Here is a 143,100-nt window from a genome sequence, read left to right as displayed (position 1 = left end):
AATCTGTGCCAATAAACTTCAGCATGATTTAAAATGGGTCATGTTCAAGTTCATGTTTATTCACCGGATGAGGCTTGTGTCATACTGAAGATAACAAAATGTACTTCTCACAAATGTGTGCTATCAGATTAATCAAGATTTCAATTCACAGCAACATGCATGTCTTATAGGCTTTTGTTACTTCTGATTTTAAAAGTTGTGACAGTTAAGTGTTAGCAACATGGATGGTGAGCAAATATTACAACAGAAAAACATTTTAAAGTTTTAAAAAAAATTATTGGTCAAAACCAGCCAAAACAAGAAATGCAAGAAAGTGGATTTGTCATTTTCTTTTCCCTTTATTTGACAGGTTAAAAGTCTTGTTAATCTCATTTTCAAGAGAGACCCAGGAAAGGGGGCAGCATTAAAACCTAATGATAGTTCATATATGAAATTAAGATGAGTCAGCAGTAACCAGTTTATGGGAAACATCTCTTACTGTTGCACAGACTGTGTGTGTGTGTCAGTATGCATGTCTGCTGTTTGTCTGCATTTAGCTGTGTGATATCATGATTTCATGTAGTTGCAGTTGCATTTTTAGATGCTTCTGACCAGTATGCTGGTATCTCAGTTGTGGGTTTGTTCCTGTCTGAGAAAGAGATTTTGAATCTCCTATTTTGTCATATAGTTTTTACATAAAGTTTTTAGCTATTAGTCAGAGCACTTCTCTGTCACACACAACTCATTATCAAACCTGGCATATACTTAAAGTGACCAGAGAAACTGCTTAGTGATAAAAAAAATGTTTATTCACCGGATGAGGCTTGTGTCATACTGAAGATAACACAATGTACTTCTCACAAATGTGTGCTATCAGATTAATCAAGATTTCAATTCAGAGATGAACACCAAATTATCCGGTGCATGTGCTAACAAGACTAACAGATACCATAAGATTCAAAGCTTTAAGTCAACATGCATGTCTTATAGGCTTTTGTTAGTTCTGAATTTTAAAAGTTGTGACAGTTAAGTATTAGCAACATGGATGGTGAGCAAATATTACAACAGAAAAACATTTTAAACTTTTAAAAAAAAATATTGGTCAAAACCAGCCAAAACAAGAAATGCGAGAGAGTGGATTTGTCATCTTTTCCCTTTATTTGACAGGTTAAAAGTCAAATAACCACAAATCTAAAAAAAAAAAAGATCTCTTAAGATAATGGATGCTGGTTGCTGTTTGATCATCTTAACTGCAAATTCTTGTGCTTTGCAGGCCAGAAGATGAGCTGCACGTTGAACTTGATGTGCTTTTACATTTCACACAAACACAGAATATTCCTGTTGTGAACAAAGTAAAGTATGTGTTAGATTATAATGCAATGCACATTATGTACTGTTCACTTATTTTGCTATATTTTAATCACTGTGTGGAGTGTTGGGACAACACATACATGAGCAACATAAAGCTTGTTGATTGTTTATATTACAGAAAAGAACAGTAAGAATGACACATAAGGTGGATTGAAGAGAACAACAGACTGTTTATTAAGTCAGGACTAATGAAACTTAAAGATCTGGATGAGTTATAGACATTATTAGTTATGTACAAGTCAAAAAACAGAGTATTGCCAGAAAATTTACAAAAGTTGTTTGTTTTTAGTTCAGAAGACGGTACCATAGAAGGAAAATTAATTTTAAGCATAAGTATGTGCGGACTACATTAGAGCAGATTTCAGTATGTGACGTCAAACTGTGGAATTCTCTAGAAAATGACTTAAAAGGATTGGTCAATTATTTTTCAGTTCAAGAAAATGTACAGAGAAAGAATAATTAGATTATACTTTATGAAGATGACAAATAATAACTTTTCTTTGTTGATAGTAAATTATTGTGTGTGGCTTTTGATCTTTTTTCTCATGTTACCTGTAAGTAATGGTTGTTAAGTAACTGGAAATGACAGACCATTCATTTCTATTGTTTATTTATGTTTTGAGTAATGATGAAAGCAAAATAATTGTATTTTGTTCATGAATCACATCTTTTTCTGGAACTGTGCATCAACATGAACAGAACAAATAAATGAAATGAAAAGAAGTTAAAACATTGTTAAAATTAAAAAAAATTAAATTAAATCATTGTTGAAATAAGCAGTTGAAATCAAATTTGATTGCTCAGAACCCACACATACAATATCTTAACAGCTTTCTGTTTTTGATAAATATAAGAACTTAAACATTTATAGCATGGTGATATGTTAAATAACATTGTCATGTTAAATATTTCATTGAAAAATATAAAAACACATCAAAAACATGAAGCTAATTCAAGTACAAAATAAAGAAATGCAAAATGTCACAGAAATGAAGCTTAAATGTGTAATCTTCATTCTGTTTACAAGTAATATCAGGTCACATCTTTGATGTCAGATTAGGGGTTCATCAACTTGGTGTTACAGTGTTGATGTTGCTGAGTTTCTGTCTGATCATGTGTGTGTTTTCTGTTCGAGTCCTTCCAGCCACTCCAGCACAGTGTCCAGTTCTCCCACAGCCTTCTGTGCTGCCTGGTTTATGTGGAGCTGCTCAGAGTGAACGAGAGAGAAATGGAGAAAAGACACAGACCGAGAAGTGAAAAATTAGTTAAATGATAAGCATAATAAATCATTTTCTGTTAGCTTTGTCTCGTGTGAGTAGTGTGAGGGTATACAGCTATACAGTGTTTGTAAGGTGTCATATCTTCTGAGCCTGGATTTCAAGATGAAATCTTTTTCTTTTCCTTTTTCTTTTTTTTTGTCTGTTGTTTTTGCATGGCTGCCTATCAGGATTCACAATTCTAAATACTGTAGTATTTAGAATAAAATATTTTTTGTAAATTAAAAAATGAAATATTCATATAATTTATGAGAATAATTTGTGTATGGCTTTGTGCAGGTCTCATCTTTATTATCATCATCAAGTTATACCTGATATAATTAAAATATTCACAATAGAATGTTTGTGGATTGGACATCAAGCGTCCAGATCCAACTCAAATATCACAAAGGTTAAATGGATTTCTTCCAGGGTTTAGACTGTAGCACCCTCAAGAGTCCACTGTCCATACAGTATATTACATACCTTGATAAACTCAGCATGCAGAGAGTCAATTGTTCTCTGTGTCTCCTCTCCACAGTGGCAGTGCTGAACAGAGAAGAGCGTGATTATTAATGCGTCTGTTTTTAATGAAAGCACGTTTTATCAATGAACAACTATACACTTACACATTTATGTATCTCTCTTCTGATGCTGACAAAAGCATTGGCCAGAGCGCTGGAGCTACGTTGCTGCTGTGGCTGAGAAGAGGCGTAGTTGCTGAACACTCTCTCAACATAGAAACGCAGCACAAGATGCAGGAAACAGCAAGTCTGCCCCTCCTGAAAAAGGTCAGATAACAGCAACTCTCACACACTCATACTGCATTTACTCTTTATGAAGCCTTGATCAATCTAGAGCCTAGAATTGAGAAATATTTGTGACAGAAACTGAGGATGGAAAGCATATAATCAGCACTACATGGTGAAAACAGCACGAGGACTCACCTGAACATCCTTCATCAATGATCTGTCCAGAAGTTTCACTCCTATCTCCTTGTCCCCTTCTATCTGTTATATAAAAACCACAAAAACCTCTCTTAAGTTTCTGTAAGTTTTCCACCCACTGTAAGGTGTCATACACAGAGTTTGTTGTGTTGTGTTATATTTTATGTGTATTTAAGTGTATAAGTGATTACAAGTGATTGATTGATATAAGTGATTGCCTATGCCTGTATGTGATGCTGCATTTGGTGATTTTGTGTGTGTATTAAACTTACCGCATTCGATCGTATGGCAGAGTAATATTTGCGCAGTTCATGTGTGTGAACAGTGACAGTGCAGCTGTCCAGATGCAGATTTCGGCCCTCCGCCAGGTCACTCAGACAGCTGAGCAGGAGGAGCAGGCAGAGAGAGCAGCCCAGTAGCATCTTCATCATTGCAGTTATCTGGTGGGAAAGCTAACAGAAACATTTTGCTTGTTGAAATCTACCACACTTAATTATTTATTTATATTTTATATATTGTATTTATTTAGAGCTGCAATCATTGGTCGATTAATCAATTGGTTGCTAACTGTTAAATTAATCGTCAACTATTTTGATAATCAATTAATCATTTTTGAGTCTTTTTTTTCAAATTCTCTGATTCCAGCTTCTTAAATGTGAATATTTTCTGGTTTCTTTAGTCCTCTATAACAATAAACTGAATATTTTCGAGGATGTCATCTTTGGCAAACAGTGGTTGACATTTTTCACCATTTTCTGACATTTTATGGCCCAAACAACTAACCAATTTGTTGAGAAAATAATGGATAGATGAATCGATAACGAAAATAATCATTAGTTGCAGCCCTACATTTATTTCTGTATATGTGGGTAAACTGACAATTAGTTTCATTATTGATTATTCAGTTTCCCCACTCTTTTGACTGATTGATAAATCATCTACGGTACAAAGAACTCAGAAATTGTTTTTAAAAAAATGCTGGTTACAATTTCCCAGAGCCAGAATTGACAACACCATATTCCTTGTTTTGTTTAACCAACAGTCTCATTTCAGGAATATACATAGCAGTGAAAAGTAGTAAATGCACACATTTCAGGAGCTTTAGGAGCTTTCAGGAGTTTTAGACTCTTGGGTGTCACACTCCAAAAACACAGAATCCTTCGCTTGCAATAATCAGTCGCACCTTTCAATAGACACCCTCTGTCTCCTAAATACCTGCTTCTTTCAAACCCCAAACCTCCAGTTTGCTTGCTGTTAAAGTCTCAAGCCCAATCTGAGATAATGTTAATTTTTCAAATTTTCAAAACTCACCTCCAGAGCCGCCCTCCAAAAAATATTACACAACTATTTCCACAGACATACGACAAACTGAACATCTCATGTAAAATTGGTGGAGTGGCCCTTTAATAAAATTGTTGTTGATAAATTTTTTGCCAATCAATAAATGATTAATCAGATACTTTTTTCAGCAATATAAAGCACTCACGATAAACAATTAAGTTTACATCTAAATAACATGTAATATAAGAATGTCATGGTGTTTAAATATATTTCTCTCATCCTGGAAGAATTTTCTGTCTAAATCTGTGTTGATGATGTTCAGGTACCATCACCCACCACCATGATCTGTGTTTATTGACTCACCTGGGTTTGCTTTACTCAGAGGAAGAGTCCTGGGAGAGAAGTGTCTCTGTGTCTCCATCCTGTCTCCTCTTATAGTGGAGTGAGGGGGATTTTAGCAGGTATGCCACAGTTTCCACCTGTGCATACACACAAATACACTCTCACTTGTACACGCACTCTAATTCGTTTACAGGAGGAGGAAGTGTGTTGCAATTAAAGGAACTGCTGGCTGATGTCTCAACACTTGATGTGAAGAATAGGAAATGATTGAAGATTTCCTCCTCCCTGATGTGTAGAGAAACACCTTCACTGTCATTCATTAGAGTGTTGTCATCACTCTGCAGCCTAAAGGTGTTTACATTACATTGTTTGAATTGGATGATTTATTTGGTGTTGGTGTATGATTTTAGGGTGAAATATATTAGTGTTTTGCAGCAATATCAGTTTGTTTTCATGTTCTCATATAGACTTCTGACCAGTCACCGTGTCTGCTCTCAAATGTTGTAGTTTAGTTATATACTGGAAATAAAACATCCCTCAGTGCAGCAGTGTGAGAGATTCTCTTACAGTAAGGGTTTTCCTCAGATAACAGTATCACTGGCAGTGACTTCACTCCTGTCAGACAAGTCCTGATCGGAAACACCTACCGGACCTGCTCACCTGCTTGTGCCTTCCTGGTCAGGTTAATTTTTCATGACTGCTGAAAATTCACTCACAGCGGAAAGAATCATGAGCAGGGAAGTCCATCTGAAACAGGAATAACCTGTATTCATGGAATCATACGAAGTCAAGTGATAGCATCTGTAGCAAAGAAGCAAGTGCCAAAATTCCCTCCAGGAAGTGAGTCATTCTGTGTCAAATCAGACAGAAAGCAAAAACGGCTTATTTGGGAAACCATGTTTGGGCATTAATATCTTGAAAAGTATTGTTCCTAGTCTCACCAAACTTTGGTCTCTACCATTAATGGACATGAAGACATTAAGAATAAAACCAGGTGTGGCAGCATTTTTCGATCATTTTCATAGGTAGGTGGTGGGTTAGCTAGAAGGAACATGAAAATGTACATGGAAATAGCTGAATGTATTGTCATTTAGTGTACAGTGTGCAAATGTCCTTCCATGTTCCCTTCATTGTTAAAGGCATTGTTTTAACTCTAGGAAAAAACGTCCATAATGAAGAAGCAGGGTCTTCCCTTATATCTGTACTTATGTTTCTTCCAGCCTCAGTATTGATTGGAGTAAAGGAATACATTTTCTGTAGGCTCATTTTATTATAGGTCAATAATGAATTAATAAACACATCCAACCTTTTATGTGGAAATACATTTAGATACTCCCACTGGAGCTTGAGAGGACCATTTAGGATGCTACTTATTCCTCCTCATACCAGATGATTTATCCATAGACTGTATAAAAATAGGATTTATCAAGATATTTCACTTATTTTCAATGCTCAGTGCTTGTTTCCAACCACTAGAGGTCATCATAAAAAATTGTGAACATGGAAAAACTGCTAATGATCCCAGTGTCTGATTCTGTGCCACTGCTACAGTAGCTGGTGAATGTGTCACCTACTTGCCTAGGACATTTGTATTCATTTAATACCGTTTACTACCTAAATACAAACTATTTTTTTTACCATCTATTTAGTATAAAGGTTTCTGTGATTGAGTTCCAGTCACTTTTACACATTTATTGCCTCAAAAGTAACAGAAACACCTGCCAGTAACAAAACCCTGCAGTAAATGCCAGTTTGGTTAAGTCAGTGGTTCCCAATCTTTCTTGGATTTTTATCTTTGTGACTCCTTGTCACAGGTTGCATATGACAATGATTTATAAGCATTTTCACCATAGAGTGATGTTCTCTTGTCAGATTGTGTCAGTTGAATCATTTTCCAACTTTAGTTATTGAATTCCAAAACAAATAATAAATAATAAATAAATAACAGGTGGCATGTTGAGCTTTAACTCGAAGTTTAAAAAACTTAACAAGTAAGACAACATCATTTGAGGACTGAGGAGGTAAAACTATTAAATGTAATAAAATAAAAATAAAAAAAGCAAAGAAAAAAGAATAGTATCAAAATAATGTGTGCAGCAGAAACATTTTTTTTTTTCTAATATCCTGTCTTGGTAATCATTTTCAAAGTTATCTTATGACCCCTTAGGGGGCCTTGACCCCAGGTTGTAAACCACTAGGTTAAGCCATAATGGTTTGTTGATACTGACAGTAGTACTGATTAAACTCCTCTCTCTGTCATCTTTGTGAATGATCTACTTATAATCACTATTACTCTTTGCTATTGTAGCTTTTTTTGTTTCTAACATATGTCATAATTTATGATGATGAGACTTATTTGGCACATAACCTACCTATTTTATGTGAGTTTTCAGGACAACAGAAGGCAAGCTACACAGCTACAAAGAGGCAAGATTGTCAGAGCCTAAATTGTTATCAGTAGCAGTTGCCACAAAGTAAAATGATACTTGATATTTCCTGCAGAGTTACTGAAATACATTTTAAGGTGTTTTTGTCATTTTACTCCCTGTATCTGCTTCTCTTTGTGAAAATAACCTTCCCTTATGTTGTCTAACTTTTTAACCAGGGGCAACCTTTAATCTTTCATCATCATCACTGTAAAAGAGCTTTAGTCATCTGGAGCTAACAGAAAATGTTTATTCTACATGTTCATCTTGCAGTCATTGTTAAGACTGAGAGCCGCATGGATAAATCTGTGACTGTTTTCAAAATATAAACATATTGATTGCACAAAACTTACAGGGGTATGGGGTATGGATCTTGCAATTGGCGTGCTTTTCTACACTGGATCAAGAACATGAACAAATGTTGTGTAGTTGATGATGCAGGTGTACTCCTCTTGTTCTTCTTCTTTGAAGTGTGGAGATACGCAAGTTTACTCAGGTAACAACATTACTAATATGAAAGCTGAGTGGCGGGGCAGTGGAGAGGAGGGGCAATCATACTCAGGCACAGTATTAAGCAATCATACCTAATATGAAAAAGCCCTTACAGAAGAAAACGTTAAACACCAGTGCTGTTCTTGAACAGAACCCGATTAATCTGTTCAGGGGATCAGCGTGCAGTATTCAGGTCAGGTGATGCAATATGGCTGCGAGTCTGTTCAGCTGGAGATGTGCTGTCCCTCCATTGCTTGTAAACACAACTAAGAACAAGCTTGTCAGGTATCTGCGCTGTCTAGCGAGGAGTTAACCAAAATAAACCGAGTGCTTTATTCCACAACGGACAAAATAAAACAGGATGACATTTTGTCTTATATGGTTCTATTTCGACCTCACTCAGAGAGTCACCATGGTCTTCACCTTGAATGATGCCATCCTTCTACCTGTCCTCAGGACCTTATGTCAACAAAGTCACGTCACTTACCTTAGGAGGCTTGGCTCGCTGTCTATAAGAGCATTCCTCTTTGCCTTCCTTACTGTCGGACACCGTAGGTGCGTTCTAATACCCATACTACCATACTATTTAGTCTGCCAGAAAAAGATTTAGTGTGTCCTTATATATTAATTGCAGTATTCCAAAAATACCAGAATGTCCTACTGCATTGGGTCACATTAGCTGCTACAGAAGATACGTCACATCGGGGGCTCAGTCGATGCGACGTATCGTCTGTAGCAGCTAATGCGCAGAGGATTGTGGGTCAGAATAGCCAGAAAAGCATGCTGGCTTCCATACTGCAAAATGTGACCCGTTGCAGTGGGACATTCTGGTATTTTTTGTGTACTGCAATTGACATATTGGGACATACTAAATCTTTTTCTGGCAGACTGAATAGTATGGTAGTATGGGTATTGGAACGCACCTACGGTGTCGGATGAGGTGAGGAAGGCAAAGAGGAAGAGGCATGTTCACCTGGATGCTCCTATAGATGGCGAGCCAAGCCTCCTAAGGTCAGTGACGTGACTTTGTTGACATAAGGTCTCAAGGACAGGTAGATGGATGGCATCATTCAAGGCGAAGACCATGGTGACAATCTGAATGAGGTTGAAATAGAACCATGTAAGACAACAAAGTGTCATCCTGACCCAGGGCTCTGAAGCCAATTTGACATAGTGGCCAAAATGGATCAATTTTTTGAGTGTCACACACTTCACAATCAGAATTCAATCCATTCAGTCCAATAACATTTGGAAAGTCTAGATTGCACAATTGAATTATTTTGACCCCATTCAAGTTAGCGGAGGGCTACACTGGAAATTAGCTGGCTCGGCCGGTGGAAGTCTCTGGTGCGCCTGCTCTATGGGCCACACAATCCTGGAAGATCTGGGTAACTTTATATCCAGAAGTCAAACTTTTTTTGCTTCATGTGCCACTGAGAAACTTTCATAGGAATAAACAAGGCTTTGCCTCTTACGCTGTATCTAGTTCTCCTTATATGTTTCAATAGTGGTTTAACTCACCCTCGTTGACTTCCCCTTGGCACTTACCCTTGGGGGAATCCCTGCTGCTATCATGAGTGTCCTTCTATTTGTCAGAAATACTGAAGTAAACTTGGTGAGATTGACCCTCGGACGGCTGAGGGAGTGATTCAACAACAATGGTTACTTCACAGGTGTATATCACCCACAATGCATTGCAGTCATGCATTTGGCTCAAGAAAATACATCCATGCTTAAGTGGCAGTAATGTACGTAAAACTCCGAAAGTTTCTGAAATATTTTTTTTAGACAGCTCTGATGGAGCTCAGGATTTATCAGCAAGATGGCTGCTTTACTCCAAACAATATCACTGTATGAACCTGGACTGTGTGTGTGTGTGTGTGTGTGTGTGTGTAACAGCTGACCTTTTGGATGTGTAGGCTAGAAGAACCCAGAACATTATTTACCATTAGATCCTGACCAATCCTGTGTCAGGAGATTTAAGTAAGCAATGATGTTATGCTGCTGTGCCTCATGTGTAAGTGCACACATCTCACTGCGTCGATCCATCTATCTATCTAATTATCTGTCTGTCCATCTGTCCGCCTGTCCATCCATCCATTCATTCATTCCAATTGCCGATTTTAAGATGAAAACGGGGAAAGCACATGGATTTCTGTTTAAAAAGGTTTTTTTTTTAATTTAACAGAAAAACAAAATAATACATTGTATATTTGTTTATCCTGTTATCAAACAAGTTGAACTCAGTTTTGGATGGAGGGTACACGGACCTTCCAGTTTTGCCTTCACACTTCTACTGACAATTTTCCTTTTCAGTGTATATGTGGATTGTTTTTTTCAAATTGCTTATTTTGTTTGAAGTTTATAGACCCAAAGATACATTTTTAATTGATATAAACTGAGAAATGTTCCAAATGTTAATGTTTGAAAATATGGAAAAAGCAAATGTTTAGCATTTGGATTTTAAACTTTAAATCGTTTTTCATGGTTATGCTTTGTATTACAACTAATCATGTATGACTTCAACCTGACATTCTGATACCAGTCAAAAGATGTGTGCAGCACCTGTGAGAGAATCAGCCCTGTACCTTACACAGGCGAAGAGGATATAAAGTCTATGATCTACTAAACGCTGTGGAGGAAAATTTCACAACTGCATTTGATATAATGCTGAATCTGGTGCTGCCAAAGTGACCCATTTCACAGATCAACTATTCAAGACAGCTGTACCAGTATGTTTTTCGGTGTTGTTCTCCACCGTGGCCATGGTCAGAATCAGAGAAAAGAGGACATTCACATGAAGTACTAAACTGTGAAATACTGAATACCGAATTACACTGAATACTGTGAAACACTAAAAACGTATTGAGTCAAACTGAATACTAATTTGAGACTGAATACTGAGTTACACTGAATATTATGAAATACTAACACTGAATACTGAGTCATACTGAATACTGTAAAACACTGCTATATTACATAATACTATAAAATAGTTCATGTTTCTCCAGGTTAGTGCAGTTCCCAAAGAAGTGTTTCAGACTTTAGGCTCAATGAATCAGTTCTGCAATGAGCTGGTCCAGTCACTACTGTGGTAGCTCTTTAAAAAAAGGACAGCTGTGGTCTTTAATGACACTCTCTGACACTCTGACGCTCAGGGGTTTTATAGTCTGGCCAGGATTTTCCAAGGTATGATGTTCTACACGTGTATTATTGTCCATTAATGGGCTGTTTTTGTTGTAATTTTCAGTACTTTACCTACTGGTTGTATGTTAAAGAATGTTAAATATTGCACTTAAAAGAAACTTATATCTATTACATAGCTTTGTTTAAATTTGAAACCTGAAATTATTATTATTTTTAATTTTGTTGAGTTCTTTTTAATTACTTAACCCAACTGCAGTTTGATTGATATTACCTGGAATGCACAATAAAAAACATGGTTTATGAAAATTAATAAAAATTGAGATGTTTCTGCAAGTTAACTCTTCAAATGATCAAAGAAAAAACGTTTATTTTCCATTATTTGTACAAAGATTCTTTATACAGAAGAATAATATACAGGAGATAAGAATAAAAAGAATACAATGACATTTTTACATGGAGTACCTTGAAAATCACAGGCACATTTTGGACAGTTTCAACTACATGGTAGTTATGTTTAAACTGGTTCTTCTAACATCCACTGCAGGTCTGTTTGTCCTACGTGGTTGCAGCTCTACTCTGGTCATATGAACATAACTACCCTCCATATCTGTAGCATGTCTGTCAATGTACCTGTATTTTCAGGCTTTCCTCATTCATTTTTTTGCATTGTATATTAAACAACAACAAAAATTAAAAAAAAAAAAAAAAAAAAGACTGATAAATTGCAACTCCTACAAAAACCTAACCCTAAATGTCAGTATGTCCAATCTCTGGCAATTTGTCATCAAATATAAAAAGATTGAACCATCAAAGTTTTACGGTTTTATTTGGAGTCCGTCTTTCAGTAACACAGTTCCACAGCATGTACAGGTACACAGTGACTCTGTGTGTGTGTGAGTGTATGTGTGCGTGTACATGTGTATGTGTGCCTGCATGCGTGTGTGTGTGTGTGTGTGTGTGTGTGTGTGTGTGTGTATGCGTGTATGCATGCCCCCGGGCCTTTAGCTTCCTAAATGACAATAGAGTGAAGGTGTCTGAAGCACATGATGACATCCATAGGGATGGGGGGGCTCAGGTGATTTCCATCCAAACGCAGGTACCTGAAGCAACAGAACGGGTATTTAGCATGCCATAACCATGACACCTGCTTTTCAAAACTTGTTAGTTCCTGACAAAATTATTTTGTTCCTATTTACTTCTTGTCAAAGGGTGCGACTGTACCAGTTTGTATTGCTGAGTGCCAAGATGTTACACAATGTGACGTACCTTAGTCTGGGCACAACATTGTTATCGATGTCAACGGCCTGCAGGCTGTATGGGCAGATCAGGGTGCCATTGATGGCTGTCAGGAAAACACACAGTCATACAGTAAAATGTCTGGTCCTCAAATGTTGTTTTCCTTCAAACAAGCAAGAATTTAAAAAATCTGCCAATTGAGTGTGATCATTCCACTCATTGACAATACTTATAATTTAACATTTGTAATTTATAGACTCCAAAGCTCTAAAACCAAGGACAAGGATAAAAAAAAGACATAAATCAGTTAAGCAAACAAATGTGATCATGCTTTATATGGAATAAATAAATTACAGACACAACAAAGAGAAATGCCTTAAGATTAAGTTCTGAAGGGTGATTTCAAACTTGTTGTAACTCTGCAAGCTTGAAGCAAAACTTTGCAGCTGTATCAGCAAAAAAGTGTTCACCTTTAGGCTCAACACAGAAACAGTCTTAACAGTCCTGTCCGGTCAGTTGTCACGTTTGAATGGGAGATTAAGCATGTACCAGTCAATGCCAGGCGCCAAAAGTAGTAAAGTACAATCTGCAAGATTATTTTGGTGCTATTGTCTGTCCTGTGTGAAGATAGTTAAGCTTCAAAAACTCTTGAAAGACATCTGAGATAAATGAAATTAAGTCACTATGTGTCAAATTTTGTGGTATTATATTTATTTTACCTGTCTAATTTTGACTCTAAAAAATCTGTAGATAGAAAACAGTGTATCAGCTTATGATTATCATGAATCATGTTTCAACAGACTAAACTGCTTATTTTATGGTAGAAAGAATGTTCAACAAACAACAAATGTCAATTGATTTTCAGGTACAGCAGTTCAAACTTTTGGCCACTGGGGGGCAGAAGAACTTAAAAAAAATTCTGATGAAAAAAGCCCTGTCATGACCTTGTAAATGTTTGCAATTTTAAAAAAAAAATAAAAATTAGATTAGGCCACATAAATAAACTTGGTCGATGAGATTTATGAGAAAGTAAGTCAAGTGACCCATTAAAAACTATTTCAAGTATAAAGACTTTTGCTTGTAGTGAACAGATCAGTTCAGGGAGTCTGTTGTTAATCAGAGCTTGGTATATCCCATATAGTGGTTGACTGATTACATGTTTATTGTCAGTGGAATTCAGCCATCATTGATTTTGTTATTTACACCTGTGCTTTTCCTACTGTGATGTCAAAATGTCTTGCACACAGACAGAGTATTGGTAAATGTTTTTTGGTGACTTAGTGGAATTCCCAGTATAGCTCCACCCAACATGAACCTAATGCAGATGTCTAATGAGCCAATAAGTGAAAACACCTGTGATGCATGCAGGGCCTTTCATACAAAATCCATTTGGAAAGCCTTACTCTCAATGCTGTTGTGGTTGAGGTGCAGGTGCTCCAGGTGACCATTGAAGAGAGGAACAGAGGCGAGCTGGTTGTGAGCGAGTTGCAGTTCCAGCAAGGTGGATATGTTGAACACATTCTTGGGAACTCCTTTATCACTCAGCTGGTTGTAGTTCAGCCTCACAAATGCCAGGTGAGAGAAGCCTCGGAAGTAGTCTCTGAAGAGAATGATAAACGGAAAGGACAGTTGTGAAATTTCACATCCAACCAACATCTAATAATGCATGCAGACAATGTGTACACTGTACACTTACCTTGGGATGTCATCTATACGGTTCCTGTCCAGGAAAAGCTGTATGAGGCCATTTGGTACCCCAGTAGGCATCTTTTTCAGAGAATTGCGGGCCAGATTGAGCTGCATCAGGCTGTTCAAGCCCTTAAATATGTTCCTTCCGAGGTCACTGTCACTCAGCTGAGAGGGAAGACATCAGGAACACGCTCATGATTGGTCCAGAAATGCTTAAAATACAGTTGATGCTGTTCATACCTAAACAACACAAGTGTAGTAAGATGCTAAATCGAAGCCAAAAGGGTCACCTGGTTGTTGTACAGGTCAAGCAGAGTCAGATTCCCCATCTTATTGAAGGCACCAGGAGGGATCTTGGAAATGCGATTCCTACTGAGGCGAAGCTGCTCCAGGCTTGCTGGGAGGCCTGAAGGGACCTCTTTCAGCTGGTTATGCTGTGCATAGAGGTACAACAGAGAGGGGATCTTCTGAAACACCTACATGAGAGAAAGATACAGAAAATACACTTTTAGATGGTTTCAAGGTATTTTGAATAAGGAATATGAATGGAGGAAACTCTCTGACCTCTTTGTCTATTCGATGGATGCGGTTGTTTGCCAGGTTGATCCAGCGGACATCACTGGCGTTAACAAATGATTCTGCTGTCACCTCCGAGATGTAGTTGTTCTGCAAGTACAAGTAGTGGGCTCTGGGTGGGATGATAGGGATCACACGGATGTTCCGGTTCTCACAGTTGAGAGAGTTTGGATAGTCTGGGGTGCATAAACACTCTCGGGGGCAGTCGGCAAAGACGGAAGGTGGGCCCAGGATAGGCGGGGGGAAGTCTGTAGGCTCCTGGGGCTCTGGCTCTGCTGGCACAGCAGGCCGGGGGACAGAAGGCTTCCTGGTGGTGGCTGGGCGTCTGGTGGGCTTCTTTGGTCGAGGCCTCTGGGTAAACACTGCCCCCATTAGGAGAAACAGAGCCAATGCAGAGAAGAGTCCCACGCCGGCCTTCATGGTCCTAAAATAGAGCATGAAACAATTTTTAATTTCTACAGCATTACATAGGACTCAGCCCACCTGGACAACCCTAAGACTTAATCCAAGCCAAGAAGCAAGAAATCTGGCAATGATTTTGGATTCAGATTTTTATTTCAAGGCTCATGTGCAGAGTTTCACAAAAACAGCATTGTATCATCTGAAGAACATCTCCAAAAAGAGGCCAAAGACAACACAGAGAGACTGATGCACAATTTTATAACTAGCAGGCTAGACTACTTTAACGCTCTTCTTTCTGGTGTACTGAAGAAAACAATAAATCAAGTACAATAAATTCAAAATTCTGCTGCACTAGTACAGATTAAGACCGAAAGGAGAGCACTAGACGACCTCTCAGAAATTCTTTTGGTTTATGAACCAGGGGGGCCCCTCAGATCCTCTGGTTCTTCTCTTTTCCACAAAGCAGAACAAAAATATTTGGTGATGCTGCTTTCAGCTGTTACGCTCCGAGCCGCTGGAACAGCCTTCCAGAGGAGGAGAGGAGCTGAAAATATTGGTATTTTCAAACATAAACTGAAAACCCGACAATTTTTTCTGGTTTTTATGTATTGTTTTACAATTGTATGTTTTTACTATTCATACTTATTTTATTTATTATCATCATTATTATTTATCAACATTTTATTGTTGATCGTTATGATTTATTTTATCAACATTTTACTGTTTTACTATAATCTGTTTATTTTGTGCAGTATTTCATAATGTAATTTTTTACTGCTACTCACTACTCACTACTCATCTTTTATTGTTGTCTTGTTCAATTAACCTCTTATTGGCTTTTTAATTATCTCACTGTGCATTAGTCTCTGAATCCATTTCTAACATCCTACTTTTTGTTAATCGCTTGTAAAGTGCTTTGAATTGCATTTGATTTGTTTGAAAGGTGCTACATAAAAAAGTTTGGTTGATTGATTGCTTGATTGCTTGATTGCTTGATTGATTGATTGATTGATTGATTGATTGATTGATTGCTTGCTAGGTTAAGTATATGGAGAAAGAAGCCGCCCCACAACACATAACCATTTTGTCATTTTGGTTATGCTGGTTAGCCAATATGGTCGGCTAATCCCACCCATAAAGACAGTGTAATGACTGGAATGCATTGGTCCTTTTTGTGTTTCTTTCTCACTCTTCCCTCTTGGCCAACGCTGACTCTCAAGTGTGTACAAGTCCTGCTTCAGTGATCAGCAGGCATTCAGAGGCTTAGTTCAGAGCAAGACACTTATCTTTGAGAAAACTCAATCCCTCAGCAACCAACTGTTTTTTACCTTTTGAGCTTTGATTTGTTCCACCTGTGGTGCAGCAGATAGTCTCATTGAGATAAAGAGTTTTTGGGGTTGAACTGGCCGAAACAGTAGAATCAAGACAAATATGAAGCAGGTTTATTTTAGATGTTAATCATAAAACTAATACGTCCAACAGTCTGCTTCCTGCACTTCACTGCACTTTATTTTGAAAATCATTTTTATTATCAATTTGCTGCTGCTGCTGTTACATAAGTGGAAAAGTTGCTACTCATGACTTCAGTGTCCCATTGAGCTGAAAATAATGAAGACATTAGGAGATCAGTCTGGTTAACTCAAACGTCTGTATAACATTTCCAGTGTCCCTCGGAGGTTCTATTACAGCGAATGAGTAAGAAAAATATGTCAGTTACTGCTGTAAATCTATTATGATAAATACATTAGGAATGGGACTTGTGATAATGTCAAAGTGACAAACTGATTTGTTATTCTGGTTTAAACAAATGGAAGGTGGAGGTTTGCAGTGAAAGGTAGTAACCAAGTAAGAGAAAGGCAGAGTGATTTGTTTAGTTTGATTGAATTCAAGGGGGGGGAATTCTAATACAGGAAATTAGTGCTTATGAGAGACAGGGAAGGAGAGGTTTAGGTATAAAGGCTCCATTGTCTGGACTGGTCCAGAAGGAGAGTTGTGGAGGGGATGACTGCAGGTCTGGAAGGTTAAGCTCTGTTACCCAGGAGAGGTCCAACAGGAACTGGACTTAATCAAATGAGACTCTGATGAAACCAATTTGTATCTTAAGGATTGTATAAAAATATTGCAAGCATGGGTACATTTTCGCCCGTGTTTATATAGCGTAGTAAAGAGTTTACATGCACTTTAATGGTATTTAACCTTTTATCATGAGTGAGTTTGTGCTATTAAAATAGTTTTTGTCAGAAATCATTTCAGAGTCATTTGGAATAAGAGGTTTGGTAGCATTATAGTATTTTTACATATTATCGTATACAAATCTATCCAAGACACACCCAAAGGAGCAAAAAGGAGGTGATTTTAGGTGTGTAATTGAAGCCTGTTTTGAATATGTCCAACAGATTTGTATAACCTAGAAAGTAAAATGTAATGACCTCTATGCTGTCAGAGAGACAAACACACGCACAAAGCTACAAATACAGATGTTTTACCAACCATCACAAGCATTTACTCTGCCATGAAGATTCATTCACCTTTGAAAGTGGAAGGAAACACTTTTAGGCCGGAATGACTGCATCTCATAATCCTTGAATGGTGAATTTATATAGGATGTCTGTATGTGTATATATGTGTGCTGTGCATTGTACCTCAGCAGCATAAGCCTGCTGTAAATAATCACCACACACCTGTCAAAATACATAATGTTTCAGCACAAACACACCATTATTTTCACTGTGCTCCGGTTATTAAAGCCGCCTCGCCAATTTGATAAACATCACGTATGAATCACGGGGCAGGAATGAGGCTTAGAGCCAGAATGCATCCTGCCTGGAAAAATAAATCGGAACTTTTCTCTGACGGTGTTCCTGGCACTGCCCATCCTTTTCCCTGTCAGCCATCCAGAGCCTCCCAGTCCCTCATTCAAAACCAGAACCAGCTCTCCTTCCATCATTGCTGCTACTGTCATGACCAGCAGTCAGTCATTATTGACTGACTTTGAGTCAGAGATGAATGACTCAATAGTTTATTTATCACCTTGCAAAGAACATTTTATACATATCAGCATAAAAACTACTGTGACTGTGTCACAGATATCTCTGTGATGGTATCAGGTGGCAAACCATTTTATCATTAGTTTGACTGAATTCACATTACAGATACATGTAATTAGTTTATCATTAACTATTAATCAGTAGCTAATTCACAATATCTCTGATTCTGTTTTTAACTTTACTGTAAGAACCAAAACTGATTTTGCTATTAAATTGTATCACAAGCATTTTAGTTTTGACAAGCTGAAAGATGAATTCCTGATGTCCATTGAAATTTTGACTAGCTCCCCTAGAAAATCTACTAACTTGTCATGTTTAATTTATTATTAGTAATTATCAGTCACAGTGCAGTTGCAGATGTTTTGAATATGTAAAGTAAAAACGAGTGCAGATGTCTTTAAACTTAAGTACTAGCTGAGCAGTAGCACTAGATGAAAGTCATCTATGGGTCTCAAAGGAGTTATTAGTATCTTCGGTCAACCCAGACTGTATCAGGAGAATGAAAATAAAAAAAACTAAAAAAAACTTCATAGTTATCATTCTTGAATAGCTGTCAGTGAAACAAAAGTCTCGGTCACTATAAAGTCTTTGATGATTAGCTCTTTCCATTTCATCACATTCTCTTGCTTTTTATTGCTTAATGGAAACTGTCATTCCTTTAACTGAAATTGATCACCGCTGTTTTGTGAAACGAGTATCCCCTGAAAAAAAAACTTGAATAAGAGTCACGTTATATACGACAGAGCTCAGACATCTGACTCAGAAGTCTGAAAATATCTGTGACTAATCAACACAATTACACAAATCATTTGGGTGTGTGCTGAGTTGCATATATGTGACGTCATACAAATAGCATCTGTGGTCTTATTATGACTCATCTCTACAATATGTATCTAAATAAACAGTTATGGGAAGTAACTGCACAGATAAATGTGCAGTTTCAGTTCTACATTAGATAAACAGTTACAGAAGTATCTGCCTCATTCTTGAAACCTTTCTCACCAGTCTGCACTAATGGTACATTATTGCCAGAACATTTTCTCATGTGGGTGTGGCTGTCCTGCAGTAACTGTGCAAAAGTTGAATTTACATCCATGTGAAAACCATCTACATGTGCAGTGGTGGAGTCAGAAGGAGTACAGACAAAAAAAGTTAATAAACTGAAATGAAACGATTATAAGCTAAACTGAAGTGAGAGTATAAAAAACAAAACTGTGCACCATCAGGATCCTGCAGACTCCAGTCAGCCTGACTGGACACTGTCATCACTGTTCCTTTGTCCTGATCATCATCCAGCTCAACCAAGATTGATCACTGCACACTGTAGAAGGATTCAACACAGACTGTTTAACAGGCTGTGGTGAATCACAAGCTGTGGTGCATGCCTAAGATTTTTTTTCACAGTTTCATAATCTTCCTTTTTAGTTTTGTTTTTTTCTGGGCTTTGGTTAACACTCATCTAAGACTGTGATCCATAAGAGCTTCTAATGACAAAATGGTGTAATGGTTTAATTAGAGCTTCACTGCAGAGAAAGTCAAATCTATAATGGCAAAAATTCCTGCTTGTGCACTGTCCTGAAAATCGTGATGGTCCATTTGGATGAGCTGCAAAAAGATCAAGATTTAGATTATTCTGCAGCAGCCAAAGTGAGTCACAGGACAGTTTTCAAAAGCTTCACTCTTCCCAAACTTTAGTGCAGCAGCTCTCCTCACTCTTCTGATGAGAAAGGCTGAAATCAAGGTGAGTGTGCAGCAGTAGAGAAAGCAGAAGAGTTGAAATGCGCGGCAGCTCCCTGGAGGACAGAGTACCACTTTGTATGGCACAACGTTTCTATAGAAACACACCAGCATGGCCCTGCTGTACCTGTGCCAGGAATCTCCCTTAGTCCAATAAAAAACTCACACAGAGAACACAGAAGCCCCTCTTTGGCTCTCCATTTCACACACAAACACACTTCTGCCTGCATTCTTATCTTGTTTATCATGTCCCATCTAAAACAGCTCTCCTAGAAACAGAAGAAACAAATAAAGTTTCTTACCTGCCTCTGGTACCTGCCCTCTTTTGTCAAGTCACAACTTTTGCGTCTTTTCTTCTCTCTGCTTCTCTAACTCTTTTCCTACCCCTCCCTCTCTCTCACTTTCCCTGTTTCTCTCCGTCCCTAACCCTCCCCTCTCCTCCCTATCTCTCTCTCCCTTGGTGGACAAGCCTGCCTTTTGGGTTTGTTCCCTGGCTTTTTTCCCTGTCAAGGTCACAGTGGTTCTCCCCCCCCTCTTTTCGGCTTATGGCCAATGAGATTTAATCTTAATTCCTTCTGAAAGACCGCGGATTCTTTCATCTGTCTAAACTGTGTCATAGTTTGTTATTATTCTGTTCTGTCGCAGCATAGCATGACAGTGTTTGTCTCAAATAGACAAAAAATACAGGATTAGCATATGTTTCTATATCAGAAGTGTGTGAAAAATACTGTGAACACTAGATCTCTGTTAAGGAAAGCCCAGCTGTAATTGCATCTCTGCTCTGCCTCCCACCCACTCCGCTATTGTTTAGATGGCTGCACACTGATCCTGCCATGTGCTTTTCATTAGCAGCATCTCTCCACTGAGTCCATGGCATCTTTTCTGTGTCAGTTAGATGTCCAGGATTTTTTCTCCCCAGCATCAGTAAACTCAAACAGTCGGATTACTGAGTTCCAGCTGAGGCACTGGGTGTTGTGGTGGGTCTTTCAGGAAGTGAGGCTGAGTGTGTGTGTGTGTGTGTGTGTGTGTGTGTGTGTGTGTGTGTGTGTGTGTGTGTGTGTGTGTGTGTGTGCGCGCGCGCTTATGTGCCACTGGGGGTTAGGAGGTAGACATGTGTTCACAGCCCTGCATTCCTGCAGAGTGAGCTGCAGCCGGAGGATAATGAGGAGAACATATGTGGGGAACAGTTTCAAACACACATGTACGTACACATATGTGCTGCACTTTTCCCTCATTTTCTTTTTCTTTTCATGATTTCTTCCCTCTGCACCTATGTCTCCTCTTCACTCAGTCATCAGGTTTGGGATACTGATCTCAGCTGGGCCAAACATCTGGTCCAGACTGGTCCCAACTAGGATAGGAAGGAAACTTCAACAAATAGGACAAAGAGAGAGAAAAACTGAGAAAGAGAAGATGGGTACATGTAACAAATATGTATCTTTCTCATTTTCTCTACTACTATTTAGGAGATGCAGTGGAAATGATGTTTTATGATTCAGCTCCTATGATCAATGACAGCGACCACATCTCTCTGTACAGGTTTTTTTTTATTTTGTGCTGTTTGCAGGGATGACATCATTGGAAACAGTTGGTCATTAACCATGATGTGTCATGGTTTAATGTTTTTTATGTATTATGCCCATAGCATAATCAGAAATGAATTTAAAATCTAACTCAGAACACAGGAAAACTTTAAATTAAATGAACTGGTGATTAAAGTAAAGGTAATTCTTTGAATGAGGTGGTCAACCTCAAATTGTTAGTATCGTGCTACTGTTTGGCACTGTGCTGACACTAAATGTGAAAAGCCTGGACTGTGGCTGCAGTGCTGTCACTACAGAGGTGGCTGACCAATGAATAATGCCAATAACAGCATTTATTGCACGCAAAACACAGCAAATTAAGAACCCTATAAACCTCTTTAATATGTCCCAATGATAATGGAGTAAATTACTAATATTAAGTAATATTAAGTCCTAATAATACTTTATTAAAAGAATGAAACAGGTAATTATTGTTGTTTTGCACACTAATATGACCCAGGCACACATTGCCTTGTCCATGAGGTTTATAGGGTTCTTAATTTGCTGTGTTTTGCCTGCAATAAATTCTGTTATTGGCATTATTTATTGGTCAGCCACCTCTGTAGCGACAGTACTGCAGCCACAGTCCAGGCTTTTCACATTTAGTGTCAGCACAGTGCCAAACAGTAGCACGACGCTAACCATTTGAGGTTGACCACCTCATTTAAAGAATTACCTTTACTTTAATCTCCAGTTTATTTGATTTAAACTTTTCCTGTGTGCTGAGTTAGGTTCTGAATTCATTTCTGATAGTTGTTATGTTATAATGCCAATAACAGCATTTATTGCAGGCAAAACGCAACAAATTAAGAACCCAATCAACTTCATAGACAAGGCAATGTGTGCCTAGGTCATATGAGTGTGTGAAAAACCAATGATAACCAGTTTCATTAATTTAATAAAGTATTATTAGGACTTAATATTAGTAATTTACACCACTATCCTGCCTAACAGGAGGTGGAAATGCAGCATAAGAGGAAGATGGTAGTTTAAGGTTAATGTCAGAGCTGATAAACTCAGTAAAGTCACTAAGTAGTGGAGCTGAGATGTTGGAGATCACAAGTTTGTTTGTTCCAGATTTGTAACTTAATTACCAGCTTTTTATAGGTACATCTGTATGATGTAATGCAATCCAATCCAATAGCCCTGCAATAAATCAAGTCTATGTAAAGCTTATATTGTTCCGTTTTCTGTTTTTTATGGGGTTCGACAAATAATTTAACAGAATTTTCAACAACATAGACACAAATGCATAAAATACAGTATAATGAGCCGCACCGTTGCACTGGGTGACATGTTGGCTCCTAAAGATAATAGTTAACATAGTTTGCTTAGAAATGGCTCCAAAGACTAATAATAGTGATCACATATTCAGTCTTTCTTGAAGTAGTTCCATGTACGGCAGATTCCACTGTGCATGTGCTGGAATGCAGTTCTGTTTATAGAGTTTAACTAGCTTGTTGTGTTACAAATCACAATGTCTTAACTTTGTCCATTGTACATATAAGAACTTGAGTGCGAACGACTCTCTGGAGACTGAAAACGTGACCGCTGTTATTAGTCTTTGGAACAAACTATTGTAACTGTAATTTTCATGTAAAACATCACTAACATGTCACCTAGTGCAGCGGTGTGGCTCATTGACGTGTTTTTAATAGTTTTTGGACAACAATGGAGGTCTATGATACAGAGGAATATGATATATCAGGCTTTGGATACACACACAATACTAATAAGAAGGATCAGTTCATTGTTGGTTTGGCTCTGCATATGAGATTTATTGACAATAAGAAAAATATAGAAAGTCACCAGCCTTATCCTTTTTACTATCTTCTTTTTGTGAAGCACTTTGTAAGACTGTTAAGAAAAGTGCTATATTATTATTATTATTATCATTATTATTATTATCCTATAAAGACTGCATCCAATAGACAGCAAGTAAAATACTATTCAGTCCATGGATGAATAACCAAATAGACCAGGGGGACCCTAAAAGTCAGCGCCTCTGTATGTGTAAAGTGTTATTAAATGTCTCATTGCAGAGTGAAAGGACAAAAAGCCTAAAATTCAGTTTCAAGTTGTCACAGACAACACGCCATTGTAACATCTTCAAAGGGAATGTTAAACACCTCAGGTTTTCTGTCAGATGATGAGGTGTAGTGCTCTGCATGGACACTATACAATATATGCTGTGGTGAGCCTCCAAGAAGTCTGTCTCATTCCCATCATCACATATTATGTCCATATTTCTGGACATTTAGACATGAGGACATCATATCAGTCATCACCCAAGGAATAAATTTGTTATTAATTAAGCTTTTGTTTTTTTTATTCGAGCTTAAGTAACATCTGAAGATAACTGTGTTGTTTGGTTTTGCATGCGAGAATAGAGTCACGCGGCCTGTGGAATTTAACTGTTTGTCCTGCAGTGCTCAGATATACACAGAGTCTGGACAGAGATTGGCCAAATGTTTTCTGAGGCTGAATTGATCCTGTTGATTCCAGAAGGGTTATTTATAGGGGTTTGAACATGCTTTTACTGCAGGAAATCTTAAAGCAGCAGTCGTCCTACTGCAGCAGCTGTTTTTCAAACAGATGGAGAGAGCTAGGCAGGCACAGGCTCTGACCCAAAATTACTTGTTGTGTATAATAATCTGAGAATTTTCCAAGAACGGCCTGTTCTGTCATTTACAGAGTGATTTGGATGATAGAGCTGTTTGTTTTAGAGGAGACGCATTTGAGCTTAAGCCAGAAATGTTCCCAGAGGAAATACAGCCAGAGGAACATTTAAAGGCAGCTTTCTAATCTGTTGCACTGAAATCTGCAGCAACAAAGTGAGATGGTACAGCATCCTGTGAGCACTGTGTTCTGCAGGCCACGCCCACTTGGCCCAGCCAAAATCCCTGGCTTTGGACACCCACCCTGGCAAATGTTAGCAGGCTTTTGGCAGTCTTTGCAGTATTCTCACTGTGTTTGCCCTTGAGAAATGTCATACAATACACATTTATTTTCTCACAAATCATTTTATGCACAAAAGAATGTATTATTACATTTATCATGAATAAACTTTGTTATTCAATTAAAACAATGTGGGATGTTTACGGGAATATGACAGGATTTAGTGAATGCTCAGATGGAAAGTGAAAACAAACTCTGCATTTATTTATCTAACAAAGATGAAGTGTTTAGAGTTTGTGCTCAGCTTTCAAGCTTTTGCTGTTAGCTACACTATCCAAAACCTGCCTAAGAGTAAAACAGTGAGCATGCCATCACAGAAGCTGTTCATTAAATGAGACAGTTAGCTGGATGGTCTTAGTTGATCTATGAAGTCAAAGGAAAATATTTCTGTGATTGTAACAATGGTAAAATTAGTTTCTGTCAATAAAATAAACACGGTTGACTTATAAAATGTCATTTAATACATTTAAAGAACCAGTGTGTAGGATTTAGTGGCATCTAGTGGTGAGGTTGATGTCACCACCTTCCTCTTCCAAGTGCCTTATTTTTTTTCCCACCCACATTCTGAGAAAAACCCACCCTACTCTGCCTCTGATTGGCAAGTTGGCTTCATTGGTTAGGTTGGTTAGATTTAAGCATGAGGAGTGAGATGGTTAGGGTTGGGTAAGAATATCAGAAGCAGTGCAGGGGCAGGTCTTCGCAGAATGCGGGTGGGGAAAAAAATAACATTTTCCAAGAGTGTAGGAGAACTTACAGTGGCTAAGAAACTCATGAAAAACATGAAAGACCCTCTCTAGAGCCAGTCTTTGGTTTGTCCATTCTGGGCTACTGTAGAAACATGGTGGTGCAACATGGCGGGCTCCGTGGAAGTGGATCTGCTCCTTAAGTAGATATAAAGGGCTCATTGTAAGGTAACGAAAACACAACAATTCTTATTTTTATGGGATTATACACTGATTAAAACATACTTATGAATATTATATTCTATTTCTGCCAAATCTGTCCTGCTAGATGCCACTAAATTCTACACACTGAACCTTTAAAATGTCTTTTTTGCAGAGTCATTATATCAAAATACTGTTGCAACACAAGCTGAACACCATCAGTGACTGTGGAGCCCAAAGGCAGCTGAGAAGCATTACATCATGCATGAAATCATGGCACCCGTGCTACTAAGCAGAGAATTGTTTTCTCAAGTAAGAAAGTCTGTCGAAAGAAGCCACCTGGACTTGCAGACATCTTCAAATCAAAACAGACCCATCGTGCCTTAAATCATCCTGCCCAGACACACTTTAGCCCACACACTGTTTACACAAGATCTGATGAGTTACTTTTAGAATATTCTTATTTAGTTATTATGTCTTAAGTGATAGCATTCTTCTAAGATGACTAAAAATACAAAAACTCTTCTCTTTGGATGTAATAGGTGGGTGTGACCAGGTTTAATCCACAGCTGACTGCAATCAGATGTGAATGTTCTATTGGAAAAATCCTGTTATTGTATTGTGTGCACAGAAATATCAATGACGCCAGCTTGTTTACTGCAACATTGGTCTGATCAAACTGAATGAAATCAATGGGTCTTTCATGCCTTTTTAAGTAAAAAATGCAAGACTTGTGAATACTACATCATAAAGTTCTTGATCTTTTTTTTTGTTTTTGTTATTGCTCCCTCCCCACATTAATGATTGATTATTATGTGGGGAGTGTTTTGTAGTACAGTATATACTGCTCAATTTTAAATCATAACACAGCCTTCTGTCATCACAAATACTTGGGAGCAACAGCTTGTTTTGGTTAAATTACATATTAATACCTCATTTGTCTGCATCACTTCTGTGGTTGGAATGAATTAAATAAAAATACCTTTACCTTTACCTGAACTCAGGTTATCTTTGAACTTCAGAAGAAGTACCAAATCTTTTTTATAGAATAGTTTTATATAGCTTTAGTTTTTCAATGCATATTAACTTGGAAAAAGGACAGACAGATGTTTGCACAGAAGGATTTGTTTAGATAAAAAAGTAGCATACGCTTCGATACAAATGATACCCAAATGCTTGTCATCGTATGTTGTGTGGTAGTGGTGTAGTACAGCAGTGTGTGTGTGTGAGTGTATGCATGTGTCCATACTGTGTTGGGTATCCTGCATGTGTTTCACATATGAGGCTCTGCACCGCGATTCAGTTAAATATGGAACGTCTGATACGGATTCCATATTGTCAAACCCTCCTCTCACACGCAACGCACGTCGTTCACATATACAACATTCAGTCTGGACCCTAAACTCCACGTCTCTCATCTTAAACTGCTCTGACGCAGACATCTATGCCATCCCCCCACTTCCATTAATGTTTAGTCAGCAAGCTAATGAAAGTGTCATGTGGATAGAATGAATAGGAAAACCACAATTACTCACCCTGAGTTATTTTGCATTATCAGCTGCCTTAACACATGGTCCAGTGGTGCACGAGTGGTGCAGTGACTGTGGGAAAACCTCAGGAAAACTGTAATAAACAGTTCTTTACAGCATTATGACAAAATCTGGATACTCTCAGAATTTTAAGGGGGGTTAAAACAAGCTAAATCCTTATATCATGTTATCAGATATCACACTTGTTTTGTAGAAAACTAGATGTAAAGAGTAAAGGCTACATTTGGCATTTGTACCAGGAATTTACTTCTCATTTTCTTGGCTAAAGCTACAAGTCTCAAAAACAGATGCTTTTGTGAAGATTATGTGTTCCCCTGTGTATTTCTGAGGCTCATTCAAGATCCAAGATTATTTTATTTGTCCCTGGGGAAATTTGTCTTGAACATAAAGGCTGCCACATAAAAACACATACAATTATAGTGCAGTAACAGACATAAAGTGCATTCAAATACATGCAACACATCCCCTTATTCCACACCCTCATTATGTTCTGAGTTTAGGAGATTCACTGATAGAGGGATAGAGGGATGAAAGAGTTTTTATACCTATTCAGGCATCATTTCCTGTTTCCACTTTGTATTCTGAATACAGGACGTGGGAGGGGTCAGCAATAATTTCCCTATCCTGTTTAACTATAGTCTTCTCAAAGAGCTTTTTCAGGGAGAGATGCTCCCTCACCCCCATCACTTGTGATTTTAACTTAACTGATATGTTACCAAACCAAGCTGAGATTTCGTAACATAATATACTCTCTATCACAGCATGATCAAATAACATTACTACTCTCTGTCCAACCCCAAACACCCTGACTCTGCGCAAAAAGTAGAGTTGCTGTTGGATCCTAGTGCATGCAGAATTCACATGGACATTCCAAGACATTGCTGTAAGCTTGTGGCCTTCACTATTTCTAAAATTGTGTTCAAACTTTAACATAAGTCAAGAAACCTCTTTTGCAATGAAGAGTTTTTACTGCACTGCATCTTGATGACTCCTTAAAATAGGAGAAACTCCCTTCAGACTTTAATGGAATATAAGAGAGGAGAGTCAGCATCTGTGTGTGTGTGTCTAATGAGAGGGCTGGAGGTCTCAGTTTTGCTTGTAAACCAGCCTGTAAATGAAACTAACAGCTTCCTCAGTCATCTTGCCAAACCAAAACTACCATACAAGTCTGAGATGGATTTAAAGATGATTTCTCCACTCAGCAACAAACAGATTCTCCAGACAGATGGGAGGTCTGAACCTCTCTATAGTTAACCCGTTGTTACAGTCAGATGGACCATCAGTCTGTGCAATAGTTTTGTTTGAATGCTTATTTGTTGAACATAGATTTAAAGAAAAAAACTGATTTTATGGGACAGTTAGGGCACTGACACATCTTGCATTTGACCCCTCAAAACTAATCCACACTACCAGTAATTCAGTGTCCTGTAACTACTGGAACACTTGACCTGCCAGCCAGACCTGAGGTCAGACATGACCTCAGTATAGCAACAGAAAACACACAAAACAGCTGATGCTTTCAGGTTAGTAACCTAAAATCTCAATATCTATCCATAGTGCCAATATTCTCAAATGACTGAGACAGGACTGCAAACATTCGGCAAGTAGATGGCTAATTAATTGTCATGAAGGCACAGTATACAAGCTCCAATAATATTTCTCTGTTGCGAAGACATGTTAAAAGTCAGGAAAACCACCTGCTGGGGCAATTACCTTACTTACATACTTACCTTTGTTAACACCCACCTTCTCTGGAGTATAAAGCTAGCATTAAAGTGAAGTAAAGTAAAGTAAAAAAATAAAATAAGTAAAGTAAAAAAATGAACATGTCAACTTATGTACATTTTGTTCATGTGACCCCATAACTAATACCAGACCTAATCCTTACAGCTGCAACATTAAAATAATCAAGTAATTCTAACACAATTCAGTGCCATTCACTTAAACCTGTTTTTATAGATTTTCTTGGACACGTAGGGGCAGCGCAACAAACTGTTTTGACATATTTTCACCTCATATGGCAAACGTGTTAGCAAACAGTTGCCTATTTACACTTCCAGCAGACACAGAGCAATGTCGACTTTCATTTGGAGTCTGTTTTTTTATCTCCACTAACTCCTGAAAGAAATTTCTGGCTCTTTAGCTGCTAATTGCTCCTGAAATTAACCTGCCCACGTCTTCATTTTTTTAGCGGTTCAAATTCATTTTCAGAGATCTATACAAAAGAGTTTTTGGTGTTTGGACCAGTTCTTACCTAACCTGAGTAGAGAGTGTTTGTGTCTGTGTCTGTGGACAGAGGGATGTTATATGTGAGGGTCCTGAGCTCCATAGCTCTCTGTGTTGCTGTTATGACACCACAGGGAGCTTCATAGAAGATTGTTTTGACTGGTGGTTTCCAAGGAAGAGTTCGGTTCAGAAGGGAGGAACGGCCTGAGCTTTAATGACTCCACCAGTCTGAGGGATTATTCTGTTTTTAAATAGCTACAAAGATAATCCCTGTGACTCTGACTCTTTATACAGAATCATTTCTAAATTAACATGAGTTCCTGTGTTTTTTCATCATCATCATGGCTCAGAGTTTGAAAACAGAAAAGCAGGACTCTTTTAACAGACCATGCCACTTGGAGCTTGAGTCTACCCATTTAAACACTATTTTTTATTTTTCCATGTTCATTTAGCATTTGTTCCTCTTCATTTACATCCTCATAGCTGAGCAAATAGACATAGTGATGGAAAAAATGACATTAGCTATCTGTTATTGAGAGCAATAACCACCTCAGTATCTTGGCATTTATACAATAAAGCCCTTTAAGTCAAAGGTTTATACCACTGTGATGTGCCGGGGAGCCTCTCAGGTGTTCATATGTGCCGTCTGGTTTCACAGTACCCCCTCCCGCAGCGTAAACCCCTGCCAGCTGGCAATTCCTGAAAACCTACATCTGTGTCTTCTCAATTGATTGGGAGACACTGGTGTGTGTCCACTAAAAAAGAGTGTGTTCCACATTTCAAATGCGTTTCCCTTTAAAATACAGATGTTGTTATTGCTAATAAAGTTGTACTTCATATTTGATCAGTGAACAGTGCTTCATTGTGCTTTATGACTCTGAAAATGAGGAATGCAGTAGAGGTCTGGTTAAAGTGTGCAACAGCTGATTTACAGAGTGCAGTAAAACAGATAAAAATACAGAGAAAATGGCTAATTTGTTGTGAAAAGTTGGGTCAATGCCACATTTAAGAACGAAGGTGTGCAGGTGACAATAACAAGACAAGTAGGGCAGCTGAAGATGAGCATCAACCCAAAAAAATCTCTCTTTGAAGATCATGATTTAAGAAATGGTTTTGGGACATATGCTTATTTACTTTCTTGCAGAGAGTTAGATGAGAAAATTGATGCCACCTTTGTCCCACATTTGTCCCTTAAATGTGAAGCTGGAGCCAGGAGACTATTAGCCTACTTTAGCATAGAGACTGGAATCAACTATCCTTGCCCTGTCCAATGTTAAAATAAAATCACCTCTAAATCTTCATAATTAACACATTATATTGACATTTGTTTAATATGTGCAAAAATCAAAGTGTAAAAATTGTGGTTTTATAGGCAGTTATGTGCTGGTCTATTTGACAGCAGGACAGTTCCAGGCTAGCTGTTTCCCCCTGTTCCCAGTCTTTGTGCGAAGCTAAGCTAACCACTTCATATTTAACAGATGAATATGAAAATATGGTAATATTGATCTTCTCATATAACTCCTGGCATAAAACTATCTAAGGTATTTTCCAAAATGTCAAGCTACTGATGTAGCAGATGGTCTGCTTGTTTTGTGTTTACAGGCCTTGCTGCAGCAACATGGAGCCAATGACCTTTTTTCCTTTCGGTTTGTCTTCTTCCATCATGACTTCATACATACTCAGAGGCTGGTCATCACTGGAACAAGTGCTCACACAGACTTTTATGGTTAATATTCATCCGTCAAAGGAACTCTGTGTTAGTGACTCCTGCCTCCGGTAAAAGTTAGTCCAGACAGCCTGATCAGACCGTTACACACACAGTGCATTTATAAGACATGGTGTCACCTGGAAAATATGGCAGTGCTTTAGTAATGCTAAATGGAACACAGACACACAAACAATACGTACTTTGAGTAGTTATTGGTAAGTAGCTGAATATCTGTATCAAGTATTGTGTACCATGTCTTTACCTACCTGTTTTACAGTTGGAAGTGCATTGTTTTACACCTTTAAACAGATTCATAAATATATTACATTTAGTGATTTAATCTAACCCCAGTTTGATATGTAAACAAAATGATCAGTTCATTAAAAAGGATGTTCTATAAGGTACAGATTTATTTTCTATTATCCAGAAAGTGATGTAAAACGATCATATTTCTGGTTTCCAAGTCAGATATGATATAGTTCTTTACACTTTGTTCTACATTGAAAACCATAAAAAAGATACTATCTGGGCTCATTTTGCAATCGCTGAGGAAAAACATTACCACCCATTTCCTCTACTTACATATCTATCTAATAATGAGGAAACTGTCTCAGAGTTATATGATCTTTATCTTGCAATGACGGGAAAATGGTATCATTATTATTCGGACATATTGTCATTATGAGAAAAGCAACCTCAGGTAATAATGAGTATAGTCTTTACCATTTGAGTAAACAGGACCACAATGACTATAACTACTTCCTCATTGGTTTGTGGCATTCAGAAGAAATGTAGATGTATCGTTATTAGTATTTGCGGTCAGCATTGGTGGTTATTTTATGATTCAGAGATAAAAGCAGACTGATTCACCTGAGGTTTCTCCAGCAGGTATAAATACATCTTACAGAGGCTTTTTTCATCGTTATGAGACAGTTGTGTGTCTGCATGTTCCCCACCCCATTCTCGTCAGTCACATGGATGCTTACTCTAACTGAATAAACTGTGAGATGACATGACACAACGCAAGCTTGAAAAAGGGAGTGCAGACATGTTGTACACAAATGGAAATCGAACAGAGCAGTCTCCACTAACACTGCTGCTGTTAAAGGTTCCTTTGCCTACACTGTTTGCTTTTTATTATCTATATTTAACTCTGACCACATTCAACTGTATATAATGGCTTCCTTTTACACTGCACATATAAAACACCCACTTGTTGTTCATACTGTACATAACATTTCTGGATTCAGTGTTCTGTACGTAGATGTTGTTACATCCCTTCTTATTACCCATTGGTTTATTTTCCATTTTGTATATTCATTCATTTTTAGCTAGCAGCATAACTCAATAGGGCGTTGGTCTGTCAGTCTTTCCACCACTTTGATTCAGACTGAAATATCTCAATATCTATTTGATGGATTATGAAACACAGATATTTATGGTCCCCAGATGACAAATCCTGACTTTTCCTCTTGCACCACCAAGAGATTGACCTTTGGTTTTGAGCGAAATGTCTCAACTATTGGCTGGATTGCCTTTTTACATAGTGTGTTCATATTCCCTTCAAGATGAATTGTACTAATAACTTTGGTGATTCCTTAGCTTTCAATCATCAGGTCAAAACTGATATTTGTGCAATACTTTGGTTTATGAAATTCTTAGTTATTGCAAAAGTAATGACAATACCGTTAGCTTAAGCTGTACTTTGTGTTTAGTGCTAATTAGCTAATGTTAGCATGCTAACATGCTGATATAAGATGGTGACTAGTTAGAATTGTCATTATGAGCATGTTAGCATGCTGATGTTAAAGTGTCACTGTGCCTTAATCTTGTTTAGGCCTGTTGCTACTGTTGCATCTGGTTAAACACTAAACTGCATTTTGTTATAATAAGTTTGAATCTAATATGATCTATTCCAAATCTCCCCAAAATTGTGTGGGAAGTTGTTAGTATTATCTATTGAAAAAATAGATAAAAATATAAGTATGTTAGATTTACTGTATATGGCAGATTATATAATCTCCCTGTAATTGAGGCTGGTAACATGTGTCAGATATTCTTATTTTTGGTTATAAATAAAGTGTGATAATATTGTGAAATTTGACACATAACAAAAGTGTAATGTTAATCACTGTTGTTTAGAGATTGTTTGCATTACAGACATTAGCAAGATGTTTTGCGGTAAATGAAAAAAAAATAAAATTAAAAAACATAACAAACCAAATTTCACCTTTGCAATCATGGAAATCAAGTGTTAGGGGTTTAGCGACAGAGGTTTGAAGGTTTTCAGTGGTTAAGTCAAAACATGTCCATATTTCCCCTGGCTCTCTGTGGACTGGTGTTACTGTTAAACATTGTCCAGCTGACTGAGTCAGACTCATCTCAGGGGAAAGCCATTGAATTTTGCCATTCATACATGTTTCCCTTTGGACTAAGACAGCTCAGTTTAACCAGGGCACATTATTCTGTTCGGTCAGAAATGAGAGGGTTTGTCACAGTTCCTATCCTGTAATAATACACAGATGTACAACCCTGCTGAGGCAGAACTTGGAAAAGATGGAAGCCCATGGGAATGTACTGGTGGTATGAGAAATGTTTTGATCAGAACTTTTGGCATTATAATAAAATAACACTGGTTTAGTGTACAAGTTCAAGCTTTGGCATCCTTTGAAGGTCAGTTTTCCATTCAGTGCCTGGCTGTGTATTTTTCTAGTTGGACATATTGACGACATAACGAATTAGAGTCTTCTTCTCTGGTTTATAGCTTTAAAGCAGAGTTGTTTGAGTTCATGAAAAATGAGTTGGCAAACAAAAAAAACAAGACAAACAAACAAAAATCTTAATTGGGTCATGTTTATTCTCTGTACCACTAGATGAGATTGGCCAGTGACATACAGTAATCCCTCTCCATTGCATATTCACAAGGTAGAGTCAGATGTAAATATTTTGAAGAACTCTCAGACAGAAGACCCAGTCAGGGGGCAGATGGTGGTAGGACATCTTGTTTCCATCAAGTCGTAGGATCTTCATTCTGGAATAGGACAAAGGTCCCACCTCTCTGCAGAAACTAGTCACGTTGAACTCTGGAGCAAACCGACAGAAAACATATACAGACCATTTTTTCATTATTAAACAGCCATTAATCACAAGAGTTACAGCCATCTGTGTATTATTGTCTTGTCCAAGTACTGTAGAGACTAAACTAGTCCAGAGAGTTTTGATTTCACATCATGTACCATGTGTTCATCATATGTAACTTATTAAGTTGAAGCGCTTCAGTTACATTATGGGATTTGTCTTGTATCTAAGAGGGTCTATGCAGTCTGCAAATGTCCCTCTTCTTCTCACAGATTCTGCATTTCCCATTAGATGTCTTGCAGGTGCTGTGGTGAAAACGGAGGCAGAGGAAACCACAACACCGTCTTGTGCTTTCTCACTTCATTTTAGTTGTAGAGCTTCTCTCAGCCCTGACTGTAGGCTTTGGCAGACAGGACTCGTGGTAGCTGTCAGGCTGCTAGCTAGACGATGAGGTGTGTGTTATTGTGGAAGTGTTTTGCCTTCTGTCTGTCTGGTTGGTACACAGCCCCGCTGTCTGCTGCATCATAGATTGAAAAACAAGAACACACTTTGACTTTGCCAGCGACTGTGAGCCAAAACTGCATACCAGGTCATAATATTCATAATGGTCATGTGAGTTTTGTAATGTTGCTAAATATCGTCAAATCTGGTATGTGGCTTCTGGCTTCGAGTCTGCTGCATTGTGATATGATTACTATTCGTCAAAAAAGGTAAGAGATGGGGAGCAGACAGAGGAAAGAGGAGTCTATGAAGAGGGGAACAGCATGTGCTTCTGGCTCATCTGGAGCTCTTACCTCTAAAACCATTACAGATGTTTTCATACCAATCTCCTCTCCTCTTTGCTAACCTACTTTCTCTTCATTCAGCCACCCAATATTCCCTCCCCTTCACTTTCCTCCACTCTCTTTACTTTTCTTGTCTTTCAACGTCTCCCTCTGAGCCCCTCCCCTCCCTTCACTCTCTCTATTCTTCTATCTCAAACTTGCCTAGTCTTTTGGCTGCCTAACCCTAGCCCCTCCCGTATTCGTATGCAGTGACAAGGGCTGGCTATGTTCGTTTCTATACAGTTCCTGTCACATTTTCCACATTTATTCTTCTCCCTCACAGCACGGTTCAGGTGTCAGACCTCCCCAGGTAGTCGGTCACATAACTCACTAATACTGGCACAGGAAGAGAGTGTATTGTTGTTAAATGTATGAATGTGTTCACATGTGCAGGAAATTTCAGAGACGTGAAGTCAGTGACACCTCTACATTCACAGTGTGAAAGCTGACTGCATTTTGTAAACATTTTCTTTGTGTGTTTACACCTCACCTTGTATTTCATTGGCCTCCAGGTAGAGGTACTGCAGGGTGGTGGGGACTGTGGGAATGGTTGTAAATTTGTTATAGGAAAGGTCGAGTTCCACCAAGCTGGAGATGTTGAAGACCTGTGGGTGGACACTGTGGCTCTGCAGACCACAGTGACTTAAACGAAGATACTTAAGATTGAGGAATCCCACAAAACTGTCTTCCTCCAGCACAGAGAGGGAGTTATTGGACAGATAGAGCTGTTGTACAGTGGGGGGTAAATGCCCAGGAACAGATGAGAACAAATTCCCACTGAGGTCCAAAAGGCTTAGACTGAGCAGACCTGTTAGATGAGGAGAGGACACACACAAATACAAAAATTAATATTGACAAATTGGTGTGATTCATTTTCAACGTTAAATGCCAGAAATATTCTGTGTTAATTAATGTAGTCAGATTGTTCAGAGAAGTCTCAGGGGCAAACCTCAGGGTGTGAGATGTAGATTTAATCAATGTCAACAAAAAACTAATTAACCTTTTCTCACATGGCAGTGATATTTTATCCGTTATCTCAACACACTCAGTAAAAGGTTCAGATATACTCAGTAGGTATCATGGCACGATATGAGGTTGGAAATCCAGTCTATCAGTTAATATAATTTCATCCCATCCCTTTCAATAAAAATATAATGCATCATAAAATATCACCTCGTGCCCATTATTTTATCATGTATATTCATTAATATTTATTTTACTTAATTCAATTTGATTTATTTTGATGCTTCCAAAAATGTAACAGCTCTAAAATTGAAAATTAAGCTGATTTAAGAATAATTAAACACTTTAAAATGGCTTTAAAGAAGAACTTTTTAAAGGCAAATTTGCACTAATATTTGAAGTCTTATTGCTGCTGAATTAAACCCCCTGACCCAAACCACCTTGTGGCTTAGAGGAAAGGCACAAATTTGTGAAAGTACCTGTGCTATTTCAGATAATAAAAATCTGTTTGTTTTTAATGTTTGTCTCTGTGTTTTGTATTTGTGAACAGATACATAGCAGTAGCACTAAGTTGTTTTGTACTCTCTTTTTTACTTTCCGTACCAAGTGTTCAAAATAAATTCTCTAAGTATGAAGTCAAGGAAATGACACATTACACTACCTCTGAAGTCTCCGGCGGTAATGGTTTGCAATCTGTTTCCCTGTAGCAGCAGCAGTGTCAGGTTATGTAAGTTCTGCAGAGCTCCAGGGCTGATGCTGCTGATTTGGTTGTAGGCCAACCGCAGTTGTCTGAGTCCAGCTGGCAGACCACTGGGCACTGAACTCAGGAGGTTGTGGTTGGCGAAAAAGTAGCACAGCTGGGTCTGGTTTTTCAGGGTGGCCTGGTCCAGCTTGTCACTCTGTAGCTGGTTGTGGTCCAGGATGAGCCAGCGGAGCCCTGTGATGTTGGCCAGAACAGAGGGAGACATGGACGAGATGTTGTTGCCCTGGAAACAATTGAACACAATGCCTGATGGATTTTGTCTTTTTACACTTTCCAAATAAAACAAACAATATACAGTGAAGTGCAGTGGAGGTCAGTTACTGTGTGAGAACAGGAAATGAAAAACCGCAGTGGGTTAGTAGCAGACCATTGTTAATATAACACATGTTCAGTGCCCGTGTCAGTATTGTTCTTACCTGCAGAAACAGGTATTGAGTTGTGACCGGCAGGTAGTCAGGCTTGTCTGCCAGACCTCTGTGGTCACAGTACAGTGCTGTGGGCCAGTGGATGGGGCAGTCACACTGTTGAGGACAGGCCTGAGGGTTGTTGGCTCTGTACCAAGATGGGTCCATCCGGCCCTGCAGGCTCATCACGCTGGGCTCACCAAGCAAGCGGTTGATCCACAGAGGAACTCCACCATAGTCCATGTCGGCCACAACAGTGGCTGTGTCAAAAACACACAGCAGCACCAACATGGCACAGCACAGGACAGCCATGGAGACAGTTGGTCAGATATGTAACCCTACAAATTAAACATGAAGACAATTATATCAAATGGGAACTCCACTGATTTTACATGTCAAAGTCACCCAGCTTGTAAAAAAAGTTGCATGTCTCCTGAACAGCTTTGTCAAGTCTTACAAAATTACTAAAAATTTAATTATCCAGGTGTTTCAGCTGGGGCAGGATAGGATAGATATGAAAGGCTCATTCTAAGATAACAAAAACATAATGATACTTTTTTTCAGGTGATTATAGACTAATAAAAAATAATTATGAATATTATATTCCATTTATGCCAATAGACCGCCTAAATATTGTACACTAGTCCTAAGTTCACATTTGTAGTTTTGAGTAAAATTTCTCAAGAACCATTGGATGGATTCCCATGAAATCTGGTACAGACATTCATGTCCTCCTTGGTTTCTGACCAAATACCTGCAAAACTAATAACATTCCCATCAGGCTTTGCTTCACTTTCTGTTTAATGTTTAACAGCAACTGTTAGCATGTTAACATGCTAAACTAAGATGGAACATTATACCTGATAAACAAAAAGCATGTTCACATTGTCATTATGAGCAAATTAGCATGCTGTTAGCATGCATGTTAGCATTTAGCTCAAAGCACTGCTGTGCTTAAGAGACTTGCAGAGCTGCCAGCACCACTATAGACTTTTAATCTTGTTTAATCTGTTTCTCGCAGGTTTTACAACTTTATGGAAGTGCAATACTAAAAACCCTTTAAGATCTGGTTTAAGCACTGGACTTTTGAATGTTAAAATAAAAACTTCCTGTCAACCTGATACCAAGATGAAAATAGTTTCAGCATCGGGTCAAAAAAGGTCACTAAACAGTATAGCAGTCTCATTTTAAGACATGAATCAATAAATTATTACAAAATTAAAGGAAAGACCCTAAACTTCTAATGTTGTATACCATGTGGCGTGAAATGAGACACAGCACAAGTTGAGATGGTTGCTTTTGTACAGCATGCACATTCTTTCTATTCAAACTTCTAAGTGAGAGACAGAAGAATACATTTAATTTTTTCCTTGCATGCACAGCTGTAGATGGTTAAGGTAACACCCACAAGGCTGGTATGCACAAAGGTACACACAGAGATACACAGTTGTCAGTTACTGTTGGTTACAACACAGCAGTTAGAAAGAAAAGTTTGCATCATCAGGAAGTTTGACTTGATCAGCATGTTTGCGATGTTGCATTTTACCCTTCTCACCCACAGTGCAGTTTTACAGTACAGCACATGCTCAAAAGGTTGCCAAGACATTAGCTGTGTTATGCAATCATGCCTCATCGAACCAACTGTAGTTACACAGACAGACGCACATTGTAGATTTGAGCATTTCCAGTTTTGCCTACGTTGCAGAGAAAGGAAATGGAAGCAGATGAGAAACAAACAGTAAACTGACACTTACCGGTTGATTAGGAGCTACGCAATGGGAACAGGTTGTTTTAGATTCCCAGAGCTTCCGTTCCCCTCAGGAGCTGTGTGATAATGTGTCTGTGTGTGTTTTTCCAGCTACCGGCAATGTTTACCCTCTGTCTGATACATTCCTCTTCTTCAAACGCTGCCCACATCCCAGACCCTAGACCTCCTTCATAATCTTCCCTCACTCCCTTCTTCCTTCTCCCTTCTCTCAGCCCTCAGTAACGACTGAACCCACAACATTTGGTGGAAACATGTTTGCTTGTACCATGGAGATGCACAAAACATACACAGAAAGACTGGAAGCAAAAGAAGAGGGATTAAATCAAAGGAGGGCAACTGGGTTTGGACTCTGATAGCGCAGAGCTGTCAGTGAATATGAGAACATTTTGATCAGCATTCAAAAATATCTGTGTCTGTGAGTGTGTGTGAGTGTGTGTGTATGTGTGTGTGTGTGTGTGTGTGTGTGAGACTGGGTCTACAGTACGTGTTCTGCCTAGAGGCATTGAAGCCACAAAGTACCTGGGGAGCCAAAGAGACCATTCTGTGTGTATATGTGTGTATCTTTGTGTGCATTTGTATCCATCTGTGTGTTACTGCATGTGTGCGTGTAGTGTGTGCATGTGTGTGTGTGTGTAGTGTGTTTCTCGAAGAAAGGAACTTCTTGCAAGCATCTGAGCAGGGGAGAGGGAAACGATTCCAGATTCCTTTCCCCCCAAATATGAGGGGAGCTCTGTGAAAAAAGAGGCAAGGTGGAGAATAAAACGGAGAGGAGGAAAGTATTTCCTGGTGAGAGCATGGAAAGAGCTCCCTCTAGGAAAACCATATGGAATAACACCCACAACAAGGTTTTATAGCCTAATGAGTGTCTGTATGTGTTTTGGGGGGAGAAAAGAAGTGATGAAGCATTTTATTTTACCACAAAAACAGGCAAACAAGAAACTAAATAAACAAGAATATGTGTTTATATGCCAGTGACAGCAACTACAACTTTTTAAAGTAATAGTTCCACATTTTGGGAAATATAATTATTTGCCTTCTGGCAGAGCGTTAGATGAGAAGATTAATTTATGTACCATATACACTTTATTAAGTACACCTTGCTAGTACCTGTTGGACTCCCTTTTGCCTTCGGAACTGCCTTAATTCTTTGTGGCATAGATTCAACAAGGTGCTGGAAACATTCCTCAGAGATTTTGGTTCATATTGACATGATAACATCACGCGGTTGCTGTAGATTTGTTGGCTGCACATCCATGATGCCAGAGGTGCTCTATTAGATTGAGATCTGGTGACTGTGGAGGCCATTTGAGTACAGTGAACTAACTGTCATGTTCAAGAAAGCAGTTTGAGATGATTTGAGCTTTGTGACATGGCGTGTTATCCTGCTGGTAGTAGCCATTAGAAGATAGGTACACTGAGGTCATAAAGGGATGGACATTGTCAGCAGCAATACTCAGGTAGGCTGTGGAGTTTAAACGATGCTCAATTGGCACCAAGGGGCCGAAAGCGTGCCAAGAAAATATCCCTCAATACAAGGCAGGATGGATCCATGCTTACATGTTGTTTACGCCAAATTCTGACCCCAACATCTGAATGTCGCAGCAGAAATCGAGCCTCATCAGTCCAGGCAAGTTTTTCCAGTCTTCTATTGTCCAATTTTGCTGAGCCCATACGAATTGTAGCCTCAGTTTCCTGTTCTTAGCTGACAGGAGTGGCACCCAATGTAGTCTTCTGCTGCTGTAGCCCGTTCTGCTTCAAGGTTCGACATGTTGTCCATTCAGAGAAGCTCTTCTCCATACCTCGGTTGTAACAAGTGGTTATTTGAGTTGCTTTTCTATCAGGTTGAACCAGTCTGGCCATTCTCCTCTGACCTCTGCCATCAAAAAGGCATTCTTCGCTTGCAGAACTGTCGCTCACTAGATATTTTCTCTTTTTCAGACCGTTCTCTGTAAACCCTAGAGAGGGTTGTGCGTTAAAATCCCAGCAGATCAGCAGTTTCTAAAATACTCAAACCAGCCCGTCTGGCACCAACAACCATGCCAAGTTCAAAGTCACTTAAATCACCTCTCTCCACCATTCTGATGCTTGGTTTGAACTTTAGCACATTGTCTTGATCTTGTCTACATACCTAAATTAATTGAGTTGCTGCCACGTGATTGGCTGATTAGATATTTGTGTTAATGAGCAGTTGAACAAGCGTACCTAATAAATTGGCCAGTGAGTGTATATGAAGCTATAGCCAGCAGCTGCTTAGCTTAACTTAGCAAATACTGGAAACCTAGGGAAACAGCTAGCCTGGCTCTGTCTGATGGTTACAAAATCCTCCTAACAGCATCTCTAAAAAACACTAATTTTATCTTGTTTGTCAATCCATACAAAAAAAAAACAAAGAAAAAAATGAACAAAAATGACAATCTGCAGTTTTCTGGGTAACATGTACCAGACATGTTTACAGAGGAGATATTAGGGATGATTCATGGCTGTTGTGTCATGACAGAATCTCCAACAAATTGATGGACCTCAGAAAAAAAACAAAACAAAACAATTTTATTTTATTTTTATTTAGCCTTTATTTAATCAGGAGGTCTCTTGAGATGTCTTACCTTTTTTGCAAGAGACTTGGCCAAAATAGATAGATATAAATAGTTACATAAGAGTATACATCATTAATATACAACAATCACATACAGCAATAAAAAATTATGTCTGATATGAAGGCAATGTTCCCAGATGGTTTCCAGAAGTTTATCTTACATATTACTCTAAGCCCAGGGTGCAGGGTATGAAAATGCAATTTTACCAAGTTGTGAGCAGACTTTAGAAAACAAAAAAAACCTGATAAAGTTGCATACATTATTCATAACTCTGATGAATTTATTTAACAGATGAAGATGAGTGTTTCTGCACATTGCCTTATTTAGGATAAGAGAGCTAGAAACAGGAGAAAGCATCTCACAAAACAAGTAGTTTACCATGGTTTTAAAGATAAAAAGGTACACATGAACTTTTCTCGGTTTACTCACCGTATAGCGAGATCCTTGGCATTAAAATGCAGAGATGAATCATAGATGGGACCAAGGCTCTAAAGTTATGAATCTGATGTCAGCATTTACACAGTGTCAACATAAACAATAAGCCTATATCATTATAAAACATCAGTTACATTGTCTCACCTTTTGCCATTCCTGCTGTTCCTCATTGGTAAGATTTCTTGTTCATGTTACTGTAACTGGTTTCTAACTGGTTGAGTGAGAGTTTTTTGGAAACATAAGTGAGAGTGGGTAGATGGTGTGTGACCAGCAGCAGGTTGGCAGCTCCTCAGCATCCTACGCACACTGTGCTTTGCTGTTTCTCTCTGGTTTCAGGAGAAGGAAATGGAAAAGACTTCCTTCCATCCTCTGCTGGCTGTGAGCCCTCTGCTACCACATAACACCTCTCACTGAAACATTCTCCACATAAATATTCACCTCACTCACACACAGAGTCAGTGCTATCCTGAAATGAATACTGATATTTTCTCTGTGATTATGCAAACTTTTTTATAAATGTTTTTTGATGTTTTGAATAAGTGCTGCAAGGAGGAGCTATGATTATTAACACTGGAGAAATATATGTTCTTAATACAATTCCTTCTTGCAGTCTGAGACAAGCATAACAATGAAGCTTTTGAAAGTGGCCAGTCCCTCAATTGGCCACAAACAACAGTTGTCCAATGGTTGGACCAGTTTTCATTAAATCCCTCCACATGGAGATCTGTGCTCAAGACACTTGACAACATGGAGACTTTGCCATGTAATGATTGCAAATACAATATAGAAGACTTCACCAAGTATCTCTAACTCTAAAGTCCAAGATTTCTGGTGCAGGAAAGAAACATCCAGGGAATTATGACCACAATGGTAAATACAGTGTGTGGGAAAAAATAATATTAGCCTTTAAAATATTAGACCACAACAGCCTTTTTATTGTTATCATTACTGATGTTGTGGAAAAGAAAAGCTAGTCGAATCTGATTATGTGGTCTTCACTCACATCTGTGCAATAATGCATGAAATGAAATGGCAGGATATCGCGTAGCATAAAATCTGCTACAGTACAAAGTCACAGAAAAAATAAAAGGAGTAATGAAGAAATGATGTCATTCACTATTGCTCATTTTTGTTCAGACTGTTAATGTCTAGAGAGCTCCCTATTTACCTAAGCTGATGAAGTAATATCACCATTTGGAAAGAATACAGTAGAGCCATCTGTCATAGTCAAACAGTATAAACGCGAAGATCCTCATCTGATGTTACCTGTAACAATTACACAAAACACAGAACGCAATATCAATTCCTCCTCATGCTGTTTGACACCACACATATTACACCAGTTTAACTTTAACAAATATGATGTCAATCCTAGCGTCACTTCTGAGAAGACATGGAACATTAGAGTGCAAAAATGAATTACATTAATGAAATGATCAACTGGATACAATGTCTTGTTTAATATGTCTGTTAATGAGTCATCGTCTTTGCATTTCCCAAAGCAGAAGTAGCCCTCAGGTGGTTTCCTGTGTCTTGTTTGGGAGCTGGCAGGTACATCAGCTTGTCACCAGCAGATCCCTGCAAATACTTTTCTATTGCTACAATTACACTTGTTTTTACCTGCACTGCATCACACATACTTCTTAGATTAGGGTTTAGAGTCTTGCTTTTGTTTGGCCATGTGTTTGACATTTTAAGAGAAGCTGCACATGTGAAATATTAGTAATATCTACTGAGGTGTAATGTGATTAGAGTGAGGCTTTCTATGCCAAAACAGTGTCATCAGGTGTAATACTGTGGGAATGTCGTATCTGTACATTTAGCATAAGATGTAACTTTCATCCCAAACATCCAAATATTATTCTTGGTCTTTGAAACAGCAGTTGACAAAACAATCTCACCTCTCGTCCATTTATAGGAATATTGAGCTTTCCTTAGTTGACATTGAAATGTAGATTTTCTCTTTTTATTTTATTTTACTTATTATTATATTGGTTAACATGTTACCTCTTGAAATGAAAACAACCAATGTTTTAGAGTCGGTTTCCTCTTCCACCACTTTGACTTTCTCTTCTCATAATTCCCTTCACCATCTGCTCCCTTCATTTGTCCCTCATCAACATGTCCTGTTACTGACACTAGAGGGCTGTGTTTCCTTTCTAATCAACAGCACACAGGTTGAGATAAACTAAGGCAAAGGCCTTCTTTGCAAATGTTTACTGTACAATTACAAACAACACATTAATACCAGTGAATCATATATCAAGAGGTGGGAGGATTTAATTTAAAGAATAATAATGAATGCACAGGCTGAATAAATAAAAGTAAGGTTTGTCTTTTCTTTTTGAGCCACATTCGTTCTTTTAGTAGTGAAGTGTGACTGAGGTACTGCTCAAGTTTAATTTGTTTTCATGGTGACAAGGTCATTGTGACACAGACAGCAGGCTCCACTGTTACAGAGGATCCCTGGCGCTGTTTTGAACAGGCAATGTTGCAGTTATGCGCATCCAGGACACTACTACAGCATATTTTAAGATCTCCTTTTTCAGAGTAGCACAGCAGATTTAAAATTGGTCAAATCATACATTTTTTTTATCAAGATTGAAATTGAAATGAGATCCATAATTATGTATATGTTGGTTACTAACATACATTAAAAAAAACTGCTGCTTTTATCTGTATGAGAAAAAGAAGCTTGACGTGGTGTAACATCTGTGCATGATTTATGTACGTGTGTGTGTGTGTGTGTGTGTGTGTGCTTGGACATCTGCTTTCTATTGCATGGTTTATGCTGCCCCCTGTGCCCTGGGGTGCCATGGTTCAAGTTACCTTAAGGAGACACATTGTCCAGTGACCACTAAGACCGAAGCTCTATCTTTATTACAATTCATTTGTTTAATTCCACTTAATTACCATGACTGCATCTTCAATATGGATCTGTGTTGTTGCACTGTTAAACATTCTCTGTATAGCAAGACAAGAATATATATGTTGGTAGTAACAGGGTATGTGTTTGTGTGTGCATAAATCACATTATGGAAACAAAAGTCTGGTTCCTACAAGGTTAACCATTAACTTGAAGGGTTAGGGCTTGATTTTTGGTTAAGGTTAGGGTAATAGTCCCAGAAATCAATGTTGTAAGTCAAGACAATGTCCTTCAAAGTGACAAAAACTGTCAAAAACACACACACAAAAAAGCTTAATGTGTGTGTGTGTGTGTGTGTGTGTTAGAGAGAGATGGACATACAGAGGGACAGACAGACTATGTAGTAAAAGATAAGCTGCCTCAGATTGCATCATGAGCATTTTTTTTGTGTTTTTGGCCTCCTGTGAGATACAGGCATATTTCCAACATTACATCTTACAATAAAGAGAAACGCTGTTTTTTTTGTTTTGTTTTGTTTTTTTTACCATTGCATATTTATTAGGGCCATATGAATCTGTATGGCAGCCAGATGAAAGAACATCTGACTTTCATACATACACAATAAGACCATTTAGTCCATTTCAAGCAAAACACTGGCTTCCAAACAAAGTATATCTGTCCTTATTGACATATATTTGAGGGCCTGGAGGAAGCAAGGCTGAGTCTGAACATAACAAGCTGAACAGCCTATTTAGTTAAAGTATTTTTGTTGTAGCTGTTTATCTTTTTCTTCAGGTGAGCGAACAAATAAGCTTCATCTTCAGGAATGAAAATTCCTGTGAGGAGTTCATGGCCTGAGTGGAAAGGGCTTGGTCCTCTGATCTTCTGATCCCTGCTCAGTACTGGTCATGACCCAGACAGGAGACGAGGGGAGACAACACGGGTGGGGGTTGGGTGTATTTGGGGCAACCCAGAGTCCACCTGGGCCTCTTGCTTTGAAGTCCTGGTCAGCAGAGAATCAATTTCTCTCACTCTAAATGATAACTGCTGCACCCTCTCTTTCTTCTTCTTATATTTTTGTCTGAGTAGATACGAAACTCTCTGTTTCACAGAAGTTTATCTTTTTAACCACCTCATATAAACATCCCTTTGATGTTATGTTGCAAGAGGTATGAACCTCATAAAGCTCAGAAGATTGCCCATCCTCAGTGATGAGTAAAGGTTCAGTGCTCATCTTGGTTAATTTCACAGGTACTAAACACAAAACAGCAGGTTATCCAAACAGCTGCCCTCTTCCTGTTGACAGAGAAATAAAGCTGGGTTGAGAAATCCAACAGCAAAGTGGTCAGACGTATTTCTCAACCCAGAGACGTCCAACTACTTTACTGTTGGAAATCACATTTAAAATAAGGAAAATGATGTCTGCTCTGCTGCATCTGGTGTCCAAAGATCCGAGTGGACACACAACAAAGAAAAAAAGTTTCCTCATGCTGCAGTAACAAATTGCAGAATAGCACGGAAAAATACATTGCTTTGTGTATTTGTTTGTCCCTCCTGCTTAGGACACATGCCAGTGTTCAAGCCTCTTTATTCAAACCCTAAAAACAATCATAATCCGTGCCCTGTAAATTCCTCACCACAGTTCACCAGCTCAGCTGTAATGCAATGTGGCCATCTGGTCGGTTCTTTCTTCCCTTTTTAGAAATATGTTGTCTTTTATTGTGAGATATCGAATACACTGGCTACAATAAACCAACATACATAACACATGTAGCACAAGACCAATTTAAGCTGGGAGTATACACGCACATCCAAACTGGAGAGGGCAGGTGTTGGATTGAAAGTGGGCAAATGTCGAAAAAACAATCCAGATAAACAGCTCGCACACTGCAGGGCTCCAATATCTACTTATAATTTATTGTACCAAGATGATGTTTGGAGCACTACTGCTCTTCATCAGACTCAAGTGACAAAGCACAACACCATCTTAAATATATACATGAATACAAGTCATATGATGCAGTCACATGACCCAAATCTACAATGTGACATAAAAATAAATATACATACATAAATACACACAAAAATATGTTATGTGTATGTATATATACATACACACAACTATGGTAGTGTACATAATATTGCATACGAAAAGTTCAGAAATCAATGATGTAGGATAACACTCGATAAAATCTCTCCAGGAAAAACCCTATCTGTGCAAAAAATATAAATATATATTATATGTACAAAAATATGTAGTTCTGAATTAATAAAGTTCAGAATTCACTGGTGTAAGTTGACATTTAATCAATCACTACCAGAGAAAACAATATCTTGTCTTCGGTGATTTCCCCTCTTTCTAGCAGGTCGTTGAGACATCCACGTACTTTAGTTTTTAATTCTGTCAGGGAATTTCCATGTAGTTTACGGTAAAAGGTGTTATTATTCAGTTGTCTCATAATTTCCTGATTGTAGGCATCTCTGTCTGGGATCACCGGTGACTCCCCTTTATCTGCATTTTGAATAACAATGGAGTTGTCATTTTTGAGGGTTTCCAGTTAAGGTTGTTGAGCCTTTGTCAAATTATGCTTTACTTTTTACTGTCTCTTTTTGCCAAGCAAGATTGATATGTCTCTTTCCACCAGTTTGCAATATGTGTCAGTGGATGAATTCCTGTGTTTAGGGGGGATGAAGATAGATTTACCTCTAAAAGGAGTTTTAGGCCTGGTAGAGATTCAGGAGGAGTCAATCTCCTGGGTCCCATGATGGTTAACTATGTTGGAAACATAGTGACACTTGTGGTTATCTTTAAAAAAAACTTCTTAAGGTGTAAGTTATGAAAAAACCTTTGTAAATCAACATACATGTTTAAATCTTTGCAGTGGGTAGTAGCACAGAATGACAGTCCTATATTAAGAGCAAAGATACAAGTACTGGAAATAGGCTTACTTGACAGATTTATGACATTCACTTCCTCCACAGTCTGTGGGTGTTGTAGGGCTCTCTTGTGGTGTTTTTGCACCCTCCTGCACTTTTTTCTCCTCGGCGGGCTTAGGTTGGAAGACAGTACTCTAGTGTGTGGTGGGTTTTCTCTAAATAAGATTCCTGTAGAGAGGTGCTGGATCCCGAATCCATGTTGAGTGAAGAAGTTGATGCAGCTGAGCTTAAGTGTCTGTAGCGTTGTGAGATATCAAATAAGTGCTCATTCAACCTCATGGCACTGACAATTCAGGAGATATCCTCTCAAATGGAAAGAACAAAAGATAAAGTCAACAAACTAAAACATCAACTCCTTACAGACTCTCCAGACAAAGACGAGATGACCCAGTTGCTAAAGGAATGCAAACAAAAAAGAGCAAAACTACAACAAGAAATAATATTGTCAAAAAAGGCAAAATTTGACCGGGATACAAGAGACTATGAGCAAGGAATAGTCTATAAGTGGAAATGGAGTTATGAACCCACACAAACAGACACAGAACAAAGACAACAGAGGAGGGGACAACGCTACAGACACTTCGGCCCAGCTGCATCAACTTCTTCACTCGACATGGATTCGGGATCCAGCACCTCTCTACAGGAATCTTTTTTAGAAAAAAAAAACTGTCTTCCCACCCAAGCCCGCCAAGGAGAAAAAAGTGCAGGAGGGGGCAAAAACACCAAAAGAGAGCCCTACAACACCCGCAGACTGTGGAGGAAGTGGATAATAATATGGTCATAAATCCGTCAAGTAAGCCTATTTCCAGTACTTTTATCTCTGCTCTTAGTAAAGGACTGTCATTCTGTCCTACTACCCACTGCAAAGATTTCAATGTATATGTTTTTAAAAGATAACCACAGGTCTCACTATGTTTCCAGCATAGTTTACCATCATGGGACACAGGGGATTGCCTCTTCCAGTGACACAGAGACCGAGAAACACTAAGAGACTCCTCCAGACATCTGAACCAGGCCTAAAACTCCTTTTAGAGGTAAATCTACCTTCATTCCCCCTAAACACAGGAATTCATCTGCTGACACATATTGCAAACTGGTGGAAAGAGACATATCAAACTTGCTTGGCAAAAAGAGACAGTAAAAAGTAAAGTATAATTTGACAAAGGCTCAACAACCTTAACTGGAAACCCTCAAAAATGTCAACTCCATTGTTATTCAAAGGCAGTCAGACAAAGATGCCTACAATCTGGAAATTATGAGACAACTGAGGAATGACACCAATTACTGTAAACTACATGGAAACCCGCTGACAGAATTAAAAACTAAAGTACGTGGATGTCTCAACGATGTGCTAGAAAGAGGGGAAATCACCAAACATGAACATTCCTTTATGTTAATAAACTCACCCATAACACCAGTGTTTTATATTTTACCTAAAATACAGAAAGACTACAGTTATACCCCTCCAGGCAGACCTATTGTAGCTGCAACTATTTCCTTCAGCCCTGTGTCACGTCTTTACTCTCCTATATTAAAGACTCTATGGATTTCATTCAAACTATACAAGCTGTCCAACCCAGCAACTACAACCATCTGCTGGTTACTATGGATATTGAGTTTTTATACACCAACATCCCCATACAAGGGGGGCTGAGGGCAGCAGAATTTTTTATCAACAGGCAACAACAAAACTCTGCCGAGTAATGGTCACCTAGCACATCAGCCATTTTAGAGCTTAATGAGACTGTGGTGACTATGAACTTCTTCATGTTTGACAAGGATTTCTTTCTACAGGTGTCCAGAGTCAGCATGGGCTCTAAGATGTCCCCCATTTTCACCTCATTGTATGTTGGATTCTTCGAGCAGGAGATTGTACTGAACCCTTCTAAGAATCCGTTCCTGCAATACATTTCTACATACAGACGGTACATAGACAACATCTTTTTCATATGGACCTCCACAGAGACCTAACTCAGAGACTTCCACAACTTCATTAACATACAGAATGTACATCTTAGATTCACTTTGGCCTATGACCCTTTGAAAATGAACTTTCTGGACATTATGATTACGAATAACAAAGAGAGCCTTAGCACAAGCCTATACAGGAAGCCGACTGACAGAAACTCTGTTTTAAATGGACAATCCTATCACCCTACACTTTTAAAGAAAAGCCTCCTTATTTCTCAGTTTCATCGCATATGCCGCATATGCAGCTCAGATATTGATTTTAAAAACAAATGACAGACTTAGAACACAGATTCCTACAAAGAGGGTTCAAAAGTGAATGGGTGACACAAGCCTCCAACCGTTTCTCCAACTTAACCAACCCAATCACCAGAATAAAACATTGGCATTACACATTTCTGCAAACCACAGATATGTTGAATCTCTACATTTCAATAGCTTTTCACTTTTTAAAATCGCAGTAAATGGCTGTTATCAGTTGAATAATCATGTTTTATGTTGTGACAATGCTGTGGTTAAGGTCTGGTTAGGGTTAGGCACAAAAACCGCTTGGTTAGGGTTAGGAAAAGATCATGGGCTGGGTTAAAATAGCCGATTTGGTCGCCAGAAAAACAGCTGCAAATGTCCTGACGTCTTGCTAAACATACCCGGTTTTGTCGGTTGAAACGGGAAGCGAGCAGTGGTCTTGAACTCTGGTCTCTGCTGCTTTGTGCCATGCAACCAACTTTCTTGCCAACCGCCCAATCTGCCTACTCTTAATATGAAAGTCAGTTCATATAGATGAACTATGTCACTTTCTGTGTGATATGTGTTACAGAAATATTGACATGCTACGTATGAAATGTATTGAAACATAGAGATTCAATGTATCTGTGGTTTGCAGAAATGTACAATTCCAACATTTTATTCTGGCATCTGGGCTGACCTAACACATCGGAGTGTCTGAACACCACCAGGACTAAAACCATGGACAACAGGATAACCTGCACTATTCAATACTCACTTCTGGCTAAAGAAATGTCCACTGTCATCGGAAAACACTGGCATATTGTAGCCACTGACGCTGCCCTCAAAGAACACCTGGACAACCCACCACAGACCCTCAAACTTCAGAAACCTGTTGGTGAGGGCCGTTTGTCCACCTGACCCCCCATCAACCCCATGTACGTTTTTGAGTCCTGTGGCACCATGCAATTACAAATGTTGCAACTGTCAACAGTGTAATTTCACATGCAAAACCAAGACTTTCCATCACCCACACACAGGGAAAGTGTTTGCTATTAAAGGTATCATCTCATGCAAAACCACAATGTGATATATATATATGCGAGAATGCCCCTGTGGACTTGCGTACATAGGAAAAACATCTATGCCTCACAAAACCAGAATCTCAGAACATAGAAGTATTATCAGAAACAATGATCATAAGAGCCCTGTGGCTTGACTGTTGCCTCTCTCAGTTACACGAAACATGTCCAACTCCTACAGAGGGGGGGAGACATCAACACCCTTCTTATTAAACACTAACTATTCTGGATTCATACTCTAGACACTATGTCACCCAAGGACCTCAATGAGGAAATGGACCTTAGTCCCTTTTTGTGACTCCTGAGACCTTCTATTTGTCAGTCATATCATTTATAGACTTGTCATCTGAGTTCTATTTTTCTTTCTTGGTTTCTTTTTCTTCTCATTTTTTATGTTGTTGCTCTCTGGTCAACCATATTGCACCTATTATAGGACAAATAGAGGTAACTTCTTTCGTAGTGTTCCATACTTGATGATGGTCTACAAGCCTGATGGTGGTCAGGGATATCCTATTTAAGGTCTTCCTCTTTACATATATTGCTGTATATATGTTTGTACATACGATATATTTGTGTACATATTGTCCTCTCTGGTAGTGATTGATTGAATGTCGACTTACACCAGTGAATTCTGAATTTTATTAATTCATAACTACATATTTTTGAACATATACTATATATTTATATTTTTTGCACAGATAAGATTTTTCCTGGAGAGATTTTATCGAGTGTTAACTCACACCATTGAATTCTGAACTTTTTGTACGCAGTACTATGTACACTACCATAGTACCATATTTATGTGTGTATTTATATATGTTAACCACAGATTTTTCTATAGACTGTAGTTACCATGTTTGACAAATGTTGACAGGACTGCTCTTTGATCACTCCCAGAGATGTTACCGCCCTTGGACAAATGTTAAAAGCTATAACAGTCTTAAAGGAATAGTTCGCCATTTTGGGAAATACCATCCCGTCCTCACAAGAAAAATGACAGTATAGGTTTCAAATACAGCCAGCAAAAACAACCTGTAATTATATTCACTACATCTAGCGGCCATAGTAATTATGACGGGGAAGTGACACAGTTCTGATGATGTCAATATCAAGTGACTTGATAAGATGATGTTGCCTTATTAGGGGGAAGTGGGTTGGGGAGATGGTCAGATAGTTGATTAGATGCAAGTTGGACTTTGCTGCTGGAGACCACTGTTTGCTTCCCATTTCCAACTGAGAGTTGGGACATTTTTTCGAAGACCATAACAATATTACGTTTTTTTTTACTGCTGCCATGATGACAGAGGTTGTCTTTGAGGAAATTCTAACTACATTTCAAGTGATAATTTTAACCCAAACCATGATCTTCCCCCAATCCTAACCAAGTGTTTTTTGTGCCTAAACTGAACGTGACCACACCATGTCAATATTTTTTAACAGTGATTTGTAAAGGGTTTTTGAGAGCAGCATTTTATGCTCCTATTTTGCAGGAACAATCAACCTATGTGGTTGTTTAATTATGAGGATGTGGAAATACATTTAATCATTTTCTTGCCAATAGTGAGAGGAGAAGATCAATACCACTTTCATCTATGAGAGTGGCATTAATTCTCTCCCCTCAGCAAGAAAGCAAATGAGTGAATTTCCCAAAATGTCAAACTTTTCCTTTCAATTACCTCAGATGGTCATGTGGACTGCCATCCAAAGGAAGCACTTTTCCATATATTTTTATATGTTGAAAATTTTAATGCACAGAATAATTTGAATTCCAAACAAATAACAGTCAGAACTGTGCAAACATATTTATCTAGTCAACAGTCACACTATTCTTCCATCGTTGCTCACAGAAAGGTATCCCATGAGAAAAAGAGACAGCAAATGAGACGGCGAGAGGAAATTGGAGGAAATAAATAGGGGAAGATTCAGTGAATCAGCGACTGGAGATGTGAAAGATAGAAGAGAGCGGAAATACTGATTCAGATGGAGCTCATGTTGTAGAGAAGACACAGAAGCAGGAAGAGGCCCACATTAAGACCAGACAGACAAACATGAGAGGACTGTCACACGTGTTTTCATTTAACCCTTTACAAGATGTAAGGTTGTTGGAGAGGAATGGAGAGAGTTAGATCCGCCCCTGCTACAACATGTTTTCCCTGGCAAAAAGATGTTTGCTAAATGGGATAAAGAGCAGTTTATGTTATCCATTAGCAGTCAATCTGAATAATGTTTGAAAGAAAAAAAATATTGTCATACTGTCATAAGCATGGAAGAGTTTATTACTGTAGGAGCTTTTTTTTTTGTCAAAGGCTGAACTTGAACACTACCCTCTTGTTGGTTTTCCTTCAGGTGCTGTATACAACGGAGGGCTCCTTACCTTTGTGTAAATTATTTTTACATTTATGATCCAGTGATCCAAAAGGGTCAAAAGTAAAGGTGCAAAGGTCTAAATATTCTGAGTGCACTGTGGGGTTCAGCTGAAAGGAACTGAATGTGCTGCACACAGATGGGAACAATCCCTCACAGCCACTGCATCTCACATCACTCACATTAGTGGAAAAAGAAACTCCAGAGTGGGGGGTGTGGGGTGTGCTGAGCCATGCCTGAGTGAACAAAATGGGGTTCAAGAGGGTTGTATAAAGGGGGTGGAAGGAACCAGCCCTGCAAAGGAGTAGAAAGAGGGGTGGAGAGGGGGATGGCATAACGGAAAGGAGCTCTGGGAGGGGAGGTTAGTTTTTTTTTACAAAGTGTTTGTGAGAGTCCCCTCCAGTCCTGAGCACACTCTGAGAGAGAGAGGGGACAAGGAGGGCCAGTCTCTCTGATCAGGTAGGTGTGTGTGTGTGTGTGTGTATGTATGTGCGCGTTCATGTGTGTGTGGACATGTGTCTGTCGATTTGTCTTTCATGCACAGACTTATTTTTCTATGAAACCTGATAGGAGATGAATAAACATATGATGATAGAGTCATAATTTTGCTTCAGCTGTTTTTCCCTCTGCAGATCAGAAGGTCATTATTGGATATTCCTCCACAATTTAGGGGCAGCAGTGAGACCTATTTACAAAGCTGGCATTCATAGTTAGGGGTTTGTTTTTTTTTCTTTTCTTTTTTATAACTTCCCCTCTGGATTCCCTGTGGGTTAAGACCACTAAGAATGTGCCTCGCTGCAGGCAGTTACATTTCCAAAACGTCAGTAGCTGCACTGCACCTTTGACTGTTCATTTAACCTCAGTACAGTATATAACAGTGAGGCTGGTTTTATGCATTCTTCTAGAATACCACCTTGTTCTCTGAAGAAGTGAGTGAAGTTACGTTTTTGCAGTATATTTTTTTTAACTTTTTTGTGGCTTAATGGCTATTGTACTCATTAACTTTTGCAAATCCTGAACCTCTGTACTATGTAAGAGAGGAACTTGCCCTTGATGGATACAGAGGGTCAACACAAGAATTGAGATTTTGACTTGAAATGAGTTTAACATTTCTCTTTTGAATTTTAATACCTCTGTCTCTCTCTCTCTCTCTCTCTCTCTCTCTCTCTCTCTCTCTCTCTCTCTCTCTCTCTCTCTCTCTCTCTCTCTGTATCTGGTAGGTTATAGAAAAGATTTGTGCAACAGTGGCAATGCGTCTGGTGATTATTTTCCTCTTGTCTGCCCTGCTGCCACTCTGCCTCTCCCATGGACCAGATCCCTTCGGCTGGCTGTATGGCCGGCAGAACCACTATTTTGGCTCCCTGCAGGCAGACACCACAGGAGGAGAGTGTCCCTCTGAGTGTGACTGCCCACCTTCCTTTCCCATTGCCATGTACTGTGATGGGCGGGGCCTGACAGCCATGCCAACAATCCCCTCCCGTATCAAGTATTTGTACCTCCAAAACAATGCCATCACAGCCATGCCCGACTCATCTCTGGTCAATGCAACCAATCTGGTGTGGCTCATGCTCCACCACAACCAGCTGACATCTGATGCCATTGGCAAGAAGGTAAACCTACATCTGGTCCCAGTCAAGTCCAGACACACATGTGAGCTCAGGGCATGATGCAGTGAGGCTGGTCTAAATGATTGTCAGATGGCTGGCACGTGGCTAACAGATTATGTCACTGCAATTTAAAAAAATTAATGGTTTTATTGTTGCATGTGTTAGTACACAAAAGGTGGATTTTTGTGCAATTAAGACATGTGAATCTTTTTCATGGAGGGCTTGATTCTTGTAAAATTCATTATTACGTGCATGTTAGTGAGTTGTCCATTCTCCATATCATTCTTAGGCATTTCTGAAGTTGGGGGGACTGGAGCGTTTATATCTGCAACACAACAATTTGACCAGCATTCCTTCTAACCTCCCTCGTTCCCTGCGAGACCTGAGAATCAACCATAACAAGATTGAAAAGGTAATGTTGCATACAGTTTGATATTCATGCAGAGCCTTTCTCTGTTCTTGTTAACGATTTGTCTGTTGATTAGTAGAGGCATTACTGATTTATTATCATTGCCACTGTTGCCTAGGTAACACCTGCAGACCTAGAGGGAATGGATAACCTCACTATCCTGTATCTCCATGACAACGCTGTCACAGACATGGGCACATCACTGAGGGCACTTATATCCCTCACACTGCTGGACATCAGCGGCAACAAACTGACAAAGGTAAATGTGTGTTTGTGTCTGTGTGTGTCCCATTAACTGAATGGAGAGTCTCCAGTCCTCCTGAACTCTCTCCATGTTCTGATCCAAGGTCCCGGAGGCTCTCCCCGAACATCTGCACCAACTCTACCTCGAGTCCAACGCCATTGACTCTCTACCAGAGGGCTTCCTGGGACGTTTCACGCAGTTGCAGTACGTCAGAATGGCCCACAACCAGCTCACAGACAAGGGCATCCCTGCCAACACCTTTAATGTGACTGGACTGGTGGAGCTGGACCTGAGCTTCAACAAACTGGAGAGAATCCCTCCAGTCAGCACTACACTACAACATCTCTATCTGCAAGCCAACCAGATCAAAGGTAAAACATAAGTCTATTTGCAGATTATCACTGCTGTATGCATGCAGTCGTAAATTCATTACCACCTCTCCCTCTGTCCTGCGGCTGCAGAGTTCTCTCTGGGCAGTTTCTGCAGCGTTGTGGATGTGACCAACTTCTCCAAGCTGCGGACGCTGCGACTGGACGGGAACGAGATCAGTCGCCAGGACATCCCCACAGATTCATCACTCTGCCTGCGCTTGGCCTCCAACATTGAGGTCTAACCATGTGCACGACACCATTTGTGGTACTCAGCACACAAACACAGCTCAGTTTACAGCATACAATTACAGTGTGACACATTTAATAGTGCAGGGGTGATGATATAATTTAATATTGACAGCAGGTGGCAGCAGTTCTTACTGTAATATCCACTATTCACATCACAGTGAGAGCAAAGATTGTCACATGTGGCTGTTTTTAAGTTTCACCAGACATTTTTTATTTCACAGGGAATTTTCTGTGGAAGATATAAAATAAGAACATCATACGTTTCCTTAACAAGCATTAAGAAATTAAAAAGTTTGATTTTTTTCTGAAGAGGTCAAGAATACAGTTTATATGCTCAATAAGATACTGTATGAGCCACATGTGATGTTTCTTTTTGGGGTATTGAGAATGATCTGACCCTGGTCCTCTTTATATGTTGTGAGGATCAATGATCTTTTTATGCAGTATTTTTATTTTGAAGCTATAGCTTTCTGTATCTCTCTCTTTCCTCTCTTCCTCCATGCAGTTCACTGTTGTGTCTGATAAGTTGACATGAACATATTGTGTCTAAACTTTGATGTGCATTGTTTGATTTCAAATAAATAGCTGTCGTAGAATAATTTAACAGTACTATAATGTCTGCTGCATGAGATTGTCTTCGCAACTTCTTGTCATATCTTATTGGAGTTCAGTGTTAATTGTTTTGACTTGTTTTTCTTTAAGACAAAAATGCTGTGACTCCTTTTTCTGTATAAGATCTTTTTGCACAGTGAAATAAACTTTCCTTAGAGAGACAGAACGATATCTATGTACTGTGCCAAATGAAAAATATTTCCATAATGTACTGTAGCAAACCAAACATAAAAAGGGCTTTGGGTGCATGAATTATGATTCCTGAGTTATGCATTGCATGGGCTGATTTTCATATTGATTAAGGGTTTATGTTTATGAGCCTAAATAAAAGTTTGGATTTTTAGAGAGATCAGTGTAATTTTTTGTCTTATTCCAGTATATCCAGTGAAAAATGCAGCATGTGTAATGCAGTGTATTCTATGGTCTATATGTGTGATGTAGATGTGATTCAGTGATTTTATGGACTTGGGGTGGATGGATAAGACACACAGCAGCACTCAGGATAGAGTCACTAATCAGGAACAACTGCTGCAAATGCACAAATGAAGCTAATCCTATTGTTGATACTGAACTTCATTATGCAATAAATTTATTAAAGCTTATTTAAATATGCCTCACTGTTCAAAACACACACAGACTTTTTTCTCTCCAGGGTTGAATTGAATTGATTGAACTACTTGATACAGATATTTATGGTTCCCAGACAATTCATCTTAATGACTTTCCCTCTAGCACCACCTTGACATTTGTGGTTTTTAGTAAAATGTCTCAACAATTTCCATGATATTTGGTACAGACATTCATGATCACCTGGCTTCAGTCATTGGGTCAAAGTTTTGATTTGTCAAATACCTGGTTTCAAGTAGGCAGACCTGCAAAACTTATAACATTCTCAGCCTCTTCTTTAGTAAAGATACTAAACTAAGATGGTCAACATGGCCAACATCATATTTGCATCAGCATGTTAGCATCGTCACTGTGATGTTGGTATGCTGACATTAGCATTGCGCCCAAAGCACTGCTGTGCCAAAGTACAGCCTCACAAAACTGCCAGCATAGCTGTGGAGTCATATCTTCATCTGCTCATTGTAGATGGTGACAGGTGTCACTACTGCTCCACATCCAAGTTGTTCATGAGGTGGAACAAAGTCATTCAGGAAGATGGAGTACATATTTGTGCGTGGTGCATTGTTTTTCATAAAGGATTTAGAGAATGAACCCTCCCCACTGTCATGAAGTGGAATTATGCTCTTACTTTGATGCATTTACACTCTGTATGATTCAAGATAATAACAGAAACCGGAAAGAATAAAAAGGCTATTGATGGTACTGTGAACCGATTTATAAGATGGAGAGGAGAGTTTTTCAGGAGATGCTGACACAAAGAGTTAAATGAAGGCAATAAACCGGAGGAGAAAAGAAAAAGTTTTTCTACAATGCCACAAAAGCAAATATGTGATATTTTTTATCATTTGAAAATAGCCAAACTGTAGGGGATCATATATTACAAATGATTCTAGATGACAAAAAAATCTAAATGTATTTCAATGGAAAAACCCAACAGATGCCAGCTTTATGAAATCTTTAGGCTCTCCGAGAAAGAGACTGTTTGTTCCCCAAAATCATGTCATTTGATCTGTAAGAAGCAAGCAAGAAACTTCTTTTCTCTTGACTGAGAGTGAGTGAGTGAGTGCATGACAATATGTGAGTCCTGAGGCTGACTTACCCAGCTGCAGAGGGAGAGTTGACCTAATGTGGTCAAGCTGTTGAAAAAGGTAAAGCTCATCATCCGTTGAGCTGTTGCATCAGGGCTGAATCCTCTGTGTGTCAGCTGGCCAGTGGTGGGATAGTCTAGTGGACACGGGATGTCTGTATTTACTGTATTTTCTTGTAATCTGTGTCCACACCAGCACATACTGTCATTACAGCAAATGTATATTACAGGTTTACAGTGGTTAGGTTGTGGCCACATGTCACTGACCAAATGGCTCAGAAACCAAATGAGCATCCAGCCGAGGAGATTGCACACAATGAGGACACTGAGTAGAGATAAACCCACGCAATGCTGAGTTACTGCCAAGAGGTCAGCAATAAATAATAGCTCTATTCAATCTCTACTTACAACTTACATGCTCCGTAATATTAAAAAAAGAGGACTTGTATATCTACTGAGTGATTTTGATCATGATAAAGCACAGCAACGTGAACATATGACTCACTTCCTGTTCCTGTGCCAAGTTCATTTGCATGTTACAGCAAAGCAGTCTGTATAAATGTACGCCTTTATTAGTTAGCAATAGGAAGAGATGACAGGAAATGAGGGATAGAGAGAGAGATGCAACAAAGTCCCCCAGCCAGATTTGAACTGAGGATTTTGCAGTTCATGTCACAGGGATGCCCCAGATATGCCTTTTGTGACATATTGTAAAAACTGGATCAACAGCACGAGGAGTAAATATGCTATGTCCACTGCAACTACAATATTATATCTCTATTGTTATTGTTGTTGTTATTGTTATTGTTATTATTGTTGTTACTGCCCTTCTCTGTCTCTCTCTCTACCCAACTGGTAGAGACAGATGGCCACCCACGTATAGCCGGGCTCTGCTAGAAGTTTCTTCCTGTTAAAGAGTTTTTCCTCGCTGCTGTCACCAAGTGCTTGCTCATGGGGGAATGTTGGGTCTCTGTAAATTAAAAAGTATGGTGTAGACCTGCTCTATGTGAAAAGTGCCCTGAGATAACTTCTGTTGTGATTTAGTGCTATATGCATAAAATTGACTTAACTAAACTACCAATAGTGTACATAAAAATCAAAGCATACATTTTTGCTTGCAATATATATATATATATAGATTACATTACAAGAATGGAGCAACTGGCTGTAATATGAACCTCTCAGAGTCACAACAGGTAACCAGTGATGACAAATGGTCATAATCACACACCAGAGAAAGTTTATCTCCAGTGAGAGATAGACATTTCATCATTTTAACACCTTCCTGGAGGAGCAGAATTCAGCTAGTGAGAAAGAAATTAATTCTGCATGTTTGACCGTTTTGTGTATGTGTGCACGTATATGTGTGCATCTATGACTACAGTGTGACCATAATTATTGTAATAATCTGTTGATTAATGGGTAGAGCTGCACCTCTTCATTACCTCTCTGTGTCACTGATCACGTCATCTGACACAGTTGTGGTTGCACCATCAGACTGATTACAGGTGACACAGACATACGCATGCTTACAGCACACCATGATTACGTGTAGATGTCATCAACCAAAATGAGATCTATTCATCGTCAGTCACAGCAGTGGTCTTACGGAGTACCTGTGAAGACATGGTTACTGGTACACTGGTACAGAGTCACACACCTGAGTAGCACACACACGTCACAGCAATCTTGTCTTGTATTACTGGACACTGACTGAGCAGCCGTTACAGCTACACTGCTTTGTTCATTTATTAATTCAGGCAATATAATATTGTTATCACTCCTTCAAGAAGCTGGGGTGATGAGTCATATAGAGTCTAGGTCTATTTTCACAGAATGACGTATCACAGTGTAGGTGAGAAACAATAGGAAATATTAGAGTTTGTTGTCAGAAATACTGACATTAAACTGAAAGTAACATTCTTCAGCTTTATCAATCAGTATATGTGAGTCGTTAATGTTATCAAGAGGAAAACTTCCTGCTTTAAATCACAATTCCTGTTTAAAGATATTAATTGTGCACACACACACACACACACACACACACACACACACACACACACACACGCACACACGCACACACACACAGCGGTGCTGTTGGGGAGTCACAAGTACAGGTCAGTGCTTGTGATTGGTTGAAAAACAGCACTCCCCTGCCTGTCAGAGGGGGGGACTTTAAAGCAGACCTACCTGAGCGATTTTGAATTTCTTTTACAGACTTTTTATCAAGCAGGTGAGACATGAGGAAATACGGCTGGAACAGTTTCAAGGATTTAATTTTCAGTAATCCTGCTGTTGTCGACCAGGTAGGATTGCAAACCTGTTGGACCAGACTTTCACTCGATAATTAACCACACAATGAATGAGTCAGACTGAAGACCAAATCTATAGAGGAAGACAAAATTAAATATATCGTTTGCTTAATTTGGGTGAAAAATACATTGTTTTTCTATTTTTAATTGTAATAAATTTAGAAAAAAAAATGTTTTTATGGTGTGCTTGTTTACAGCTGAAGGGTGAAATAAAATCTTATTCAATATATTATGGCTCAATTTAAGTGGCCACTGTAAATGAAATTGCCTTGAAGTGATGATGGAACCAATGTGACTTTTTCTCTCCCCTCAGGACCATGAAGTGATAGTTCACTCACTGAAGCTGATATTTTATTTTTGTTATACATTATTATCAGTTAGGAGTCATGATTGTATTTGATGATAACAAAAGTTAGTTGTGATGGCACTTTGATATCTTATATAGAAGTGACTCTCCACTCCATTTTTACACATTTAATAACATTTGTTTTTCATTGAGCAGGACCCACATGTGGATGATGGTGATGAGAATTCTGATCGTGGGAACTGGACTAGTAAGCAGGAGTATATCCTTTCTACAATTGGTTATGCTGTTGGACTGGGAAATATCTGGAGGTTTCCATATTTGGCCTACAAGAATGGAGGGGGTACGTATTTGGTACTGAACCATTTGTTCTGGGAATCCCAATTGATGACACCACTGTCCTTATTAAGCTTCTTTTAATCCTCTGCCACTCAATCCTTCACTGTGAACAGGGGCCTTTCTTATACCCTACTTTGTGATGCTTGTGGTGGCTGGAATTCCTCTTTTCTTTCTGGAAAGTGCCTTCGGGCAATTCTGCAGCCAAGGCCCAATCAACATATGGAGAGCAGTGCCAATACTGCAGGGTAAGACTACCATTCAAGTTTTGTGAGAGGTCAGTTGGGTACATCTAAAGAAAAAAACATGTCAAACATGAGGGATTTAATGAGGCTGTTGGTTAATGGTCAACTGTGTGACCTAAAATGCAGCTTTTTTATGACTTCTGACTTCAGATAAGTTTTTGGTTGTTTGGTTTTAAAGACTTTGTGTCCAGAAATAGTCAGAGCTGCAGTGATTACTGTGGCTTTACCTTCAGGGTCAATGCATAATCATGCAAACCAAAGGTAGTTGAAAATTAAGTCAAACTGAAGGGATAAATTATGTTATTAGAAGCTTAGCAGAATAGTCAAAAAACAAGAATAATTCATCCCAGATCACAATTTGGTTTGCTAGCAACACTGTGGTGTCACTTTATTAAATGTTAGTGTACAAAACATATAAATTCAGAAATTAAAATTAAAATTCACAAATCAGAACATGACACAAATATCCACTGATGCCACATGTTGTTTAGAAACAGCTTCTACTGTGTTTTGCTGCAAACAAGCAGTCAAAATGGAAATACTGTATTCCCAAAAAGTGTTTTCTAATCTTTAAGGGGGGTCTGAAGTTGTGAAGTACTTGGAGTACATACACAATTGTGCAAAACAAAATATGATGCCAATTTTTTTTTTTTACTTCTGTGGGCAGGGGTGTAATAAAACAGTCAGGGTAATTGTTTGTTTTGGCAGTTGAGTTACATGCTATTTTATAGGCTGTGAAGATAAAAACACCAGTTGGTCACCTTTCATAACTCTAGTATGTAAGACATTTACTTATCTAAAATCACAAAATTTTGACAATCACAGGAATTTGTTGTGTGCTGCTCTCAGCTTCACTGGAAAGTCTTAGTTTAAACAAACCTTAACCTGAAAGGAAACTGTACTTTTCAGGACAGCTGAGGGCACCTAAAATTCATGTTCTGAATGAATTAAACTTACCCAAAAAGAGTTTCTGAAAGTTAAGAAGCTTCTCATTAAAACCTTTTCATAAAGCAACAGCTCCTATAACCTCTTCCTCTTCCTCTCCAGGTGTTGGTGTTGCCATGGTTATGGTGACTCTAATCGTGTCCATCTACTATAACGTAATCATCGCCTACAGCCTGTACTACATGTTCGCCTCCTTCCAGTCTCCTCTGCCGTGGTCCAGCTGCCTCAGCGGGGCTCACAGTAACTGCAGTGACACGCCTTTAGGTGCTTTTCCGCTCAATCCGCTTTTCTTATGAAGAGGTGTTGATCAGATCAGCTGTTCGGTGGATACTGATTTGTCATTCTCGTGGGATGGAGTGACATGAAATAATGATGACAGGATAACATAATCTGATATAAATGGAAGAGTAAAAAGTACAGGGAGTTCAGTTCAGTGCTATTTTGATGTACTGCAATGAATTTAGAATATCTCTGAAAAATGTAAGCAACCTGAAACCACTTCAGGTCAAAGATAATGTAAATAGCGTTTCTGTTCTGGGAAATTAATGCATATACATGCATCATCTCTCCTTTTCTAGTGTATTGCAATGTAAGTGGTGTTTTAGTGGCAAACTGGACGCAGGAAAACAGCACCTGTCCTTCATCTAACATGATCACAGTACCAGTTCAGAGCCCAAGTGAGCAGTACTGGGAGTAAGTGTCACACACTGCACAAGCACATGTACGCACAACAGTCATACTGCTGTTGTACAGTCAGATGTGTCTTCTCCTCAGTCGTGTGGCTCTGCAGAGATCCAGTGGTCTAGATGAAACAGGACCAGTAGTTTGGCACTTGGCTCTCTGTCTGCTGCTGAGCTCCATGCTTGTTGCTGCAGCGCTCATCAGAGGTATCAAGTCATCGGGCAAAGTAAGTCAACATCTACTGTGCTTCATAGAAAGTCCTTATCCATAGTTCGTCCATCCTCAGGGCCTGTGGTTGTCAAGCTCACTGTGACAATTGATAGCTAAACAGAACATTTGGTAACTGTTGGCCTGTCATTTTTAAATTCAAAGCTAGTGTTTCTCTTTAGGTAAAAATGTTTTCGCAGAGTGTGAACTCTTGGCTTTTGTCTCTCCAGGTTGTGTATTTCACAGCTACGTTCCCTTACGTGGTGATTGTGATCCTGCTGATCAGAGGTGTGACACTGGAGGGAGCTAATGATGGGATAGAGTTCTACATTGGTTCCCAATCCAACTGGACTAAACTGACTGAAGCACAGGTAGGAGCCCAGCAATCCCTGTTTAACAACAATTCATTATAGTGCATTACATTACAAGTTTGGAAGAATAAAACTCTTCTAAATCTTAAAGCATTACTGTGTGTTTTTAGGTCTGGAAAGACGCTGCAACTCAGACCTTCTACTCTCTGTCTATTGCCTGGGGTGGAGTCATGACTCTTGCTTCCTATAATAACTTCCACAACAACGTGTTCAAGGACTCATTTGTTGTAACACTTACTAATGCTGGTAGGAGCACAGCTAACAAAATTATTCTAAGGAAGTTAATATATAAATATAAGATATATAGTAATGATAGTGTGGATCAGTATCATGCTTTGTTATCATAAATCAACGAATGGGTGATTAATGACTGACTTATTTTAAATTTATTCTGATGATCTTCAATCTATTTTACTATTTTGATCTCTTTCTAGGCACCAGTGTGTTTGCAGGCTTTGCCATATTTTCAATTTTGGGTCACATGGCTCACATCTATAAACTGCCTGTTGGAGAAGTAGTGAAGGAAGGTCAGACAGAAACACCATATGGGCACCAACCAGTAAAAATATGGAAGACTGCCAGGTGTTCTCTCATGTTTTATTTTTTTGTCTTTGTGCAGGATTTGGCCTGGCATTCATTGCATATCCAGATGCTCTTTCTAAGCTACCCATTTCCCCTCTGTGGTCCATTCTGTTCTTTTTCATGCTTCTGACTGTTGGACTAGACTCCCAGTTTGCAGGAATAGGTGAGATCTCACGTTGCCTATCACCATCGATGTCACAGCACATTCCTGAATCCTGAAATCTCTCTTTTTGTCCTCAGAGGTGATAACAACCTGCCTGATTGATGCCTTCCCAAAAATCTTCAAATCCAAACGTGCCTTAGTGACCATAATGACCAGTGTCATCCTCTACCTCCTGGGCCTGCCTTGTGTCACAAGGGTACGTCTGCCAAAGAGGGACTTTATGTTTCTGTTGTCTGACATAGGTCTAGTTAACCTGCTCACCCTGTGTGTGTGTGTGTGTGTGTGTGTGTGTGTCTGAGATAGGCAGGAATATACTGGGTGACTCTAATCGACCAGTTTGTTGCCAGCTGGGTGCTGCTAATTTTGGCTCTGATGGAGATCATTGGTGTTTCCTACATATACGGTGAGTATGATATCTGTAGAAATGTGCATATAATAGTGACTTACGTTAGATAGCCCTAAACTTCAGCTGTGTACATGTGCATGTTCTTCTCATGCTTTTCAGGAGGAAACCGTTTTATCAAAGACCTTGAGATGATGCTTGGCACTAAGAGTTTCAGTTTCTGGCTGTGGTGGAGAGCATGTTGGTTCTTCATCAGCCCCTTCATCATAGTGGTGAGTACAACCACATACACACTCTGATATAAAATGCGTGTGACTTTCTGCTTATATTTGCACTAAACTAGACACAAAAGACTCACTATAGTGATCAAATATTTGGATTTTGGTTTACACATGCATACTGTATGCTGATGAGTGCCATCAAAGTAGTTCAGAAAATAATCAAGCATTATCAGAAAGCAGAGCCACATAAAGAAATAGGGAAATGTGGACAATATATTTCTACAAGTGGCCATGGAATTACTATTTTTTAAATATGAAAATTAACTATATTTGTGTAAAATCTGTATTTTCTATTTGTAAGGTTTGTAAACAACAAACTTGGTTCTTTAATTTTAGATTCAACCTCCTCACACACTATATTTGGATATAGGATATAGGATTTAAAAAAAGGCAGAGCACAACTTGATCAAACTCGTCTTCAAAATCCAATATGCTGTTTCAAATTGTGAAATATAAATTAAGATTAAAGGGTTCAAATCAGCCTCAGAGTCAGAAACATAATACCCACTGGCACAAGCATCCAACTATTGTACCTGCAAAGTCAAAGTGGTACTGAAAGAAAGAACGTCATTTACATTTAAATACACCTCTCTCTCATTTAGCATACAAAACACAGGTGTAATTAATATCATTAAAATGGCTGCCCTCTATACAGGTGAGGCAGAGCCAGCGTCCTGTCAACAGCAGGAGTAGAAGCAGTGACATTACTGCCTCACAAACAAACATACATACATCTTCAATACCTGAAATTCCCTACTCAAGACTTCCATGACTGAAACACTTAGACAAACCTCTGCTGTCTACAGGTGATCCTGGTCTGGTCTCTGATGACCGTTACACCCCCCACCTATGAAGCAGTCCAGTACCCAGGCTGGGGCTTGGCTCTGGGCTGGTGCATGGTTGCATTCATCCTCCTCTGGATACCTGTTATCGCTGTGTATAAGATGATGAGAGCAGAGGGAAATCCCTGGAAGGTGTGTGTGTGTTACAATATCTGGAGGAAATATGGTGGATTAAAACACCTCTCTTCTCTTGATATACATTTACAAAGGATTAAAATGTGCACTGACTGAGATTTTTTCAATAAATGCCAGGAGATGATCTCCAGATAAAAATCTGTAGCAATACCCTGATGTCTTACTTTCCACAGCGTCTGAAGTCATTGTGCTCTCCCTCTGAAAAATGGCATCCTTACCTGGACATCCATCGCACAGAGCGCTACACAGAAGAACGCTGCCACCGTAGGAAGAATCGCAACAACAAACCAGAAACAAATGTAAATGTGATCTCCAGCTCATGGCTCTGATGTCTGTGAATGTGTGTCAACATGCATTCATGCATATTTTCTACATTTCTCTTTTTTTCCCTTTGGTGAAGCAGCTAACTGAATACTTTATACTGAAAGTTAAAGCTGCATCAAGTGATTTTTGACCTTCAGGAGGCAAAGAGTGACTCATATACAAACTCACAGCAGATCAATGATATCTAACGTCTACTGTGTTAAAACACTTGCCCAATATTTCAGCAGAAATAGAGCATATGGGCCTCATCAAATATTCCACCCTTCAAATGTCAACTCGAACATTCACTTGTGTTTCAGCTGTGGTTTGGTCCACTACTTTCTCTCTTTCTTTTCAAGAAAATGATATATAACTGCTGCCATTTCCTGCTGGAGCGGGTATGTGTTTACAGTAAATGAGAGCCATTTAGGACTCAACTGTACAGTCAGATGAGCTAGAACAATGAATTTAACGTGTATGAATGATATTTACAATAATAGCAATACTTCCCATTAGAGGGGATCATTTGATTCAATGTTAATAACAAAATTATATATTAATGGTGCTTTAGAATCAGGTAATGTGTCTAATTATGTCAGTAATTCATGGACTTTTAGATTATTTATTTCACTGTCTTCAATCCAAAATGTTTGATCTTGTAAATCATGCTCACCTCAGAAAACTTACCGCAATAAATAATTTACTTCAGCATCTCTGATATGTGACACCATTAAGAATGACTTGAAATTCAACATGGATGAAGCAAAAACGTTAGATTTCAAGCTGTTTTACATGTTGTATTTATTTAAATCGCACATTGCTAAATGTTTTAAAACTGATCTCACATCCAACTTACCAACAACCATAAAAGTCTACCATGAACTCCTTACACTCCTCTCATTATCTAGGTAACTAATTCATATTTCATGTCTGTGTGTTAATGGTTATTCCTATCAACTGCATACATTGCTGTCTGCCACAGTGCTTTTTTTGATAATGCCACAAAGTTTGATTTTTTCATATTCTAAACATAGAAAGGAAAAAGAAGAAGATTGATAATCAGTCAAATTAAATCAAAAGTAGAGGTGGATCCCTCATAGTGAGTCAGTCCGATGGTTGAAGGGTTGAGACTATACATACAGTGTTTTAGAGTCTTATGTATGAGATCATGTTGTTGTTTTATGGTCACTAGACTTTACAAAGAGGTGGAAACTATTAGGAAGGATTGGACTTAAACTAGGAACTGTTATTGTTTTGTCGGTAGTCTCCTGGACTTGACTCATGCATCTCTACACTCTTAACTCCAGAGACCACACTGGAAATAAGATGTACTGCTCTATGCTTACTTGTAATGTCTCCCTTCTCATCATGTTAACTTAACTAAACTAAAAAATTAAAGCTAAAATAATCTTATCTAAATTAAGCTAAACTGAAAAAAATGCATAACAGAAGTCACAGCTACAAAAAGAGTTGTCTTAGTTCCAGCAACACCTGTAAAACCAGATGATCCGTTGATTTTGGGATGTGTGTGTGTGTGTCTGTGTGTGTGTGTGTAGTTATCCAGTATTTACTGATACGACAGTTCATATTTACAGAAGAACCTCTCAGTATGTTTGAATTGTGAAGTAGTATTTGATTAAGCTGAAGGGCTCGTATTAGCTGTCTGAGCAAATGACGTGTGTATGTGTGTGTGTGTGTGTGTGTGTGTGTTGTCATGTGTGTGACCAAGCAAGTCTGACTGTCTGTGTCTTGTGTAAGCTGTTGATTAACGGCTTGTGCATGAGTTTGAGATTTATCTCAGTGTCACTGGTTGCGGTCATGTCATCACTCTGTTATTACTGTGTGCTTTCAGCCATTATGTAGCTCTCTGATGTCAACAACCAAACTGAGTTCTCCGCAGCTGTCTTTAATTTTACCATCTTTTCACCAGACCGGCCACGACAATATATCATGGGCAAAAGGGGAGGACATAACAAAATACACTTAGCATTTTTTCATTAACTGTGTTTTTTGAAATCCAGATTGGATTGTTAGTTAACTTGTATATTTTGTTTTTGTTTCTCTCCATACAATTACCCTTACATGGTGGTCTTCCCTATAACAGACGGGCCAGCTGGCAATAATAAGCTCACAAATTAATTTCACAAAACACAGTTAAGTTAAAATTAATCAGGATTAAGGCCAGTTTCTTTTTAAGTTTTAACAGACAAAACATCTTTCAATAGATATGCTTTCTCCAGGGTGGGCAGCAGTCAGAGCATGTACACAAACTGTCAGTGTCTTCTGTCAGTGTCCAGGCTTTGAGAAAACCCTCCCTAAGAAATTTAAACCTTCTCAAGCAAGTGAAACAAAATGAAGCTACAGCTTAAATGACTGGTTTCTCAAACATGCTGTTATTGCTGGAAGAATTGGAGATATCTATAATGAGGCTTAAACTCGATAATGAAGTAGTTACACCACCAGCTGGTGCTTGTCATTTTCTTTCTTTTAAAATGCTAGAGCAGAATTCATGATTTGGATCAACAAGCTACAGTTTTATTTCACTCATGAATTAATTTTGTATATAATGGACATTCTTAAAACTTAATTAACAAAAATGCAACAACTACTCAACTATGAAATAAATTTAATTGTAGAGACTGTCCCAGTGTGAGTGTGAAGTGAAGTTATCACACTTTATGTTAGCTTGAGTTATCACTGTTGTCTGATATTTGTCAAACCTTTCGGAAAATTAATTTCACTTTGACAGTTGCTGACAGGTTAATTACTTTCAATATCCTGTGTAGAGTGGTGAATTGTCCTGTCTCGCTGTCTTGTTAGAAGCAGTGTGATGCAAAAACTTATGATTGTTGTAGTTTTATGGCATTTTAATATCTCAGCAGTGAATGTCACTTGTTATTTCCTCCCTCGCTGCTATAGGTGATCATCTATAGGACATTAATATGCTTTGAATTTATTTTAAAATGACTGTACTCTATTATTTGTTTCCTAAAAGTTTGTTTTTATATTTTTTTCAGTGTTTAGATGCTGTGTATTTCACAGTTATATTTCCACGTGTTGTGATTCTCATCCTGCTGATCAGGAGTGTGACACAAGAGGGAGCTACTGTAGAGTTGCACAATGGTTCCCCATCCAAGATGACTCCATGACTCAAACATTATATATGTCTGTTACTTTGGTAGGAGCACAGTACACATATTTCATACTGTACAAAAAAGAGTTTTTTTTTTCTCTCAAAGAAAATAGTCTAGTAATTTATAACACTAGAGAGGCAAATGTCTCTCCTACTTGACTCCAGATTATAATGACAGTTGAAGCACTTTATAAATAATCTCTAATTAATAATAGCTGCAAAGTATCCATATCAGAAAGGAACTATCCAACAGAAGTCACAAACATTTGTGCATATATTTGAGGATCTTTGTTCTCCTGGTCTGATGACATTTGTGCCCCGCTCATATGGAACCATCCAGTTCCCAGTCTGGGACTTGGCTCTGGGCAGGTGCAAGTCTCATCTCCTCATCTGGATCCCTGAGAGCTGAGGGAAACCCCTAGAACCTTTGTGGGGAAAAACACATAGAAATAGACGAATAGACGAAACCATCAAGCATGGTTTTTCAGGTGTGAAAGTATTCATGTTCCCACTGAATCATTTTATTGTCTGATATCAAGCTTCACAGAGATAAGAGGGAAATTTGCTCTCCTCTAATGAGTTATTTTATGTTTAGTATATACTCATAAGTGTAGATATGAATAAGAGTTCTTGACTAAAGACACTCTTTGGGAAGTAGTGAGTCAAAATGTTCTGTTCAATATAAGATGAAAGTCTAGTGCTTACTGAAGCCCAACAACACTTTTAAATATTATTGTGATGCCAGAGATGAGACAATTATTTGCACCTTCAGCTGACTTAACATTTTTTATAGTCAACTGAGACCCTATAACAAGTGATTTGTCAAGACTGGACAGCTCTGAAAGACAAAACCTTTATTATAAATACATATATACTGTATGTACACACTGTATGTGTCAGTGAGGAATGCCATCACCTTTGTTTGTCAGCACTCATCCAGTATTTACCCATGTGTGGCTGACTCCTCTTTATAGCCACATCCTGAGGAAGACCCAGTGTGGGTTGAAACCAGTTAGCATTCTCCTTTTGGTGATATTTTTTAACTTTGATATGTCCTAACCAATAAAGGGGTTTTAACTACATCCTTTTACTACATTATAACCATGAGCACCCGGTATTTCTTATTATGTTTACCTACGTGTCATGTTTGCAAATTAACATCTCAATGGGTGTGAACAGCAAGCAACACAGTATTTGATTAAGCTGAAGGGCTCATTGAACTGAGCAGTTGACTCTGTCTCTTCGACTCTTGGATGATTTTTTTATCCCTTTGAGAACTATACGACATGACAATCGTCGTATTAAAGTTTTATTGATTAGTTTTTTACTGTCATTAGTCTTTCACTTGCCTCATCATTTAAATATTTTTTATAGCAGGTCCGCAGACCTAAATGCTTATTTTAAAGTTAAGCTATTAATAAAGGGTGACAAGTTTCATTAATAAACAGCCAATGGTTTCACAGTTTCGGTTCGGTTTATGCTCGAATGTCTGCTAGTTATTTTGCTTAAACTGTGACCACAGGCAAAAAGAGAAGCTGTGCCTAAATTGTTATACTTAGCTTGTAGGCATGTTAACCCATAAGTGTCTGTTTTGCCCCAAAAGTAAGCTTAACTGTTGCTATGGATACTTACGGTTTAATATAGTCCATACTGCAAATGATTTAGAACAGTGATCGTTGACGACATTGAAGTATCCCGTTAAATGTTACATTTTTGTATCTAAACTATTTTCCTGAGATAATACACTCCAGCTTTTGGTCTCATACAAACTATATTGTTTCTGATGTAATGTGCAGTAGTACTGTATCCAAGAAGGAAAGACTAAGAGTCGTAAAATGCTGAATGGTTAGATACTAAAAGCCTCACAAGTCAGTGGTGTTTGATATAGCTTATGTATTTATTTAAAAATTAGATACATGTATCATTAACAGGTGAACTGTTCCTTTAAAATTGCAGCTGAGATAACATTACTTTGTTTGGCTTTTGACATGGAAGAAACCCCACAAAAGCTTGACTTAGTTATATTGACAGACATCTTTTTACAGTGTGGGCAGGTTCACCTGCACATGCTCTCCTGTCTCTGCGGTAAACAGATCATTGACAGAATCCAGTTCTGTTGCTCTGAGTTGAGACACTTTTTTGAGCAGTGTGAGTTTCCTCTGACGACCATCAGAAACGGATGAAAGAACATGTGGAAATATGGCTCAAACATTTCCAAGGATCCTCCTATTATTGCTGATCAGGTAGGATTACAGACATCTGCTTTTCTAAGTGCATAATTAACTTGAGCATTCTTCACATATTTGTTTTTGTTTTGTTTGTTTGTTTTGTGTCTTTGCACAACAGATGGTTGAATTTAACAGCACTAATGAAAATGAAACAAAGCTAAACATACATCATTATTGCAATAACACAGCAATGTCCCATTCCTATTTAAAGCCTATATAGCTACAACCAAAGTGAATACAATAAAATTATGATAGTTTGTTGTCCATCAAAGTAACTATTACTCCAATATGTTTTCTTTTTTTGGTATTAGAAAAACTTAAACAGACATTCATCGGAAGGATAAATGCATGTAGACATTGTTGCCCTTGGGGACTGAATTTAACAAACATTTACTTAATTCACTGAACTCCCCCACCCTTATTTAGGGTGACAGGTAGCTACCATATAAAGGATTAAGTTACAAATACATCAACAGTGAATCTCACTGCAGTCTCACTGAGTTGTTAATGCCATTTTGATGCATAATAACCACATAACATTGAACAAATTTTAAACTTCCTGGTGACAAAGTACCCAAGTGTCTGTATGATTCATAGCGAGGCTCTAATATGTTTTATGTAAACATTTTGAAATGATATGGCAGGAAAAGCACAAATGTAACATTTATAACATTAATAGCAAGTGAAGTAAAGTAAAATGAGTTTAAAAAATTACTATTCTGTGTCATTGAGGCCTAAGAGTCAGCAGGTGCCCACTCCAACCAAACACCCCACTAATGACGTCATTTGTTAGTTGCCTTTGCCTTGATTGAAGGTGTTTGAAGTGGCCATTTATCAATAATTAAAATGCAACTTAAAATCAAAGGACCACTGATGCACGGTGGGGATGTGCTGTCTACAAAGTCCTCTAATCTAAGCAAATATCTAGAGTAATCAAATAATCGAAACAAATACTAATTATTATTCATAAAACTACCATAAAAAGCTCCTACAGTCTTCATCAGAGAAATCATCTGCTTTGTGGTTGGAATCTAAGAACCACTGTCCTGTAGTATCATCAGTATACACAGTACTGGTGATGCTTATATTACAAACATTTTTTTTTTCAGATTAAGTTATTTATTATTTATTATTAAGTTAATTTAAACCACAGATAGTGCATCACAGCTTATAAAACTCTACTCTGAGCAGGACTCCCCTGTGGATGATGGCGATGAGAACCCTGAACGTGGGAACTGGACCAACAAGACAGAATACCTCCTCTCTATGATCGGCTTCGCTATTGGCTTGGGAAATATCTGGAGATTTCCCTATGTAGCCTTTAAGAATGGAGGGGGTAATTATTTGGCATCAGTGTTCAGAAAAATCAGTTTTGATAAATCTGTTGTAGTAGTTGTGAAAACTTGCTTTTATCCCTGTGAGCAGGTGCCTTTCTCATTCCCTATTTTGTGATGTTGGTTTTGTGTGGAATTCCTCTTTTCTTCCTGGAAAATGCCATTGGTCAGTTCTGCAGCCAAGGCCCAGTCAACATGTGGAGAGCAGTGCCGATACTGCAGGGTGAGCTTGCAGTTAAACAGTAAATTCATTCTCTATTAGATCAAAATTAAATTCCATGTTGCCACAATTTCATAAAACCTTTTAGTGAGTAAAAGTAGGGCTGCAACTATCAGGTTTTTAAAATGTTGATTAATCTATAGATATTTTTAATTTAATTGATGAATCATTTAACTTTATAAAATGACAGAAAGTAGTGAAAAACATTTGAAAACCTATAACTGGAAAGTGTAACAATCATGCTTGATATATGACTCAAACTATTAATTAATTACCTCATATTATTTTATTGATCATTTTACCTCTGAATGTAAGGCAGTACAGATCTCAACTATAACCTAGCAATAGGTGATATAATGGTGCATTTAGCATAATGTGCGATATCAAAAGTTAATCTAAATCAATAATATTGATCATTAACCTAAAGCTTAAAGAAAAAGGTGATTCTTTAACTATGGAGCTTGCTTCAAGGTCTCCCTCTGCCCATCAGGAAATACAAAAGAGAGAAAATATCTTTTTGTGGTTTGGTTGGCTCAGTGAGGTCAGACAACAGATTTTTTTGTAAAATATTTTGTATAGACATATACTTTGCATTATAACCTATTATCTTCTGCAGGTGTTGGCTTAGGCATAATTATGGTGAACGCACTGTTGTCAATTTACTACAACGTCATCATCGCCTACAGTTTGTTCTACATGTTCGCCTCCTTCCAGTCTCCTCTGCCGTGGTCCAGCTGCCACAGCTGGGCTGACAGTAACTGCGGTGACAGACCTAAAGGTGCTTTTCAACTCCATCATTATTACTTGTGAGATGCGTTGATCAGATCTGCACCAAATTGACTGATATTTTAAGCAAGCCATTCACTGGTCATCTCTCCTTTTCTAGTGTATTGCAATGTAAGTGGTGTTTTAGTGACGAACTGGACTCAGGAAAACAACACTTGTCCTTCATCCAGCATGATCAAAGTTCCAGTGCAGAGCCCAAGTGAGCAGTACTGGGAGTAAGTATCACACACTCAAGCAAACGAGCACATATGCACACATCTGTCACACTGCTGTTGTTACAGTCAGATGTGTCTTCTCTTCAGTCGTGTGGCTCTGCAGAGATCCAGTGGTCTAGATGAAACAGGACCAGTAGTTTGGTACTTGGCTCTCTGTCTGCTGCTGAGCTCCATGCTTGTTGCTGCAGCGCTCATCAGAGGTATCAAGTCATCTGGCAAAGTAAGTCAACAGCTACTGTACTTAATAACGAGTCCTTATCCACAGTTTGTGAAAATTTACCTTTTCTTCAAGCACATGAAAACAAGAATCAGACACCACAAATGCAAGCAAGTACACAATGTATTTCCCAGTTGAATTTTCCTCTTTAACTGGTGTTTCTGGTGTTGTGCTGTAACAGTAAATGCCATTTGCTTTGTTAAGCAATGCTGACATGATACACACATTTCATTCATATGTAGCAGGTTTGGCCCACTATGGTCAGCTCACAACCAAGTTCACTGTATGAATTGTATTGCTCTGTCTTTCCAGGTTGTGTATTTTACAGCTACATTCCCTTACTTGGTGATTCTGATCCTGCTGATCAGAGGTGTGACGCTGGAGGGAGCTAAAGATGGCATAGAGTTCTACATTGGCTCCAAATCCAACTTGACCAAACTGACTGAAGGACAGGTGAGGACCCAACTTTCCCTGTGTGCGACGCAACAAGAGCAAGAGTTTACAGCCACTTGCTGACAATGCTACAATGGTACAATGTTTACTATGTTCATCTTCACACATTAGCTTGTTTTAGCATTGGCCAATTACCACTGAACAAAAAGTATAACTGAGACTGACAGGCATGTCATTAGTTTTGCGGGTATTTGGTCAGAAACCAAAGTATTGCCAAAACCAAAGTAGTTTGATCTGATGATGGTGCTACATGAAAAGTTAAGGGATCACCAAAGTTATTATAATCAATTGTAAAGGAGAAATGAATGTGTAAATTTCATGGGAATTCATCCAATAGTTGTAAAGACATTTCAATTAAAACCACAAATGTCAACCTCATGATGACGCTAGGGGGAAAGTCAGGGAATCACCAAAGTCATTAGGATTCATGATCCTTTGGAACCATGAATGTTTGTACAACTTTTCAGAGATATACCACTCTGGACCAAAGTGGTGAACTGTCAGACTGATATTGCCATCCTGACAGTCTACAGGCTAAAAACAGTAGCATAAGTTTAAAACATGACGTGTTTTCAGGTCTGGAAGGACGCCGCAACACAGACCTTTTATTCCCTGTCCATTGCTTGGGGTGGAGTTGTGACTCTTGCTTCTTATAGCAACTTCCACAACAACATGTTCCTGGACTCAGTGGTTGTAACCCTCATTAACCATGGTAGGAAAACACTGTTTCAGTTGAAGCACTATATCAAATAAAGTGTATTTATTTTGCTGCTTTATCAGAACTAAGTAAATATATAACAATGTAATGTTGTAAGTACACAGTTTAGTTAATATCAAAGCCACTATGCGTGGATTTTGAAGATGTCTGGGGCGACCCCCAGTGATAAAAAAAAACATAGTGGTGAAAAGCTATCCAACGGGTCTAATGAGGACGAAAAGGCAGCAGTCCAGAGTTCTTTCATTTGCAGTGGCTAAATAAAAGCTGCTAAAAATTTTTAGTGCTGCCCTTTCTGACAGGAAGCTTTCTTTTTGTTGAGTAGGCTCAACTGGCTGCCTGAGCAGGTAATCTCCAGTATGTGTAAAATAAAGCATGGGATATTTAAGCTGATTAGTCTACTCTATGTGACTATTTTCATCTCATTCTAGGCACCAGTGTGTTTGCAGGCTTTGCCATCTTTTCAATTTTGGGTCACATGGCTCAAATCTATGGAAAGCCTGTTGCAGAAGTGGTGAAGGAAGGTCAGGCACCTTTAATACCACTTGATTTTAAAAAATGTCGAAAGGCTGCTATATGTTCTCTGATGTTTTGTTTTTCCATCTTTGTGCAGGTTTTGGCCTGGCATTCATTGTATATCCAGCTGCCCTGGCTAAGCTTCCCATTTCCCCTCTGTGGTCTATCCTGTTCTTCTTCATGCTTTTCATAGTTGGTCTGGACACTCAGTTTACAATTTTAGGTGAGACTGTCATTTACTATTCCAAAACACTTTTTTAAACACATTGGATCTGTGCGGAAGCAACTAATCACTGTTTTCCTTTCGGCCTGAAATTCTTCAGTTTGCTTGTTACTTCTCATCTCTCCTCTCTCCATTAGAGGTGATTACCACCTGCCTGACTGATGCATACCCTGAAATCCTCAAACCCAGACGTGCCTTTTTAACTATTGCCACCAGCTCCATCATCTTCCTCTTGGGCCTGCCATGTGTCACAAGGGTAGGTCTGCTGAGAGTGACTGTATTACTGCTGCCTGATATTACTATCTTGCTTACCTGCACTGTGTGTGTGTCTAAAATAGGCAGGAATATACTGGGTGACTCTAATCGACCAGTTTATTACCAGCTGGGTGCTGCTAATTTTGGCTCTGATGGAGATCATTGGCTTCTGCTACATATATGGTAAATGTGAAAGACTTTTATACAACTTTACAAGTTTGTTTCATTGGCTGTATTTACTGTATGTATGTCTGTATGTGTATGCCACAGTCAGTGTCAGCAATGTTCTTCTTAAGCACCTGGCAAATTACTGAAACAATACGACACAAAGTGCAGTCATTGGGCTTACAAATATGAGTTTGACTGGTTGGGCTGTGAGAAGTTAGAGGTCTGTCTGTCCTACTGGAAGCACCCAGCTGTCTACTAATTTGCTACCTTTGTCAGCTACTCATGTTACCTAAATTAGCTTAATTTTGCTGGTTAGTTACAAAAGCTGGTAATATTCTTTATTTTTTCTTATTGTCAACAACCCCAATGAAAAGACCAAAACCAAGAATGTGTTAGTTTGACACTTGATACTTTGTGAAGCTGAGCCTACTGGAGACATCATGGGCCCAGTCAGTGAAATATTGATGAAAGTAGGAGCCCACTTGACAACCCCAATGATATGCCTGCACAGCCTTTCTCAACATCAGAGCAGCATAGGTCAGTGCTTAAACCTTCCATCACCACTGGGAGCATGGGAATTTAAGAGTTGGCACTTTAGATTAACATCATTTGAAAACATGACAATTCCTTAATTATTGTCATATTATTGAAGTATGTAATACAATACTTTGCTATCCTGTCTGTTGCACCCAGGTACAAGCCCATTTATCCCTGCTGAAGACATATAGTAAATCTTTGAAAATGGTTCACAAATATGTAGTTTCATTTTTTTTAAAAAAAGGTTGATTAATTTCTTAAAACAGCTGGGCACTATAGTTTCTATCAAATGTCACTCAAATAGAAGTGAATATTGCATTTGTTGGTGGTTTTGCAGCTGCGGATTTGATGCTCTACTGAGTATTTCAGGCACCTGGACGGTGCATGTGGAACTGACTTAAAATAAACCACATTGCCCATGTTTGTAGTAATGAAGGAACATGTCATCAATTGCAACCATATGTCTCACTGATGTGTTTTTAATAGTTTTTTGGAACAATGAAAGGCACAGCAGAATAAGCTATCAGGTTTAGATAATACTTGTTGGTATTAGTGTGATCAACTCACTGTTGGTTGTGGTCTTTTTGTGGGATTTTTTGACATTCTTGACAGTTTAATATAGAATATCACTTGACTTTACAGAATTCTCTATGGTGAACGAATTATATTGCTGACATCTTGGCTAGCAGCTGAGGGCCCGAATGATGTAGACATTAGCATCAGAAGTAAGACAGCTTTCTGTTGCTGAGTTGTGCACATATTCATTTTCTTCTCATGCCCTGCAGGAGGGAACCGTTTGATTAAAGACATTGAGATGATGATTGGAGAAAAGACCTTTGGTTTCTGGCTGTGGTGGAGAGCATGTTGGTTCTTTATCAGCCCCTGCATCATAGTGGTGAGTACAACCTCAGGTTTGTTCTTTTACTTTATATTGTTGTAGAAATAACACCTTCAACACACGCTCTACCTATTTTACCTTTCAACTCCCTCACGGGGCACTTTTTGTATACCTATATAGGTCCATTTTAGCTTTTTTTTTAAGTAATCTGGGAATTAAAGTGTAAATATTTACACTTTAATTATATTAACAACTACCTTTGTTGTCCAGGGGATCTTGATCTGGTCTTTGTTGACATTTGTGCCCCCTTCCTATGGAACAGTCCAGTTCCCAGCCTGGGGTTTGGCTCTGGGCTGGTGCATGGTTGCATTTGTCCTCCTCTGGATCCCTGTCATCGCTGTGTATAAGATGATAAGAGCAGAGGGAAATCCCTGGAAGGTGTGTGTGTCGCCTTGTTTAAGACAAGAAATGTTTTTAACAAGCTGGGATTTCTCTTTTGTAATTTGAAAGCAGTGATGCCCTTCAAAGTTTGTACCCATATTCATGATTTATAAATATGATTTTATAATCTTGTACCTTCCACAGCGTTTGAAGTCACTGTGCTCTCCTTCTGAAGAATGGCATCCCTACCTGGACATCCATCGAGGAGAACGCTACTCAGAAGAACACTGCAGCAAAAGAAGAGAAGTGTCAACAAGCGATAAGCAAATGTAAATGCAATCTTCAATCTTCACATGTCTCTTCAACCAGTCAGCTTTAGTTAAAGCTGAACACCCAACTACAGTATAAAGTTATGAAAAAGCTGCTGCGTGAATGGGAGGTTATATGAAGGGCAGATTTTCTTTATGCCATGTTTGACCTGAATGGTATTAAACTTACCTTTCTACCTTAATCAGATGTCTTTCATTCTTTGAAGAGCTCTTAAAACTTTAAGAATCTGTCTACATGTCAGGTAGTGAGTTTAATTTGCTCTTGAGTCCCTCGGCTGATGTAATCATTCTTACAAAAGCTCCATCTGATAGTGTTGGATGTCAGGCACATAAGAAATTCTGATTTTACTGTATTTCACTGAGTAAATGATTTTTGGGAAACTGTAAGTATATTAGGGAAATCTGCATGTCTTTAACAGAAGAAGAAAAGAAAACATTTGTCTCAGCGTCGCAGAATTCCTTAATTTTGTATCATGTTGACATGGAAATTTAGAAGGAAAATATAGAAGGAAATTTTGTCCCTTACATCTCATAAACAAGTGATTTACCATCCTTTGGAACCATCATTGCTGACTCAATCCTCATTGCAATACATTACAAAAACTAAATAAAAGTGTTGGTGCTGGCACTGTTTTGATTACTGTCACTGTGATTATGGCTAATATTCCTTACACCTTTCGAACAATAATTATCAATGAATGTAAAGAACGAAAGTTTTTATCCAACTTTTGGGAAACAATGATAACTCAGAATTATTCTAAGTGCTCTATGCACCCAGTGTACTCAAAAAGTAAATGGCTTTTAGTACATATTAGTGGTGCAATATGTAGCAGGAGAGCAAAGCCAGAATCCACACAAAATCTTTCTAAATGTTGTTCAAAACCTTAAACTGGTCATTTTTTATGAGTATAGCCTGTTAGATTTGCTGTTTTTACACATTTACTTTACTACTTAACATTAAAAATGAATCTGCACATTCACAGACAGAACTGTAATCATTACATATATAATATATTTTCTAAATATTTGTATGTACTATGTGAATGAGTTTATGTGTGCATGTGTATGAAAATATGTATGAAAACTGCTTAACAGAAGCACATTTATATCACATGTAAGTATTATGTTAAAATATTCAAAAGTAGAACTTAAAAATGACCCAAGGATTTTGTCTTTTGAGTGATGATTTTTGCTTTGTTTTCTTTTGTCTTGCTTATAATTTAATTCATCCAATTTTATTCTATGTAACCACAAGGTAATACAGCATTTGTTAGGTAAAGACATTGAAAAAGTATTTATGTTGTCACATATTTTATTTAAAGCAGTGATGTATTCACTTTTTGTTTTAAATGAGAATATATTGATATGTACTCATGTACGTACTCTGTTTCTGTGAGAATATTGTCAAAATAACATTTGTTGCCACCTGTATCTTACTACTACTACTACTGCTACTACTACTACTACTACTACTACTACTACTATACTTTTACTCATTTTTATGCTGAAATTTATCATCCTTTTGTCTGCAGTGACCATTTCTGGTTTGTGCAGTCAATGTTTGTCTTGGTTTGTTGCAGTTCAGTTTCTGACTGTAATGCTATGTCCAATACATGAGGACAATAAAGGCTGTTGACCACATTATATGTTGCTGATCTTTGATGTCTAAACCTCTATTGCAATAAATAATTCATTTTTGTTTCTTTAATTGATGATTTGACTGGTGAAAAACATAAACAAGATACATAAAACCATCAGACACCGGAAGTTGCTGTAAATGGTATTTATTCAGTTTAGAACAGTGACAGGTGTTACAGAACTGTTCTTGAATGGGCCTTAGTGAAATGGTCTTGTGTTACATGATAGTTGACCCAGCTCCTAACTTAAGAACAAGAACATGAAGTTCTACCATGGATTGTTTAAACCCAGTTGCAGCACTTGCAGCTGTTATCAAACACCAGGCCAGCAGCACAGTGCTGGCTGTAGGTTTTTCCCTGCTGGCAATGATAGAAGTCGTTCTTGTTGGTTGCGTCTGGGTAGAGTCCGTCAGCCTTACCAGCACAGAAGCCAGATCCTGTGCTGCCACCACTGCTGCTGCCACCGCTGCTGCTGCTGCCTCCACTGCTGCCACCGCCAGGCTGGGGCTGAGCGTGCTGGGTGGGTGTGACTGGAGGCAATGGGTTAGAACGAGAACTGCAGGCTGAGGAGAAAAATGAAAGAAGTCAAAAAGATGGAAACAGTTCTATTTAGTAGATTGCCAGAGTATGTGTAGTTTATGCATGCATTACAAGTTCCAGTTCCGAGTCCACTCTTGAGGGTGTTGATCAGAGGGTATCTTCCCTGTCCACAGAAAGTTCCAGTGAAGTCATCCAGGTCCAAACTCCACACCATGGCTCCTCCAAAACCACTCTGCTTCAGCCACTGAATCTGTAGAGCGGATAAGAGGTTAAACCAAGTGCAGCCTAACGTATAAAAGTTGGTGTAGATAATGAAATATAACTTCATACCTTATACTGGAAGCTCTTCACATTGTCATATCCAACCCAGATTCCCTGGTTGTAGGCATATGGCACATCCTGGGGACCATCCCAAGCCTGGGTGGCTCCTTGCTTCAGGAAAGTGCAGATCTGACAGCAAGTTGAGATTTAAGGTTAGGGACACAATACACAATTCATGTGAATACCGTATGTTGTTCTGTCTAATGTATATATGCACACATAAAGTCAAAAGAAGAAGCAAATACCTCATAGTAGGCCCAGAAGCCAGTTTGACGGGTGAAGGTTCCAGCAGGTCCAGGTCCACTGGCGGGAGCTCCCACAGCAGTGTTAGAGGAAGCCAGGCGGAAGGTGTGGCCATAGGTGGGGAAACCAACCAGCAGCTTCTCAGCTGGGGCACCGTTGCTCTTCCAGTAATTCATAGCGTAGTTCTATATATGAGAGAATACAGACCAGCGTGAGCATCTGTTCCATAATGTTTAATCATTTACACAAGATGTAATTGTTGAAATGCAGAGAAATAATGATCCCCTCACTCACCACATTGAAGTAGATATTGGATCCCTGGTCAGCGGGTCCCTTGTACAGGGGGCTGTTCTCTCCAACATTGTGCTCCCATGAACCGTGGAAGTCGTAGGTCATGACATGGAAGTAGTCCAGCACACTAGTGAACAGACATGAGAGTCAGTGCTTAAAAAGTGTTCTGTTCAATACACATAAGGGTATGTCTCATGTGTCTGCTCATAAACTTACGCTCCAATCTGGGCGATCTGGTATCCAGTGTCAATGGTTTCCTTTCCAGCAGCGACAGCAGCCGTCAGCATCAGACGGGGACGGTTGGTCTTCTTGCCCTCTGCCTCAAAGGCACTCATCAACTCCTACAGATGGGTGAGGAGAGAGAAAGACAGTTTGAGTTGCTGTATGACTGCATTTTTAAAGCCAAAATGTTTTACCAGATACAAGATAGCAGTTTGTCTGACCTGAACCAGGACGGTGAAGCGCTCCTTATCCTGAGGTGGGGAGCCACGAGAGCCAGGGTACTCCCAGTCAATATCCAGACCATCAAACTCGTACTGACGCAGGAACTGGATCACGCTGTTGATGAAAGTCTGACGATTGGCAGCACTAGACACCATGGCTGTGAACCTGGAAAGAGGGTCAGAGTGTTTCTACCTGCGCATCAAAGTCCTTAAAAAGTACTGAGACTATTAATCCTCATGAACATTACTTACTTCTGAGTACCAAAGTTCCATCCTCCAATGGCTAGCAGAGTCTTCAGGTTGCTGTTCCTGCAAGCAGTAGCAACATCCACTTTAACCTCTCACACTTTATTCTGTGTGTGTCCATGTGTAACATAGTTGAAAAGGTTCAGGTTAAATCCTGCTAAATGGAAGAACTATGCTACCTGCTGTTGTAAATTTGTACCTGCATTGAGTAGTAATAGTAAAGGATTATGGGTAATCCTCAAAGCAACTGAGGATTTGCTGCTAGGCAACATGTCTGTGATTGTAAATTAACTTGAAAAGCACATAAAAGTTAAGCTGGCTTTATTTGGTTGGATATTATTTATCTTAGGTTAATTTCTCATGTTTTTATTAAGTTAACCGTTCATTTTTTGTGTGTTTTATTGCCAGTAAAAATCTCTCCAGTATAGCTAGCTAACATTAACGTGATGCCATCTTTCCAGATGGAGCATGCAGTGTTTGTCCATAAGAGATGACCATTCTACTCTATTGTCCTTTCTCATAAATGCAGGTATGTTACAGTATGTTGTTCTATAGAGTGTGGTAATATTTTAAACATGTTACATATTCATTATTATTATAAAATGAAAAATTGTTCTGTTTAATCTATTCTATTTACATGAATTTAACACAATTGACCATCAAATCCTATTACAGAGACTGGAACATTTAGTTGGCAAGGAACTGCATTAAGCTGGTTTAAAACCTATTTATCAGATCAATTTCAGTTCGTACATGTTAACAATCCTGAATCCTCCAAGCACACAAAAGTCAGACACAGAGTTCCGCAAGGTTCTGTGCTTGGACCAACACTATTCACCAGCTGGTCCACAATACTGCTGCATGTCTACTGACAAAAACCAGAAAAAGAGATAATATTTCTCCCATTTTAGCTTCGCTGCATTGGCTCCCTGTAAAATCTAGAATAGAATTTAATCCTTCCTCTCACCTACAAAGCCCTTAATGGTCAGGCACCATCATATCTTAAAGAGCTCATAGTACCCTATTACCCCACTAGAACACTATGCTCCCAGAATGCAGACTTACTTGTGGTTCCTAGAATCTCCAAAAGTAGAATGAGAAGTAGAACCCTTCAATTATCAGGCTCCTCTCCTGTGGAGCCATCTTCCAGTTTGGGTCCAGTAGGCAGACACCCTCTCTATGTTTAAGAGTAGGCTTAAAACTTTCCTTTTTGATAAAGCTTATAGTTAGGGCCAGCCAGGCTCGCCTTGGGCCAGCCCCTAGTAATGCTGCTATAGGCCTTGACTCCCATGACGCACTGAGCTCTTTTCTCCTCCTCTCCCTCTCCATCTGTACACATTCATATCCCATTTATGCATGTTACTAATTCAGCATCTTCTCTCTCCCATAGTTTTGTGCTTTCTCGTCTCGCCGGTATCTCTGCTTCCAGAGCTGTAGAATCTGGATCTGTGATTGCTAACCCCCTACTGCCCCCGATCCTGCTCAACACTCATTGCTACAGTCTTACTTTTATTATTATTATTACTACTATACATCTCTATGTAGAACTTGCATTGTGCTATGCTCTCTCTCCTCCTGCTCTCTCTCTCTTTCTCTCTCTCTCTCTCAACCCAACCAGTCGAGGTAGATGGCCACCCACCCATAGTTTGACTCTGCTCGAGGCTTCTTCCCCTTAAAGGGGAGTTTTTCTTTACTCCTGTCACCAAGTGCTTGCTCATGGGGGAATGTTGGGTCTCTGTAAATTAAAGAGTACGATCTAGACCTGCTCTATATGAAAAGTGCTGTGAGATACAGTAACTCCTGTTGTGATTAGGTGCTATATAAATAAAATTGGCTTGACTTTAAATTCATTTAGACACTGGCGTCTCACACACACACAATCACATTTATGTATACTAACTGGTTCTTCAGGGCCTGGAACTGTCCATAGAGTTTCTCATCGTCCCACTCGTAGGTCTTGATCATGTTGCTGTCCATTCCAGCAAAGGCATAGATGAGATGGTCACAGAGACATGGGTCAATGTCGGTGGGGAAAAACTTGCCTGCTCCAGGACGGTACTGTCCCCAGTTAGTGAAATAACAGGAGAGGATGTAGGATGATCCTGCAACACATGGAACAATTAGTCTGCTCTTTATCTGTGTTATTAACTAACACATGTCTACACATCTCATATGTCTAAAGTATATAATTACCTAGCTGCACATGCAGCAGGAGAGCCAGTCCTACAGAGAGAAGGTGAAGAGGAGGCAGGTTAGGTAGTTAATATGAATCTGCATTATCTGTGTTAAATAAATCATTCTTTTGAGCACAAAATGAAATTCAGGTGCAATATGTAAGTTTGAGAAGTTCCTTCGAGCAAAGAGCTCAGCTTACCAATGCAGATGAGTAGCTTGCCCATGTTGCTTCTGTACAAAGAACTGAGGGCTGGGACACCCTTATATACTCACAGGTTCGTCCCCATATCTGCAATATCTGTTAACTATGTTTGTTATGGTTTGCCAATTCAGCGTAACAGAAAAGTCAAGCTCATTCATTTGTTTGGTCAAGACCTGTGTTGCATTGGATTTATGGAAAAAACTGATATCCTTCAAGCGTCTTTTGATAATGATATGATCTGATTAAATTAGATATTGTCAAGGTTATTGTTGTTGATTATACTGTGCGGTACAAACTAACAGCATTATAAATCAAGTTTTTAAATTTACCCTTAACTTTTCACCCTGTTTTTCAGTACTGTGAGTATAACTCTTACTGGTTAATGAATGTTTCCAATATCTATAAGAAACTGATAGTGCTTGGAAAAATTTGATTTGCATCATTTTCCGTTTACTTTTACTTTTTACTTTTCCGTTTAATTGTTTGATACTGATGTTTAATCAGCTGTCCTTAAGTTCTCTGCTGCATGCTTTATCACGCTTATACATTGTCTAATATCAGTTATTGCTGTTGTTTTGGTCTGTCACCTGAAATTAGGTCCACAATCTAGCAATGGAAAATGGCTTTTTGTCCTTTCCTGTCCTTGAATGTGATTCAGCAGTTTTGTGACTGTAATGTGATTTTGAAACTAGTCTCACACTGGCTGTGCCATCTCTTTTAATCTTCATTAACAGATACTGAATGATCTCTTTTAATGTATGACATTCAAAGTTACTATTTATGCTCCATCTGTGAAAGTCTAGTTTTAGATGATTAAAGATGACAGATTTGCTCTAAAAAGGCTTGATAAGTTTAAAAAATTTTTTTTTTACATATTTAAAGGTAGAGGTTCATCTTTCATTTGTAGCATTTGTATTATCCTTAAAACTAGATCTTGTCTTTATATATTGTGTTGTTATACACTCACTGGCCACTTTATTAGGTACACCTGTTCAACTGCTTGTTAACACAAATATCTAACCAGCCAATCACATTGCACCAACTCTATGCCTTTAGGCATGTAGACAAGATCATTTAGGTATGTAGACAAGGTCAAGACAATATTCTAAAGTTCAAACCAAGCATCAGAATGGTGGAGAAAGGTTATTTAAGTGACTTTGAACGTGGCATGGTTGTTAGTGCCAAACGGGCTGGTTTGAGTATTTTAGAAACTGCTGATCTGCTGGGATTTTCAGGCACAACCATCAGTAGAGTTTACAGCGAATGGTCTGAAAAAGAGAAAATATCCAGTGAGCAGCGGTTCTCTAGGCAAAAATACCTTGTTGATGGCAGAGGTCAGAGGAGAATGGACAGACTGGTTCGAGCTGATAGAAAAGCAACAGTAACTCAAATAACCACTTGTTACAACCGAGGTATGCAGAAGAGCATCTCTGAATGCTCAAAACATGGAACCTTGAAGCAGAACGGGCTACAGCAGCAGAAGACTACACTGAGTGTCACTTCTGTCCACTAAGAACAGGAAACTGAGGCTACAATTCGTATGGGCTCAGCAAAATTGGACAATAGAAGACTGGAAAAACTTGCCTGGTCTGATTAGGCTCGATTTCTGCTGCGACATTCAGATGTTGGGGTCAGAATTTGGCGTAAACAACATGAAAGCATGGATCCATCCTGCCTTGTATTGAGGGATATTTTCTTGGCACGCTTTTCCCTTAGTGCCAATTGAGCATCGTTTAAACTCCACAGCCTACCTGAGTATTGCTGCTGACAATGTCCATCCCTTTATGACCTCAGTGTACCCATCTTCTAATGGCTACTACCAGCAGGATAACACGCCATGTCACAAAGCTCAAATCATCTCAAACTGCTTTCTTGAACATGACAGTTAGTTCACTGTACTCAAATGGCCTCCACAGTCACCAGATCTCAATCCAGTAGGGCACCTTTGGGATGTGGTGGAACAGGAGATTTGTATTGTGGATGTCCAGCTGACAACTCTGCAGCAACTGTGTAATACTATCATGTCAATGTGGACCAAAATCTCTGAGGAATGTTTCCAGCACTTTGTTGAATCTATGCTATGAAGAATTCAGGCAGCTCTGACGGCAAAAGGGAGTCCAACCAGGTACTAGAAAGGTATACCTAAGAAAGTGGCCGATGAATGTATATTGTATTGTGACGACCCCTCTGCTTTCTGTCTGCAGGGGCAGGTAAATTGACTTTATTACTTTGAAAACCTGTGTGACTGGATTTAGCTGGGCTGTGACAGTATGTACAATATTTATGGTTCTTTAGCTGATTTTGAGCCAACCAACAAAAACCCTTTAACAAGAATTCTGTATGTGTGTTTCTGTGTACATGAAACGTGGATTGACATAATGTAGGTTTCCTTAAAACACCATTCCCCAGTTCACCTATGTGCACCTTGGCCAGTAAGCTTGCTCTCAATTGTTATTCCCACTAAATATAATTTGAGTGTCAACAGCATCACTGAGTGCTGAAGTATTGTCCCTGCTAACAATACCTTGGTGCTAAACTGCTTGATAAACACAGTGTGAAAATACCAGCGTATTACATGAGAGTTTCAACATACTGAAGTTCATATTGCCCTTGTTTTGTGTGGTTGCATCATGGTTGCATCATTATTCATATAACAATGCATTATGGAAACATTTTTAAAAGGATTTTCTCGTTACTACTTTATCCAACAAAGTTTCAACGGTGTGGAACTCTGTTAGGATTGCACCTGTGGTCACTTTGAGATGTCTCCTTTTTTAGAGGGCACTGTTTTATTTTTTTTTTATTTTTTTTTTATGTCAGCAGAAGTTATTCCAGTGCAGTTAGGAGGAGTAAGCAGTTGAGTGAATTCCAAAATTTACAATAATATACATGTATGTGCATGGTTGTTTTGTGAAAAATGACCAGAGTGTTAAATGCACTACCAAATCTCACCACCAGAGAGAGTCAATAAACCATGCAGAGTCAAGGTCCATTTTGTATAAGATGTTCAAGAAGGAGTGTTTACTTCTTTTTTCCCTGGATCATTTTAATTCCCCCTCTTGTGATATCATCTGCTCTTCGAAATGGTTAAAACTTTCATTTAAGCTGTGAGTAAAATAGATCTTAACCTTTGAAGCAACAGCCCTTGTTCTTTTTTGCTGTAGAGACAAATTACATTGAATTTGTTGAACCACAAACCAAACTCTCTCTTGTCTCTTTCCCCATGGCAACCATGGACAGGGAACCGGCAGATAAACACAGACCTGTTGCCATCGCCCACGCAATACACACAGCCGCATACCACACACACACACAATGTGCTAGTTAATTGAAATATGACACGTGGAAATGGTGATTAATCATGATTAATTGTGATATCTTTGTGTTGTCTGTTCTGTCGGAGAGACAGGATGAAGCCAGTGCATCTGCTCATGTGTATTAAACAAAATACTACATAATAATGTCGAGGTTCTGTGTACTGGAGTGGAATATATTAAAATCTACTCTGAGTTGTTTGCCAGCAGGGGAGCAGGTTTGATTAAGTTGAACAATTAGCAGTTGCTCTCTATGTCTGTGATTTTGCTTTTGATGATGCATTAGTGCATATTTAAGGCAGAGGGAGCAAATAGTGAATGACCATAAGCACTGAGTACTGTACATGTGATGTCACTCTGCACAAATTGTAAAGAACGTGATCAAAATGTGAATACTATGAAAAATGTGAGTACGAGCACTCGGTGTTCAGCTCCTTCTACTGCTTCCCTCCACCACCACCACCACCACCACCACCCCCGCAAAATGCAGGCTTCTCAACAACCCGTTGCTATTAGATACTGCTGTCACCATGGCAGTAAATTCTCAATCATTTGCTCCTGGCCACACACACACACACACACACACGCACACACACACACACACACACACACACACACACACACACACACACACACACACACATGTTTAGCTGTAATGTGGGAGGGTTGTCCTTGAGTCGAGTGTTCCCAGGTCCAGCTGGGAAACAGTCCACCTGTGAACAGAATTCAAATGCTGTGACAGGGAAGGGATTCCACATTTTCAACAATTTTCACATGCACCCTGTTATAGGATATCATGTCCCATCATATGTGCCATCATGCAGAATGTGGCAGATTTTTGCACCCAGTGGTGTGTGTGTGTGTGTGTGTGTGTGTGTGTGTGTGTGTGTGTGTGTGTGTGTGTGCAAGCTTTTCCTGATAAATGAGTCACATTGCTAAACTTGACAGGGTGACATGCTTGCTTCTGTTCAGATGTACCTGTAATAAAGAGTCGACCTACTAATGATATCAGTGAAAGTGACTCAGGACCTTGACTCACTAATAGCTGAAAATATACTTTCAGATATTGTGTATTTGTCTCAGAGTGTCCGAACACTGTCGGTGTGTGTATCACCATTTCCTCAGAATTATATACTTTAATTCTACTTCTTATACTTAAAATATGAGACACAAACATATTTATTTCCCTGCACACACACATATATAATTTTTAAACTACAGTTTCATGATAATGATGATAATAAAAATACTAACAAGTAAAGAATTTAACACCAGACGTGAGATGAATTTTCACATCTTGAGTAGCTGTCCCGAGCAGCTGACGTCAGCTCACGGAAGATGAAATAAACATACGGACAAAATAGAAAGGTGAGACAGAGAATGGAGAATTGAGAAAGTGAGAGAGAGATAGGAGGATAGGCAGAGCTTATTTTCTTTCTCCAATAAAAGCGACAACCCCCCCAGTGTTGCTATGGCGACCTCCTCTTTCTCCCTTCCTTTCAGCGAGCTACCACTTATCCTTGCTGCCTTTCAGTCAGCAGGGCATGTGGGTGTGTGTGCTTTTGTGTGTTGGCTCCTGAATGAATCAAGCAAATGAAGGGGAAAGCCATTAGAGAGCCAAGTCGAACTGTTTCACACACACATATACACACAAATACACATTAAGAAACATTAATATAAACCTTCAAGCTACAAAAATGCTTTGTACTTTTAACTTAACTGACTCGTTCTGTCTTTCTGAATGTCTCCTCTTTTCTTTTCTCTCTTTTTGTGCTTTTTAAAAAAAAAAAAATTGCAGTGATCCTTGCTATTCTCTTTTGCTTTCTTTCAAAACCAATCTGGCTGATTTTCACCACACACCCACTCAAATACACAAACAGCCTTTCTACCATTATTTTCTGTAAATGTGAGTGAAAAGAAAAATGGTGGGGATAAATAAGGAGCCATATGAGTGTGTGCCTCTTTTTTCCCATTAGTGAAAGGGTAGTGGTCAGTAATGTGAACAGTGAATCCCACACTGTGAGACAGAATCGTCTCTGAACTGTCACAGGAGGCAGGACATCACAAAGTATGCACTGCCCTGCCCATGAATTAAAAGAGTCTTTTTTTATATATAACTCATAGCGCTTGTTTTTTATATTGTGGAAGAACTGCTGAAAGTGTTTTGTGATACAGCATCAGCACTGATGGATTTGTCATCACTGACCATAGGCTATGTTTCTATACCTGTCTTCACAAGCTCCTCATTTAATATGCTCTCTAAGAACTGAATAAAAAATGTATGTCTTAAGCTGCCAGCATCATTTGACCCGAGAAAGACTCTGGGTATCATGTCATTTCAGACTGTCTGGATGTTTAATAATGTTTAACACACACTTCACATGACACACTCATTTGACTTTGCCTTTCATTATTGAATACGTTTAGAGCAATCAATAAAGTTTGGAGTTTGGAGAGAAAAAAAAACAATGGTAAAATTGGAGTAATAAAACAAGTCTATTTATGCATATTTTGGGTTTTACTGCATTCCCCACATGCCTTTTGGTAATGACTGCTGCTGAAATCCTGAGCTTTTATTATGCTGTATCTCGTAATAAATGGTTTCAGCTGACAGGATCTTATTCTCTAATAATGCAGAATATCTATATAGACATTGGCATCCAACTCTGGTAATCCAAAGATGTGATTTGACATATTGTATCCTGTCTGACGGCCAGAAATATTTTATTTCTAGGCATCGTGGCAGGAAGCCATGGGAGCTCTGATCATACAGCACTGCCACTACAGGTAGAGTATATTGCATGCATCAGTTTAAAAAAGCAATATCATGTATTTGTTTAAACATTAGGAGTGGTACTCTGCAGTAATAGAAAAGAAACAGAGGACATGTTTTACGCAAAATACTAATAGCAAAGTCAACTTAGTTGATGTTGTTCATTTGAATTCCGGTGTCGTCCATAGTTGCAACACAGGACATCTGACCACTGATAGAGCCTGAGAGAGATAGAGAGAAGTATCTTTAAACTTGCATTAACTGATATTTTGGCCACTTGGGGGTGGCAGGTAACAAGCTGTAAATAGCACATTGACATATTGTTGTCTATCCTACCTCACCCATCATCACATCTCACCGCACTACTTAAACACTAACATATTCTTCACTGCCGTTACTGTAGATGCTATTTGCACAAACTTTCTCCACTTCAGCCTCCACCTGATTTGGCTTTACAGTTTTTGTATGAACTGCGGAGTGTCTTTTACTTCCAAGTTAATTAAAGCAGGGGGATTACTTGCAAAGCTGCATGCATATTATTTATCATTTATCATGCTGCTGTATTGCCATAGCCTGGAGCCGTCCACAGAGTAGAGTTATCACTTCATTCCAATATAGTCAAACTGTACTGAAATCTTCACCTTCATTACTGCATATAACCAAATAACATGAGTTATTTCCTACAAAGCCATGGTGGTGTTATTGAGAATATATGCTGCAGTAAATCTGAGAGCTTCTCAATGTCTGCACCCATACTGGACTAAATTACTGTTCTTTCATACATAAATTACCACCAGTAGCCACAACTTGTCAATATATATTATACTGAGGCTGTTAGGAGAGCTGTTCTGGTTTTAAAACAGAATATAAAAACCACAGGACCAGAATCTAATTTTAATGAATTTGTTAGTTTCTAGTATGTGTGTATCTGTGCTCTGATCTTACAGCGCTGCCGCTACAGGTAGAATATTTTGCATGCATCAGTTTCAAGTAGCAATATCCTGCATTAGTGTAAAACATTAGGAGGTACTCTGCAGTAATACAGATGAGAAAGGGAGGAACTGCTTTATAAGTAGCCACCATGTGTCAATGTTAAATTATACGGAAGCTCTTAGGAGAGCTTTCAATGATACAGACTTTTAGGCAAGTCCTGTGCATAAGGTGTATGAATGTACATTTTATTCTCAGATTACATTCTTAAATAAATGATACAAATTAAATCAATTCAAATAAGGTTCATTTAATCCTTATTGAAATATGAAGTTGTCACAAAGTTTTCTAAGATCACACAGTACAAAATTGATATCTGAAATCATGTTCTGCAATTTGCACTGTAGGTTTTTAAGGATGCAGAGACAATCTTCATCTTGCAATGAATAAATACTGTGCTAAAGATGCCGATAGACTGACATCCACAACCTGTCATAATAAGCAGCTCTTAAATCTGTAGACAATGGTAGAAAACTTGTCACCAGAAGCCAAAGGAAACTTATCATCCAGCAGAAATAACACGCTGTAACTAACTCAAGTGGTTTACCTTTGGGTTGTGACACACGGAAAGAGAATGAGGGAGAGAGTGAGGCAGGCAATAGAAATAGAGGAGGAGAGATGAGAGGGACAGAAGCTCTGCTGCAGAACACACCTCATCTCCTCTTTAGCTGGAGGGAGAGAGAGAGAGAGAGAGAGAGAGAGAGAGAGAGAGAGGGGGAGAGGGAGAGAGAGAGAGTCAGTCTGTGCCAATTTTCTCTTCAGCTCCAGTGACAGAGAGGGAGAGCTAGGGAAGTGATATTTCAGGAATCTTAAGAGATCCATAAATGTGTGACTGAGAAAGAGTGAGAGCGAGAGAGAGACACAGAGAGAGAGGAAGAAGAAGAAGAAACATCCCAGCACATGAAGCATTTGCAAAGAAAGACTGAAAACAAATGAAGACAGAAAGAAACGACAGAGAGAGATGTAGTCACCCCTTCTGTTACGGTAAGAATCCTGAAATATGTTGATAGGACATTATAGCTCTCACACAGACATGCAGTCACTCTTGCACACATGCAGCTATGGATGCACTCAGAGTGAAAGCAGTATTTATCCAAAGCTGATGTAGCAGGTGTGTATATATGTGTGCTAGAAATTGAGAAGCTTGGGGAGCTCTGTCGACAGAGGAGGAAATAAACCACAAGTTCATGTATATGTGCGTCTATGTGTATGTTGGAACAGATTCAGCTGCAGGGCTATATGTCTGTTTTTTTTCTGTTTCTTTTTTTATTAGGATCTGCATCCAGCACCTCTATCTCTGTCTTACCATCTCTCTCTCTCCTGCTCTCTAAATCTTCCCTCTCGCTATTCCGCCCTGTTGCAGTGTCTCTCTGTGTCGTAGCTGCACAGCACAAACAAACCTTATGCAATGGACCGTCTCATGCGAGCATATATTTCATCTCTGGTATATTTTACTCCCTTTATCCATTACGACATCTATGTCTTTTGTCCAGCTCTCTTCAGGCTCTTTCTCAGATTGGAAAAAGCAAAGTCAAATGCAACAGAGAGTGAGAGGCATGTCTGTCATTTAACTTCTGGAGAAGCATGAATGTGACTGGTGTGAAATAACGCAGATGTTTTATTCCTATGCTTTTTTTTCACATCCAAAGGGGCTGTGGAAACTTTCAATCAATATATTTACTTCCTGATAGTCGCCCATCAAATCTATTGTCCTTCACTTAATTGTCTCAGTGTAATCTGTATAATTGTACCGCACAAGCCATACTGCAAGAAGAGTTGTTGAGAGGTGAAAAAGGATGTGTCACTTTAGTTCTGATTCTGCATTTTCAAATGTCAGATTCTTTTTCCAAAAGTAGAACTTATTGTAAAAGAAATCCACATGTAATGTTTTTCTCTCAAAAAAGCAGTGTATGCGCGTGCGTGTCAACCGTGTGTAGGGTTTGAAGGATTGAGGTTCCACCTCGCTGTATCATTATATTGGCTTGTTCCCTTGCTTGTATTATCTGTTAAGTGTCAATTATTTTACCTTATTCAACAACGTACCAGACAAGCCTCAATGCAAACAGGATCAGATGCAGAGTTTGTTGTTTGTTGTGTATATCACTAAATCGGCTGCCCACTAAAATGACAGACTGATGAAACGAGTTAAACTGAGTTTAATCATGATTACTTGTGTCTAGGATGTTATTATTGTAGATGAACTCTCCCATATGAGAGAATAAAATGGTTAAAAACAAAAAGAAGAACCTGTCCAGCTGAAAAATGGATGGATCAGATATTGTTTGATTCTTTTAATACTGTTTTACTGCTGTGAAGTGTATTGAGACACCCCAGTGGTGTTGTTTTGCATTTTAAATAAATAAACTTTGACTTTAACTTTAGATATTGGTTAAAAAATGTGCACTCAACTTAATTTAGGGTTCAGGATGGATATTAAAGAAAAGTGCACAAAAGTCTAGTGTGTTGAGTAGTATCTTTTAAAATATTGAATGTTGCTTTTAAAGTGCACATTAATGCACATCTGCACTTGTGCTCTTTTCTTTTTAGGACAATGTTATGACTAAGTTTTGTTGGATGCAACTGGATATGTAAAAACTGCAGTAACATTTAACAAATGCTGTCAGAAGCCAAAACTGTTTTATCACAAAATTATAATAATAATAAAAAAATCAAATTAAACTTAGGACTTGTGGAAATTCTCAGCACAATTACATTTCCACTCACTATTTCCACTGAAATCATTAAATAAAACCTTGTAGCATATCCTGCAACCATTTATGAGTAGTTAAAAGAAAATGTGTTTTTCCTCAGCTGTTTTGGAATAAGGTCAGTGCAGCTTTGTTTTTTAGAAAACATTACTCATCCTTGTATGACCATGACGTTGCTGTGGATAATATGTGAGCTACTGTGCAGTCACATAACAAACAATCAAAGATTCAGAGGAGTCAGGGGAGTAATAATGGCCACTAAGCCAGATGTGCAGCTGCACTATTCCAGCAATAGTCAACAATAGACACAACTGCTGTAACCAATCACTTAGATCAGTCATGTTGCTCATTTGGAGAATCTGCTAAACCTGCTATGTCATATCCAGCTGCTGCTGCTGCTGCTGCTACTTGCTCTCTAAAGCTGGCACTGCCAAATGTCAGATCCCTATCTAACAAAACTTTCATTGTTAATGACATTATATGTAACAACAGACTTCATTGTATTATGCTCACTGAGACCTGACTGGATGAGACCGGTAACAAAGAGTTGATAGAAACATCTGAACATTTTAATTTTGTACACTGTACAAGATACAATAAGAAGGGCGGGAAGGTTACTGCCCTTTATGCTGATCATTTAAGCTTTAATAATATTTCTTTTGGCAATTTCTCATTTATTGAGTAAGTTGCTGTTGTTTTTAAATCTGTATCCCCTACCCTATTAATTACACTGTATCACCCTCCTAAGCTTAAGCATGGCCTCTTAGAAGAATTTAGTGAGCTACTATCCAAAATTTCAACTGAATTTGATTGCATTGTTATCTCAGGAGACTTCAACATCCATACTGATAAACTCAATAATGCAGATAGAAAACAGTTTACTGATCTGTTAGAGTCATTTCAATTCTCACAACATGTTACATGTACAGGACCTACCCACAAATAGGCCACACGCTTGACCTGGTTATCTCAAAGGGTCTAAATATTACAGTTAAATCCATTCTAGATGTTGCAATCTCAGACCCCTTCTGTACATTTTTTAGTATGACCTGGCTCCCTAAGCATGCCAACCAAGCGTTTTATCCATGAAAGTGCAATAGATATGTTTATCAGTCAGTATGCTGACATGGTGCGATGCCATGGTGGATTACTTCAACTGTGTTCTTGGTCAAATCAATGACAGCATTGCACCCCTAAAAAACAAAAAAGTATCTGTAACACCAAAAGCTCCATGGAGATAATAAGATAACTATAGACCAATCTCCAAAATAATTTTTCTCAGTAAAATATTTGAAAAGACTGATGTGTATCAATCTGGTTTCAGGACTAACCAATGCACTGAAACAGTTCTTATAAAAGTAATCAATGATCTATACTTAAATCAGGTCACTGGCTTCCAATAAAATACAGAATTCATTTCAATGTATTACTCACTGTTTACAAATCACTTAATGGTCAAGCTCCTAAATACATCTCTGACCTGCTTGCTGCTTACAAACCCTCCAGAACTATCAGATCATCAGACACTAGTCTACAAACTGTACCCATGATCGGAAGTGAGTCTGGTGAACGTGCATTCAGTCATTATGGGCCCACTCTCTGGAACAAACTGCCTGATGATATAAGATGTACCACAACTGTGTCGTCTTTTAAAAGCAAGCTGAAAACCTACGTGTTCTCTCAGGCCTTTGGCTAGCTAGTGCCTCCATCTGTCTGTCTGTCTGTCTCTCTCTCTCTCTCTCTCGCTGGGTATGTGTGAGTGGGTATGTTTGTGTAAGTGGGTGGGCAGGGGATGGATTTTTATGAATTTATGTTTTTTCATATATTAAATATGTATTCACAATGTATTTTATTTTGTTCATATTTATTGTGTGTGAAGCACATTGAGCTTACATTGTATGAAATGTGCTGTATAAATAAAGTTGATTTTACTTGACTTGACTAAGTGCAAAAATATTCTCTACTTATCGACAGGGACAGAGTCATGAAAGTAGCCGCTGAGTCATACAGCTCTGTATTACAGTCCTTTTCTGAGTGGCTCAAATTACAAAACAGCCCAAGTCCTTTATATACACACATCAGTACACAGCTCTGCTGTCCTGAAACTGAAAAAACACTGTTAGCTTTTTGAGAGCAAATGACAGAAACAAGGGACATCAAAATTAAATGATGAATCCATTATTGAGCAGGCTGCATATGAAAAGATGAGAGAGTCGAGATGAAAGTGAATGACTGATAGAAGAGTGAGAAGAGCCCCAGGAGGGTTAGGACTGCTCCTGTTACAGCTCAGACATTCAATTGACTCAGTGTTTGGATAACATTCTGCACTTAGCTGACACAAACATAATTACAAAGCTACACAAGGCACATGTTGTGCTACTTGTGTAATCAAACCACATGCTGTTTAAATGCTAATAGCTTCTCTCTTCATCTTAATAGATGTGCTAAATTTAATCAGTCAATTCTTCTCCCTCTTTTATAGTGGAAAAAACTTGGCAATCATCTCTTCACACTTTCTCCCCCATCCACTAACAGACGTGAAAGCCTGCAGAGTTGAACAGTACTTCCTCTTAGTCATGTAGCCTGCAGACTTCAGTGGCAGATGTAGAGTTTTGTCTCACCAACTGGCAGGATGGAAAGACTTTGCTGGTGTCTGGAAAGGTTAAAGGTTCATTTCTTATTTAAAAAGAAAAAAAAGAGGCACACGAACGTCATCAGAGAAACTGGACAAACAGGACGTGATTTGGTAGAACAAATAGAGATTGATAAGGGAGGAAATACAGTTTTGCAGTTTCAGAGATGTCGTCATGACGTGCTTTTCCTCAGTCCAGTCAGTGTTGTTTCGTCTGTGTTTTTATCAACTACCATAATACACATGTTGGACCAAAACAAATTATGAAGTAAATCTCAAAACACTGAGAAAGAGTGAGGATGGGAGATTTGTTTCCATGGCAACTGTGCAGTAAGCCTTGCACGGCTTCTTGGCATGTGTGTAAGTGTGTGTTTCTGATCATGCATTTAAATCTTAGATCATTTAGTCAATATTTTGTGCTTATTATCCACCGCCTTCATTTACTTCAGTTCCTAACCAGTGTAGTTATTGCCAATGCTTCAATAATGATGTAACAAGCACTCTCTTCTTTGTGTAGGAAGCTGAAAACGCCACACTTAAAGTAAAACAGTTACTGTTCTTGATTACTTTTGATAACAGTCATGAACCTCTTCTGAAAGGTAAAGAAAAAAGTCAGAATATACAGAGGCAAATATTCCTAATTACAAAATGTTGCAGTGATATTAGATTCTTAAATGGTTTACTCAGAAAGAATCACGAGGCTTTCTGCTTTCCAACATTTCTCAAAGTTTGTCAACTCAGGATTTAACCAGTTTGTTAAGGAGTTAAAGCCTCTCTGTGATGAATTTGTAAATTTCAAGTGGTAGTATCAAAAAAGACACTGGTAGCATCACATGACTTCCAAGGTCAAATTTTTATCTTAACAAAAACATGTGCCATCACACTTATTTGAAAGATAATATAATCACAAGGATTCTACACACGGGGGCTGTAAGATAGTGTATGAATAGTTTTTGTGCAGTTTTTCATCATGTAAAAGGTGGAAGTCCAAATAAAGCCAGTGAAACTTAAAGCTGCTGTGATCTACATTTTAATATTTAGTGGATTGAATTACTATGTGTAATATAAAAGGTGTGGCTCACAGTTTAATCTCTACATCTGTCATTTTAGTGTCTTTCAGCTACATTGCTGTTTTGATTCACCCGATTTAGGTTCATTTTAGGCCGCACCAAGTAGCTGTTTTCAGCAAAGATGCTCTAAAATCTCACTAAACACTACCTTCCCTCCACCAAACACAAGACAGATAAAGTTTACGACTAGCTGGTGAACATACTGGAAAATGTAAGAATCGGATATTTTCAATGTTGTGTTTACCCTCCTGTGCTGCCCCCAAGTGGCCAAAATCCAATAATGCAGATTTTAATGAAACCTGTTGTACATTTTATTGAATGCAACCAAACACACAATAACTCACATGCAACACTTCGGCCTGTATTTTTAGGTGTTACTTTATTAAAGAAAATATAACCTGACACCCATGTAAATTAAAATCAGAGAACAGGTTGATGCTTCTTAGTCCAGCACATTAAATTACTCCCTGTGGGGTGTTTTGTCACTGTGTCACCAAGTTTCTCCACAACTAGATTGACAGCGGTGGTGTGGCAGTGGACTTCAGACTAGATGGCAACCTCTTTAAGATCAGGAGGCTCCATGAAACCACCAAACTCTGTAGAGAGCATGTCCTGGAGCTGCAGTATGCAGGGGACTGTACTCTCCTGGCCTATACTCCAGAGGATAATAGACCAGGAGAAATACAGCCATGGTTACCACTACTACCACCACATATACATGCCCCACCTACCATAGAGCTTGTGGGTCCAGGATAGGACTGTTCAGCCATCACTGTTTTTTCGATGGACAACTGAAGAAGTGTGTGTGTGTGTGCGTGTGTGTGTGTGTTTGTTCCAGCAGTAGCTTCATTTGCACAGTCTTTCCCATTGTAGCCTTAAGTACTGGCTTAAGGCTGATAAGGTTGATAATATAAAAGATCCTTGGGGTCTTTTTAACGGTTACATAATAAGTAACATTTGTGGGACGCTATGTTCTAACAGGCACTGAATTTGAAGTACTGACATGAAATATTTACATGCAACGTGATTTCATCACTCCTGCATATTTACCTATTCCCCTGTAGGTTGAAAGTAAGAATGGAGCTGTTTCTCTCTCTCTTCCTCTTACTCTCTTTCTCTCGGTTTTTACCATGGTCATCTTCATTTATTTGTCATTATTCTGTATGTGTCTAATTGTGCTGCTACAGTCTCTCTTTAGAAAACAGAGGCTTCCCTCTACATGCTTTTTTCAGCCTTTTCTTTCCGTTCTCATTCATCTTCTCCCCTGCTTTTCTCATCTGCAGAGCATTTCTGTTTTTATGAGTCTGCATTATACATCCTTGAAAACTGTTAAAACATCCTTTGTATTTTAAATCCAATAAACTCAGTTTAGAGTGGGAACTGATGAGGTATAATGTGTAGAAATATGTTTGTGTTTAAGTGACACTTTTAATAGCTGACTGTATTAGAAAGCTGATTTGATTTTTCCGTCATTTTTGTTTATCTCTTCTTGTGTTTCTGACAAAGCAGTGAGCCGCCATGCTGCGAGCCATGAGTCCTCCACCTGTGGCCAGGATGTGAGATCAAACAACAACAAAGGCCGTCATCGAGCACTGTGCAATCCCTGTACTACACCTGCAATCAAAGTTATACAATAAAAAACTTGTTGACATTATAGAGCCAAGCTTGGCTACAAAAAGAACTTACACATCTTTTTTTTTATTTGTCGGAAGCCACCGTAGAACACTATCAACAATATAATCACTTTTTATTTGGCTTCGATTTTTTAAATGATGACACTAAACCATCTGGCCTCCCTTTCACAGTTTGCACACACACCTTGAAACTGTTAATATCACACATATCCAAATGATTAATCTCAAACTCTCATAACAAACTCTTCAAGCCTTCCTCACCTTGTCTAAATCAGCTCCTGTGCCCTGTGAGGATTATGAGGCCGACTTTAGTGCTTCTACAGTCACAGTGTCTCCTGTGTGTGTTTGTTGGTGTGTGTGTGCCCAGAGCTGTGGGCTCACTACCTCACGCGCTACCATGGCACGTCTCCTGCCCTGTGCGGTGTGTGTGTCAGATCAAGCCATGGTTCTCACCTGATTCTGTCTACCATGAAGCTCCTACTGTGGACTGCAACAACCTGCTGCTGACCAAGCTCCCCTTACCCATACCCTCAAACACACACACCTTGCGTCTGCAGAGCAACCTTATATCTGAACTGGACACTGCAGTGCTGCATGGACTCCCCGACCTCACTGACCTCGACCTATCACAGAATCGCTTCAGCCGTGTCAGGACAATAACACAGAGTTCGTCCCTGCCCTCTCTGCTGTCTCTACACCTGGAAGAAAACCATCTCAGTCACCTCCCTGAGGCCTCCTTCTTCTCACTGCCAGCTTTGCAGGAACTCTTTCTCAGCCACAACAACTTACATTCAGTAGCACCTGGAGCCTTCACGGGTCTGGACTCCCTTCTGCGTCTGCATATTAACAACAACAGACTCACCACCATTGATCCTCGGTGGTTCAGGGCTTTGCCTCGCTTGGAAGTTCTCATGCTTGGGGGAAACCCTGTAGAGGCCCTGCCTGAGCGGGGATTCTTGGCTCTAAAATCCCTCCGGAGTCTTGTCCTCGGTGGTATGGGTCTGAGGGGCTTAGCTGAAAAAGCACTGGAAGGGTTGGAGGGACTGGAGAGCCTCTCCTTTTATGATAACCTTCTGACAAAGGTCCCCACTCAGGCCCTGAGGAGAGTGCCAGGACTGAAGTTCCTCGACCTCAACAAGAACCGCATCAAACTGATCGAGACGGGAGACTTTCGAGACATGGTCCACCTGAAGGAGCTCGGCCTGAACAACATGGACGAGCTGGTGTCCATTGAGAGAGCCGCCCTAGAGAACCTTCCAGAGCTCACCAAGCTGGAGATCACCAACAACCCACATCTGTCCTACATTCATCCACTGGCTTTTGTTCAGCTGAGAAGGTTGGAGAGTCTAATGCTCAACTCCAATTCCCTGAGTGCTCTGCACCAGCACATCATGCTCTCCCTGCCAAGTCTTCAGGAGGTCAGCTTACACTCCAACCCACTCCGTTGTGACTGCCTGTTCCACTGGGCCGCTCAGGAGGCCTCCCACCCTCATATTGATAGAGAAACGCAAACCAACTTACAAACACCCCGGATGGTGCGTTTCATCCAACCCAAGGCCACCCTTTGCTCTGAACCCCCAGAACTGAGAGCTCGCAGGGTAAGAGAGGTGTCTACCAGGGAGATGTCAGCCTCCTGCCTCCCCATGATCCCCTCCAGCTCCCTCCCCTCCTATGTGGGTGTAAGAGAAGGAGGAGAACTGGTTTTGCACTGCCGAGCTCTTGCAGATCCACAGCCCGAACTATACTGGGTGACTCCCTCTGGGCTGAGACTTGGTCCTGCTCCGAGCTATGCATCTAAAGGTTTACTAGCTCCTTCTCCCTGCCACAGCCTGACAGCCTCTGAGAGATTCAATCACACATCCGCCTCCAGCACCTCTCTCGCTCAAGATGTTACTTCCTGTAACCCCTCCAAACACTACCGACTACTGCCTGAGGGAAGTCTGGAGATCAACAAGGTCACCTCAAGTGAGGCAGGATTGTATACATGTATAGCTGAGAATGCTCTGGGAGCAGATACACGCAGTGTTACTGTGGGTGTGCACGGCAGGGAAAAGAAAAGAAAGAGGGGAATGGCTGCTAATCTGAAGGGATATCCATTACTCCAAGCGGATGCAAGGTTAGAGGTGAGAGAAGTCGGAGAACACTTTGCTATCCTGTCCTGGCACAGCGGGCGCAACCTCCCCTCAACTCGCTTATCCTGGCAAGCCATATACTCGAACACACACACACCTACATACACCACACGTATCCTGGCTGGCACGCAGAGCTTCAACCTGACCCACCTGCAGGCAGAGACATTTTACCAAGTGTGTCTACATTTAGGGATGAGTGAGGGCACCAAGCATGCCAGCAGGAAATCAAAAGAGAGCAGAAAGCCTCAGTGTGTTTCATTCAGGACAAAGGATGCACCAGAGCCACAGCCCAGCCTGCAGCTTAGCCCAGAGCTGACCTCCACAGCAGTCACACTACTGCTCCTCGCACTCATACTGCTGCTGCTAGCAGGCCAGGGCTGGGATACTGAGCCAGGCGAAGAGGAAGGAAAGCACAGCAGTACCTTCCTACAGGAAATCAAAAGTCAAAAGGCTCCGATCATCAGCCAAAAGACAGAGGAGGGCAAGAAACATCAGCCAAAGCAGATGAGAAACTGCTATTAGATCAGGACTGCTGAAATCATTTGTGCACATTTAAATGCAGACAAGAAACACCAACACACACACACATACAAAATGTCAAATATACACTTTGTGAATCACAACTAGAAGAATCGTAGATCAGAGCAGTGGTGTAGAAAGAGATTTGTATTTATTTTATATACCATATAAAGTATATATTGCAATTGTTTCTGTGTTAAGATGTATTGTAAAGAATGCCTAAACCCTTGCCAGGGAATTTAAACCGGACAATCATACTCCTGCTGCACAGCGAGTGAACAAAGGAGAAATAATTGAGTCTGAGCTGCTGATGACCGCTGGACTGAAACTAAAGAAAACCTGATTCAATCCAGGGACAGATATTTACAGAGGAGAGCGGCTCAGACCTCCAGGGTATTTGTCACGTTTCCCATCTAGATGTTCCGCAGACTGAACCGTACTTTATCCAAGCAGATTAAACTCTGTCTTGAGGCTGATACTGAATGGAATTCCTGCTTGTTTTGGCTCTGTAAGTCAAAGTGATTGATGTAAACAGCCCTTTTGCTTAGCTTTCAGTACCTTGGACTGGGTTGTCCATCTTGCACTTGCAGTACATATACAGTATACTCATCCAGATTCCCTGCCTAACGTCCCACATCCTCTTTGAGCATAAAAGTAATTAAAAGTGATTGTGTTAAATTCTATTTTGAGCTATTATACAATAAAATCTTTTTAATTTACATGATTTTGCTGTTTTTTTCTCTTTTCTTACCACATACTGAGTTCAGATTATACTGAAAATACAATCATTACTTGATGGGAGATCAAGCCAGTACACACATCAGTAACCACATCATATCTGCAGCTAGAACTTCCTATCCCTGTGCAGCTGCTGTTGCTCCTCCATAAGTATCATAGCTCAGGACATCTCACACCCACTTAGTAAACACAAGACACAGTGTGTCCCCTGCTGGATAAGATCTGGAACTGGGCAAAGGCTTCAGCCAGGTTAAGATAGGTTCAGATTTTTGCGAGTTAGTCTTGGTACAGTTCTCACATGCCCATTTGTTTATTAAGAGTAACTGGTCGCTATGTTTCTTCCTACTCGTATTGGAAGTAAAGAGATTTCCTTCCTGATGTAACTAAAATCTACAGTAAGAGATGGGAGTCAAAATCCAAAGTCTTTGTTGTAAAAAAAATGTGTTCTGCTGTTCAGCTGAAGCAAATATGTTTAGACAAATCGGATTGCTATCTTCCAGAAGTTGTCTTTTAGTACAAGATACCCTCTCTGTGCCTCCTGAGGCACAAAGCACAAACATGGAGTTTCATAATTTAGTATAAAAAAGACTAATTTTAGAAAAGAGCTGTTTCACAGAGAGGCTTCAGACTGAAGCTTCATGTGAGCTTCAGCTGAAATTTGGAAGGCTTTTTGTCATCTTTTATACATTGTAACACTCTAGTAACTACAGCACTTAACTGCCAGTATGAACAGGAGGAATGATTACAGCGACCAGTGGCACGCAAGTATTATATTAAAATAGACATGAAAAAATGTGAATCTGTACTTTAAAGGTACCATGATAGGTACAAGTGTATTTACTAACAATTTGTACTACTAACACAAGCTCTCTACTCGAGTTTGTTACAGTCAAAAGAGTGAAATGAGTTGTAATGTTTAATGCAATGTATTTATTCCTTAGCATTATAGTTCTTAAAACCTGATATGCATTAAAAGTGCAGTTTGTACGCACAAGGACCACCAGGGTCATGAAAAATTTGCCATTGCTATCAAAATGATTGACAGTGTTAGTGAACAACTAAATAAGTTACTTTTTTCAGATGCTGTTTCTTTTTTTTATTCAGACATACTTATTAACGCCGCAGTAAAATGGTCCTACATATTAATTTATTATCTTTAAAAAAAACACAAATGCAAATCTAAAACTCATTCTCTTCAATTATGTATGTCAATATACATTAAATTCATGCAGCCTTTAATATAAAAAGTAGATAGAAGCAGGAACAGCCAGTAAAAATAAACATTCAACCGTAGTTAGACTTTGTATTTATTCACACAAAACATAATACGTTTTCTTCAATAAGGCAACACAATACTGTATATACATACAATGTTTTTTGTTGTTATTTCTTAACTAACAACATGTCATTCTTTACTATAGCTAGCAAGTGTAAATAAATAGTTTAGCAAGTCATGTGAAAGAGTACCAGATGCAAAAACTTCAAGTCATACTGTTAGTACATCCAATGCAACAACCCTTTACTCACTGTGGCATTTTGTAGTTAATGTTTTTTTTTTTAATTTTCTGTGAGCAGCTTCAGGGTTTACTGGAATTTAAAAAAAACAACCTTTTAAGCAGTTAAAACCTCCAACTTCAGTTAAAAAACAGAAAACATTTCAAATATATTCCTTTTCACAAACAGCATCAACAGCACTGGGAATTTTTAGCATTCCCATTAGCAGTATAAGATACATTAACACTGACATCATCATTAGGTGCTGGAGTGGGTGTCATTACTAAATCTAAGCCCATATGAGGTGCTTGTGGTTTGAAAACGTGGTTGTGGCTTTAAAAAAATGTGAAAACCGAAAACTTTTTTTTATTCAGTGGTGAAATGTCCTTCCACAGTAGTGAGCATGTTGACTGTACTGTACAGAGTGATGCAACGTGAAAATGTTGTGTTAGTTCGATACCCATTCTCTTCACAGCTAATAAGATTGTACAATCATTTACAAAAATATAACTCTATTCTGCATTAACAAATGACAGCAGTGATTAGTACTAGATTAATAGTTGACAGGACATTATGTGACATGAATAAAATACTCAAAAATGTTTAAAACTAACACTGTGGGTCCAAAGCAACAGTACTATAATTTATATCACTGTATACAAAGCACACAATACAGTACGCTCATACAGATACATGAGCAGTACTAGACACTCCCGATGCCTGCAGCCATGATTGTGACCTGCTTCCTGTCATCTGAGGGTGGTGCTTCTGGGATGTGAATTAAAACACGCCAACAGGGCTGCTCTTTTGTCTCTTTTGCCTGTGCACAGTGTGTCAACAAGTCTAAAAATCAAACACCAGTGCCAGCAAACACACGTGGAATGTAAAGGTATGTTTGTTTCAAACAAAACCGCTGTACTGAAGAAAAACGTCACTGTAACTTGTCACTATAATCTTTACAAATACGGTAACACTCTGTTCTAACCCCGACCCCAGTTTATCATGTGTAAGCAGTATATAAACAATTAACAAATGGTTTATAACACACTGTAATGTAGTTGTAGTGAATATTAGGACATGTTTAAGTGTTTACTACTATCTTTGTTAATAATTGTAATTCATCCTATAAGGCATTCATGGCTATTGTACATTGTAAACAGTTAATGAATGTTTGATAACACATCATATATAACAATATTTTCAGTAGTTTTAAATAGCCTATTAATCGTTTTAAACTTGCTTTACATGTGTATAGTATACAGCCATTATATATCTTATAATTAACTACTGAAGATATATGATTATATATTATTATAACAACAACGTTATACTTAAATACATTAAATGTTCATTAACTGTTTATACCATCCCACCTATGAATGCTTAATAGGAGGAATTAAAAAAAACATTCATAAACAATTAAAAATGTCCTTATATCTGCATTCAACTACATTATAGTATGTTATGTGTTATAAACCATTCATTCATTGTTCACATACCGCTTATAAATGCCAAACTATATAGTGAGTGTATGACTGATAAGGCAATGCAGTGACTATGATTCAATTAAAGTGGTTCATATCATTAATGTGTTGGATGTTAGAGCTTTGGAAATATTAAGATTGTGTGGGATTCAGAAACAATTCCTTAAGATGAACAATTTACACTGAGTCTCGAACTCTGAACACACACACACACACACACACACACACAAGCAGACATACACACTCACAGACACATACAGTATGGTAGGCAAGAGCATCTTCAAAAATGTTCACACATCACATACGTTTAACAGTTTCATTGATCCAATGGGATATATTTACTCACACCATATAATAGGCTATGAAAAGGTGTACTAGGCTGAGGCGAGAAGTGATTCAAACCACCTGAAGCAGCATGAATGTTAAGTAAACAAAAGCCTTGATGGATACATACTATTAAACACTTTTATAGAGTCAATTTACAGATTAGTCAATTGACAGACAAATAATCTGTAACGATTTTTATAATCTATTAATTGTTTGAGACATTTTTTAGACAGAAATGCCAAGAATTCCAGCCTTTTAAATGTGAACATTTGCTGGAGTTTTTTCAGTTTTCCATAATAGCAAACTGAATATATCAAACTGAAAAGGTTTTGGAACTGTGGTCAGACAAAACAAGCAATCTAAAAATATTAACTTGGAGTCTAGGAAACTGTGATGGACATTTTTCATTATTTTCTGACGTTTTATAGATTAAACAAATAAATACTACTGCTATGTATTTTTTCTGACCTGTCAAATTCTCATTTTTCTCATTCGCTGATTGGATATCTTGACATTGGGACCATGATGGGCAGCAGGATGTTGAATTGATTGGGAAGACCGTCCTTTAACCAGAAACGTCATACTCAACAGGAGTATAGTTTAAACTCTGAGCCCAACTCACTCCACTCTGACAGCGGGGATGTATGTGATGTTTCACTGTGCCGAATCAAAGAATCTGGAAAGGAAGCTACTTCATCTTCTGTTGCCATGGAGATCACACATATGGCTTGACTGACTAAGACTAATTAGCAGATTTGTACAGCTTTCCATCCATATTCACCATCGGGCACCATCATTTTTTATCTTTCTTGGCAGGTTTATACCTTTAAATTGCAAAGACAGGCGAGTCAAGATTAAGACGTTGCCTGGAGACTGCACTGATAAATGAGATTCACTCATTGCTCTGTAGTGGACTCTGACCACTGACTTCCGTGTGAAGCTATAAACAAACTTCTCCTCCTCTGACAAACCATACAACATCACAAACACAGATAGAGGATCTCTCCCGGGTTCTGAATTGTTAAAAAAAAAAAAAAAAAACATAAAATAGGCTTTTCCAGATCACACATCTGCCGCTAAATTCATCAAAAGATGAAGAAAAGTGTACTCATTCTTGACAAACACACGCATGCTTGCAAACACACACACACATACACACACACTAACACACATCTCAGCTGTAGTTGTAGGTGAAGTTATATGAGCTAGGCTCCTTCGGCACAGGGGGCGGGGCTTCTGGGATCGTGATGTTCTCAAGGTCGAGGAGGCGGAGCTTCATCTCCATGCTGATGAGAGTATCTAGGTCACTGCGTGTCAGGTCACTACCCATCTCTCTGCCCAGCAGCGCACACAGCCCGTCAGTCCAGATGCAATACTAAACACACACACACACACACACACACAAAGAAAGACAGAGGAATATACATGAAAGCTGACAGTTGCCAGACAGAGAAACTATGTTTTGCTATGCAAGGGATACTACCTGAAAAGTTAAAATAATTTGGAAACACGGATTTATGGAAACATATATGAAATTAAATTTGCTTGGGTCTCCCTAAGCAGCTATATTTCTTTTTGTTGTTGTTGCGTTTTTTTGCAAATAATACTGGCTCCAAGCTCTTAACTTAAAGCTTTATTACTTGAATTTTGGGGGTTTGGCTACTGGAGAGCAGCGGAAATGCTAAACATTAACATGGTACCACTTTATAAAAGACACAGAGCAACATTAGAGTTTATTTAAAGACATATTTCTGGCCACCTGACGAATGTTAAGTGCAATATTCATAATGTTCACCATCTAGTTGTTAACTTTGTCTGCTGTTTGATGAAAGGCAGGTAGCATACAGAAGATTAAGCTTTTTTGTTGAAAACTGTCTGTTGCTGCTGGAAACATGTTGGTAAGACTGAACCAAAAGTCGTGGTGGGCCGTAAAACCAAAAAAATAAGCTGAAAGACACACTCCCCACCCACTGGTAATTCTCTGTGGGTTAATCACTACTAGTCACCCCTTTCACATTACACATATTGATTTGATCCATTGTTAATACAAAAATATTGATTAGTGCAGCTTTAAGCCCAACTGTTGCTCCCCACCTTCCAGCCAACCAGAGTCAAGAGCTTTCAGTGGTCATGGTAAAAAAGATTAGAATTGTTAATTTGTTATTGTTCATATATCTGATTACCTCATATTTGTTGGGTGCAACAAAGTTGAGCGTCTCATCAGGATCATAGAGGACAGAGAAGGCTAACTCCAGCACCTCCTGAGAGAAGCAAACAGGTCAGACAACATACCGTTCCTTCACTGAATGACGGATAAGAATGAAACAACAGCTACTGTATGTGACTAGAATGACAATGAAAATAAAATAATACTACCTTGTTTTGTTTCAGAGCACTTTTCTCTTTCATATGAGGGCAGTCCTTCCCGGTCACCACAGACTTGATATCAGAGACGGGGACTGGGAGCAATGCAAAAGAAACAATTTAATAATTTGAGAGGTTTAGTGAGGTCGGCCTCCTGACAGTTACAGTATGACCTGCTAATGACAGTGTGTTACGACGAGATGAAGCCACTTGGAGAAATATGTCAGAATCTCTTACTCTTGTCACTGAGTAGCTCAAAAGGCACTTCACCCTGAGGTGACTCATCCAAGTCCCCGTAGTGCAGCACTTTGTGATTCAGAGAGAGTCTGCAGAACCAAAACTTCTCTACAAAAGATGCAGGAAACACATCACTTAGCTCATGCTCCACAGCAGCAACACTCCATCAGAAGGAAAAGTAAATTGACTGTATTGATACAGTACCTTGCCTCCGGCGGTTCCCCAGCTTACGGAAACAGCTTCCCTCACACAGCCGGTTGAGTCGCTGCTGCTTGATGAGCTCCAGGATCTCGGGCTGAATTCTCTCCCGTAGTTCACTGCAGAACAAACACAGCCTGAGCAACAGGCACAAGCATGGACACATACTGTATAATGTGTAAAACACTATTTACTATTATTATAGTGCTTGAGCAGAATTTGTTTTTAAGATGGATTAAGCAGTAATATCATCTGCTGCTAAAACAAGGCAAAAATCCTTAGTAGCTAAATGAGGTAATACCTCTAAACGTTTTGTCCAAACTACACTGCTGAATTTTACGTGAAAGTCTAAAAATGACAAAAAAAACCTTGATCAACCTATAGCAGTAGTTTAGAGACAGACTGACATGATAGGTGGAGACTGGAAGTCATCCTGGCTCATTCTTTCTGACTGTCGCAGACGCAGAATTTCTGAATAGTTGAGGCCTCGCAGTTTATTCTTCAGCTGGTCTAGAGACGATGGCTTCATCGCCAGAGCCCTGGTGATCTGCTCACGGACCACCTGCATCACCTGGTCGGGGTGTGAACAGATAACACGGGATGAGTCAGGAAAGGTGGCGTAGTAAAAACACAGCAGACTTCCTAAATATTAAGAAGTGAGATACATGCTTGGTATTCTCATCAGCTTGCAGAGCCCTTGCTACTTTTTCAGATCTACCTGCATTGGTTTTTAATGAACCGTGAGTGCTGTTATTAAGTTGTTAAACTGTAATTCACAGAGCCATTATTTTCCCCTTTAAAATCTAATTCTGTCGACAAACATCTTTCCACATCTAAAGGCATCAATATTTAAAATATATACTAAATGGTCATAGCTGTTCTGTAACAACTGATTCTTTCTCCATTCCAATGAATGTGATTGATTTAAATGTGCTCATCTGGACAAAGTGCTTTGAATTGAAATCGACAGCATTAAGAATTTAATTGTCATGTATTATTTAATAAACCAAAAACCTTTCAGCTGTCTGCTCCAGCGGGCTGCTCAGTCACAGACAGCAGGAGAATTCAGCAGCAGCTACAGTAGTTATGGATGTATGTGGCTGTATGAATGTCAAGACTGACATTGATCTCTGATTAATTGAAGGCATAATTCAAATATTTAGTTGTTTGCTTCTTACAACGGCATATTTTAATGAGATTTGACTGACTTTAGCAGTTTTAAAAATTCAGCGTTTTTTGGAGCCCTTTCTTTGGCAGTGCATAAACCATCTCAATCTATCATCTATGTTTTACTGCTCCTGTCTCTTTCATATTAAAATTTACTGTGCTCTGGACAGCGCTGCAGCAAATCCACACTAGTTTTCAGAAGAAAGGACTTTGCTCTACAATAAATTCAGTTCTATTTTTGTCACGGCTGTCATATTCACTGTTGTTATACCATGACGTTTGCAATGGTGGAAAAATCCCATTACATGCCCATGTATGCCACAAGCCATGTATGACATTATTAAAAATATGTCTTTATAGTCTGATTTAGGGGGAAAGTCACAGTGAAAGTTGAGTCAAAGAAAGGACTGTTAAAATGTGTGTATATCCTATATATGAATATAAATGAGTTTACTGAGAGAGTGCTTTAATTCCAGACCTTATTGAAGTCCTCAGCAGTGGCCCTCATCTCCTTCCAGGTTTTATTAAGTAGCTGGATGCAGACACAGAAGAACTCCTCCCATGCCCGGTCATGGGTGAAGAACATGGGGTGGTAATCATTGCAGCCCTCATTAGCTACACAAAAGAAAATATTTCAAAAAACAAGAAACAAAAGCAAAAAAAAAGTGTTTCTCTCACACACACGTATCCTAGACTGGAGTACAGTTTCTGAAGACTACTTACGCAATTCTCCAACCTGGAGTATCTCACACAGCATTCGAGTGAGCTCGATGGCACATCGGCCAAACGGACATTCGTGCTTATCCTCGCGGCTGCTGTTCTCCAGGACAATCTGTCATGAGTGAGGAGAGATGTTAGGTGTGGTTGACTTCTCTGCCTCCGAGAGCTGAACATCAAAGTCATGCCTGACGCCAAAACTAACCCTGATGTATGTGTCCTGGTGAACCTTGGCCAGGTACAGCATGTTGTCCAGAGCCAGCATCCCTGGAGGAGTCTGGGTAAAGTCCATGGCTGGGTTCACGTGATTCTGCATTCAAAAACAGAAGTAATGTGAGCCAATTTTTAAAAAAATCTATGTAAACAGCTACTTTCACAGAAGAAACTTAAATCTGTAGTGAAGACTCACAGTGAAACCCAGCATCTTGTAGTCCTTGGTGTACATTGCCTTCCTTTTTTCTGTACCAGTGGGATCATTTTCTCCATCGAAGGCAATCCTACGCAGCTCAAAAATGATGTCTCTCTGAGCCTGAGCCACAGCAAGCCAACATGTTTACAGCATATCAGCAAAATAGTCATGATACTCATGATAGCAGCATAATAGAAAACATAATTAGGTGATTCTGTGGTTAGGATTTTTGTTTTGTAATATTATTTTTTTGAAAAAAAAAAAAAAAGTTTTTTGCCTGTTGTACTACAGGTTAGTGTGAGCCTTGTAACGTGTGTTTGCATCTTCAAATACCACATAGAAACTGTTAAGAAGAATTGATAAAACAAGTAGTAAGAAGATTAAAATCTACTGATCCAATTTTCACATTTAAAGCAGCTTATTGGGATGATAAAGCTATCCATGTGAGAGAAGGTATCTGATTATCAGCCATTAATTTAGCCAATCCACTGATTACTTACATTTCTTTTGAGTTAAATTCTTTTCAATTCAAACAGCATCTGTTGCAGTGCATTTAGTAATGTGGGAAACAGTTATACTGGATTATGGTGCATTAAGGAAATACACAACTTATTTTAATTTTTACCTGATCATTAGGATCCATTTTGGTCATCATTCGTTCCTCCAAAAGGTTGAAGGTCAACACCTGCAGCACATACAGCTGATGTGCCATTTCTGCTTTGATTGGTCGATTTCCTCTTATAACATGCTGGAAAAGAAGAACCTTATGTTAAAAGTAGAGCCACGAGTAGGTTACAATTTGTGCACCAATATCAATGCATGAAGTCACAGAGCACAAAACAAATCCGCCCCTCAAACTAAAAAGGAAAAAGCCTGATAAAATCTTTTTCTCCCATTAAAGACAAAAGACTCAAGACAGGAAATCAATAATCCTATTATATGCTGACTATGTTCCATATGTAATGTTTGCAAAACATGGAAAATTGAAAATAATTTGACAGATGGTATCCTAATCATTGGAGCTGCTCTGGGATATTTTCTTGCTCCAGGAAGCAGAACTGCAGCGTCTCCCTCTCTTGACATTTGCAGCCACTTCAGTCAGACACTTCCAGTCAGTGCCAAAAGGAATCATTTTCAGAGCCGATTTTGATCCACTTCATGGACCTCATGCCATATCACATTTGCTGGTACTGCGTCACAGCTCTCCAAGTGAGTAAAATCTTTCCACTTTCTGGACTGCTGGTCTGCTGGGATGAAACTCACAGCCCCCAATGACCACCAAATTCAACAGAGGATAGTCTCAAAGAAGGTTGAACAGAAATATTTTGCATTTAGAAAGATTTTAATACTAAATCATTTCAAACACACTATGTTTCTGATTTTAACGACACAGTTTATCTCCTTATCTCAGTATTCACATCTGAGTATTTCACTGTCGTGTGAACTCTGGTGCGCAGCTGAAATATCCAGCAACATTTTGTTTTGTGCTTCAGGCTTGTTACTCACATTGAGGATGATGGATCGCAGGTGTTTCTGGGCCAGAGTGCTTGCCATTTCCTGAGGGTAAAGAAAGAGATGCATCCACCCAACACACAGGTCAGACACTTTACAACACACAGCAAAGAAGTGCAGAGAAGTAATTTTCTTGACTCAACCTACAGTTGATGGAAACTTTAGACAAATTCTGAAATGCAGCAACTCTGAAGCTACATTTCCAGCACTGCTTTGGACCATTTGTCCTTCACACCTTCTGTAAAACATGATAAAACTTGAAGTCTAACTTCAATCCGTCAACACAGTCTGTCTGCTGCTGCAGCCCGCTATGGTTCTATCTTAATTTGCATGAATTATGTAATGGCTTTCTGTGACACAGAAAGAACTAAAAAGGAGGAGGAGGAGAAGGGCTGTGGGGTGGAGAGGATGGTATGAGATGCTGAGGGATGTGTACTCACAGTGAGGTGCTGCTCCAGCGGGTTAGTATACTCCTCCTACAGGTTGAAGGGAAGGAGGAGGGACGTGGGTGTAACAGTAATGGAAACAAAGAGTGCACACACATGGACCATGAGATAAAAGGGATACATCACCGGCACAGCATGCGACGGAATAAGAACATGAAACAGCATAATGTCAAATAAAAAAGTCAAAGAGTAGTCATGACAAACATATTTGACAACCACACATTTTTGGTTTTATACAACTGGATTTTAAATTATTACACAAACCTACGATTCATAAAATGTTATCATCCCACACAGGAACAGGTTCAAATAAGGTTTACACATGAAAATCACTGGGATGTCATAGTTGCCCTCCTGACTGTTGTGTTTATCACATACTCTTGATTACAGATTTAAAACCAATCCTGGATTTTTTTTTTCTTTCATTGTAAAACAGCCTGTTCAATAATGAAATATTCTAAAGAGAAAAAACACCAAAATTGAAGATGTTGGCTTGTGACCAGTAGCACTGCATCATTTCAAAATGTAATATGTATATTACTGTAACAAGTCATTTTAATCAAAACAATAAAAACTGCAAGTGTGGAGAAAAATATGCATAAATCTAAATTTTATAGAGGAACTTCACACTAATGTATTTAATGGGCTGTAAACAGGCATTTAGTACTGTTCAACTATCCAACATGTCTCTCTGGTGTATTTATCTCACTCACGCTGACTCACTTCGCCCTCCAGTGGTCAACAACAGCAGCTGGAGATGTCAGTATGATGAAATGATGTCTTCTTAATTAGTTGTAAATGCCTGTTGTTCTTTAAATTATGTTTTATGTCACCTCAGACTATTACAAGTTGCAAAATGATAATTGTTTCACCTGTAGGGTGCAATTATTGAGCTTCTACTGTTCAATTTTTTGTTCTCTCTATTTTCCTCCAGTTGAACTGATCATTTTGTAGGTTTGATACACAACAAGACAACTGCTTTGTAATAGAACAGTGTTAAAAGTGTCTCAATGCTGAAAATACATTAGTGTTTTAAATTAGTATCAACTGACAAATCAAAATTAATTAAGTACGATGAAACCTCATTTAAAAACAAGACATGATATAGAGACAAGACAGTGTGTGAAATAGGATGAGACGCTGCAGTGTGCTAGTGCATTATGTCATTATGTGGTGTTATCACTGCAGAGTGAGCAGGGCACAGACATATGAGACATTATGATAGTGATCAGTGACACACTGAACAGACGTTCAAAGAAGCACCTGCTTCCTTTAGTTTTTGTACATTTGTCTGCGCTACAGAAATATTTCAGATTCAGAATTCATTTGTTTGGGATGTTTCTATCTGTAACTGTAAAATCAAACTGGAAGGAGATTGAAGATATTAGTGAACATATATCATTCAAACTCAACATTTATGCAACATTCTACATAACATGCTACTTAATGTTATATTTTAGTTTATTTGGATTATCTGAATAATTTTTCAAGCCACATTTGTGAAATGGCACACACTGCTAACAAAGCAAAGTTTCATTCAGTCATCTCATTGATGATGTAACACTGGACGGCATTGATCCTTGACTTTGATAGAAAAGAGCACATTTCATTGATTTTTACCTAAAAATAAATCCTTAATGACTGCATTCTGAAAAGTGCCATCTGAGCTCTTTGTCTGTTTGACACAGTCATCCTTCACTTACAGCTGGATGGCTGGTCTACCTCACTAAGCTTGTCTGAAATAACTGCAGCATAACAAATGTGCAAACATAAAATGGAAAGCAAGTACTATTTTGAGTGAGCCCATCATTACAGCGATGACTGCCAGACAGAGTCTACAACATGACAGCTGGCAGACAGACGTCTACTTATGAGAGTCATTAGTAACTAACCTACAGCTGCAGACATTAGCAGCTCTCTCATACCAAAAAACATTCGACTATTATGGATAAATGTCAGTCTATTATGTATCGATGGCTTTCTTTAGAGTGTCATGTGAAGATGAGGCATTATAAGTATTCCAGTTAGGTCCATCTATTATATCTATTCAGTTTAATTTTCTATACACGAGTGCTGTGCACTGACCTGCCGTCTGTCCTCTGGTGCCTTCAGGAAAAGAGCATTGATGAGAGCGATGGCGTACGTCTGGATCTCCTGGTTTGACCTGAAGGAATATCAGGCAACATAACAACCAGTTAGAAGCATCATGTTCCACAATTCTCCATACCGAATTTAAACTACAGGCTAAAAACTATACTACATTAAAATTAATCTTAGTTTTTAGTACTTTTTTTAGTACTTTTACTATTACCAGGGGTGTGGGTGCAGGATTTTTAGACACCTCTCTTTCACACAATCAGTTTTAATTAATTGTATAGAGATTCAAACAGGACAGTTATTTTTTGTTTTGCGACATGGTCAGAAAAAGAAAGCTTAGCTTAGAACATTTCTGAATCTTTTAATGTCAACAAATCCCATAAAAAGATAAAACCCAACGATTAATTGATCCTACGTACTAACTCATACCGCCTGTGTTGCCAGAGTCTGATATGGCTCATTTCTATCATTCTACTCATTCCGATCCCACACACCATCCTGCTGCTGTAAATACTCACTAGAGCACCAAATGTGTATTAATCCAATGTTTAAAGTAGTCCCTGAACAAATACACTATTTAATACTTTTCCTAAAAACTACAGTGCCCAGCTGTTTAAGGAAATTACTTTTTTGAAAAATGAAACTATACATTTATGACCTGTTTTTAAGATTTACATCTTCAGTAGGAAAAAATGGCTTGGGAATGAGTGCCACAGACAGAGTGGGGAAGTATTGAGTGATGGACTACTGCATTGTTGGTTTTGGTCTTTTCAAGGGATTTGTTGACATGAAATAAAATCCAGAATAACATCAGCTTTGGTATTGAATTGAAGTCATCTAAACATCCTGAACTCACCCTTTAAATAGTGCCACAAGTCAAATATCCTGGCAAATTTTACAATATTTTACTTCCTAAGTTACCCCATACGACTACATTCACTCCTCTGCTCCCCATATCAGAGTGCGGGAAGCCCCTGTGCGTGTGTGTGTGCTCACACTTGCAGGTGCCCGATGAGCTGTCCCACGGTGATTTCCTGTGCCACTCGGTGGTAGAGGCTGTGGCTGTTGAGCACCATGCTCTCAAGGATGGCCAGAGAGCGCTGCAGGATGGACACATCCACCATGGGCTGGTTCACATAGCCTGCAATCTGTGTAAAGACAGGGGAGAGAAATTATGAAGATAACAAAAACATAGAACATTGAAAAACAGACTTGTGTTTTCAACAAGTCAACTTTTTGGAAAAAACAGTCTTGGTTTTAGCTTGACCGCTGTGTAAACATGTAATCTTCAAAAGATGAAAAACATGAAAATCATTAGTTTCAAGGTTTTTACTGGGCAGCATTTTAGTTGTGCAATGAAAAAGTACATCTTTACATAAAAGAGTTCTGTAAGTTTCCTCTGAGTGACTGTCAAGGCCACATTTAAGTTTTCAGAAGAAAACTAGTCACACACACACACTGAGGAAGCTCGAGATAATGTGGGGAGTTGCTAGGCAACAGCAGCACCCACTCATTTCCGGCATGTAGGAAGAAAGGAAGGTCAAGTTAAGTTAAATAAAAGTGTATGAATAAAAAAAGGACTAAAAAGATAGACCTTGGAATTTAAAACTGTGGGAATTTGTCCAGTAGGCTCTCTATGAATCTCTAATGTGTCTGTCCGATGATTTGTTCTTTTGATGAAGAACCTGTACCTGTTTGATGAAGGAGAGGGAGATAAGGTCCCAGGACACAATGCCGTGATCCATTAGCTCCAGGAAAGCAGTGAGAGTGAAGGCCAGCATTTCACCAAAGCTGAAGGAAGAAGGGAACAGTCAGTGCAGGCATTTTTACAACATTTGACCTGATCCAACATGAGGAGGATTAGTCAGGCCTGGAAAATACTTCACTCTGTTATCAATGTGCGAAAAGAAACATCAGTTTCAGAAAAATAAAAAAGTGCCTACTGGGTGCCACTCTCGACAAGACGGGCCAGTGTCCCGATGCCCTCCATATTGATGAACTCTGTGGCAAAGGTTGGGTCTGCAGACAGCTTGGCAAGCTCTTTTAGAGCCTCCAGGCGAGCGTCGATACCGTGGGACTGGATCCTCTCCAGGAGCTGACGAGCAGCACGAGCCTGTCAATCATGAAAAAAATTACTTCAGTGATACAGTTCACTTCACCAACCATGTCACTGATGTATTTTAACCTTTATGGAGTCAAATACATCAGTATTACTCTGGAATATTTTTAAGACTATGACTTAGGCTTTCAGTGCTAAACAACTATGACATGTAAGTCCTAATTTTACATCATATGAACAATTTAAAAAAAAACAAAACTGTACAGTCAGTTTAATATGTTGTCACCCGACAAAGGATGGTAGAAATAAACTTTCTTTTGCATTTAACAGAAATTTTGGCCATGTTGAACTGATTTGATGACACTACAGTCTGTTCAAAGCAGCATACATGACATCATTTGTATCATGACAGTCAGGTCAAGTGTCACAACAGCTTCATCTAATAGCCTATATGCTATAAATTTGACCTGCTCTTTGTCCCAAATATTATTCTATAAAAGGCTAGTAAGAGAACTTTAAAAGACATAAAAGGGCTTTATTGATGTTTTTTAAGGTGCAGAGCTTAAAAGATAATTCTGGTTAATTGTAACATAATTTTGTGATTTTGCCCATCACTTCACTTTAAATTTGGAGATTAGAAAGGCAGTGTGCTCAAGATGTTGTTAATTACTGTGTGCATGGACCTACGGTAAGGTAACTATAGTAACTATTGGTTGGCCAAACCTGAACCAGGATGTTGGTCGCCAAACTGTGATGGATGGATGAAGGATGTAATTATTTTACTGTTCACCTTTGTTTTCTCCTCGAAATAAGTTGAGGTCAACATGATTGTTTGTGACATGCCTGATTGCCTGATTGCTTGTGTTTCTTGCCCTGTCTGATTTTTTAAAAATGTTGGCACATTCCCGCATCTCAGCAATTATGTTGGCAAGTACAGTGTTATTATTACTGATAGGAATGATGGCCAAAACAACAAGAATAAAACATTGGAATGATAAATAAAGCACAGCCAAGTGCGCAATGCATTTTGTAGCACTTTTGGTATATTCGTGGTGGAGGCGTGAGAGGCACCCACAGTGCACTTGGAAGCAGGGTGGGATTAGAAAGAATACATTATCATACATTATTAGTGAGTGAGTTAGAGGCTGTTGCTATCAACCGTGGCAAATCACATCAGCTCTTCTCATTCCTTTAAAAGCAATGCGCTCCCCACCATGATATACTGACAGTTTGGTAATGGAGTCCAGACCAGCTTGTCCAAAAAGAAAATGATGTCTTTTTGGTTGAAGTCACAATTTTAGAGACACAAAAAATCCATGTATGTATAATCACCAAGTGCAATCACCAGTGCAAAGCCAGTGAAATGGCATGTGGCTGCGCAAAAAACAGGGCACCAAGAGTCTATTCATGTGTTCAGACCTTTTCAAGTCACTACAAAATTAGATTCAATGAATTGGATAGAGAGTGCAAATATACATGTGAATCATACAAACAGATTACTGTGTCTTGTCTTAGAGATATTATAATTTCAAATACCTCCTAATGAAACACACAACTGAATAAGCAAAAGTGACTCACAGGAGAAATGGCCAATCGAAGGATGGTCCCATTCTTGATTTCACTGCGGCTCTGAATGATAATAAATGATAATAAAGGTGGAATGTTGCCACATGTTCAGCACTCATTTACAATGTCATTGTGACAAGATTAGGGAGAAAACAGCAAAGCTCACCTGCTCAGTGATATAAAGCTGAGGGCCATCAGCATAACGCAGAGCAAACTGCTCTGAGCCTGACAGAGACCAGCTGAGGATGGAGAGAGAACGTCTGATGAGAAGTACTAATAGTATTAATCAGTATTCATTTATGTAAAGATACCAACTGAAACACTCATGTTTTACCAGGATGTGCGGGAATGTTTTTATGCAGCATACTCTAGTATGCATGAACAAAAGGTTGCTGAAAGTCAGTTTGCTCCCTCCAGCTGCTGTATTTACACGACTGGCAAACTGAGAGATTGTGGAGGAGAATTATTCAGTAGGTGTTCACAGTAAAGTGAAAAGAATTTTCTGTTTCAAATGGGAAAAAAATGGAGGCAGAAGGTAGGTACAGCCAAGAGGTGGATGGGTGAGATAAAATTTGCAATATTCATCACTAAAGTAATAAAGACAAAAGAGCAAATAAAAAACAGAAAGATACCAGTGACGCCGAAGTTAAAACACAAGAGGAAATTATAACAGATAAAGTAAAAACAGTGGCTAAGAACGATTATGAATGTTTTTACATGTGTGAACCACTGGAGTGATAAAACAGCTGTTAGACCAGCTGTGAATGGACTGATATGTTTTTAGTCTTGCATCATAATCATCCACACATTTGATATTAAGGTAGATTTAAGAACCATACACTTAATTTTAAGGTAAAGATTGAAATCAAAATTTGTATACCACAACCCCCAGTTTATCAAAAACACAAAACTCTGGTTCTACTATGACACAAAAGCAAGAGAAACATCAACATTTTTCTTTCCGTACTTCCTGTTCTGCCTGGGCCAGCAGGAAGCCCAGCCCCCAATGACAGCAACTCAATAGGCTGGGCTGTCTCATAAATAAACAATTTGAGCATAGACCTGTTCAAGTGTGTTAATGTGTAATAACTGACACAGTGTCATTTGTGTGCCTCTTGGTTGAAATCACAAAAAGATCTTTACTGATTTTCTGCACAAATAGACACTAATTTACAGCACAGAGAAAGAGGTGGACTGCTGTTCTTCTTTCAGATCTTTCAAGTCAATAGACAACTAGATAAATCACCTCTAACATTATACATCATTAGCAGTGAAACCAAAGAGAACATTTTGAACAAAGAAGCAAAGATTCTCCAAATTATAATGTACAAGCCACCAATTATCTTGACTGTGGTTTTGTTTGTTTACAGGAGCGATGCAGAACTAATGATGCTTAAAATGCAACTTTAACCTTTTGTAAATAAGTGTCAACAGCAATAAATCTTTGCATGTGATGATGATCTGCTGTGCTAGTCTATCCATCCAAACCGCCATGATGAGCAAGGTGATCACAATTCAAACTAATTCCTATACTTAATCTAAATAAAAACTCACAAATTCTTTAGGTAATATAGGAAAAAAAAGACCCAAAGAAATATAAAACATTGTGATTTAAGGTAATATATAAGGTAATTAAACAGAAGGTCACAGACAATCAAAAAATCATCAGGAAAATATTAACATATGTAGGAGTAATGCTTACCCATCACACACTTCACGAATAATTGAGGTCAAAGGTCTTTTCTGCAAACAGAAAAAAAGAATACAGACATGCAAAATTACCTCAATAAAAAGGCTGAAATGAAACACGGATTATCACTACTCACACTGCCATGTTTTCTTTTAATATGACAATGATGACAGCCTCTGGCGGGAGAGTATGCTTTTTAAAACAAGGCTGAGCAAAATCACATTTCTTAAATCTATTACTCATGAAAGGTTATTTGTCATGACAACCTTTGCAGGCGCTGTCCTGTATTCCTCTCAGCATTACTCATAGCTTCCATATTCAAAGATATCAAAGCAATGCGTAATGTTCCCCTCTAACAATCAATCAATTGGAACGGTTTAGACAGGCTAGCTGACGTTATTAGAGGCAAACTGGAGACGTCTTTAATGTCACGTTTTCACATGTACAGACCTGGTCCATCTCTATAAGCTGAGCATTAGCACCAGGCCATTCAATAGCCACCTTCACGATGTCAGCTGGGGGTGGCATGGCTGTCTTATTGTAGCACCCTACAAAGGAGAAAAAAAAAAAATCAGATTGGCTGGTAATTTGTGATCTCTAATAAAAACGTCCTCAGACAGGTTGTCAAAGCACTTTTTAAAACCACTTTTAACTTCTCTTGAACACTGAATTGCATTTAAATGGGGCCCTAGAATAAATGTCACTAACATTGTAAAGTGGGAACACTCATGTAAGTGTATTTTTAGGTTATTTATAGGTTTTATAGGTTTTGTAGGTTTTCAGTGTGATCATTTGTTAATTTCTGAAGTACTGCAGAGGTTATACATCACCTAGTGGAGAAGTGTTGATGGAGGTCAGTCACTCTCACAGCTCTGCTGTACAAACCACTGTGTCAGCTCCTCTGTGAACACAGAAACCCACACATTGGTCACGGAAAAGCAAAAGCTGTTTTCCTTAAACTCCAAGAGCTAATTTTTCCCCATCCCTGCGTTTCTTCTGCTCTGAACTGAATCTGTCAGTGAACGGATCAATAAGCATGACTGTTTTACAAAACCACCCCCACACGCACACACACACACACACACACACTCATCCTGACTGGGTCGAGGCTTCTGCCAACTGGGCTCTGGTGTTTTTATTGTGAAGGAATAAACACACACAATTTAATACTCAGCGCAATGCTTCCATGGCTGGACTTGTTATAAAATAACTGAAATAGTTCCCAACCAATATATCAGCAGGACAGATATTAAACAGCATGCTAAACAATATACCAGTTAATTGTAGTTATGCCCCAAAAGCTGTGCAGATGGTTACAAATGAGAACAAAATGGGAAATAGCTGTCTGGCCATCTGCTCTGAAACTACATTTTATTCCTAACTCTCATGCTGATCATATATTAATTGTCATTCAATTTTTACGACTATTTAATTTTCATATTTGCAAAGTCAGACTATTATTTACCCATTACCATTTCTGCCTATTTCATTACCCCTTTCTGCTGCAACTTTAACACTAAATTGTACCAGCGGATGGACACTTATGAACTTATTTCATTATCTGGAACGACCATTTTAAAATACAAGAGCAAGAAAGACACAGCTGGGAACAGTCTCTGGCAACGGAGAGAGATCTCTCTCCGCTCTGACTTAAAGGGAGCATGGAAAGCTGTCTGACAGATTCTGCTGGTGATTGGAAGAAAAAGACACAACTGTTCTCTGAATGGCTCTTTGAATTCAGGGTGCTTTCAGGATACAAAACACTTACAGCTGCTCATTTGAAAAGGAAATCTTAATCATTACCAAACTAAGGGGTGAAACAAACCAGCCTAAAATGAACGTCTTCGCTAAAGATTTACCCGATCGGTGTTTTCATTTCCAGCTCTGCAGCACAGTTTTTTGTGACTTAGAATGTTTGTCTGAATCTATAAATATGTTACGTCGACAACAGCTGTGACACCTGACACCATTATCCTTTGATCACTCATGAAATAAAGCACATTTTGTCCTTCCAACGTTTTCTTTTTAGACAACAGAGCATCTTTGCACTACAGCTGCTGGCTCCTCATGATGAAAACATCTCAAAGATGGAATAAAAATTTAAGCTGTAGTTCTATGAATAACAAGCTCGGCCTGCATCCTTTCATCTCAACAACTTTGGATTATTGCATTTAATTCCTCAGAAAATCTGTCACAACAGAGATGAGCAGAGTGAGACGGGGATGTTATCTACTCTAGGTGATTAACATCGACTACAAATTAACATGAACTTGGCAAATAGTACGGAGTGAAAACTGATTAAATTCAGATTTCAACCAACCATCTGATGGAGAGATGGCACCACCCCCGCACCTTCATGCAGACTGTCCAACACGCCTTCTTCCAACATTGGAAGAAAGGACACAAGTTCAATTATCAGCACTCATAACCAGCTACCACTATCATAATACAGCATGTGGAACTTTTGATATTTATGGTTTATGATCATCTATAAATAAAAATGATATCAAATGGGGTTTTATATCATAATAATGATAAATAATTGTTTAATTTCAGAATGTAGCTGGAAATGACAATTTTGGATTCCCAATATTATTTAAGAAATATGGACTAGACAGTTCAACAGGTGATACAGTATATAAACAGATGATGATAAACAGAAAATCGTAAGCTATCTGAGAATGTTTAGGGTTTCCTATCCAATACTGTGAAATAGTTTTAAATTCATGTTTTTTTTTTAAAAAGCCTGATTATTGTTGATTAACCATCAGACAGAACAGGGCCACACTGGAACTGTACCATTATTCACTTACTGAATGTGTTAACTAAACTTTCAGACAACTACCGAGGGGAATATTAAGCAAATTAAATGGGCTCCATGTGACTTTTATCAGCCTCTTTCAGCCACCTGGGAAGAACGCACATCAAGTAAAGCTTACAATGGCTCATGACAGATATTAATGAATGAGGAACCATTTAGAAAGCAAAGTGACTTATGGATCATAGCTTAAATCCTAACAGAAATGGCTTGTGAAATGGTAATATATCACTGTGCAAAATAACTGAAAATGAAATGTCTTGCTAGCCACTTATTGAAAGCCAGAAATCACAGCAACAGACCAAAAACTTTACTAAACCCTTGTAGGCCAGTAAATATACCATGACCTGATGCATTTGGAAAACATGGTTGTTGCAGTTCTGTTTGGCGGTTCTTTCTCAAGCTTAAGTAATAATGAATATCAGAAAATTGGACAAAGTTATAAATGCAAGCTTTGAATCAAAGCTGTCTGTGTAAAGGAGGGAAGCTGAGGAATAAAACAAAAATGATTTGCATTGATACTCAGAGTTGGAAAAAAAAAACTTCTGCGACAGGTACTTATGGTCATACACATCAAGAGGTCAGAAAAACAGAATCCACTATACAGATTCAACAAGGTGCTTTTTGAGTCTGTACTTTGTTGTCTGGTCGCATTGATATGCATTATACTGTAAGGCATTTCTAGCATTGTCTCCTCATGTAAATGAGCTGGGCAAAGTATTAGAAATACCTTTGAATATAATGTATTCCACAGAATATGACTTCTCTGTGGCAGACAGACATATAGAGTTTTCATAGCAGGAAACCCCTGGTGTAAATAATAATATTAATTAAGTCTGTAATCCATTAAAGTGTGCTATTTCCAGGGCTCTGGTATTTGTTTGGATCATTGCAGTGGCTTACTGGTCACTTAATGGAACCAAGCCATCATTAATGTTATTATTTCCATCTGTGCTTTTCCTGCTTTGATAAGTCAAAATGTCCGCTGTGAAAGAGGTCAACTTGCACTGAACTAACTAAACTGAACATTTTAATTAAAACAGTATATATCGCAGGGTTAAAGACCTTTTTTTACAGCAGAAATGTAGACTTGTTATAGCAGAGGAAGCACAGGTGGCTCTGATTACATTAACAAAGGCTGTTTCATTTAAATGTACAGAATACCACGACCTTAAAACTTTATATATGTGCTATAAATATAACACACCAATGCATCATGTTACTATTTACACCTGTGCTTTTCCTGCTCTGACATATAAAAATGTTTGCTACATTTAATTCAGATGTTTCTATTTCTCTGGATGTCTCAGTACAGTTTAACATACATGTGCTGATGACAAATGTTTTAGCCTAAATCCCAGAAAAGTGAAGTGATATGAACTGTTTTATGTCCCTTTGATACTGTTGTTCTTTATCCTTCTTTTCTGCAGCTCTGTCATCTGACTGGTGTGTAAGCTGGGTTCTGGGCTGCTGTACTGGGAGGTTTAAACCATAGACCAGTATATAAATCTTTATCTTTATATACAGTCAGTGGTTTTAACTGGACACCAGTAGCCACAGCGCTGTGGTAGCATAGCAACAACTGCTAAGGAGCTGCAGCATGAACAGAAATCCCACAATGAGGTCGGAGCTTCCTGTCAAGGGACAAACTTCTTCTTTCTGTTCTCTCAGCACCACCCTAATGTTTCTCACGTAATGTTACTATTCTTATAATGTGGTTTGAGCTGGTTAAAAATTGAAAAAATATATATACACGCACGTCTACTGTGAAGCGCCTAACTTTTATGATAGCTAGTCAGCTAGTTGAGGCGGAGTGGCGCCCCCTCTGGTTAACTTACATAACCCTTATAAAGAGATGGCTGCTCCATTAGTGGAGAAAAATAACTTTCCTTCATAATATTCACGTCACAAGATAAACAAATTAAGACTGTTTTGCAGTATTTTTATTTTTTATTTTTGCATGAAACGCCATAAGCTATCCTGTTGCATCCTGAGAGACGAGCCGTTGGTTGGCATGATCCAGCACTAACTTACCGTTAGCTACCATCTCCCAGACGTTACTGTTATCAATACTCAGTTCTTGTATTAGAGCCCTTCATTAAAAGTTATAAAACGGTTTAAGGCCTGATTAGCTGCTAATCGATCAGGCTGCATGGAGCTACGGTGACCAGAAGGAGCTCTGACAGATGCAGCATCGGCGTCTTTTGCAACCTTGTGGTAATTTAGCGGAATCAATCACAACTCGTGATAACGGTCGCTATGTTAAACATCGGCAAACACACGACAACACTACCTCCTGCTATCATTTATTTTTTATTTTTTACTGAAAGTAACACTGAAGGGCACACTCACTCGCTTTTACAGTCAGCACCAGCGTTATTCCTCTCAGAAGGCGGCTAATGTTATTCAGTGAGGCAGCCAGTCCCTGTCTGCTCCTCCATTGCAGTCATGATGCAGCTGGTATCTCGGCCGGCGGCTGTTCAGATGATGTCCTGATGCCTACAGGCTTCACTCTGACCGGCTGTATGATTTAACTGCAGGGCTATAATGTCGATGCTCCGTGTGACTCACCCTGTGTGACTGGGCCATCGATGATGCTCTCAGTATCCCCCCACCTCCTCTCTTCAGATGAAATACTTTTGGAGAGGAGACACAATTATTCCACGCCTTGTAGGCGGGACACAATGTAAATGTCACTGTCTGCAAATAAGGTAGGCCCTTCATCATCTCTATCACTTGTGCACACTCAAACTGACATCTTCCTTAAAGAGCCCCTCCAAACATGTTTTAAGATGTATGTAAAACACTCTACTTTGAATAATGATGTGTCTGATTTGTTTTTCCACCAAGAAAGTTTAATTATCTTCTTAAAATCTTTAACACCTACTCCTTCTCCCTCATTAAAAATTACACAACCATGAATATGCAAATGTATTTCATATCAGAGGTTTACCTGTTGGACACAAGATGTCTCCTACTTCACTGTAAAGTCCATTCTCAGTGTTTGTGCACTGGAGACTTCAAGTTTCCATATCACACTTGTCTAAATTAAATATTGGACCAGGATTGGCTTCCAAACTATTAGTGATTTCACAAATCATGCTCAAAGGCCTGCCCCTTAAAATTGGATTTTTAATAAGCACAGAGAAACTTTCCACTTTCAGCAGATGAATGTGAAAACAACCTTCTAGTGTCAAACTCTGCACAGTGAAGCTCAAACATTCAATAGTAGGAACAAGAATGAGAACATATATTTGAGTGGAGGGGGACTTTAAACACACTCTGATACTGTACTGAGGATGCAACACCACTGTTTCTCTATATACAAGTGTTTGACTTCTGTGTAAACAGTGATCAACGGTCATATCACTGACAGTGGATGGCTTAATTAGACAGAGATACAGTATGTGGGGTGTAATTATTTGCTACTATATAAATGATGTGGTTATCTATGTTATTATTTACCATCTGTGATTCATTTTCTTAATTATTTTTTTCCTCTTTAAAATGAGTTTGTATCTTGCAAGACCAAACCAACAAAATCTAAAATTGATATATCATAAAATGCCTAATCTGAAACATATGATCCATATGTTTTTCAGATCTGGACATATCATTCTCTTTGGTCATTTTATGAGACATGATCTCAAAGCTTTAGGCTAAAAGAGAAAGTCACAAACTCCATCTGCAAACATTACGGCATCTGCTTAATTCTAATATATGCAGAGATGCACCGATATGGAATTTCAGAGGACAATAAAGGCAAACTTCTTTAGGTCCAATTTTTAGACTGATCATTTGTTAATCATTGTTACTAACATTCATCAAATATTTATAATTTTCTCTCTTTGAGTGTTAACAGGTAGCAATGCAATTAATAAAAATTGGACTATAAAACACCCTTGTACTGTAGCCTCATGCACCCAGTTGTAAAAGGATCTTTCTTACATGATACAAGATTCAGGAGTCACACGATTCTAGCAGTGACTGTATTTATAATGCATTTATCTGCCTGTGATATGATTATACTGGTGGTGTTTATTCACACTATCTTTCCACACTATTAGATGTAATTTTTGGCTGACTGTCCATAATTGGAACATTAACAATCATTTTCTCATTTATTGGAGAGTAAAATATCAGCCACAAAAATATTGTGCATCTCAAGATCTCACTTAATAAGTTTATGTGAAATTTCACCCTACAACCTTCATCATTTAACAGTTTGCTGACGGGTTTGTATTTCTGGCTAATTAGCAACATTTTAAAATAAAACCTTGCCAGATTAAAACTATCTTGACATAAGCATCACATTTCAATCCACATTTTCAACATTGGTTCTGCACCACACAAACAATAATTAAAATACTTTTAACATTCACGGCACAATACATTTTTATTTAACACAGAAACCATGTGTACAGGAAAAATATCCACAGCCGAAACTGTGTCGGTAACACTGGCGCACCTCATGGGATGGCTGCTGGTGAAACTTGGAAGGGGCAAGCGTACGACTGCACTGAAAATCACTGAGGAAACGACTTCGGAAAGTTCAAAACAGCTGAATGTATTTAGCTCCACGTTACATCTCATGCATGACATCAAAAATAGTATTTCTGACACAATAGTCATTTCAACAAACATTGACATACCCGATCTCAAATGCTCAACAGGCACAGACACTGAGCTAAACTGCTGCTCTGGAAAGTTTAGAATTAGATTTAGACTATGTGGCAAAATAAATCATATCCGGTTTTATTTAAAAAAAAAAAAAAAAAAATCATCACCTTATGTCAAGACCTATTGGATACAGTTCATTCAATAACACATTCAGAGATTTATCCACAAATCAAGTGTATTAGTAATCCAAACAAGACATTCACCAAAAAGGAAAACTATTGTATTTCAAAGCTATGAGCTCTTTTACAGATTTCAGACAAGTGACTGTTCAAATATTTCCCTTTTTAAACTGTGAGATATCACAGCAGTCTTCAATTCATTTCCTGGCATTTGACATGTTTTATGTCATGCCATCATAAATGAAAAAAAAAAAAAATTATAAAGCTTCAGAGTGACAATATATCATTTGACATTATCTTAGATGATCATTTACCGACATGTACACCTCACTGCATCAGACACACGCAAGCAAACTGACATCAGAATCAACAGAAAGCAAACACAGCTGTTTAAGGCTTTGAACACATGAACGTACATGAACACATGACTGCAGAGGTTCAGCAACACAAATGTTCCAGGAGTGATCTTTTTGTTTTTTTGTTTTTTTTTTGTTTACATCATTGAATTCTCACTAAAAAAAAAAAAAAAGACTGAATATTGTAGACCCATCCTTTGTTGCTTTGCTTAAACACAATTCTTTCAACAAGGATAAAATGGATCACAGTTAATGAAGCCTAATAAGATCTACATCAAAACAATGCTGAAATATTAAGAAAAGAAAACATGTTCACTACTGGTTATTTGGCAGTAAACTGAACACTTTTTAGAGGTAGGAAATGGGCATGGAATAAAGTTCCCAGGATCTTTTATCCTGTAATAGTTAAAATCTGTAATAGTAAAATTACATTTTTATCAACTATGAGACCCAATGGGGACCACCTACTTAAGTACAACAAAATGTTAATACACCCTAATAACAGACGACAGTCCAGCAGCTATATTGCACTAGTGGACTGTTCTGTATGCAGTTAATAATTGACTACTGATCAATGATCACAGACGCCAAGCCTCAAAGAATCAGATGAGTGTTAAGATGTCTTCTCATATTGGTGATTTACTGCATCTTGAAATGTAAAAATTTAACTTCAGACAAATTAAACCTCTGCTGGAATTGGTTCACATATACTTAACTTGAGTTTGAGTGGTTTGAATCATTATGAAAACTGAGCATCTCTAGGTAATTACATGTACAAACAAATGGAACTTTACGTTTGTTTACAGTATGATTAAGTCACAACGCTTTATGTCACAGGCAATTAAAGGCCACATCAGAAAATTAGATCTTGCAACTATTTCCCTAGTTCTACACGTGGATGGCTCATTTAAAATGTAAGATTATCAGACCATCAGGCTTATAAAATGCTCAATTTTACCCTAATTACATTCCAACTTGTTCCAAAAAAATGAGCTTTCCATGATACTATCACGTCTAAAGTGAGCAATGTGCAGTAAATGCAGATGCCATTGAATCTGACTGAGGGATGCACAAGGTTGATTAAATTAATTCACAAGTATTTGAGAGCTATGCCCATCTACGAATTCAGCATATAATGAGATTACTCCACAATTCAGATGTTAATACTCCAGTGTCAAGATACATGGGACACCAGATCTTCACAATTCATATTGACTGAGGTGCAATGACAGTTGACACAGATGAGGAGAACAGTTCACACAGTGTTGCTTCATGCAAGATGAAATTTACAATGACCCACGATGGGTTACAGGCTCACAGGTTTGGCAGTTACAACACCATGCATTAAACAATCCAGTCTACAGTCCCCCATCTGTGTCCAGTTCTCAAAACCTCCACACTCACATACAGTACATGCAGTATATTATCCTGCAATGAGTGACTTTATCATCAAACTGTATAATTCATATTTAGACACCATTTATTTAAAAATGCGTGTCTTGAAAAAAAAGAAGAAAAAAAAAGAAAATCTGTTCAAAATCACTGTTTCTGAACATCAGCTGGATTTAAAAGAGAATGCAAGTTTTTAGGAGCCTGACACAACCTGAGCCTGGTTTAAAATCAGTTTATACGGGCAAATACAGCATATCCTGCCTGCCTGCACTTAACATTAATTCAAAAAGCACCAGCCAGCTTCAAGTTCAGAAAAAGAAATGACAAATACATAGTATAATATCACAAGAAAACACCCCTACTCAGTAGATCACAATCTAATGGTGGGTATTAATTCAATGCTTCGCAATTGATTCCTGGCATATTATAGTTTGACATTTTTCAATCCAAATGGATTATTTCAGCTGTATACTGCAGAGAAGTAAAAAAAAAAACAAAAAAAAAACAGAACAATGTAATATAATGTAATGCTACTTTACTGCAAAATGTTGCAGGAAAGTAGCATTACTTGTGGAGTTGCATAACAAAAAAGTATAAATATTATGTTCTGGATGTGACTAAAAGAATATTTTAACTGTAACTTGACTTTTGAATGAGAGTTAGAGATACGTCTTTAGCCATTGTTAACAAAAGCTGGTGAAGATGGTAAAAAGTGGAAGTAAATTCACAATATTAATATAATTGTATCAGTCAAAATGAGTTTCAACAGCTCATCCATGTTAAATCCATTTTGACAAACATATAAGTTGTAAGTCAGTTTGCGTGATTGACACCGATGGTAGCCAATTTGTTATGATGGTTATTTGCTTATTTAATTTTATGACACTTTGGGACTACAGTATGTAACGACTTTATTCTCATCAAAAATGAAATTCAAAATCAGTTTTACAAAACAAAAGGGGGCAGAATAAGTCGATATTATTGGCCACACAGAAAAGGATGTGATTAGTGTTTAGTCACTCATACTGTATTTACAATGATTTGTATTTACAATGTCAGATTTTCTAGCTCATGCATCATTTTTTAATGTAGCGAATTGAGTACCAGTATCATTAAAACCATTATACAGAATGAACACTGGCACCATTAAGAGTATTATACTTTGGGAGCTTGGGCATTAATGTATGACCATATCTACACTGATTTATCTTAATTTCTTTCCTGTGGTGAAGATAATTTACAATAATATACATGACCGCAAGTCAATATAGTTCTAAGTTTTGTTAAGAATATTAATTTCAACATGAGCTCAACTTAACCCAGAGCTTCATTCATTGTTTCTTGGGTGTTTGATAAATATATTTTGAATGCATTGACAGGAAGTAAGTTGGATGCAGCTCATTCCCTGAAAGTGCAAGTGAGATGAACAGAGAGAGAGAGAGAGAGAGACAGAGAGAGAAAAGGCCAGAGTGGGGAAAAAAAGTTGAGGAGCTGTATGGTTATGAGATCACTACCAGTCTGCATTATCCCAGGTTTCCTCTGCAGGTTTCGTGGGACTCTTCTTTGCCTTACCATCCGTGTTGTCCCAGTGGTTGTCCCAGGCCTCCCAGCTCTCCTCTGTGCTGTGTTTGTTGTTGGACGCCGCCTCAGAGCCCCAATTGTCCCAACTGTCAGAGCTCTTCTTTGCAGAATTATCTGGGATGGTCCAGCTGTCACTGCTGGGAGATTTCTTGGCCTTCAAGGAGCTGTTGCTACCAAAGGTTTCCCAGAAGTCCTTTGACACAGGCTGGCTAGAACTGCCCTGATATCCTTCAGTAGCATCCATGTTCTGATAGCTCTCTCCGGCAGACCTGAACACAGTCGACATGAGGAAATGCTTGAATATTTCACGTTTCATAGGATTAAATCACAGCAAACAAATTTTTTTGGTATGTGGGGTTTTTAAACTGTATGAAGTTGTTATTATTACCCATCTTCTGGTTTACCCATGAAGAGAGTTGACAATTTTGCACCAGCTCCCTGAACCTAAGGAAAGAGAAAAGAATACTTAAGTTGACATAATGTTTATACAGTTGTAATGTAATGTATCAAATATTTATCACTTCAATAATAAATAAATGACTAATGCATGAAGTCTTTAACATAATCAGGAAACTAAATGATAATTGATGAAACTTAAATACCACAACTATTCAATATTAGCTACAAGACAAAGACGATTCTACTGTAATTTCCATCTTAGCAACAGAAACAGAGGCAGTAATAATAAAACTGCAATACTTATTTTTTAATATTTACGTCTACATAGTACTCACCACCAGAATAAAAATGGCAGCAAGAAAAATGAGAGATTAAAAATTAATTAGTATTCAAACATTTAACATCAGAACAAAACCAGTCTCCTTTGAGGGTGACAACATCGGGGGACCACCACCACAGTTTGTGCACATTTAGACAAAGAAACCCAGGTGTAAACAGTAAGCTGGTGAATCGGAGTGGTTTTTGTTGTTCCTTGCTCAGGAGACTGGTTTTGGATCTGTACAGCGTGGCAGAAGTCTGCCCATCCTACCTTGTTTGCCAGCCCAGTGATGCCTACTGTCATTTCATCTAGCAATTTGCCATCTTTCACCTGGATGAGCCAAATTGTTATAATTTAATTATTATCAAACACAATAAAAAAATAGCCATCTTTAAGAAAATACGTTTGTCAAACAGAACATGTAGCGAGCAACAATCATCTTGTTTGTGAGATAAGTGATTACGCATGTGTTGCCGAGGGCAGTGATAGAGAGAAGAACGACTTTTTGTTAGACTAACAGAAGGTTGTTCTTCTCAAGAGAAACTCCAGAATAATGCAGCTACAACCATTTTGTAAGAAAGAGTTACAAAAGCACAAACTATAGATACCTTTACCAATGCCAACTGTACATTAGAAGACAAAAGCCAGATTAAATAGTTAATAGCAGTCTCTCTCAGTCCCTGGTTTTTTACCCAACCCAGTGTAAAGGGTAAACCACTTCAAATGTTGAGATAGAAGATATTTCCTACTAAATAAAAAATGAACTGACTCATTTTATCTTCTTGTATTTTGATCATTTTTTGTTTGTTGTTTTTTTCATCTCATTAAAAAGACACATCCAGGAGCTGCTCACTTGACAGTACGAGTTAAGGCAGTTATGTGGAAGCATTTACGGATGTGGAAAACACTCACCATTACTTCAAGGACGGTGACAAATTATTCAGTTCATACATGTTGCCAAAAACAGAAAGCTCATTTTGATGCAAAGGCTCAAACACACTGCCTCTGCAAAGCCAGCGAGCAATTAATTGTCAACTGAAAAACTCCCGAGTTGTGTCGTTTCATGTTTGCAGAACTCCACAAGAAAATCTCTCCCGATGTTAGAAGCCTGAGGACAAAGACTGGCTCATTTTATTTTGCCAAGAGGCTTGGCTAAGATTTCTTGCCAGATGAATGGGAAGATAAATTTGGTTCAGATCTTTGTATTAAAAATAGATTTCTTCTATTTGTGAAGGTGAGTGTGGACTGTGGAGTCTGGAAGCTGCATTGAAAATTCAAATGTTTACAGGATTACAGGATTTACTAACCCATACATTAAATCACCCCTGTGTTGCTTCTACAACACATAACAACAGGAAGAGACTGACAGGAACTTCAGAGTGAAAACTGAATGCCTTGAAAGGAAGCCTGACTTGTGAGCAGAGTCTGTGGTTCCTAGAAATATTAAAATGTACTTTTAAGGCTTGCCCAGTGACTGTGCTGAGAGTTCACACTGACTCACACCCTTTCTGGTATAAACAGTATGCTGCTGCCACATGGTTGAGTCACAGACTGGGAGGTTTCATTTTTAATTTTTTTTTTTTTTTTTTTTTACATTCTTGAAAGCAGGGCTTTTGTCGTTTAGTGTAAGCTGGCATAAAGCAGATAAACTGGCACAGACAAGCGTGTAGAAAATAGCACATTCACATCTGAAGCTGTTCTTTGTCTAAAGCACTGCATCCCACCACCAAATCAACAACTTCAAACATCAATGTTACCTTTTCTTGGGTAGGTTTGATAACATTCTCATTTAATGTCTGTCCTAACTCTGTGGCCTGGTTGAAAGTCAGAGGGGAGAGTTCACTTGAATGAAACACAGTTTAACATTCACAGTTAGTGCAAAACACCGAACTGCTTGTTCTGCAGATGCATGAAGTGACTGATCAATCCATTCACTGTGACACTGAACAGGCACTAGAGGGTGTAATGGTTCAAAAAACTTGCAGATCAATGTATACGTCACTGCATACACATTTAAGTCTTTGGTGTGCTTCTTTAATTCCAAATCTTAAAAGAAAGAAAACTTTCCTTTCACAAAACTCGCCTCCTTCTGCAAAGTGACATGTTGCATAAAAGATATGTTGCTTTATTGCAGTGCTACTCATAGGCAAGTCAATCTGGACCCAGCCCATACCTTACATTATGAAGTGTAAGGTTTTCTATTTAAAAATAAATTTTCTATTGATCAATAAATTGTTAGTGACGTTGAATATACAGTGTAGCTCGAGATCATTCACAGCGATCCTGTCTACAGATGAATGTGGTTTTAATGTATCCTATTTCCTTATTGTGGACATCGTTGTCATGGTGACGTAAACTGCTGGAGAGAGTGTTGTGTGTTTGTTGTTGCTGCCAAGTTGACGCATTAACGTTACACTGGATAATTTGCTATCAGCTCCTAAATCGCAGATACAGAATATGTCTCATTTCTCTAGTGCACAGTTTCTACAACTAGTATGAATGTAGCTCTGTGGGCCGCTTGAGCCGCCCATTAAACAAAAACAAGAGTAAGAGAGATGTGTCATCAGCCCACTTTGATTATGCACCACCTCCCAGACCTCTGACTTTGAAACCTTGAATAAAAATCAGATGCATATCTTTGAGTAATAAATTTGGGAACCCCTGCCTTATGGAGACAATAACAAAACAAAAAACACACAAACATTGCTAAATTTAGCTATATTGAGTTCAAATAAGTACCAAATGTTTGGAAGGGTGCCGATATGTTATTTTTCTTTTGCATACCATTACACCCCTACAGCACTGTTAGCAGTCAACACAAAAACTACCATGCATGAATGGATAACCCATTATCAATGGATGAGTAAACAGTTCATGAAATAACATTTCTATATTAGGGGAAGGAATTACAGCTAATTCCCGTCCTCTACTATAGTCCACATGATGACAGTTTAGATTCATCAACTGTCTTTCACAGGTTATCCATAAACTCAAAGTGTACAAGGCCTCGTGTTATCCAAGCAGAAGCGCGTGATGATGAAGATGACATCCACCATTTTGCAAAATGTTTGTTTCATGGTTTAAAAAAAAAAAAAATACTGGCAAGCAGACACAAATGATATGCGTCTTAGAAAAAAAGAAAAAACATGATGCGGAAAAATCGCCATGCACCTATTATCTGCTTTACCGGTTCTGGGGGCGCCTTATAGCCCCTTAACTACATCCAGAGTGAGCAAAGAGATATTAAAGTAGTAACACAGTTATTACAGCTTGAAACTTTACATTATATGTTAAGAGTTACCAGGCAAAATGTCGACGATTTATCAAGCAAAATGGCATCAAGTTTGTGAAAACTCTGCAAATACCCTCAAGTAAAACGACATTAATTAATATCATAGATAGAGGAGGACAGAGAAAAGTCAAATATGATCCTGACAGAAAAAAAACATTATTAGCAGTACCAGTAACCCACAACGATATAGTCTTACCTTTAAGGTTGCTTGGTTTGCCAGTTTAGATGTCTGTATGAGGGGGAAAAAGAGAGAAGAGGGGTCTAAGATATTTTTACACAAATTAAATGCAGTAAAATGCAATGCAGCATTTATTGCACAGGTACACTTACATTATCTTTAGCAATAGAGGCAAACTTGCTAGCTCCAACTGTGAAACTGCTCCAACCCTGAAAAAAAACAAAACAAAACAACAATCATCACATGGAAATGTACTCCAACGAAGGAAAACAAAACTCAGAGTGAAGATATATTGTGACCTACTGAATAAATTGAAGTCATGGCATTGTTCAGGAAATCATCCTCTTTCTTCTCCGGGGTCACTGTGTTGCCGAAGCCAACGTACCGATTCTCTTGATTCCCGCTGTAACCTCCTCCGCTGAAGAAGTGTAAAAAGAAGAATTTTACAAAACTTCATTTAAAGAAAACAGAAAAATCCAAGATATAAAGACAGCAGGTGCAGTGTGTGAGGCTCTAACCTCTGATAAGAGTTCACATCATCGCTCAACCAGTCTTCAAAAGCTTTGTCTCCGGATTGTGCCGAGGTCTGTCCAGGTCCCCCAGAGCTATGCAACAGAAACATGAATTCACTGCTTTAATGGCTGTTCTGTCTCTGGTTGTCCAAATGGTGCTTGTGTATGAACTTTTCTTCACTCTTACCGATGAGAGGATGAAAGGCTGGTCTTAGGTTGAGGAGATGTCCAGTTTTTGGCAGAAGATGTCTCAATGGACCACTCCTTACCCTCTGCTAAAGTTGCAACCTGTCATATACAGTATCAGAAGAAGTTGAATCATTATACAACTAGCTTAAACATTCACATAATTCCAGTAAATACACTTATTTACTGAGTGCTTTAAAAATCAAGTTGCCTCTTTGGTTCATTTCATAGTCAAACAAAACAACATTCCAGTGGTGGAAATCTTGGATCAGAATCACAATAATCTAATCAATTGTTATCTAGTGCAAGGTATAACTAAAGAAAATCTAAGAAATCTATTCATAAGGTTTTATGAAAACCAGTTAGACTAGTTAGTTGGGAAATAATATAGTTTTGGTCTGCACTCTGCATGGACATTGAGCATCTTTCAATAAATCTGTACAGCTCACCTTGTCCCTAAAGAGCGCAGCAGCTTTGCTGTTGTATTTCTCCTGTAAAGTCCAGTTGAGATCATAATCATCTTGGAGTTCAAGAAACAAGCGGAATTTTCCATTTCCTCCTGCTTTCATCTTCTCAAGCTCAATATCTTTCCACTTGTCCATGGTGACTGAGCGCACAAAGCTGCAAAGAGAAAATATTAATCACTGAATTAATCACTGCTGTGCTTTAATATTTCAGTAACAATGACCAACAGAAATACACTGATTTCTGGGGGGATTTTTAATGATTTGGAAGGTGAGCTGATCAAAAAACTCAGCGTACTCCTTAATAAAATTTGATTTCATAGCTAATTGTCACACTAAACATAAAACAATAAAAACATGTAAACATCAGAAAACATGCAATCATCAGCCATCCTGCAAAATCTGTCATTTGAGCCAGATGTGAAATTAACCGATGCCAAATATGAACATCAACAAAGTCATCAACGTCATAATAGACTTCAGCATTCATACCTGAGATGGACTCCCAGTCCCCTGTGCTTGCCAGAGCACTCAAGACAAATCCAGATCCCATAGGTCACACTAACCCACTGAGGGTTGAAAGCCCCGCACTCAAAGCAAAGCTGAGGAAAAAAGGACAAGATGCATTGGACCAATAATAAATTTATGTATCTTCAGTAAACAATTACCAAGATGGATTTTAGAACTTTTGTACAATGAAGGTAATTTGTAGCTTGACCCTGCACTTCTAAGGAAGATATTTTAAGATCAAAACATTTTGAAGAGAAAATGGTACAAAACATCCATTAAAGCCTCAACAGTGTACATAGACATTTAGCCTATACTGGATAAGTTTAGCAGCAAAAAGGACAAGCAAAGATTTCAAAATTACATTTTTTCATCTGAACTTATCAAAAGACAAAAGCCAGGTCTCTTTAAATGTTAACATTTACTTCAGTAGATTTTAAGCAGGTATCACTTTTTAAAGATACGTCATTGGAATAATACAGAACAATGTATTTATCTATATAATGCATCTGTTAGAAGACATTAAATCTGTCCTACTGCTGTTGTCAAAGATAAAAACCATGTTGCATAAGTGTCCACAGGCTGTGACATCACCACTCAAAATTACAAACATTTATTTGAACAAGTACAAGCATTAACATTTTTTGTAGGACTATAAGAAGGTGACGAACTGAAGTCAAACATCTGCTACCTGCTGTGTGATTTATAAGGTTCCAAAGACCTGAAACTATTTTGACTATCGAAAGCACATGACCACATAAATAAGCCGCTATGAGGACTTACATTATTCTCGTCTTGGGTTCTCACTTCCTTCAAAACCCTTCTGGTCCTTGGACTCGCCATGTTGACCCACTAAAGAGAATTATATTGAAGAAAATTATAGTGGGTCATATTCGACTTATCAAAACAAATGATCAAAATATGCATTCAAATGTGTTCAAAACAACAAATCATACTCCTGGGAATTAATCACTTCATGTTACCAAGTTACATCTGAAAGGAACCGTTGAATAAAACTGATACCAGAGCCCTGTTTAACACACTGACATCACATATTCCTACTGGACTGTCTCTTCAAGAGAAAATCCACCCTTAAATACAAGAGGCATGTTGTCGTTTTTTTATATTAGCCTATATACTAGGGTTCAGTTGTCCTTTGTGAATTTAAAACTGTCTCTCAAAACCTGAACTGCTAAACAGACTGTAGTCATGATGTCATCAACAAACAAAACTTGGACCCGCTCCATAGACCGGAGATGTGTTTGAGGGTCGTGATGAATTGTGTCTCGCCTGGAAAGTGGTTGACAGCAGCAGTCTGCAGTCAGGGAAAGTGACAAAGAGCCTCAGCAGCAGCAGAATGACACAGACTGCAAGTTACTGCTGACAAAACAAATAAGATTCTCGCTATAAAATGATGTATTCAACTTTTTAAGGTCACAAATAATAGTTGTTTACTGATGTTGATGTTATGAAGGGTAAGCCATTTGAGAATCCTATATATCATTATATATTGTGATCAAGGCAACTGACAATTATTTACATCATTGATTAATGTTTGGATTATTTTTCATTAATCGATTATTTGTTTGGTCTATAAAGTGTAAGAATATATTGAAAGAAATAATGAGGTGATGTCTTTAAACTGCTTTTTTTGTTCGATCAACAGTACAAAACCCCATAGATATTATTTACAATAATATAAAACAAGAAAGAAAAGCAGCAAATCCTCCGACGTAAGAAGTTGGAACCAGTGAATGCTTAGTATTTTTGCTTGTTAAATGGTTTAAATGATTATTCATTAAAACTGTTGTTGACTAATTTTCATGAGTGTTCATTCTTTAATTTAGGTTTTTTTATATTTTCCATGGAAATTTCAGGTCACAAAGGCATGACTTTGTCCACCTGAAACATATTCCCATCTTCAAATAAAGACATTTCTGCAGCCATCTCAATCTCATGAGGTCACTATTGCCCATGAAACTGCATACATTGTGGAGTGATGATAACCACTGATCATTTTATTGGGATATGGCTACACATTCACAGCTGTAATCACTTCCTTTGTTTTCATTTGAGACATAAACCTTTTTCACAGCAGATATTTTGACTTGTCAAAGTAGGAAAAGCTCAGGTGTTACTAATAACATTATTGGCTCTGTGTCCCAATAAGCCATGTGACAGTGAACCAGCATGCGCAATACCAGCACCCTTAAACAGCAGCTAAGCACTGAAATGCAATTCAGCCATCATTCATTTTACTATTTATACCTGTGCCTTTCCTTCTGTGACATGTCAAAATGTCTTCAGTGAAAAAGGCCCGTTCTATCTAACTAGTTTCAGACAAAATATCACAAACAAACACAAACATCCCAACAGCGTCAATGGATCAACACCACTGAAGTGTCACCTAAGGACATAAAGGACCAAATCCAACAATGAATTGATCCTACTAACAAGTATTTCCTGTGTAGCCAAAGCTTGATATAGCTGTGTGCCATAGACTTTGATTTCTGTCCAAAAATTATTAAAAACACATCAGTGAGCCGCACCGCTGCACTGGGATGACATGTTTCTTCAATACAATTTACATGGACACTGTTATTTTGAGTCAATCTCATAAACAAAATCCTACCATCGTAAACACTCATAAGAACACCAAATGTGTATTAATCCATGGCTGAAAATAGTTTTTTAATCCTGTTTGAACAAAATTTGCTAAAAACAACAGTTGCCAACAGTTTAGGAAATAGCTTTTATCAAATATGAAAATATACTGTATATATGTACAGTTTTCAAAGATTGACATTATTAGTAAGAACAAATGGGCTTGGAGCTTAGTGCCTCAGACAGGGAAAGTATCAAGAGATGGAGAAAAGGACTGTTTCGGTATTTTTTTATGGGATTTGTGGACAATACAAAAATACAGCATGATAATAAAGTTCATATAGCACTTATCAAAATCAGCTGTTACAAAGGCAATAAAATAATTCAGGTGAAAACTGTGAAAAAATAACAAAATATGATCATCCTTATTCTTCTGTCAGGTATATTTTCAATTAATTTATTGATTAATTTGTCTATTAAATGTGAGAAAATAGTGAAAAATATCCATTATAATTCCCTAGAGCCCAAGATCACATCTTCATATTACTGGTGTGACTAATAGTCCAAAAACCCAAATATATTAAATTTACAGTAATACAATGGAGAGAGGAAGAGAAAAGCTGCCAACAGTCACGTTCAAGAAGCTGGAACCAGCAAATGTTTGTCCTTTTAGCTTGATAAATGCCTTAAAGATTAATCGACAATCAAAATTGCTGGCAATAATTGTTTGTTGTCCAACTAATGAGTTCAGCAATACTTTAAATATACTGAATCTACTCTCCAAAATCACTTGAATGGTACAATATACAGTTCCTCTTCTGTTTTAGCATGGATTTTCACGTTGACAGGTGAGATGTTTTCATAGAGACACCCTTCACAAGTCAACACAGTGAAGCAGACATGAGGGTAAATATTAGCAAAGAAAAGTGTCAGTTAGTTGGTAAGTTTTCATTCCTCAAACCAGCATTAGCCCTCTGGAGCAACCAGATTAAAAAAATGTTTCTCACCTCAACAGACCTTTGGCAATTTGGGGGATTCCTACGGAAGATATATTGATTTTAATGGATATTCTTTACAAATACTAGCTTCATGAGGCTGTGATCAGATTTTGCTGTAATATAGAGATGCACCGATACTGATACCGATATCGGCTATCGATCCAATACTCAAATAGCTGGATCAGGTATCAATGACAATGGGCCGGTCAGCATCGGATACAATTATTTTCATAAATAACAATTCAGTTCATTTGTATCAGTGTGTTTATTTGTTACATTTTGTTTTACAAAGTTAGGAAAGCAATGTTTAAGTCAAGCCTGATTTTGCCTTAAACATACGAAAATGATCCCAGTCTCTTCCACACAGTGAGGCATACAGCTTATTAATTAAACACTGGTATCAGATAGGTACTCGGTATCGGTCGATACCCAAAGTCCAGATATCGGTATCAGTATCGGGACTGGAAAAAGTCGGATCGGTGCATCCCTACTGTATCATTTTTATAATATCAAGATTCTCCTCAAGCAAGGCCATAATCATTAGGTAGTCGACATATGGTTTGTTTTTAAGGTCTTGATGACTTCCGTCTATTATAGAGATTAAAATCTCAGTCATGTTAAGTTACGACCAGGTTTCCACACACAGCTGCATTCAGATGTCATACAGATGTTTACGTGTATATTTAACAATACACATGTAAAGCACTATGACGAATTTGCGGTGTTTTGCTTCTGTTTATTATTCAGAGGTGGTTTCCTTGATGGACAAACGTTAGAAAGTGATTTATCTTGGTGACTGATGATGCTAACATTAGCTGTGGACTGAGCCGGCGTTAATTGATCCGTTACCTGTTTGATTGATGAACAACGAAGACGCTGTTTCCAGAGGGTCTGCTGGCTCCGCTGATAGACTCTACTGAGGTTTTCCTTCAGTCGCAGAGGCACAGAAAAATGTTATATTATTGTCACAGGCTGTGTGAGGCCGAGAGAAGTGTATCGTGAAGACGGATTGTTGGTGTTAAACACCGGTAGCCATGTTCCTGTTTGCCTACGTTGGCAGTGCAATGCATCATGGTAGTAGATTCTCCTTCTTCTTCTTCGTTTGGGTTTTTTCTCGCTCTGTTTCTGTCTCTGCTGCCTCCACTGACTCGGTGTGTGAACAAGGCCATTGATATCCATAAAAAGGTATGACCACCTCGTAAAGACCCGTTTCAGATACCGTTAATCTTGTAATTATTTTGGGCAAATATCATATACATACTTGTAAGTGGAATGGCAGTACTCTCTCTTTCACTGTGTTCATGCATAACTTTGCCGACTACTTTAAGTCACTGAAAAATATGGAAAAAAGTAACAAAAGGCTAAGAAACTGTATACATCTATATTCCGGTCCTTGCTTCTTAAAATG

The 143,100-nt window shown here is 38.6% G+C and overlaps 10 protein-coding genes across 16 annotated transcripts; 4 read left to right on the top strand and 6 right to left on the bottom strand.

Annotated features, from left to right (window-relative positions):
• Positions 1–861: 861 nt before the first annotated feature.
• Positions 862–3,990, bottom strand: il19l (interleukin 19 like). The gene is made up of 5 exons (XM_044349865.1): positions 3,826–3,990; positions 3,554–3,616; positions 3,236–3,388; positions 3,093–3,155; positions 862–2,554 (listed from the first exon to the last, which is right to left on the bottom strand). The coding sequence occupies exons 1-5, from the start codon at positions 3,982–3,984 to the stop codon at positions 2,462–2,464; spliced, it is 531 nt and encodes a 176-aa protein (XP_044205800.1). The 5' UTR covers positions 3,985–3,990; the 3' UTR covers positions 862–2,461.
• A 7,601-nt stretch (positions 3,991–11,591) lies between these two features.
• Positions 11,592–20,329, bottom strand: LOC122981486 (proline/arginine-rich end leucine-rich repeat protein). The gene is made up of 7 exons (XM_044350226.1): positions 20,231–20,329; positions 14,731–15,166; positions 14,457–14,642; positions 14,174–14,331; positions 13,881–14,077; positions 12,508–12,583; positions 11,592–12,341 (listed from the first exon to the last, which is right to left on the bottom strand). The coding sequence occupies exons 2-7, from the start codon at positions 15,160–15,162 to the stop codon at positions 12,251–12,253; spliced, it is 1,140 nt and encodes a 379-aa protein (XP_044206161.1). The 5' UTR covers positions 15,163–15,166; positions 20,231–20,329; the 3' UTR covers positions 11,592–12,250.
• Positions 20,330–33,676: 13,347 nt separating this feature from the next.
• Positions 33,677–39,374, bottom strand: zgc:113307 (uncharacterized protein LOC553753 homolog). The gene is made up of 5 exons (XM_044349428.1): positions 38,624–39,374; positions 36,882–37,207; positions 36,364–36,688; positions 35,230–35,547; positions 33,677–33,920 (listed from the first exon to the last, which is right to left on the bottom strand). Exons 2-5 carry the CDS (start codon positions 37,179–37,181, stop codon positions 33,769–33,771), a joined length of 1,095 nt encoding a protein of 364 aa, XP_044205363.1. The 5' UTR covers positions 37,182–37,207; positions 38,624–39,374; the 3' UTR covers positions 33,677–33,768.
• Positions 39,375–53,464: 14,090 nt separating this feature from the next.
• fmoda (fibromodulin a) lies at positions 53,465–56,947 on the top strand. 2 transcript variants are annotated; one of them, XM_044349473.1, is made up of 6 exons: positions 53,465–53,567; positions 54,329–54,718; positions 55,005–55,127; positions 55,243–55,383; positions 55,472–55,739; positions 55,830–56,947. In XM_044349473.1, the coding sequence occupies exons 2-6, from the start codon at positions 54,359–54,361 to the stop codon at positions 55,979–55,981; spliced, it is 1,044 nt and encodes a 347-aa protein (XP_044205408.1). In that variant the 5' UTR covers positions 53,465–53,567; positions 54,329–54,358; the 3' UTR covers positions 55,982–56,947. The 2 variants fall into 2 exon arrangements, with proteins under 2 accessions (XP_044205408.1, XP_044205409.1); XM_044349474.1 differs by lacking the exon at positions 53,465–53,567 and having other exon boundaries at positions 54,317–54,718.
• A 3,607-nt stretch (positions 56,948–60,554) lies between these two features.
• slc6a14 (solute carrier family 6 member 14) lies at positions 60,555–66,390 on the top strand. Its single transcript, XM_044349282.1, has 15 exons — positions 60,555–60,620; positions 61,129–61,273; positions 61,383–61,514; positions 62,559–62,720; positions 63,035–63,149; positions 63,231–63,363; positions 63,575–63,715; positions 63,826–63,961; positions 64,150–64,242; positions 64,335–64,460; positions 64,538–64,656; positions 64,764–64,863; positions 64,966–65,075; positions 65,891–66,092; positions 66,182–66,390. Exons 1-15 carry the CDS (start codon positions 60,555–60,557, stop codon positions 66,388–66,390), a joined length of 1,989 nt encoding a protein of 662 aa, XP_044205217.1.
• A 5,296-nt stretch (positions 66,391–71,686) lies between these two features.
• LOC122980619 (sodium- and chloride-dependent neutral and basic amino acid transporter B(0+)-like) lies at positions 71,687–79,434 on the top strand. Its single transcript, XM_044348770.1, has 15 exons — positions 71,687–71,740; positions 72,917–73,061; positions 73,151–73,282; positions 73,896–74,057; positions 74,166–74,280; positions 74,368–74,500; positions 74,810–74,950; positions 75,527–75,662; positions 76,097–76,189; positions 76,279–76,404; positions 76,542–76,660; positions 76,743–76,842; positions 78,150–78,259; positions 78,473–78,640; positions 78,788–79,434. The coding sequence occupies exons 1-15, from the start codon at positions 71,687–71,689 to the stop codon at positions 78,914–78,916; spliced, it is 1,863 nt and encodes a 620-aa protein (XP_044204705.1). The 3' UTR covers positions 78,917–79,434.
• A 1,257-nt stretch (positions 79,435–80,691) lies between these two features.
• Positions 80,692–85,032, bottom strand: LOC122980876 (acidic mammalian chitinase-like). The gene is made up of 11 exons (XM_044349293.1): positions 85,008–85,032; positions 84,827–84,856; positions 84,534–84,735; positions 82,640–82,696; positions 82,388–82,553; positions 82,161–82,285; positions 81,948–82,071; positions 81,656–81,838; positions 81,420–81,539; positions 81,201–81,339; positions 80,692–81,112 (listed from the first exon to the last, which is right to left on the bottom strand). The coding sequence occupies exons 1-11, from the start codon at positions 85,030–85,032 to the stop codon at positions 80,832–80,834; spliced, it is 1,452 nt and encodes a 483-aa protein (XP_044205228.1). The 3' UTR covers positions 80,692–80,831.
• Positions 85,033–92,776: 7,744 nt separating this feature from the next.
• LOC122980701 (leucine-rich repeat neuronal protein 2-like) lies at positions 92,777–103,501 on the top strand. The gene is made up of 2 exons (XM_044348985.1): positions 92,777–93,071; positions 100,007–103,501. Exon 2 carries the CDS (start codon positions 100,428–100,430, stop codon positions 102,783–102,785), a length of 2,358 nt encoding a protein of 785 aa, XP_044204920.1. The 5' UTR covers positions 92,777–93,071; positions 100,007–100,427; the 3' UTR covers positions 102,786–103,501.
• Positions 103,502–104,806: 1,305 nt separating this feature from the next.
• elmo2 (engulfment and cell motility 2) lies at positions 104,807–126,774 on the bottom strand. Of its 3 annotated transcripts, none has more exons than XM_044348987.1 (23): positions 126,458–126,774; positions 122,118–122,188; positions 121,738–121,835; positions 121,300–121,340; positions 119,764–119,836; positions 119,610–119,660; positions 117,916–118,085; positions 117,664–117,763; positions 116,969–117,120; positions 115,961–116,039; positions 113,870–113,905; positions 113,424–113,474; positions 112,543–112,665; positions 111,918–112,037; positions 111,714–111,818; positions 111,515–111,623; positions 111,270–111,406; positions 110,032–110,195; positions 109,631–109,743; positions 109,427–109,534; positions 109,202–109,284; positions 109,009–109,086; positions 104,807–108,200 (listed from the first exon to the last, which is right to left on the bottom strand). In XM_044348987.1, the coding sequence occupies exons 3-23, from the start codon at positions 121,813–121,815 to the stop codon at positions 108,000–108,002; spliced, it is 2,172 nt and encodes a 723-aa protein (XP_044204922.1). In that variant the 5' UTR covers positions 121,816–121,835; positions 122,118–122,188; positions 126,458–126,774; the 3' UTR covers positions 104,807–107,999. The 3 variants fall into 3 exon arrangements, with proteins under 3 accessions (XP_044204922.1, XP_044204924.1, XP_044204923.1); XM_044348989.1 differs by having other exon boundaries at positions 116,975–117,120; XM_044348988.1 differs by having other exon boundaries at positions 126,677–126,765.
• A 1,708-nt stretch (positions 126,775–128,482) lies between these two features.
• arfgap1 (ADP-ribosylation factor GTPase activating protein 1) lies at positions 128,483–142,778 on the bottom strand. Of its 4 annotated transcripts, XM_044349025.1 has the most exons (14): positions 142,542–142,778; positions 141,702–141,732; positions 138,874–138,942; positions 138,076–138,185; positions 137,569–137,740; positions 137,121–137,221; positions 136,940–137,026; positions 136,725–136,839; positions 136,574–136,630; positions 136,440–136,472; positions 134,709–134,765; positions 133,222–133,281; positions 132,622–132,677; positions 128,483–132,502 (listed from the first exon to the last, which is right to left on the bottom strand). In XM_044349025.1, exons 3-14 carry the CDS (start codon positions 138,931–138,933, stop codon positions 132,163–132,165), a joined length of 1,248 nt encoding a protein of 415 aa, XP_044204960.1. In that variant the 5' UTR covers positions 138,934–138,942; positions 141,702–141,732; positions 142,542–142,778; the 3' UTR covers positions 128,483–132,162. The 4 variants fall into 4 exon arrangements, with proteins under 4 accessions (XP_044204960.1, XP_044204959.1, XP_044204961.1 ...); XM_044349024.1 differs by lacking the exon at positions 141,702–141,732 and having other exon boundaries at positions 142,542–142,777; XM_044349026.1 differs by lacking the exons at positions 134,709–134,765; positions 141,702–141,732 and having other exon boundaries at positions 142,542–142,777.
• Positions 142,779–143,100: the final 322 nt, after the last annotated feature.

This window comes from Thunnus albacares, chromosome 4 (genome assembly GCF_914725855.1).
Source record: "Thunnus albacares chromosome 4, fThuAlb1.1, whole genome shotgun sequence".
Lineage (NCBI taxonomy): Eukaryota > Metazoa > Chordata > Actinopteri > Scombriformes > Scombridae > Thunnus > Thunnus albacares.
Note: the sequence above shows the minus strand (reverse complement) of the source record. Positions and strands in the feature narration are given on the sequence as shown.

Bases quoted from the DNA above. Each gene is read 5' to 3' on its own strand.
- elmo2 (XM_044348987.1), bottom strand. From the start codon at position 121,815: ATGCCACCCCCAGCTGACATCGTGAAGGTGGCTATTGAATGGCCTGGT. The intron at 109,285-109,426 runs GTAAGAGATTCT...CATTGCTCCCAG, and splicing joins TGAGCTACTCAGTGACAAGA to TCCCCGTCTCTGATATCAAG. The intron at 109,087-109,201 runs GTAGTATTATTT...TGCTTCTCTCAG, and splicing joins GTGCTCTGAAACAAAACAAG to GAGGTGCTGGAGTTAGCCTT.
- slc6a14 (XM_044349282.1), top strand. From the start codon at position 60,555: ATGAGGAAATACGGCTGGAACAGTTTCAAGGATTTAATTTTCAGTAAT. The intron at 64,461-64,537 runs GTGAGATCTCAC...TTTTGTCCTCAG, and splicing joins CTCCCAGTTTGCAGGAATAG to AGGTGATAACAACCTGCCTG. The intron at 64,657-64,763 runs GTACGTCTGCCA...TGTCTGAGATAG, and splicing joins GCCTGCCTTGTGTCACAAGG to GCAGGAATATACTGGGTGAC.
- LOC122980876 (XM_044349293.1), bottom strand. From the start codon at position 85,032: ATGGGCAAGCTACTCATCTGCATTG. The intron at 82,286-82,387 runs GTCAGACAAACT...ACCCATCTGTAG, and splicing joins GCTTCACCGTCCTGGTTCAG to GAGTTGATGAGTGCCTTTGA. The intron at 81,340-81,419 runs GTATGAAGTTAT...TCCGCTCTACAG, and splicing joins TGAAGAGCTTCCAGTATAAG to ATTCAGTGGCTGAAGCAGAG.
- arfgap1 (XM_044349025.1), bottom strand. From the start codon at position 138,933: ATGGCGAGTCCAAGGACCAGAAGGGTTTTGAAGGAAGTGAGAACCCAA. The intron at 136,840-136,939 runs GTTAGAGCCTCA...ACACTTCTTCAG, and splicing joins GATGTGAACTCTTATCAGAG to CGGAGGAGGTTACAGCGGGA. The intron at 134,766-136,439 runs GTAAGACTATAT...ACTTTCAACCAG, and splicing joins CAAACCAAGCAACCTTAAAG to GCCACAGAGTTAGGACAGAC.
- zgc:113307 (XM_044349428.1), bottom strand. From the start codon at position 37,181: ATGGCTGTCCTGTGCTGTGCCATGTTGGTGCTGCTGTGTGTTTTTGAC. The intron at 35,548-36,363 runs GTAGTGTAATGT...CTCATCTAACAG, and splicing joins TACCGCCGGAGACTTCAGAG to GTCTGCTCAGTCTAAGCCTT. The intron at 33,921-35,229 runs GTGAGGTGTAAA...GGTTTGCTCCAG, and splicing joins GGAGGCCAATGAAATACAAG to AGTTCAACGTGACTAGTTTC.
- il19l (XM_044349865.1), bottom strand. From the start codon at position 3,984: ATGATGAAGATGCTACTGGGCTGCTCTCTCTGCCTGCTCCTCCTGCTC. The intron at 3,617-3,825 runs GTAAGTTTAATA...TTTATATAACAG, and splicing joins CTGCCATACGATCGAATGCG to ATAGAAGGGGACAAGGAGAT. The intron at 2,555-3,092 runs GTATGTAATATA...CACTCTGAGCAG, and splicing joins TGCATGCTGAGTTTATCAAG to CTCCACATAAACCAGGCAGC.
- fmoda (XM_044349473.1), top strand. From the start codon at position 54,359: ATGCGTCTGGTGATTATTTTCCTCTTGTCTGCCCTGCTGCCACTCTGC. The intron at 55,384-55,471 runs GTAAATGTGTGT...TTCTGATCCAAG, and splicing joins GCGGCAACAAACTGACAAAG to GTCCCGGAGGCTCTCCCCGA. The intron at 55,740-55,829 runs GTAAAACATAAG...CTGCGGCTGCAG, and splicing joins GCAAGCCAACCAGATCAAAG to AGTTCTCTCTGGGCAGTTTC.
- LOC122981486 (XM_044350226.1), bottom strand. From the start codon at position 15,162: ATGAAGGCCGGCGTGGGACTCTTCTCTGCATTGGCTCTGTTTCTCCTA. The intron at 12,584-13,880 runs GTAAGGCTTTCC...TTTTCCTGACAG, and splicing joins CAACCACAACAGCATTGAGA to CCATCAATGGCACCCTGATC. The intron at 12,342-12,507 runs GTACGTCACATT...CTGTTGCTTCAG, and splicing joins AATGTTGTGCCCAGACTAAG to GTACCTGCGTTTGGATGGAA.
- LOC122980701 (XM_044348985.1), top strand. From the start codon at position 100,428: ATGAGGCCGACTTTAGTGCTTCTACAGTCACAGTGTCTCCTGTGTGTG.
- LOC122980619 (XM_044348770.1), top strand. From the start codon at position 71,687: ATGTGGAAATATGGCTCAAACATTTCCAAGGATCCTCCTATTATTGCT. The intron at 76,405-76,541 runs GTGAGACTGTCA...TCTCTCCATTAG, and splicing joins CACTCAGTTTACAATTTTAG to AGGTGATTACCACCTGCCTG. The intron at 78,641-78,787 runs GTGTGTGTGTCG...TACCTTCCACAG, and splicing joins CAGAGGGAAATCCCTGGAAG to CGTTTGAAGTCACTGTGCTC.